The 144179-nt window shown below is 40.9% G+C and overlaps 4 protein-coding genes and 1 long non-coding RNA gene across 12 annotated transcripts; 3 read left to right on the forward strand and 2 right to left on the reverse strand.

Annotated features, from left to right (window-relative positions):
• Nucleotides 1-4949: 4949 nt before the first annotated feature.
• On the reverse strand, nt 4950-28929 carry LOC110193994 (uncharacterized). Its single transcript, XR_002320601.2, has 3 exons — nt 28813-28929; nt 25385-25516; nt 4950-7130 (listed from the first exon to the last, which is right to left on the reverse strand). It is a non-coding gene; the product is annotated as an uncharacterized LOC110193994 (long non-coding RNA).
• On the forward strand, nt 10349-21102 carry AQP2 (aquaporin 2). Its single transcript, XM_020966084.2, has 4 exons — nt 10349-10708; nt 18630-18794; nt 19406-19486; nt 19853-21102. Exons 1-4 carry the CDS (start codon nt 10349-10351, stop codon nt 20060-20062), a joined length of 816 nt encoding a protein of 271 aa, XP_020821743.1. The 3' UTR covers nt 20063-21102.
• A 121-nt stretch (nt 28930-29050) lies between the features above and the next one.
• On the forward strand, nt 29051-33613 carry AQP5 (aquaporin 5). Its single transcript, XM_020966087.2, has 5 exons — nt 29051-29290; nt 29719-30213; nt 31567-31731; nt 32315-32398; nt 32803-33613. Exons 2-5 carry the CDS (start codon nt 29851-29853, stop codon nt 32986-32988), a joined length of 798 nt encoding a protein of 265 aa, XP_020821746.1. The 5' UTR covers nt 29051-29290; nt 29719-29850; the 3' UTR covers nt 32989-33613.
• Nucleotides 33614-48180: 14567 nt separating this feature from the next.
• On the forward strand, nt 48181-54137 carry AQP6 (aquaporin 6). Its single transcript, XM_020966088.2, has 4 exons — nt 48181-48814; nt 50339-50497; nt 50924-51004; nt 51761-54137. The coding sequence occupies exons 1-4, from the start codon at nt 48452-48454 to the stop codon at nt 51953-51955; spliced, it is 798 nt and encodes a 265-aa protein (XP_020821747.1). The 5' UTR covers nt 48181-48451; the 3' UTR covers nt 51956-54137.
• Nucleotides 54138-72897: 18760 nt separating this feature from the next.
• RACGAP1 (Rac GTPase activating protein 1) lies at nt 72898-116429 on the reverse strand. Of its 8 annotated transcripts, none has more exons than XM_020966067.2 (17): nt 116304-116426; nt 106511-106595; nt 87292-87494; nt 86305-86441; nt 85375-85444; nt 83027-83080; nt 82254-82334; nt 81701-81818; nt 81185-81315; nt 80421-80585; nt 79121-79216; nt 78840-79038; nt 78356-78461; nt 78042-78174; nt 77496-77631; nt 76940-77048; nt 72898-74049 (listed from the first exon to the last, which is right to left on the reverse strand). In XM_020966067.2, the coding sequence occupies exons 2-17, from the start codon at nt 106593-106595 to the stop codon at nt 73974-73976; spliced, it is 1899 nt and encodes a 632-aa protein (XP_020821726.1). In that variant the 5' UTR covers nt 116304-116426; the 3' UTR covers nt 72898-73973. The 8 variants fall into 8 exon arrangements, with proteins under 8 accessions (XP_020821726.1, XP_020821723.1, XP_020821725.1 ...); XM_020966064.2 differs by having other exon boundaries at nt 106511-106599; XM_020966066.2 differs by having other exon boundaries at nt 106511-106599; nt 116118-116426.
• Nucleotides 116430-144179: the final 27750 nt, after the last annotated feature.

Consider the following 144179-nt stretch of genomic DNA (forward strand, 5'->3'; position numbering starts at 1 on the left):
CCTTTCAAATTTACATAAATAATAACCATAAAACCATAAAAACCATAGGTGGGCTTGTTTTCCATTGCAACATTTTTCAAAACATAATTTCAATGGTGAAATTGCTACTGTAATTCCTTTTCAAACACTAATCAAGATTAATATTTTGTCTTTATAATAGCAACAGCAGAAAACTGTATTTCACACAAATAAAATATCATAAATGGTGGTAATTTTTTAAATTACTTTGATGAACCAAAAATAAATCTCTTTTTCATTTTTAGCCAAAACAAATGAAAATTCTCAGATCTTAAATGCTTGCTTCAACATTAAACAAGCTATTATAAGTCTATGAACAAGTCTGCTATTACGAGATTATTAACTATTCTTGTTCAAATAGAGTAAGATCAAATGCATCATATTTATACAGGACAAATGAGTTCATCATCTATTCATATTTTAAAATACCTAGGTGTTTAAAACAAAATAAGATATATGCCGAAATATTCATCACAGCACATTCACTGTAGCAAAGAACTGGATATGAAGTAGATCTCCCACTGATTGGGATATACTGTAATTAAACAAATTGCAGTACATAAATGTAATGGAATATCACTTCGCTGTAAGGAACAATGACTATGAAGAATTCACAGAAACGCAGAAACACTTATCCGAAACAGATGTGGAGTGAAGGAAGCAGAAACAATAAAATAATATATACAAACACTACAATATAGATGGAGGAAAAACTCTAAACTGGATACTGTGCGATTATGATGACCCAGCTTGGTTCCCCAAAAGAAAAAAAAACATTTCTGTCCTTTCTTTGAAGAGATGAAGGACTGTGGATATGGAATATTGCCTACATCACCAGAGGAAGCTAGGTGTAATGGATAGAGCACTGGGCCTGGAGTTAGGAAGACCTGAATTCAAATCCAGCCTCAGACACTTACTAGCTGTATGACCTTGGACAAGTCACTTAACTTCTGTTTGCCTCAGTTTCCTCATACAGAAAAGGAAATAGCAAACCACTCCAGTACTGCCAAGAAAACCCCAAATGGGATCATGAAGAGTTGGACATGATTGAAACAACTTAACAATACATTTTGAGACTCCATTGATGGGTTAGTTAGCTTTACTGAACTGCCTTTTTCCTCTTCTTTCTGTCTCTTTTAAAAAATTCTTCATTACAAAAAATGGCTCATTGGAGAGGGGGACAAATCAATTTCAAAATGAATGTGATATAAAAGTAAGACATGTCTATAAAAATTTTAAAAATCTAATAAAAAATTCTTCTGTAGTCAAAGGATAAGTAAGCATGTCTTTACTCTCTTCTGTTTCATTCACAAAACTGGCATTTTAAAAAAATTTAAAATGATGTAAAAATTTTATTTTGTAAATTTATTAACCATTCTTCTCACTTTTCCATAAATTCCATTGTTTTGCCTTTTTGAGTTCTAGTATGAATGAGGATCTTGCATTCATTTATTTACTCAGTTAAAAAATATCCTCCAACTCCAATTTTCAAGAGGAAATTTTCCCCATAAAATTGTTCTACAAAACCCAGGGGCTCCAACAAGGCACCTCAGGCTTATAAGGATGTAGGCTCAATCCTCGGTGGCCTGACCCTTAAGGACTTAAACACGCCATGATAATTTAAAACTACTGTTATGCTGTCCTGAGAGGATCATACTTAAAACACCCAAACATGAGACATTTGTGGAGATTGCTAAGTTATCATTTCATCTTCACATTGTCCAAACAACTTTCATGAAGTCCATGTGTTCTGATAAGCCAGGCTAGAACTCCTTTTCATGATAATCTTCTTCAAGAACAGTGTTATTTCAAAACACTCCTGCTAGTCAGCTCTGTCTAACCAGGTGCTACCAACTTGAACTCATGGGACTGACTCCAAGGTTGGACATGTTTATGTCAAGATCACAGCTATGCTCAGGGAACACAAAACAGATGAGGCAGTTAGAAGCCCGAGGTCCAGGCTCAGGCTTGCCTAGGCAGGACATGTACCCATTGATATCTGCTTGAAGTCACCATGCTCCAAGTGTGCCCTTCTTTTACCCCTCAAAAAGAAGTCCCAGAGTCACTTATGCCATGTGTACTGGAGAGATAAATGAAAAGAGAGAACAGAAATTGTTTCTCATTTTAAAATGACACACTGCCTAGGCCCCACAGCTACCATGAAGGAGAGAACAGAGAAATCAAAGGATGGCTTAGAATTTGTTGTGTCATTACAAAGCATCAAGTCCTTCCCAGCTGAGCATGTTTCCCCAGAAGTAGCCAGGGAGCAGGCTCAGCACTCCATCGTGTATGTACCAGCCACGGTAGACTACAGGGGCCTGTCACATATTCTGATTATACAGGCACAATGATTTTTCATCTCTATCATTAACAGTACTTGTGAATCTTAATGATAATACAGTGGATTGAATCTTCTGAATTTAAGTTTTCTTTGTGTTTCTGCAGTTCTGTTACTTAAACCAACTCTATTATCTTTGCTTCATAATACCACCTTCAATAGCTTCTCCCACAGAGACCATAGATACCATTACTGTATCATTAAAAGGCAATAAAGCCCTGACTTATTGCCAAGATGGTTTCTTGAATAGGAGGCTGACCGCCCAGCTCCCACATAACCACTACAGAAAAACTCTGAAGTTAGAACCAGACTGAATAATGATCAAGAAATCCAATAAGAAATTATAATAAATGCTTCCTCCAATTCAGAATTGCACACAAAAGCCAGCCAGAAGCTCACAGAAAATAGTAAAGAGCTCCTGCCAGCAAAGACAGCATCATTGTATGGTACCTTCCCAATGTGGCCAGGGACCCATGGAGTCTGCAAAGCTCTGTGTCCCGAGGCAGCAAGAGCAGAGAGTCCTCTGAAAAATCCCCAAAACTGTCAGGAAACATCAGGATAAGGTTGTTGTTGTTGTTGTTTGTTTTTTGTTCTCAAAGAGGACCATGACATCGGAAAAAATGGTTTCACAACTTGCAAGTGAATTGGATTTGGGTGAGGCTAGGCTGTGCAAAAGTCACCAGCCTCACTCTCCTGAGCCATCCACCAGGGTAAGAACTTTGGAAGACTCAGTATGATACATTAATGATAATGATGCATTAATACTCAGACCAAAATACCCCCTGACCTAGCAGGAATAATGTCTTTAATAATCTCTCTTGAGACACTAGAGATGGCCTTAAACATGCAGGGCTCTGAACCTTAAAGATCCAAGGTGGAAGTTGAGGGGGAAAGGGGTCCAACTGCAGGAAGTGAAAGTCAACTTAAGAACCCAGGTAGGATTGACCAACCCACCCAAAAATTCAGCAGAGGGAAGAACCTAGCCCTGGCACAAAGACTCAATTCAGGAACTAAAGCTGGAGAGACGAGTAAAGCAAAGAAGATATTAATCAATGTGAAAAACTGATGCAAATCTAGAGATGCCAAAAAGGGAGTAACTGTAAAAATTGCAAGCAGACTCAAAGGAAAAAAATTAATTTTCTGCAAGGACTTACATGAATTCCTAGAAGAAATAAAGCAAGAGAAAGAAAATGATATAAAGGCTCTGGAGATAAGAATTGTGAAGATAATAAGTCACTTAAAAGACAATAAAACTTACTCAAGAAATGGACTCCTTGAAAACTAGGATAAACCAAGAAGAAACAAATAACTCCACGAGGTGGCAAGAAATGCCAGAATACAATAAAAAGGAATGAAGAAAAATTGAAGAAATGTGACATCAAAAAAACTGACCTGAAAAAACATGTCAAGGAGAAAGAATTTAAGACTTGGTAGACTTTCTGAAAATTACAGTAAAAAAGGAACTTAGACACCACATTTTAAGAAATCATAAATGAAAACTGCTGAGGTCTATTAGAGTCAGCAGGTAAAATAAAGATATAAAGAATCTGCCAACAACTTCCTGAAAGGAAATCCAAAAGAAAAAGTTCCAGGAATGTCATAAATAAGATCCAGAACTCACAAGTCAAAGAAAATACTGCAAGCATCCAGAAAGAAACCATTCAAGTACCAACAAACTAGTCAGGATCACACAGGACCTGGCAGTATCTACTTAAAATGAGAGGAGATCTTGGAATACAATATTCCAAATGGCAAAAGATATGGTACTACAATTGGTCGGCTAATTAGCATTTATTAAGTGCCTACTCTGTCACTGGATTCCATGAATAAAAGGGTTGCTGAGATCTCTCAGGAATGAGTGAGACAAAAGACGCTGCTCATGCTGATAAGCCTTTTTGAATTCCTCTGTAGCCAATCAATGATCTTCTATTATATGTGGTTAGTTAACCAGAATCAGTTATAAGATGTCTTCACAGGCTCCACCGTGTCCCCAAGATGTTTTCTTTACACATCATTATGATTCTCCTGGAATCAAGGACTCTTTACAAGAAGAGATGATATCACAGGCACTCTGAACATGTCATACCTCCATTACATATGTAATGACATATATGCACACACATACATATATGTATGTATATGTACATATATAGCATATATGTATGTGTATATGTGTTAAAACAAGCAGTGTAAAATGGAGATTCATGGTTTTTATATAAAATCCTCTTTTTGTGTTCTGCTATGTGTAAGGAAATACTGAGGGGTTTGGGTGCTTAAGTTCAAAATTTAAGAAAAAATTTTAAATGGGTAATAGAATCTTGAGAAATTATGACCTTTTATGGCTGTTGAGAGACTGAGTGAGGTACAGAGAGAAAGCAAATGAAGAGAATTTTTAATCTGATTGAACTTTTAACTTTTATCTTGTGTAGAAACACCAAAAAGAGAATTCTTGAAAAACTCTGACTGCTATCTGGAGACTGAAATAATGAGATGATGTTCCAGAAGTGAAGAGATATCAAGAGTGATGGTTAGAGGCAACTATGGATATAATATTTCTCATAGCTGAAACATAAATAATTACTCATATCTTCATTTTATTGTACATTATACTGTTAATCACTTACATCAGCAGTAACTTTAGTGTTTAAAACTTTTTTTATGTATATAGCGAGATGAGTAATGCTCATAGGCAAAAGGATTTCTCTAGTTTGTTAAACAAACAATATTTAATGCACTAAGATGGGGCCTCAGAGCTAATTAATTGCAATTTTAGCAATTGATATGAAAATAGCAGAATATTCTCCCTAATTATCATATAACCCAGGATGAGAGAATGAATATGGCAATGAGTCATGTAGCAGGATGAAGTGATCATCCATATAGGCTCCATGTTGACCCTAAAACTCCGGGATACTTTTATTAGTTTCAACTTGCAGATTTTCTCAAACTGGTTATGTCTTTATGAATGAATAAAAAAGCTTTAAATATTTATCATGTACCAAGCACTGTGCTAAGAAACAAAAGTCCATGCCTGCTCTCAAAGAGCCTACACTCTAATGGAGGCATCAGTACATATAAGGGACTATTGGTCAGAAAGGGGTATTTTGTTTTAAAGAGTTAAAAGGGTAGTGAGGGGAGTCATGAGGAAGCTATGTGTGCACACCCTTATCAGTGGCAGTGGCAGTATTGTTTTGATTATAGCTCCACAACTGGAAAGTGAGGAGAGGGAGAGGAAGGGGTAAACCAAGAAGTGCCAGTGGTAGCAAAGTAGCTTGCAAGGCATTGACTGGGGAGTAAAATGAGGCATTGCTGAAGCAGCTGAGATAGTCACCAGTTAGGACCTCAGGGGCCCCAGGGAGGGAGACTTGGAGCTGCAAAGGTTAAATTGTGTAGGTCTAGGCAGCAAAATGACTGATGAAGAGATGATAAGGAAATAAAGTGAAGTAGGTCTGAAGCAGCCAGCCTGATATAATGGGCCATATTAGGGTTATTCACTAATCAGGATTAGCAGAGCCCCAAGGTAAAGCCCATCACAAAGAGATCTTATTTCACTTTCTTAAAATTAGGCACAGGAGGGACAAGGGGAGGAATACAAGGGGGAATTAATGCAATGTAAAAACAAAAGATATCAGTAAACCTTTGTTTTTTAATTAGAAAGAAAAATCAAAGATAATTAACTTTAATTCTTTAAAATTTAAAATAATTATCCATAATTGCTCTAGACTTACTTCAATTCTTTTAAAATTGAAGATCTTTTGGAAACCAACTTATTATATTGTGTCACACTCCTCTAACATATAAGACTCTGACTCTGGACTCCAGCAAACCAGATTCAGTCTTGGGTGAGCCTGACTCCAAAAAAGGAGGGATTGGGGTTTTTTTCACACTCACATTATGACCCCAACTGGGAGCCCTATGGGGAAAAAAATCTCTTTTTAGAAAAACTTAGATATGTCTTTTATCTAGAGTTTCCCCCAAAGGGACTAGTATGGTCCTTTTTAGAAAAGTTGTTTAAATGTACAAAGCAGTGGGTAGCAGGAATCTATTTCCTCTACAACAAAAGAAATGCTTAAAACACAAAGAACTATAAGCACTCACTTACAAATATTTAGAATTTGCACTATAAGACTTATACATGTGTACTAACACATATTTAAAACATACACTATAATGCCTCATTTCTATTTAACTCTTCCAGGCATTAAAAACTCCCAGCTGCTGAATAGTTATTTCAATATTCACGTTAGATCTGTACTATGAGTGGCAATTCAAGGTTCATATCTTCTGGCCAACCAGGCATGTGTGATTCATCTTCCTAGTCGTGGTCATCTTCTCCAAGGAGGGAGCACCCCAAACTGGGTAGTCCAATTCAGTGAATCCTTACCTCTCAAACTCAAATGGTAGCCATGAAAACTGGAAACCTCTATTTCTCAGGATCGCTTTTCAGGAACTGATACTTAGGAAAAGAAATGCAAAACAGAAAAGGCAGCTATCCAGAGGTAACCCTGAAGTTCTGTTTCAGGCTTACTTAGACAAGCAAGTGTATTAGTCACTATTGTAATGTGTTTAAGCTGTGGGTTGTCATTGATGCTAGGTTAGGGCAGGAGAGAAAAGTCCTTCACTCCCCCATAGAAGTCCAAAGGAGAGCTGATGTTGGTTGTACCCCAACAAAGAGGCTGCTTTAGAAGGGACCAGATCCTTCTCTTCTTGCATTGCAAAGAGTGGGCAGCTCTTCCTAGCTCAATTGGCAATCTTCTTTGACACATTCTTTTGCCTGTAACAGAGACCAAAGGATCAACCCATATATGTATCCTTTAGTAAGGTGCTAGAACCCATGTGTTCACTCAAAGGGACTGAGACACAGGGCCAGCCCTGTGTATGTGTATGGTCCTTGGGATGGTTCCTGATACAATTGTACTTATCAAGATGAATGACATTGAGAAATAAAATACATATTATAATACTTTTACAAAAGATTGTTTAGTTTTGAGCTTATATACTTCATATTGAAATTCTGCAGATTACACAATTCATCTATGTCATGAGCTTAAGAAGAGCTGATGATAATAGTGACAGGTTGTACCCAAGTCAAGATTTGAAATTCAACAAGCTCTGAGTAAATTGACTTCGTTTTTATAGACCATTTTAAATAACTACACTGCATTCACTGGCAGTTGAAAGAATTCATTATATTAGCCTTGCTTTTACTGACTTTGAACTTTGTTTTCTTTGAAATATGTGGATCTGCAATACAATGATCCATGACAATTCCAAAGGATTCATGATGAAAAATGGTATCCACCTCCAGAGAGAGAGCTCTGAGTGCAGATTGAAGAATGTTTTTTCACTTTATTTTCCTTGCTTTTTTTTTTTTTTGGCAGCATGGCCAATATAGAAATATGTTTTGCATAATTTCACATGAATATATTGCTTGCCTTCTCAGGGAGGGGCTAAAGGGACAGAAAGAATCTAGAACTCAAAAATTTTAAATGAATGCTAAAAAGAAAAGAAAAGAATACAAACGCTGACAAAAAGAAAGAAGACTGTGGATCTGTTTATGGAGGAGTTATGCTATGAAATATCCATCCATTTTAGTTATTGCTGTGTGCCCTCCAATCCTACTGCCAGTCACACCTTGACAAACACCAACCCTCGGTTACCTCATACATCACCCTTCTCTTCTCCTCTTCGCTGCCACTGAATACTGCTAGAGAAAGTTGGGTAACAGTGTAAACTCTATCCACTACAAATTTATGTTATCTAATCTCAGCTGAGCCCTTACAGACATAAAGCGATACTTTTATTCCTCCCGAATTGTTTCATACGCTTTCCTCAGGGGCTATTCCAAATTCTTCTCTACTCAGTCTCTCCATACCTTCTCTTTCTTATCCCCTCTTAGTAGAGGACCACAGATGCTAAAGAGAGTTCATCCATCTCAAGCTCATTTTTCTCTGTTCTATATCCCAAAACCTGGTCTTCATCATTCCCAATTCTCCCCTTCTTTGCCCTCATCTCTAGGGAAGAGATGGCTTTTCTCCTTGCCAACGTCAATCTTTCTACTTTTATTCTTGATCCCACCCACTCCTCTCTTGATCCCCAACTCTCTGGGAGCTGGCCCTTTGGAGCATTCCCTCTCCCATCTTCAATATGTTCTTATTCACTGTCCGCTGTTGCCTACAAACATGCCCAGATCTCTCCCACCCTTAAAACAAAGCAATACAGAAAAATGTTTACTTGATCTCCACTCATCACCTGCATTTCTTCACCTTCCACTCACTTCTCAACTCCTTGCCATCTGGTTTCGAACCTAACTACTCTACTGAGTCTGCTCTGTCTGGGGTTACCAAAGATCTTTTAACAGCTAAATGCAGTGGCTTTTTCTCAGCCCTCGTTCTACTTGACTTCTCCAGTTTTTGACGCTGTCAGAAGGCAGGAGTGGGGGGGGGAGGATGTCTTCCTGAATCCTCTTTCTTCTGTTGGACTTCTGTGACACAACCCACTCCTAGAGAATATTTCCTGGCTCCCCAGACTTAGTAGGTTCTCTCACTCCTGGTATTGCTTTGTATTTACTTATCTGTGTATGTGTAGGTTGTTGTTGTTTATTCTTCATTTTTTTTCTTTTCTTTTCTTTTTTTTTTGCTTTTTGGTGAGGCAATTGGGGTTAAGAGACTCGCCCAGAGTCACACAGTTAGTAAGTGTCAAGTGTCTGAGGCCGGATTTGAACTCGGGTCCGCCTGGTTCCAAGACCGGAGCTCTATCCACTGTGCCACCTAGCTGCCCCCTTTTGTTCTTCATTCTTGACCATGTAGAACAGAGATTCCCAAACTTATTTGGCCTAATACTCTCTTTAAAAAAAAAAATTACCCAGAGCCCGTCTGGGAATCTCCTTTCTTTAACCCTTCAATAGCTGCTTTTTTTTTTTGAAATTTGCATCATTTCAAAAAATACATAATATATTTAAATGATGCATTTTAAATTTAATAGTTTATTGTAAATTTGTGGGGTTTTTCCTGCATTGAAATTTTGATGATATAACATTGCATCATGTAACTGTATAGTATTGCATTGTAAACAAGTCATTACACACACATATTCCTGCTGATGCATGTTGGATTTCCTCGATAGCCTGCTAACACCTGCTCCTTAAGACCTGTTGGAAGACTTGACCACTGATTGGTTGTAAGTTGCATTTTGTGTGTTTATTTGGAAAATAATGTAATCACTGTGACTTTACCTCTGTTACATAACAGGTGAAACATATACATATGGTTTTTCAAATTTTTCTTATCTTTTTTCCTTATGCTTCCAACTCCCCCTTATTTTTATTCGATGCTCCCCAATTGCACTTGAGGCTACTACCCCCCATTGGTCCAGCACTTCCCGTGGGGTGGTATCGCCCACTTTGGGAAACTCTGAAAGAGACAATAAAGCCCCTTTGCAAACTTTAAATGTGAGCCATTGAGTTCTCTGAAAGAACAGACTGTTTGTTTTTGTCTTTACATCTCCAGAGCCTAGTACAGTACCCTGCATGTAGTACACGCTTGAAAAAAAATTCTGAATTGAATGGAATTGAATGACCTCCAGAGCTTCTCCCTCACCGGTATGTACCTGGGGAGGAGGAAGTACCCAGGGATGGAGGGCCAGAGGCCATCCACCGCAAGAGAGGAGAACAAACAAGGAAAAGAGGGAGATATTGCAGTGATCTAGGACTTATTAATGGGGAACTTTAGTCAGCTGTGAAGGCTAAGATGGGGTGATAACCATCCTGGCAGCGGTCAAAGGGTGGGGGTGAGGGTGGCTACCAAAAAGCCAGGTTATTGGGCACCAGCTTTACTCCCCGCCCCTCATTTTCCCCCTGTGCCCAAGCCAGCGCCTTAGATGGCTCTATAAATGCCCCAATCCCAGCTTTCTCCAGAGACTGCCTGAAAAACCCCTGTCACTCTAGTCCTTCTGTATCTCTCACAGCCTCCAAGTGGGGCCCCAGCCCAAAGAATGTGGGAGCTGCGTTCCTTAGCCTTCTCTCGGGCTGTCTGTGCAGAGTTCTTGGCCACACTCCTCTTCGTCTTCTTTGGCCTGGGGTCAGCCCTCGACTGGCCTCAAGCTCATCCCTCTGTCCTGCAGATCTCTCTTGCCTTTGGTCTGGCCATTGGCACCCTGGTGCAAACCTTTAGCCATGTGAGCGGAGCCCACATTAACCCAGCTGTGACTGTAGCCTGTCTGGTGGGTTGCCATGTCTCCTTCCTCCGAGCTATCTTCTATGTGGCTGCCCAGATCCTGGGGGCTGTAGCTGGGGCTGCCCTTCTCCAGGAGCTCACTGCACCTGACATCCGGGGAGATCTAGGCATCAATGTGGTGAGTAGTCCAGAAGTAGTACCAGAATAGGGATCAAGAGAGTTTCAAGTCACTATGCCACTTAAGAAAGGCAATTCAGCATAGCGGACATCCACCAGAAGATCTAGTTCTGAATTCTCTTCTGTTACTCACTAGCTATGTGCTGTGGTCAAATCACTTAACTTCTTTGTTTCTCTGTTTCCATATCTGTAAAACATAAAATGATAATTCCTACAGAACCTGCCTTTCTGAGTTGTTGTGATGATCATATGAGTTAATCGTTCTTAAGTGCTTTGTAAGTCTCAAAGGGCTTTATAAATGTCAGGTGTTACTAGCTATGTGACTCTGGTCTAATCACTTTATATCTCTAAACATATCTTCTCATCTGTAAAATTAAGATACCAACACATACCATTGACTTCACAAGATCTTTGTAAGTTGGAAGACATTGTATTAAGGGGAATTATTATTATTCTCGACCTCTAGGAATAGAAAAGGGCCGGGAAAGGCTTTTGCTGATTGTTGGGGTAAGATGGTCTAGGAACTCAGGATTCTAAATTTGAATGTGAGACACTAGGTTTGTTGTTGTTGTTGTTTTAACGGAAAGTAGAGGTAACCAGGACAGTCTATATTTGGTGAGGAATGCTGGAGATTGGAGGTAAGATTCAAGCCCCAGGTGGAGGCTCCAGCCAAATTAAGAATCAGGGTTACAAATGTAATTAAAAGCTATCAAAGGTCTAAGTTATCCTTAAGAACAGAGATGGGACTGGGGTTCACAATGGGTACATAAATTCGGAATTTTTGTACTCCAAGAAACAACCTTAGAAATCAGCACTACAGGTACATGGTTCTTAACCTCTTGTTTTTCTTTTCTTTTCTTTCCCCCTGTGCTGGACACCTCTGGCAGTCTGGTGAAGCCTATCTGACTCCTTCTCAGAAAAAGGTTTTTAAATGCACAAAAGAAAATACAAAAGAAAACTAGTTATATTGAAACACAGTTATTAAAATAGCTTTTTAAAAAAAATACAAGTTCATGGACCCCAGTTAAAAAAACTCCTATTGTAATAGAAAAGGTGCTAGGCTGCTCAGCTGGAGAGCTAGTTCTAGCTCTAGTCCCCTTAGAACCAAGGGGAAGGAGGTAGATCTGTGGGTTCTGAGCAATCCTGATCAGAAGGAGTAGAAGTCAGGAGTGGGGCATTCTAGGAACAACTGGAAATCTGGGACTTTGATTCTCCCCTCAAGAGTCGGATGAGGGAATCTACCAAGCTCCCCACTTATAGTTCTTCCTCTCCCTTCCCTGACTTCATCCCTTTCGCCAATCCTTCTGTTTCTACCTATGAGGGCCCATCATCCCTGCTCCCACCTTCCTACGAATTTGTTTACTATAGCCTAGCCAGGGCTCACCCCCTGCAGCAGATACACAGGTAAAATAGTAGCTAATCCCGTGAGGTACCAGTTTCTTACTTGAGCTGTGTTGATGATTCCTTGTGACCCTAGGCAAGTCACTAAAACTCCTCGAGTCTCAGTTTCTTCATTTAGCAAATGAAATTAATAATACTTGTACTACCTATCTCACAGATAGAGCACTGTTCCTAGAGTCTTCTTGACATGAGTTTAAATCCAGCCTCAGATACTCACTAGCTATGTGACCCTGGGCAAGTCACTTAACTTTTGCTACAGTTTCCTCATCTATAAAATGGGGATAATAACAACATTTGCTTCCCAGGGCTGTTGTGAGAATAATATTTATGAAGTTCTATATAAATGCTAGCCATTATTATTTAAGGTACTCTGAAAAATATGATCTATTATTATCATTTTAGAAATGAGGAAACTGACGCCCAGAAAGGCTAGTTAGTGGCAGAGCCCGGACTAGGTCCTCTAACTATTTGCATTATGCTACACAGCCTCTTGCTAAGTTAAAACTGAGATGAAATGCAGGCTACTCTTGTGTATGTGGTGCTGCTACAGGGAGGAGTTATTTGTGTCATTGGAACAGACTGCCCACCATCCCCTGGGAGACCTAGAAAGCCTGAGCGCCAGTTCTAACCACAGCCATAGAGAGGTCCCAGGGAAGTCCTTTGAGTTAATAATAGCTAGGAATTGCAAACATGATTCCCTGAGAGGCACTGTGATGCGTTACAAAGAGCTCTAACTTTGGAGTTAGGAGCCCTGGGTCCTTGTCTTCAAACAAATACAGCTTGCATTATCTTTGGAAAGTAATTGAACTTCTGTGAATTCCTCATCTGTAAAAAATGGGCATAATAACTACCTATCTCACAGGGTGGTTGTAAAGAAAGTTCTTTATGAGCCTTAAAGACATGTAAAAATTGAGCTATTATCCTAATGTAGTGATTGATTCATCGGCTGACATGCAGAGGGCTGACACTGGGAGAACCCGAGGTATGCCAGGCACATGTGCTACCCTTCTACGCTGGCCACAACTTGAACTAACAGGACGTGATCTCTGATTCTCCATCCCTTCTCCCGGTCAGTTCCCCAGACTTCCCAAGGCTATTCAATAGTATCAGATTCACAATCCTAAAGTGGAAAGAGCTCTGGGTCTGGAGGCAGAAGAGTCAGATTTGAGTCCCAGCTCTGTTGTTTACTTATGTGATCTTCAGCTCATCCATGCACATCTCTGCCGCTTAGTTTTCTTCTTTAAACTGAGGGGTTTGGATCCTACGTCCACAGTAATCTATAGGATTTGGCACATAACTCTCACTATCCCCCACCCCAGCCTCCTTGTTAGTCAGAGAGGGCAGTGGTGAACAAAGTCCAGGTCACTTAGGTTCTTCTTCTTTGCCTCAGTTTCTCCCATGCAGTGTTACTGGGATCCACTTTTTGACCCTCTCTGGACTCCTAGAAGAGGTAAGTGGGATGCTCCCAAGAAATATCAGCAAGACTGGACCCTAAGAAAGTTCATCCCATCCAGCTATCACTTGCAGAACACAAAGCCAGCAGGGATAACTAATACACTGAATGACAGCATCCAAAATGTTCGTTATGGCTTAGAAAATTAGGCCAAATCTAATAAGATGAAACTCAAAAGGGTAAAAGGAAGGTTTTACATTTAGATTTAAGACGTTGACTGAAAGACATAGGGAGGCAGAGTTAGACAATGGTTTGTCTGGAAAAAGTCTTGGGGATTTCAGTGGACCACAAGCTCAATATGAGTCAATAATGTGATATTTGATTATGAATGGAAAGAAAGAAAGAAATGGAAGGAGGAAGGAGGGAGGGAGGGAGGGAAAAGGAAGGAAGGGAAGAAAGGAAGGATGGAAGAGAGAAAGAAAGAAGGAGGGAAGGAAAAGAAAGGAAGGAAGGGAAGAGAGAAGGACAGGAAGAAAGGAAGAAAAGAAAGGAAGGAGAGAAGGAAAGAAGAAAGAAAGAAGGAAGAAAGGAAAGAAGGAAAAGAAAAGAGAAAGTAAAAGAAAAGAAACTGTGATTATAATGACCCACTTTGGCCCCCAAAAAGAGATAAGAAAACGCACTTGCACCTCTCTTCATTCTTCTATGGGTGTGGAACATTGTATACATTGTCACACTCCATCAATGGGTTGGTTGGTTTTCTGAAACTGCTTCTCTCTCTCTCTCTCTCTCTCTCTCTCTCTCTCTCTCTCTCTCTCTCTCTCTCTCTCTCTCTCTCTTTCATTGCAAATGATGCCTTTCTGGGAAGGGAAGAGGGAGAGATAACTTTTGAAAACAGAAGTGATATAAAAACAATAGATATCAATACAAATTTTAAAAATGTGATTGAAAGCCCTAAAAGCTAATGAAACGGTAGACTGCATGGAGGGACATAGTTTCCAGGGGTAAGAAGTGATAGGTCACCTATACTCTGCTCTTGGCTGATATCATCTAGGTATCCAGGTTATTAGGTCAAGTATTAGTTTAAGTTCTGGACCCCAGAGTTTTGGAAGCATGCTGATAAGCTAGCGGGGGCCCAGAGCATGACTCAGGCAGCAAAAGGCCTGTGACATGTGAAGATTAGTTGAAGAAATTGGGGCCTGAAGAAGAAAAGGCTCACAGAAAATATAATAGCATCTGAAGGGCTGTCATGGAAGATGGATTAGCTCAGCGATGTCTGGCCCCAGAGGGCAGAATTGGAAGTAGCAAAGAGGCAAAGTTAGGCTGGAAGACAAACTTCCCAACAATTAGCTCAGCCTCAGAGTGAGCCAGGCTGCCTGAGGAGCAGGGGAAGAAAAAGTGAGGCTTTCTTCCTGGAGATCTTCAAGCAAAGATAGGATGACCATTTGTCAGGCACGTTGTACTGGGAATTCCTTCTTGGATATGGATTATTAATATTAATAGCCAATATATAGCATTTTGAGATTTGCAAAGCACTATATATATGCATACACACATACGTATATTTTTTATTTGATCCTTACAACAACCTTGAAGATAGAAACTCTTATTATCTCCATTTTACAGATGAAGAAACTGACAGAGACAGAGACTGTGACTTGCTTCCTCATGAGCTGTGGTCTGAAGTCAAATTTGAACTCAGGTCTTTCTGGTTTCAGGCCCAGTACTCTATCTACTGTACCGCCTCTACCGGGATGTTTTTAAATTTGAAACTGCCTTATTGTGTGATTCCTGCCTTCTGTTACACTCACTAGATCCTCCCTTCTCTTTGCATGTGAGTGCCTTGGGGAGTAGGGGGAATATTTTTACTTCAAGAGGGATATTAATCTGAAAGAGGATGACTGCCTTCTATTGGGTGATCTTAGGCAGGAACTCCGATCAGGAAAAGAAACTGGGGTAAGACTGGGTTAAATTAAGCATGATCTCCAACTCTTAGGATGCTTAGGAGGTTATAATTTATTATTATTATATTTATTTGTGTTTATCAGTCTCCCTCAATAAAGTGAAAGCGTTTCCAATTCAGCAAACATTTATTAAGTGTCTATTGTATGCATTGCAGGAACTACTTGAAGACAGAGACTAAGGTGTTTTTCATCACTGTATCCCCAGGGTCCTAACAGAGTACTTTGAACATAGTAATTACAATAACAGTAATAACAATGATAATAATATCTTATATTTATAAACCAGTATTTGATACGCTTGCTTAAGTTGTAATTGATTTACAATGAAGGAGGAACTTCCTTAGTTGATCTGTTAGTGAGCTAACAAATTAGGCTCCCCCTATCGAGGAGCGTTGGTGGAATCAACTTCAGATGCTAGGGCAGAACTTCACATGGCTGGAACGGTTCAGAGGTTATCCTGACCCAAAGCAGGATGATGGATGCTATGACACCAGAGTTTCCGAGAAGCCTAAGAGTCCTGCCCATTAGTGGCTCTGATCACCAGTGATAATGGGAGAAATTAAGGTTTGGTTCTAAAAGGGCCTCAGATGCCTAGACAGAACACTATAACCCAGGATAGGACAGGGAAGAAAAGGGAGTCTGGGACCTGGAGAAGATGCATGGGGGCCTTTTATCGGCAGCTGTTCCATTGAGACCAATGCCCAATCCCTGGGGGCAGGGAGAGGCTTGGCAAAATAAGTGGCAAAAACTAGGTTAGGGATTAGGTGTGGCTAGGTTATGAAATCAACTTTTAGCTCTTCTGCCTAAGGCTGCTCCTCTTGATCCCACCCAGCTTGGCACAGGGGTGAGGTTGGTGCCAGGAGATATACTGGGATGGATGGAGAGATGGCATAATTAGGGAAAGTGAAGCTCAGAGAGGGAATAGGTATAGTCCAGGAATACATTGAGGAATAGGCCAACTCTAGGAAACAGAAACATGTAGTAACAGGGTAAAATCTTGGTCCAGGGAAAGATTTAGGGAGTGGGAATAACCTTCTAAAAGCTTTTCTCCCTGCCACAGAAAACTTCCCCCAAACCTGAGGCCTCAACAGCCGACCAGTTTCCCCCAAAATTTGGGGAAAGAACTATAGGTTTAGCTTCTAAAGAAGCTATAATTCTAAAGAAGTATAGGCTTAGCTTCTAAACTCCCCCCCAAAATAACTTCCCCCTCCCACTCCCCAACCTCCTTAAGGAAAATGCCACACAAGGTGCTCTGACATCCATGGAAATTAAAGTCTTTCTTTCTGTCTAACCTAACTCTTTTCTCCTGCAGTGGAAACCCCCTCCTCTCTTATCCAGTTTGCTTCTCCTATAAAAGAGAGATCCTACAAGAAGCCTAAACTTGTATCATGATCTCAATATAGGTATACCTTGGAGATATTGCAGGGTCAGTTCCAGACCACAGCAATAAAGCCAATAATGCAATAAAACCAGTCACATGAATTTTTTGGTTTCCCAGTGAATGTAAAAGTTATGTTTACACTATACTGTAGTCTATTAAGTGTGCAATAGTATTATGTCTGAGAAAACAATGTACATACTTAATTTAAAAATACTTTATTGCTAAAAAATGCTAGCCATCATCTGAGGCTTCAGCGAGTCACAATCTTTTTGCTGGTGGAGGGTCTTGCCTCGATGTTGATGACTGCTGACTGAGTAGGGTGGTGGTTGTGAAAGGCTGGGATGGCTCTGGCAATTTCTTACAATAAGACAACAATGAAGTTTGCCACATCTATTGACTCTTTCTTTTGCTTATACACTTAGAAGCCATTGTAGGCTTATTAATTGGCCTAATTCCAAAATATTGTTGTGTCTCAGGGAAAAGGGAGCCTGAGGAGAAGGAGAGAGACAGGGACAGGCTGACAGTGGAGCAGTCAGAATACATACAACCTTAATTAAGTTTGCTGTCTTATAAGGGCCTGGTTTGTGGTGCCCCGAAACAATTACAATAGTAACATCAAAGATCACTGATCACAGATCACCATAACAGACAGAATAATAATAATGAAAAATTTGAAATATTGCAAGAATTATCAAAATGTGATGCAGAGACACGTCATGAGCACATGCTGTCGGAAAAATGGCGCCAATAGACTTACTTGATGCAGGATTGCCATAAACTTTCAATTTGTAAAAAAACAACAACAAAAGCAAATCTGCAAAGTGCAATAAAGCAAAGCATAATAAGATGAGGTGTGCCTGTATGTCCTCTCCTTATTCCCACCCCTATTTTCTTCTTAAGTCTAGACAATATCTATTCCTATCACTGTTTCTCTTCACAGTCTGGCTCCCAAACATTTATACCATAAAGACTACTCCCCTCCCTTTATCTGGGTACATCCATACTCTCCCAGCTCCAGGTAGGGATACAAGATAAGGAGAAATCATGAGCTTGGGACTAGGATGACAGGTGATGCTATTATGTATCATTCTATATTATTCCCATATGGAATGGTAATGAGGCAGAGGGAAGAATAAGGTATCTAGTGAAAACAGAACTGGACTTAGAGTTCTACCAGGTTTGAGACCGATTCCTTTGAAGCATCTAGGTGGCATGGTGGATAGAGTGATGGGCTTGGAGTAAGGAATACTTGAGTTCAAATCCTACCTCAGATACTTTTTAATTGTGTGACCCTGAGCAAGTCAATTAATCTCACTCAGCCTCAGTTTCTCTCATCTGTAAAATGGGGATCATAATAGCACCCACCTTACAGGGTTGTTGGGAGGACAAAATCAGACTATGTGTAAAGTGGTTTGCAAAATTTAAAATGCTATATAGATGTTAGTGATTATTATTTTTCCATTTACTAGCTCTGTGACCTTGGCCAAACCACAAAATATCTCTAGGTTTTAGTTTCTTTATTTGTAAAGTGAGGCCCAGACCAGAGCATAGCCTTCCAGTTACGAAGCCCTGTGAACTTCTTAAAAAGAAGGAAGGAAGGAAAGAAGGAAAGGAGGAGGAAAGAAGGAAGGAAGGAAGCAAGGAAAGAAGGAAGGAAGGATGGAAGGAAAGAAGGGAGGAAGGGAGGGAAGGAGGAAGGGGTACCTGCTTGCATGGGTGCTTAGGGCCCCATCTCCTCTGCTTCCTTCAAGCCACCTGTTACCCCCTGACTGCTCTCTTTCTCTAGCTCAGTAACAACACAACTGTTGGCCAAGGTGTCACCATAGAGCTCTTCTTGACCCTGCAGCTGGTCCTCTGTATCTTTGCCTCCACTGACGACCGTCGAGAGGACAACGTTGGCTCTCCAGCCCTCTCCATCGGCTTCTCAGTGGCCTTGGGCCACTTGCTGGGAGTAAGTCATAACCCAGTTCAGGCCTCCTGAGAGAGGGGACACCCTTCCCAAGGAGAAGACACGAATCCCACTGCCATCCCTTAATGTGTACCATGTCCCTCTCACTACCAATTCCCTGGTAAGACATAAAAAGGATGATTTCAGAATACCTGGCATTTATACGTTGCACTTTAAGGTTACCATTGGATCCTCATAACAGACCTTCCGAGGAGGGCAGTGTAGTGCCCACTTTACAGTGACATATGGTTTGGAGCAGGGGTAGGTGGGAGTCACATGAGTATTGCACATGTTGAAGGTGGAATTAAAACCTAGGTCTCTCCTCTCTAGAAGTTCAGGCCTCTGTACACTCCAGCTCCCATACAGCAGCTGATCTCATATGGTGAAATCTTCATCCTTTCTTCTGCCCTCTATGGATGCATACCTCTGCCTAGGCTATGTGGAGGCAAAGTGATGGTAGGGGTAGCTGTACAGGGGAGGAGGGAGCATACCAGCAATGAGGAATCCAGGAAACCCTGAGTGAGGCTTGGACACAAAGTGAAATCCTCAGTTTTGCTGCCTCAAATCCTGCTCCCGCCTTACTGAGGATTCTCCATGATCTTTTTCTCTCCCAGATCAACTATACTGGCTGTTCCATGAATCCAGCCCGTTCTCTGGGACCTGCTGTCGTCGTGGGCAAGTTTGATGACCACTGGGTAAGAGATGAAACCCTCTCCCCTCCCCACAAAAGATCCTAGAGGGAGACAGAGGGCCAGTATGTGGGAATTTCCCTTCTGGGAAAGGGGAATTGGTTCAGTGTTAAAGGATTAATTTCATAGGGATTTCCCAAAGAAATAGGATTCAACTACTCCCCACCACCAAAATGGTAGAGTCTGCAGACTCCCCAAGGGGCTTTGATGGTTCTTGAAGGTAGAACCAAGTCAGGCCAAGTCAGAGGTAAGGAAGATCCAAGATGTTCTAGGATTCCTATAATTCCCCTTGGAAATGGCTTTGAATCACAGAACTACCTCCTTCTGTTGGTTCTACCTCCTAAACCCTCTCTTTTCTCCATCTTCTCCTAGGTCTTCTGGGTTGGACCTCTGGTTGGTGCCATCCTGGGCTCACTCATCTACAATTACCTCCTATTCCCTCATGCTAAAAGCCTCTCAGAAAGGTTGGCCACTCTGAAGGGGAAAGAGCCAGATGTCGACTGGGAGGAAAGGGAAGTGAGGAGGAGGCAGTCTGTGGAACTCCACTCCCCCCAGAGCCTGCCTCGAGGCAGCAAAGCCTGATGATGTTCCTTTGGCCCCACACCAGGCCCTCTGGGGCAAAGAGAATGAACCCCAGAGATAGAGAAGCTAGGGGAACCTGGAGCTGTTGACTGTGGGGGTCAGAGCTTATGCCCTGGACTGGACGGGGTCTCCCACCCACACACACACTACTGTGCCTCTCTTCCATATCCGGACAGGAGACAACCTGCCTGTTCCCACCTACATTCTCATCCTTCCAAGGATGGAAGTTGGCCCCAGTACAGGATCCGAAACAGGTTCCTGTACCTGTGATGCAGTGGGTGACCCCTGCACAGGATACATATTGGGGGGAGGGGAGCAGCAGGTACTGGTAGGTGTAAGAAGAAGGACTGGGGCAAGGGATGAGGTCAGCAGACAGAAGCAGCAAGAGCTGCTGAGCTATTATGAAGAAGGAACTTGGTAGATTCCCTCACTTGACCCTGGAAGGCAGAATCAACTCCCACCTATTTCTATAACTCCCCCTGCTTTCCTTACAATGGCTGAGAACCTACAGATCCACCTCCTTGCCTCAATTCTCTAAACATTTAAATTCCCTTAACTAGAGCTAAGAGCTGAAGGATAGAGGGATATTAGAAGATCAGTCACTCCATGCCAGTGGGTTTGTGTACCTGCGGTTATGTGTGTTCATATGTGTCAATGTATGTGTTTGCATGTGCAGATTACTTATTAGTGTGTATTTGTATTTGCATGGGCACGTTGCTGTGTTCATACATGAATACGTGTTTGTACACGTGACTGTGTTGTTCTATATGTATATATTACTGTGAGTGTGTGTGTGCACACAGGCATATTTGGGTGTGTCTAGGAGTAAGTACACATTCTTGATTGTGTGTCTTTGAGGGTAAATGTCAGAGACCCAGTCACGAGTGTCTGCTTCCAGAAGCATCTGTGAATAGGCCTGAGCCAAGGACCCCTCCTTCTTTCCTTGACTTGTCTTACTTCCCCTGGTATTGCCAAACCTTTGACCATTTTCTTGGGTTCACACCGATCCTCTGCAATAAACCAGATTCCCCAGCCTAGAACCCTTTGGTGTTTTATGTCATCTAAACAGAGGCACCTGCTAGAAGCTAAATAAGTTGATGCTGAGTGGGGTGGATGAGGCAGGAAGAAGAAAGACCAAGAAGGTGGGACAGTTAGAGATCTACTTGGGGAAGAGGGCAGGAAGGAGTGAATCCACTGAGAACTGAAATAAAGTGGAGGAGGGCCCTCAATTTCCCTAGAAGATTCTTCTGACTTGTCCCAGGTCCCAAACATGAACCTGTTGGGCTGGGTCACCCACCTGCTGGAACTTCTGGTCCAGGCTCCTGAGAGCCCAACCACAAAGCAGGCACTCAGCCAGCACATGGAGCTTTCTTCCCTGAACCTGGCCCCCTGAGCACAGAGAGACCCTGGGAGGAGGTGAAGGTGAGATGGAAAGGGGAGGAGACTAAGAATATCCCAGACTCCTGGGTCCCAGGCCTTCCCTTTCCCCTGCACTTGGAAGTCAGCTCCATTTAAGGGGTTAGATGGAAGCTTTTCCTGAGGAGTAGGGTATGCTTGGATACACAAGTGTGTTCATCACCTAAGTCCCCATCCCCAGAGATGAAACTCGAGTATCAGTGAGAACAAAGGCATTTTTTTGTGGCCCCTCGGGCTTTGTCTTGGGGGAGGGAGGGTAGTGGTGAAGAAGGGGGAGGGAAGCTTTGCAAGGAGACACTTCTTGAAAGCCGACACTCATTTCACAAGGAAGCCCTGCGGCCCAGAGCACACTCTCCTGTTATGCAGAAGCCCTGGCACCATGCACCCATCTCTACCTACCCCTTCCATGCCCCAAACACTTAGCCTTCCACACATGAGCCCAGTGGCCCTTCTCACCCAGCAATGTCTTCTGCTCCTATCTCTCCCCACCTCAATCTCTCTCTTTCTTCTCCCCATCTCCCCAGGCTCTCCCCATTTCTCAAGAGAAAGCGCATCATGGCAAGGGCCTCATTCTCAATGATCATCTTCTGAGGCCAGGACTGAGATCTTATTTGAGGTGGAGAGAGGAAGGGAAAAGACTCAGAGGTCCTGGGGTCCAAGGTATAGCAAGGTAGCTGTTGTTCTGTGTATATTTAACTCCCATTTGCCCCTTAGACTCTCCATTCGCAGGCTCATGGCTCTAGAGCTGGTAGGAGCTTCGGAGAACATCTAGTCCAAACTCTGCATTTTACAGATGAGGAAAATGGGGCCCACTGACTTGCCCATGGTCAAAAAAGCCTCAGAAAAGGGGTTTGACCTCAAGTCTCTGACTCCAAAGGCAATGTTATTTCCATTGTATGACCCCGCCTCCCTAATTTCAGTCAGGCCAATGTGCTGATCCCCTCTCACTCACATTTTGACCTTTGTCTGGCCTTTGATCTGCCCACAGGCTATTTCTATCCCCTAGTTATTAGATGTTCTTACCTCTTCTCCTGACCATACCCTTCCTACCCATTCTGTTCCACCTTCCTAAGATTTCCTGATTAACCCTCACCTCACTCTGCTCATTTTCCCCCCTCTGTAACCTTAGGTCAATTAACTTCTTAGGGCCTCAGTTTCCTTCTCACATTTGTCAAATAAAAAGGTTGGACTAGATCACTTCCAAGGCTCCTTCTAGGTATGATAGACTGAGATTCCTTCTCTCTCTGGAAATACCTGCCCTCCCTCAGAGTCCAATAAAGGACTCTGATCATCAGGGATCCTTAAGACAAGATGAAAATAATGACCTGATTAGTGGCTCCTCACATGCTAAGTACAGCGGGTTTACACACACACACACACACACACACACACACACACACACACACACAGAGAGAGAGAGAGAGAGAGAGAGAGAGAGAGAGAGAGAGAGAGAGAAAGGACTGCCCAGGGGCAGAGATGGGGAGACATACCCTCTGGTTCTCAGCTATCTCAACAGTCAAGGCCCCATATGAATTTAAATCCCTTGGACTGAGTGAGGTCAAGTAGAAGTCAGTGTGATCTCATCTTACACCTGGTATTGGGTGTGCTGCCTAATTTGCTGAGTAACTGAATAGTTCTAAGAAGGCAGTGAGGTCTAGATGTTCTTCCCTTGGGGCTCCCAACCCTACTGGGTTCCAGGCGTCCTGTCCTTGGGGCCACCAAATTGATGGGGACTCTCCTAGGTGCTGACACAGAGCAAACACCAAGTTGGATCCAAGCCTAACTGATGCTCCCACCCCTCCTTCCCAGGAAGTGGCCCTTACCTCTATTCCATTGACCAGGTCAGGAGACAAGTAGGAAATCAGAGGTTAAAGCCAGGAGCACAGAGTACTAAAATTAGCGGTCATCTAATTCAACCCATCTTTGAAGCACAAATCCTCTCAGGAATCAGGAATCCTCAACTCCCCAATTCCTCTTGTAAGCAACACTATATTGAAACTAGGGAAGACCTTTAGTCAGGTGGGGGTGGGGTGAGGCAAGAGCTAATCTGGCTCCTCTCCATCCCCCTCACAATCCCCGAAACAGGCCAGCTGTTCTCACTGTACTCCAGGTCATTTAGAATTCTCTGAACTCCTTTCTTTTCTCTTCCCCCCCCCCTTCTCTTCCCTCCTCTTCTCTTCCTCAGGGTCAGGCATATCACAGACAAAGGATCACCTGACCACAGCTTAAAGACTGTTTCCCTCCCCAAAGTAAACTACCAACCAACGGAGATGGGAGGGGCACAAATCTGGGCACAGAGTTCAGACCTATACATAAGAAGTGTATCACAAAAGTGTGAATTCAATATTGAATTGTTGGGAAGAGAGATAGAAGTAAGAAGGGGCCAGGAGTCTATGGAGGCCCTGGAGCCTAAGGAGTCCCCTAAAACATGCCCTGCCCCATTTTCCAGGGCAACCCAGAATCACCCTGACCTGAAAACTCCTTGTATGCACAATCATTCAGTCAACAAACGTTTATTAAATACCTACTGTATGTCAGGCACCTGACTAAATTCTGTGGATACACAGAAAGGGAAGGGGGAAAAAATCGGTGCTCTTAAGGAATACAAGTCTAACAAAAGAGCTAACATGTGGATGACTACATACAAATAAGATACAGACAGAATAAATTGGAGATAATCTCAGAGAGAAGGTGCTAGCATTTAGGGGCTCAGCAATGGCTTCTTGTACAAAGTGGGGTCTGAACTGAGACCTGACAGAAGCCAGAGAGGCCAGAGACAGAGATGAGGAGGAGAGCCCTGTCAGTGATACTGGAGCTGGCCGAGGAGGAGGAAATGAGGTCTCTTCTTTGAGGAAGCACTCACTTTGACAGGGAAAACAGGCTGGACGTCTACCTGGGACACAGACAGACACACAGATGTGAAACCCAGCAAAGATTGGGGTACAGTGTTGAATATTAGCATGCTGGCTGACGATTATGGGAGGTGAAATTGACCGGGTAATGACCAGAAGGGTCTGTTCCTTTATGTACCTACAAGTGTTTTCAGTCATCATTTGAGTCCTTTCATGTGTTTATGGCACCTCCCCCAACTAGATTATTAATTCTTTGAGGTCAACTGGCCCCTTTCTTTTATCTGTATTTCATTCCCTAATCTGAGCATTTAGAGGGTTGGGCTTGGAGTTAGGTAGATCTGAGTTCAATATGGGCCTCACACACTCACTATCTGTTGCGACCCTGGCCAAGTCACCTAATTTCTGCTTGCCTCAGTTTCCTTATCTGTAAAATGGTGATAAAATAATAGCCCCTATGTCACAGAGTTGTTGTGAGGATCAAATAATATTGGTAAAGTACCCAGCACAGTGCCTGGCACATAGTAGGTACTTAATAAAAGCTTTTTCCCTTCCCCACTCATAGCAAGCCCTTGATAGATGCCTTCTGATCCACTGATGAATGTTGGTCCTGCTCCCAACTTAGAAAAGTTCAGTCCACCTGGGTCACTTGCCAATTTGCTGATTGAATGTCCTACCACAGCAGGGGAGGCCTGACCTCATTACTATACTCTCCAAATTCTGTGGCCTGGTTGGCATTTCAAAGAGAAGGCATAAAGGCATGTAAGGGCATAGAGTGGGCACAGAATAGATACCAGTCCTAGACGGAACCAGAAGCAGAGGCAGAGATGGGGAGCTGGAGGAGTCTCCTCTCCTCCTGCATCTATCACTAGAAACAGACACTCCTTGAATCCCTAGAGGCCTAAGGAAGAGCTGAGCACTTATTACCATGCCCTTGTGGCTTTTCCTTACCACATCCACCATTAGAACTCAGGGCCCCCCAGCTCCCAGTTCCCTGCTAAGTTGCAGTATGTTCTCAGACAAATTACTTACCCTCTCTGGGCTTCAGTTTCCTCACCTGTAAAATGAGACAGTTGTACCAGGTGGTATTTTGGATATCTGCCAACTCTGAAATTCTACTTCTAATTGTAGTCGAGTAATACAGTTGGTCTATTGTACATGCTGGATAGTAGGGGGAGGGAGAAAAGGCCTGAAAGAGAGGGAGAGAACAGTAATGGAATAGAGTCCAGAGTCCAAAAAAGTTCTGATCTTGGCTTCTCCACTTACTGGCTACGTGACCCCAGGTAAGTCATATTCCTCATCTGGACCTCAGAGGGTGGAACTAAAGGATGCTTGAGATTTCTTACAGTTCTAACATTATGTGATGCACACTGAGATAATCAGAAGCCTTCCAATCCTACTAACAAGGATACCTCCTATCCCATTCCAGATAAAGAGGCCTTTGGAACTGGACTGGGCTGGGCTGGGCAGGACACATTGCAGAGGGCTGTAAAGACCTCAGAAAGATAGCAGAGCTTGGTTCTAAGGTGGATCTCCACTTGGAATCATAATATTGTATGAACTTTCCCCAGGAGACACAGGCCCTAAATCTCTACAGAAGGGACTGATTTCATTTTTGTCTTTGTTCTCCTCAGCACCTAGCATAGTGCCTCACGTATAGTAGGTATTTCATAAACACTGGTTGAACTGAATTGGATTGAAGCAAAGAGTACCCTTGAAGTGAGAGGATTCCAGGCCCAGGAGGTTTTACCTACTACTGATATCTCACTATGTCACCATAAGAAATCAGCTCGTCTTTTCTTCTTCTCTCCTGATTTACTCTAGAACAGGGGTGGAGAGCCTTCAAACTCAAGGCCACACATGGCCCTCTGGTCCTCAAGTTGAGGCCCTTTGATTGCATCCAAACTTTTTTTATTTGGATGCAATCAAAGGACTTCAACTTGATGGTCTAGAGGGCCACATGTAGCCTCGAGGCTGCAGGTTCCTGTCCCCTGCCCTAGAACATAAGGGAGACAACCCCATAGGATAGAGATCAAATGATTCTCATCTTTCTTCTTCTCCAGGGATTCTCTTATTTTTACCTCCCCTGGAGGTAAGACATGCCCTAGAGCCTTTCCCATATGCCTACCCTGAGGAAAACAAACAGGGTGAGAAAGACAGAGGAGAGGGGGGGAGGAGAGAAGAGAAAGGAGAAAGTTTAGAGAATTCTGAATGACCTGGAGTACAAGGAGAACAGCTGGCCTGTTTAGGGGCTTGTGAGGTGGATGGAGAGGAAGTGGAGATTGGCAGAGTGGGATTAGCTACCACCTCTTCCCCCTACGCTTTGCCTCACCTGACTAAGGGTCTCCCCTAGTTCCAAAATGGTGCTGCTTACAGGAGGAACTGGAGGAGCTGAAGATTCCCGATTCCTGAGGATTCCTGCTTTGAGATCAAGAATGGCAAATACTTCCAGCAATTGAAAATGAACTTTGATGTCCCAATGACCTCTATAACCTTCTTGAGACTGGCTGTTGGCTTTCCCAGTCAGTCTCTTGGCTCCAGGAGGGGTGACTGGGAAGTGGGGGTGGGGAAGGAAGAAGCATGAGCCGGAAATGCCAGGAGACTAGAAACAATAGTGGGGTTTCATGGGCCAGTGTTTTCCTTGGCCTTTTCTCTGCTGCATGTTTACTTCCAGGCTCCTCCCCTCCCCCTGGCCTCCCTCTCTCCCTCCCTAAAATGCTTTTCTCCATCCTCACTCCCAGCCCCCATCTGTACACTGGCCAGAAAGTCAGTAGTCAACCAAGGAAACCTGTTTCCTCACCCTACCTCTACTCCCTCTGCCAAGGCTGGCCCTCTTTCCTTTCCAAGCTCCAATTTACAACTGAGGGGGGTAGCCTCGTTTGTCTGCATCATACTGTCCCCCATACTGAGGTCACCAGATGCAAGAGGGTAACAGAGATGAGAGTTAGCTCAGACCACAATCCACCATGAAGTCATTGAGAGAGTGTGGTTAGAATGAGAAGACTCCCATCAACAACAACAGCTAAAGGAACCACACACCAGCCCAGGGCTCTGGGGCCTATCCTTCCCAACACTCCATTCCTGGTTGAATTCCCTCACCCCCTTTCTCTAAACACTAGTGAACAAGGCACACACACTAGAGCCTCATTCCCCACATGCCTGACCCTAGGCAAGGAAGAGGGAAGAAAGCAGGAGGAAAAGAAAATGGGGAAAGGAATGATGGGGGGGAGGGGAACATATGGTAATCCTAACATTCATAGGGGGCTGTGAAAAAGCCTATCCTTTGGGAGAATTTAGAGGAGGGGAGCTATTGAGAATTTGAAATTGGTGGAGTGGGAAAGATGGGAGAAGACCAGAAGAGACAGAAAGAAACAGTGTGAGAGGGGAGAAATGAGAAAAAAGGGAATAACCAGAGAGAGATGGGAAGAAAGGGAAGAGGGACTCAGGCAAGGGAATAACAAGAGATTAGCAACTGACAGAGAGAAAAGGAAACTGAGAAGGAGAATAAGGGAGAGGAAGAAAGGAGGAGGGAAGCTGAGAGGGAGATTTAAGGTAAGAGAGAAAGGGAGAAGGGAGAGTAGGCTGTGGAAGCCGGTAGCCAACCAAGGGCACCCCTTCCTTCCCATTAAAAGAGGAAGAATCTGAGTAGACTGAGAAACTGAGTAATAACTCAGATTTAAGGCTTGAGCTGTCAATTTCCTTACAATGAGCCTCTGAAGCAGATAGTATGAGAATTACTATCCCCATCTTACAGATGAGGAAACTGAGGCTCAGAGCAGTAAGTGGCTTGTCTACAGTCACTTGGTGACAGATGGAGATAACAGCCAGGATTTAAATTCACAGCCTCCAGACTCTTTCTACTAAGGCCTCTCCAAGGGGAAAAATAGAGGGAAGAAACTACCGGACTAAGAGGGAAAAAACGGAAACCAGGAAGAGAAGAAAAACGAGTCCAAAATAAGAAGAGGCTGAAGGTGGGGAGGGAGACAGGTCCAGGCATGGACAGGGTCACTCAGGCCAGTAGTAAAATCTGGATCCAAACCCAGGCAGGGTCCAGTCCCGCTGCTTCCCCTCCATCTGTTCTTAGACAAACAAAAGCAAAACAAAAAACCACTCACATTGGGGTCCACACAGACATTCACTCATTCACACACACAGTGATGAAGTCTCCCCATCTCTACCCTCCAAGGCTCCTTCCTCTAAACCCTACTCAAAAGCAGAACAATTAAACCATCAAGGTCACCCTTCCTCTCCCATTCCCTCCCCTCTATGAGCCCTCCCCTTTCCTGGATGAAAAGGAGACTGAGGGAGAGAAAAGGCCACCCCACCCCCACCCCCAGCGAATAGTGGAAAAGAACTCGAATGTCCTGACTTTAGTCCCACCCCACCCTTGAAGGTGGGAAGGGAGAATCAGGATTGGAAGCAACTGGCACTGGTCCCTTTCCTACCATCCATGGGGGAGGCAGGGGAACCACCTCAAGTCCATACCTTATTAGGGAAGCCAAACGCTCCCATGGGGTTAACAGCTCTCCTCCTCGTGGGACAAAGGGCCCTATTTAGTCAGCACACCATAGGGAGGTAGACTTGCCAAGTAGCTGGTGGGCACAGTGCCCAATCTTGCCAGTGTGCCCTCATGCCAATTTCAACCCCTAGTAGGAAAAAAAAAAACTGTTGAGGCTCCAATGATTGCCCTTCCCATACCTAGAGTGGGACAGAGAGGCAAGGAAAGACAGGGATCCCAGGGGCCTGCAAAAGGCAAGGGGTCTGGATGCCAACTGGGCCAGAATGACTGTCTCTGCTCACTCCTGAGCCAACCCAGGCAGGTGAGATGATTGGGAAGCACAGGATGCCTGAATCCTGAGGGAGAGGAGCCCAGGAGTGTGCTGCCGTATGAAAAGGAGCCAAGCTGAAGAGAGATTGCAGAGGAGAAAGATTGAGATTGATGGAGGATGCTGATAATAAACAGGTAGAGAAACTAGACAGAGAAATCAAGGAGAGCAGAGAGGAAGGGTAAAAGAAAGGCTGATGTAGAAAGAGGAGACTGAAGATAAAGGGGGAAGGAGTAAAGGGGAAAGAAGAGGAGGGAAAGGATTAGCCCCAAAGTGGAGTCTGGAGGGTGGGGAGAGAGCCCCACACCCCACTTATACAATCCCATGTGTAACTTAGCAAGACTGGTCACCAGATCCCTGTCAGTGGTGGATGGGTGAAAGCTGTCTCTGCGTCCAGGCAGGTGGGAGGGAGCTAGCTAGGAGCCAGCCCTGAATGGAAACTTTTCCCCCCATTCACAGCCCCAGGGTGGAGGAGCCGCCCAGTTCTACCACCCCACCCCACCCCCTTACCCCCTACCTGGACTCCTGCCTCCTATATATCCCTCTCCTCCTCCTCCTCCTCCAGTACCAAACAACCAGGAGGCAGAAAGAGGGACTGAGAGACCTGGCAGGCTGGATTCAGCATAGCAACAGAAGGACACTGACCCCACACCAGTGACGCCCCTCAGGACTGCCAGGGAGGGTGCCTTTAGCCACCATGAAGAAAGAGGTGTGCTCTGTGGCATTCCTGAAGGCTGTGTTTGCTGAGTTCCTCGCCACCCTCATCTTTGTCTTCTTCGGCTTGGGCTCAGCCCTGAAGTGGCCCTCAGCACTACCCAGTATCCTACAGATCTCCTTGGCATTCGGCTTGGCTATTGGCACCCTGGCCCAGGCCTTGGGTCCTGTGAGTGGTGGGCACATTAACCCTGCCATCACACTGGCCCTCTTTGTGGGCAACCAGATCTCTCTGTTCCGAACTGTTTTCTATGTGGTCGCTCAGCTGGTGGGTGCCATTGCTGGTGCTGGCATCCTTTATGGACTCACCCCTCTCAATGCCCGAGGCAATCTAGCTGTCAATGCTGTGAGTCTCTGGCCTAGAGCCAATTGAATTCTTGGGGGGGGGATAGGAAAGAGGTGTTGGGGGAGGGAAGTATCAAATCATGGAGACTTTCTCTCCACCCCCTTCCCCAGAGGGGGCTTCTGGCTTTAGTCACTAACATAGGCCTCAGTTTCCCATTTAGGAAATGGATAGGAGGGTTGCCATTGTTGAGAGGCGGAATGAGGGACCTCAACCTGTGCCAATAGATCTTTGGTCAAGCTCCTGCCCCCAAGCCCGCTACACCCTTTCCATATGTCCTCTTCTCTCCTCTTCTCTCTCTTCTCTTCTCTTCTCTTCTCTTCTCTTCTCTTCTCTTCTCTTCTCTTCTCTTCTCTTCTCTTCTCTTCTCTTCTCTTCTTCTCTTCTCTTCTCTTCTCTCCTCTTCTCTTGTCTCCTCTCCTCTTGTCTCCTCTCCTCTTCTCACTTCTGTCCTGTTCTGTTCTTGTAACTGCTCTTTTTATTTCTTTTCCTCTGCCATCTCCTTCCCTTTCAACCCCATGTCCTTGCCCACATCCTTCATTCATACTTTTCTTAGCCCCAAATTTCCAGACTCTGTTCTTGGATACCGTGCTCTTTCTGCTCCCCTTCCCTTCCCCCCAACACCTCATCCCCAGCAGTCCTGATAGAAGCCTTTTTCCCTAACCTCAAATCTGGCCCATGATGTCCCTTACAGTCTGGACTCATTAATCCATTAGTTGAATGCAAAGGAGGATTTTGTTGGCTATTGTGAGGCAGTCTGCCCCACTGGAGAGACAGGTTTGGGGTTGGCACTGGCATTTGGCCAGGAATGGGTGTGGGAAAGAGGGGGATAGTTGGGCAGCTCCTCACAGAGGGGGAGAGGAAACTAAGTACACTTGGAAGGACAAGGTTCTCCCCTAAATAAATCATTCTGGATTTAACCAGGACAGAGCTGTCCAGAGTACATATGGAACCTATCAGAGGCTCTGTTCCAAGGCCCCAAGACTTTTTATGATCAAATGAGACTATATTTGTAAAGTGCTTAGCACAGTGCCTGGCACATGGAAGGCATTTAATGAATACTTGTTCCCTCTCTCCCTACATAATCTTAGTGAATGACTACATCTACTCATAATTTGGGGTGCTCTGCAATCTACCTGTAAGTAGGATCCCTGAACAGAAGATAAAGCTTGTCTGGTTTGGGGGCGGGTGGCAATCCAAGCCATTTTTCAAGGCTGATATTCAGCTAACATCTCTTAGCCTAAGGTCTCAGGCAGAGGCAGAGAGCAAAGAAGGTGGAAAATAAACTCATCAATGCAACCATGATAAATGAAGTCCATTCAGTGACCCCCTCACAACTTCCCTCCTCACCTGCAGCTCAACAACAACACAACTCCGGGCCAGGCGGTGGTGGTGGAGATGATCCTGACCTTCCAGCTGGCTCTCTGTATCTTCTCCTCCACTGACACCCGACGCACTGACCCTGTGGGCTCCCCCGCCCTCTCCATTGGCCTGTCTGTCACATTGGGACACCTGGTTGGGGTGAGCAAACCACCCTCAAGGACTCAGCTCTATTTTGAAGACAGGGTGGAGATAACAATGAAAGTGAGAGGAGTGCCCACTGCATAGGAAGAAGATGGGTGTCCCATTGGCAGTGCCCCTTGGTCCCAGACTTTGGGAGAGCCAAGGGGCTCAAGGGACTGGTGAACAGTCCCTTTTCTAGACCCAGTTTTACCTGAGATTCTGGTTTATCTTTGAGTGTTCCAAGACCCAGCTCTGATCTTGTCCCTCTAGAAACTCACAGGATATGTTTGAAGGGGGATGGAAGTTGGATAAGAGGGAAGAATCAAAAATCAAGTTAGAAGAATTAATTAATCCAGGATTAACTAGACAGGTTGGTAAAGTGAAAAGAGCACTGAGTTGAGAATTAGGAAAATTAGGGTCAGTTTCCTCATCTGACAAATAAAAGGACTGGATTACATGGCAAATTTTCTTTGTCCCCTCAAATTCCATCTCACTGTCCATGACTGGCTGAGGGCAGGGAAGGGAGAGAAGCCAAGGGTGAAAAGAAGAAAAATCAAATTAGGGTGGGAAATCACTGTGGTTGCAATCCTCTCTTCCACAGATCTATTTCACAGGGTGCTCCATGAACCCTGCTCGATCTTTTGGCCCAGCTGTCATCATGAAGAGATTCAGTCCAGCTCACTGGGTGAGACAACCAACCCCTTACCCCTAAACCACTGGGATTAAATAGCTGGCTGTACAGGGGTCTTTCCCTTCCCCCTGAATGTGGGGGAGGGCTGGTCATGAGAGTTTAGAATGGAGGTGTGGATTGGTAGGAAGGAGCTAACTTGTTGGCAAATTATACGGACTGCCCCCGGGTCAGGGGGAGGGAGGAGGATTTGTGTATTCAGTTTTTCTTAAAGGCATTCATGGCCTGTCCTGGGTGGGGCAGGGTGGGGTGGGGGCTGGGTTGTGGAATCTGCCTCTGGTGATCCTGGAGAACAAAATCTGGAGATTTTGTGTAACCAGGCCCTTCTGGGTAGATTTTTTAGTATTTGGGCTTGAAGTGTTTGAGCTTCTATGACCTATCCCTGTGACTGTCTCCACCAGGTGTTCTGGGTAGGGCCTATCACAGGGGCTGTCCTGGCTTCCATCCTATACTTCTACCTGCTGGTACCTAACTCCATGAGTCTGAGTGACCGCATCGCCATTGTTAAGGGTACATATGAGCCCGAGGAAGACTGGGAAGAGCATCGGGAGGAACGGAAGAAGACTATGGAGCTCACCTGTCATTGACATACACCTGGCCGTGTGGGGAGAGACAGTGCTTTATTCCCATAAAGCATCCAGGGGGAAAATGGACAAAAACAGCAAAGTTTCCTTCTTCCACAGACGGGTATTCTGGGCTAGGGAATCAGTCTCCATGGTTACCCAGTTAGTGCTGGGAGCTAGGACCTGCTCCTGGGTGGTGATGGAACTATGAGGGAAAGGGACCTGTCTATGAAGAGTTTTCTCTCAGGGATGGGCAGACACGGACAGGCACCAGAGCTTGGACCTCAGAAATTATACTGGAACCCAATAGTAGGGCCTAGAGTCTAGAACCTGTGGAACCCAGAACCTAGAACCCAGCCTACCGTGTATTCTACCAAACAGGGCCAAATTCTATAATCAGTACTCTGGCCTGGGCCCAACTCCTCACCAGTTCTGCCTCAAAGCCAGAGAGACCTGAATCCCAAGGAATGGCAAGGACTCTCCCTTCCTCCCTATCCAGGCTCCATAGCTCCTCTAGGACAGACAGACAGCTTCACTGAAAGACACCTTATTTATTTTTAATCAACTAGGCCAAGGGGTAGACTGGGGTTGTATAGTGGTATTTGGGGGAGGGCTGTTCCATCCTCCAATAAATCATTAATAATCCTGATCTGTCTTTTCTATCTTTCCCTATTTTTACTTAGTTTTTTTTTTTAATTTTGGAGACAATGGAGGTTAAATAACTTGCCCAGGGCTAGTAAGTGTCTGAGGTTGGATTTGAACTCTGGTCCTCCTGACTCCAGAGCCAGTGCTCTATCCACTGTACCACCTAGCTGCCCCCTATTTAAACCCATTTTTCCCTGAGAGAGAAAGGACAAGATATCTCCTTCTTAGACAGATGAGGGGCGGGGAGGGAAGAATATAGGTATTTATATGGTATGTGCCAGGCACTGTACTAAATGGTTTATAAATATTATCTCATTTGATTCTCACAGAAACCCTATGAGATAGGTGCCATTATTATCCCCATTTTTACGTTGAGGAAACTGAGGCAATCAAGAGTTAAGTTACTTGCCAAGGCTCACACAGCTAATTAGTGTCTAATGCTGGATTTGAACTCAAGTGTTCCTGACTCCAGACCCAGCAGGCTATCCATTGCACCACCAGCTGCAGCACCACCAGCTGACTCTGGCAGCTTTTCAAATAGCAAAACTAAAGACCAAGAGTATTAAAAGGTAGATCAATGAAGTAGACAGACAGACTAATACAGAAAAAAAATGCAAGACCTGAAAAGGCCCAGAGAAGACTGAGACGTTGAGAGAGACAGGGACAAAAGGACAGACACAGAAATAGAGACAGACCTAGAAAGAGAGATACAGTTAGGGGGCACATAAAGAGAAGATTTCAGAATTTCCAGATTGTTCCCTTCCCCACACCAACTTCCAATACCACTGAGTTCAGCCTTGGGGTGACTCCCTTCAAAGCCATCTCAAGTTTGCCACTTTCTAAAGGACTTGGCATTAGCCTTAGGGTATGCCAGGGCTGGGCAATCAAGGAGCAGGTAGCCATCAATTTAAGCAGCCCCTTGAGATGCCTGAGGAATGAGATGACTCCCAGGAATAAGAGACACTCCCTCGAATTGCTTGTTTTCTGGGTTTCTTCAACTGTTCTGGGGGCTCTCCCCATTTCAAGTTTTTATCATCAGTTTTGGATTCTGCTTGGTTCTCTCTCTTTGTGTCTATCAATGTTTCTATTTTTTCTATCATTCTGTTCTAGTGTCTCCTTGTTTTTTTTTTTGTCCCAGCCTCTCCTTTATACTGTTTCTCTGGGCCCTGTTTCAGTCTCTGAGTCTGTCTTTGTGTCTTTGTCTAGCTCTGTCTCCCTGCTACTTTGTCTCTCTGCCTCTCGGTCTCTCTCTCTCTCTCTCTCTCTCTCTCTCTCTCTCTCTCCCCCTCTCTGTTTATCTCTGTCTCTGTCTCCCTGCCTCTCTGTTTAGGTTTCTTTGTCCTCCCAGTTTCTGATTTAGACTCTCAGAGCCTTTCTATCTCTAACCAGGTCCATGCTGAAGGGCCACACTTATTATGCTGGTCTATGCAACTTGGCAGTCAGTGAGTTCCATCATCAGGCAGCTCAAACGCAGGTTAGCCCTAGGACAGGCAGCCTGTCCCCTTAATTCAGGGAAGGGAGTGAGACATAAAGTGATGAAGCCTTCGGAGCTGTATGGGCTAATGGAGAAGGGGGAAGAAAATGGAGAGGATACCAACAGAGGACCAAGAGGAAAATGAGATGTTCAGCCTGAGCCCAGACTAGCTCTCTCTTCCCCAACAAGGCTAAAGATAGTAAAACCTGAATTGGGGTAAGATGGGAAGAGGAAGGCAGGGAGCACATCTTACTAATAGTTTGGGCTTCAGCTATAGCCTTCAAGACTCAAGGTAGAGTCATAAGATCACAGACTTGGAGCTGGAAAGGACCTTAAAAATCATATAGTCCAAATCCCTCATTTTATATGCAACTGGTTCTCATATTCCCTTATCCTCTGTCTAAATTCCTACTTGCCCCAGGGCCCTGGGTTGATGCTAGTTTAGGGAACAGAGCACTGAGAGGAAAGCACGGCCATGTTTTCCCCTTGCCCTAACTGGGAAAAGAGTGGGACTGAGTCAAACTCCTGCTCGAGGCAGGACAATGCTTTGTTTGAGGACAGTGAGGTAGTGCTTCCTCAGAAAGCGCATGCTCTGGACAAGAAACTTTTATGGATAGGAGATGGGGAGTGAAACCTCTCCTTCCTTCTTTGCCCTACAGACACTTCCTGCCAAGCCATCCTGCACATAGTAGAGAGAGAGAGAGAGGAGAGAAAGAAAGAGAATGAGAGGGAGGAATGCATGTGCCTGTGTGTACACACACACACACACACACACACACACACACATACACTGCAGGACCTTAGGGCTTTGGTACTTGAGACTGAGAACTTCGAAGGGAGGGAGAATGGAGAGAGATACAAAGTGGTAGCCATGAATTGTGACTACAACTGAAGTCCGTCCTGGGAGCAGTGATGGGAGGGCTGAGGTTGGGCTGTAAGCTGAAGAGACCAAGGTGCAGGAAGGCATCCTAGGTCTGGAGAGTAGCCAGACATAGGCCAATACAGAGAGGTGAGTCCAAAAGGCATGGAGAAACAGACAGCTTTTGGAAAAACTCATCTGGTGCCTGGGAAGCGGGGAAACCAGTCTTATCTCTGGTAGACACCATTTCCCCTCTCCTGCAGGTTTGGAAGGAGTTTCTAGAACATATAAGAATGCTAAAAAACTATTTTCCCCCTCTTGTCTTCTTTCTGTGTTAAATAAATAAGCTGTGTGACTACAAATGCCTGTGTAATATAAATAAAGTCTACACATATATAGGAATCAAAACTGAGCTAAAAAAAAATTTCCAGGTATATATGGGAAGGGGTGGAGGGAGCCTAGACCTATTATATATTTTTCTAATTTAATAATCCTAAATAATATCAACCCTTAGCCTAGAATTCAGATAGGATTTCTTTCTTGCCCAGTAATTTGAAAACATAAAGCTTGGGGGCGGGGCAGGGGAGTGGTGAGGCTTGAACATGCGCACTAGAAGGAATCTTCTGCTCCTGTGTCAGAGAGACCTAGACAAGACCATTGAGTTGGTGGCTTGGATATAGTGCCATCTGGTGGGGGGAAATATTCTACTCTCTTGATGATTAACAAGGAGTCTATCTGTAAAGTTACATAAGGTAGGACACAAGCTGGCGTGGGCTGCTTGCAAGCCTGCAACTCCAAAATTTCACATGATATTTGCACCAAATACACCCACAGCCTACACCTGGGTTACATATAGATGAGGAACTGAGGCTCCTAGAAGTTAAATGATTCTTATAAGGTTGCACTCAAAACTAAGGTCCTCTGATTCCTGATTTAGAACTCTTTCCACTGCACCATACTAAATAAAGAAAAGCTAGTGATGGCAGGAGACGGGGGGAAGAGGGGAGAGAAGAGCCCAACTTTATAAGTAAGGGAAACCTGGTAAGAAGTTCTACTGGGAGCTTTCAAAGTGGAACCGGCTGGCCAGTCCTGCTTAAAGGCAAGGGAAAGAATGAAAGGTCATTTGTCTGAGCCTTGATTTTCCCAACGAGGCCCTTGACATAGATCCTTGGTGCATCATGACCTCACTGTCCTTTGCTCCAGTTTTCGACTAGGGAGTGAGGGAAGAAGGAAGTGTGGAAATGTTAGCCACCACGGAAGAAAGAAGGAAGACAGTAGGCTGGGCTTTTGACTACACTGGTGTAAGGAAGGCAGGAAAGGAATTTATCTCTCTTCCAGTCCCTCTCTCTGAATTTCATCTTCCTCATCTGTAAAATGGGGATGATAACATCTTCCTTGCCTACTTCATGGGGCTATTTTGAAGATCACATGAGACAGAAGCACAGAATACTGAGTAGATAGAATGCCAAGAACAGTGAGCGAGGGCATAGAATTTGGGGCCAGGGGAAGTGAGTTGGACTCACAACTCTGCTACTTAACAATAAGTAAATCATTTCATCTCCCCGTGCCTCAGTTTTCTTCTCTGTCAATGAGGTGGTTAGACTCATTTAGTCCCTTACATTTAAAGCCTGTGTGTGTTTATATGTATTCTGGCCAGCAGATGTCGATCTTGTCCATTGAATGCCAGCACTCACTGTCAAGGGCTGTTTGGGGGCCAAGACTCACAGGATGTAGAGCTGGAAGCAGAAGTGTGCTGGTAAATGTTTAATAATCATCTCTCCAGAAAAAAAAATTTGCTGTACGACACAGTTTTCAACGTCAGCTATATCAGCATTTTCTCTGATGCTTTCTTAAGTCCAGACAATCAAGAGAGCGATAAATCAAGCCCCGATTTGTAATGTTTGCCAAAATGCTCACAATGAAAATTTAACAATATGCTCAAGAAAGCAGCTGGCTCTAGCCCATCCCTGACTGGGAGAGGTCTTAGAGGTTACCTAGTAGAACCCTCTCACAGGAGAGTAAATAATAAAGCCTTGGCTCAAACATAGTTCTTCCTTCCACCCCACTTCATGATGACTCCTGGATACAGCAGATAAGTTGCAGTTGGACCTGGAGTTCAATTTCTGATTTGTTTGACCCTGAGCAAATCATCAATAGTAATAGCATTTTTATAGCATTTTACAATATTATCTCATTTTAACCTCACAGCAACACTAGAGTGGAGGGAGGTGCTGTCGTTATCCTTGATTTTACAGATGAAGAAACTGAGGCAAACAGGGTTAAGTGACTTGTCCAGAGTCACGCATCTAGTAAGTGTCTAAGGCTGAAATTGAACTCACAAAGATGAGTCTTCCTGACTCCAGGTCCACTGTACCACCTAATTTAACTGCTTCTCTAAGTCTTAATTTCTTAATCTGGAAAATGGGGATAATGATAGCACCTACTTCACAGGGTTGTGAAGACAAAAGGAGGTAACATATGTAAAGCCTTCTTCAAATCTTAAAGCACTGTAGAAATGCTAGCTATCATCATCTCCTAGTTAAACCTTTCATTTCCGGGCTGAGGGTGAGCAGGAGTGGGGATGAAGGGACCCAAAGGGAGCCATTTACTTGAAAAGGTTTCCTTTGGCAGGAGCAGGCATCCTGCAGGGCTTCCGGGAGGGCGGAGGAGGGGGCAGGAAGGAGGATGGAGAATCGGTTCTAGGCTAAAAGTGGGTGAAGAGGAGCCTTACACCAGCAGGGGGTGATGCTGTACCACTCAGAAGATCACGCAGTCTCCTAGATAACAAAAACACACATAGAAATTCTCATACACAGACATCCTCTGGACCTTGAATTCGTCGGAACACATACACCACACTTTCACACGCACGTTTGTGCATCAGGTAAAGATTATCCTTAAGGAACCAGGATTCAGTGATCAGTGGAGTTTATGGTAGGAAACAACAGAATCTATTGAAGCATATCATTGTAGGCTGAAAAAATTTAGCACCTATAGAGTACCTCAAGACACCACCTGGTGGTTAGAGCCATACATCAAAAGCTTTCTTAAACTAGCAAATGACAAATTCCTACACTACAAATTCAGGCCTTAAAATATCAGTTCAACTAATAAGCTTTGGAGCATTTTTAATCTTGCTTATCACCAACAGCTACTGCCACTAACTAGCAGATAAATGGAGGAGTCTCGGAAGTGACACTTTCTCCCCCCTCTCCCCGCTCCAACTGCCCCAGCTTTCAGCCAGGCCACCATAGCCATCATCCCGGCAAGCAACTCCTGTGGAGAAGGGGCCAGCCATCCCCATCAACTGTCAACCAACTACCATACACTGAGAAGGCAACCAAGGTAGTTAAAGCAGCAGAGCTCTCTGAAGGAGAGATGGAGGCAGAACACACCAGACAAATCAAATGCCTCCACCATCTTGACAACCATCTCCCCTCAGAACCAGATGGAGACAGCCCAGGACCCTGAACCCAAGAATTTTGGAAAAGCAATACTTCCAGCCCAGTGGTCGCAGATGTCATCCTGGGAAGCAACTCCTATGGAGATGCAGCCTGGCACTGCTCCCGAAGGTGTCTGTAGACACAGCTACTGAAGACTCAGAAAATAAAGTTTTTGCCACTAAAGTCTTTGGCACTGTCAAATTGTTCCACATTTAATCCATGGAAATAACATTAAAAAAGAGGCATTACCATCTGCTTTGCAGCTGTACCCTAAGAACCATGAGACCTGTCCATCCAACTTGTAGCTGAAACCTATCATATATATTGTCTTCCCCATTAGAATGTGAGTTCCTTGTGATCAGGAATTGTCTTACCTTCCTTTATGTATCCTCAGCACTTAGCACAGTGCTTTGTACACAGCAAATGCTTAATAAATGCCTTTTTTCATTTATTCATTCATCTTTTTAAAGAAATTTTAAATTTAATTGACATATGTTATTTTTATATTACAAACAGTTCCAGATTATCCCTACTATTCTGTGAGAGCTCTTATAACAAAATAAAACAATCAAATTAAACTAATAATACAGCAGGGGCAGCTAGATGGATAGAGCACTGGGCCTGGAGCCAGGAAGACTCATCTTTGTGAGTTCAATTTCAGCCTTAGACACTTACTAGATGCATGACTCTGGACAAGTCATTTAACCCTGTTTGCCTCAGTTTCCTTATCTGTAAAGTGAGCGGGAGAAGGAAATGGCAAACTACTCCAGTATCTTTGCAATAAAACCCCCAACGGGGTCACAAAGAGTTGGAACAACTGAAACAACTAAAGAATAATAATGCAATTACCTCATCTAAAAGTATTCCATATCTGTAGTACCTACCCCATACCTCTCTACTTTAGGGTGTTTTTTTTAAATTAGCAGAAATCTATTTTCTCTACCTCCCATCACCTACCCTACTTTTAAAAAAGAGAGAGAAAAGAAAAATGAATTTCTTGTAACAAATAAGATAATCAAGCAAAACAAATTCATTGGCTGAATACAAATAAAATAGGAATGTCTCATTCTGCACCCTAAATCTATTACCTGTCAGGAGGTGGTCATACTCCGTCCTCTAGAATCCTGGGTGGTCATTGTGTTCTCACAGGTTTAAAAGCTGATTGCCTTTACAATGTTGTTGTTGTCATACAAATTATTCTCCTGATCTATTCATTTTATTCTTCATCATTTTATAAAAGTCTTCAAAATTGTTCAAATTGGAGCATTATCACAGTGAACTTTTGCCTACAAATACCCATACACAATACTGACCCATAAAAATTTAAGAATGGTAAGAACAGTGTTTTTATATTTAAAAATTATTTATTTGGTATTTTATTTTTTCCCCAATTACATGTAAAAACAATTTTTAACATTCTTTTTTAAATTTTTGAGTTCCAAATTCTCTCCCTTCCCCCCTCAATAACTCATATCAATTTGATATGGGTTATGCACACGTAGTCATGCAAAACATATTTCCATGTTAGTCATGTTGTGAAAGAAAACATAGACCAAAAAAAAAACCAACCCAACAAAGAAAAATAAAGTTTAAAAAGTATGCTTCGATTTACATTCATACTCCATCAGTTCTTTGCATTTTTCATCACAAGTCCTTCAGAATTGTCTTGCATCATTGTATGACTGAGAATAGCTAAGTCATTCATAGTTCTTGCTCATACAATATTACTGTTACTGTGTACAATGTTCTCTTGGTTCTGCTCATTTCACTCAGCTTCAGTCCATACACGTCTTTCCAGATTTCTCTGAAATCTGCCTGCTCATCATTTCTTATAGCACAATAGTATTCCATCACATTCATATACCACAACTTGATCAGCCATTCCCCAATTGATGGGTATCCCCTCAATTTCAATTCTTTGCCACCAGAAAAGAGCTCCTGCAAGTATTTTTGTACATAGAGGTCGTTTTGTTTTTTGTTTTTTATCTTTTCAGGATATAGACCTAAAAGTGGTTTTGTTGGGCCAGAGTGTATGCATGGTTTTATAGGCCTTTGGCCATAAGAACAGTGTTTTTATAGAGGTTATACCAGATGTAGCAGAAGTTGAATTGCCTATAGGGGTTACCATATAGACAATTCTCAGAGTTGCCTTTCCCGGTTCTGGTCAACCATGTGGGAGCTTTGGGGTCTGCTTTTGATCATGTAGTGACCCAGTGCTAAAAGGACTTTGCATTTTAGTATAACATGACAAACCTCAAGTGGTCCCTTGGTCTTCTTCCTCCCCATGACAGCAGCAGAGGGTCTAAGGTGTTAAATAAGACAGAGTCAGACTCAAGCCTCTCCTTCCTTTGACTCTCTAGGTCTTAGACTTACTAACTCTTAAGACATTCAAGGATGGAGAAAAGGCTGACCTTTCTCCACCCCAGAATCATGACAATGAGGCCCGCGTGGCCTCTAGTACAGGAGAACTTAACTAGGTGAACCTGTAACTGGACTACTTCTTTTGTCTTTGTTCCCAATTTTAAGCCAAGATAGCGTCCAGGTGTAGAGGTCACCTTGTAAGATTGAGAGGTCTGCAGATCAGAGCTGAATGAATGGAAGCAGGGGAGGACTCCCTGGCTGCTGCTCCAGTACTCTTGGAAAAGACAACTAACAATAACAACAATAACACAAAGTACCGACAAGAGGATAAGCCCAAACCTGGCTGCCTACCAACACGTGTCAGGGAATTGTTTAGACAGTACAAACATGAGGTGAAATGTAAATTACTTAATTAGTCGTCCTGAAAACTGCTTTACGTTCTGATGAGGTTTGGTAGGCAGCCTCCCAGTAGATTATAACAGTAATTATAAGTTAAAAGGCAGAAGAGGCATCCAGAAAATTGAAATTCAGTCTCCAGCTCACCTAGACAAGCATACATCTCACCGACACGTGTTCATAGCCACCAAAGCTGCCCGAATCTCAAGCCATATATTTGGAACAGAGCAAGAGCGTGAGTTATTTCTCCCTCGAAAGTCTACTGAATGAGCAGCTTTGGCTGAGTGGCTTGGTGGTCAATCATTTTTTGATGTAGCCCTCTATCATAGCGGGCAGGCAGCTCATGGAGGCCAACCAAAAACCTTGTGATCCTCCAGAGCAGCATGCCTGGGCACAAGTTGCTAGGGCCCAGGCTGGTACTACACATGCTCTGTGGAGTGCTCTCCAAACTGATGATGACCTCACTCCTCACTACATCCTGAAGTATGCACAGACACATATGAAAGAAATACAAGATAGTTTTAGGAAGGAGGTTAGAGCAACTGAAGGGATCAGGGAAGGCTTAGCACAGAAGAGGAAGGGAACAAAGCATTTATTAAGCACCTACTAAGTGCTAGGCACTGGGCTAAGTGCTTTACTATTATTACCTCACCTGATCCTCACAACAAACTTAGGAGGTAGGTCTTATTATTATCTCCATTTTACAGTAGAGGAAACTGAGGCAAACAGCAGTTAAATGACTTACCCAAGCTCACACAGCTAGTAAGTGTCGGAGGCCAGATTTGAACTCAAGATCTTCCTGACTCCAGGCCTAGTACTCTACCCACTTTGCTGCCAGCTGCCTCTTAGATGATTAGGGGAAGCGTTCCAGGCATGGGAAATAGCCAATACAAAGGTAAGAAGATGGGAGATAGAGGAACTGCAAACTGGATGTGTGGTTGGACCATGAAGTTTGTGGAGGAGAATAATGAGTAAAAAGAGGCCAGGTTGTAGCAACCAGACATGTTTATAGTTGATCCTAGATGTAATAGGGAGCCACTAGAATTGATTGAGTGCGGGGGGGGAAAAAATGATGGATTGAGACCTGAGCTTTAGGAAAATCAACATTGGAGGGGCAGCTAGGTGGCACAGTGTATATAGGGCACTGGCCCTGGAGTTAGGAGGACATGAATTCAAACTCAGCCTCAGACACTTACTGGCTGTGTGACCCTGGTCAAGTCACTTAACCCAATTGCCTCACAAAAAGATTTAAAAAAAAAAGATATCCCTGACAGCTGGTGATCCAGCTTGGCCAGAAGACCTCTGTGGAGAGGAAATCCACCAAATCTAGAGGCAAGACATTCCATTTGGGGATAGCTTTAGTTGCCAGAGAGTTTTTCTTGACATCAAGCTTAAATTCACTTCTCTGCTACTTCCACGTGTTGCTCCTAATATATATATATATATATATATTATACATATTATATTTTATATGTTATATATTATATTTAATTTATATTTATATATTATATATTTATATAATGTATATATTATATAAATATGTGTTTATATATTATATATTATATTTTATTTATATATATATATATATTTAAAGCAATTCAGGTCAAGTGACTTGACCAGGGTCACACAGCTAGTAAGTGTCAAGTGTTTGGTCTGAGGTTAGATTTGAACTCAGATCCTCCTGACTTCAGGGCCGGTGCTCTATCCACTGCACCAGCTAGCAGCCCCCAAATACTTTAACACAGTTGCCATGTTCTATCTGTCTTCTTTTCTCCAAGCTAAACATGCGCAGATCTTTCTGTTGATCCTCAAGTCATGAACACAAAGCCCTTCACCATCAATGTGGCCCTTAAGTCTCCCTTTTTTTTTCTTAAAGGCAATCAGGGTTTAGTGACTTGCCCAAGGTCATACTAGTGACTAGCATAAGCTAGTAAGCGTCAAGTGTCTTAATCTGGATTTGAATTCAAGTCCTCCTGACTCCAGGACCAGTGCTCTATCCACTGTACCATCTAGCTGCCCCTCTTAAATCTCTCTTAAACCAGGGTGCCCCGAACTGAACATAATGCACCCGATGAGGTCAGACAAGAACAGAGAGCACAGTGAGATCGTCACCTCCATGTTCCTGGAAGCCATGACCCTCCTAAGATTACATAAGCTTTTTTGGCTGCCCCATTACACTATTGTCTACTGTTGAACTTTTGCAGTCCTCTAAGATTCTCAGATCCTTTTTAGAACAACTGTTGTCTATCCATTCTGCCTCCATCTTACATTTGTGAAGCTGTTGGGGTTTTTTTTTTGTACCTAAGAGCAAGACTTTACATTTATCCCCATTGATTTTTATCTTAATAGATTCAGCTCAGAGATGATCATTGAAACCACAGGAACTGTTCATATCCCCCTGTGAAAAATAGAGAAGGGGCTCAGAACAGAGGCTTAGAGTATACTCATATTTAATGGCTCGATGAATAAATTTTTAAAAGCATTTATTAAGCACTTATTATGCATTAAGCACTCCTTCCAAGTACTATTCTAACAATGGAAGATGACACAGATAGGAAGGGGTATTTTGGTCTTGAAAATCAAAGAGATAGTGAGTAAGGCAATAGGCGGGTAGATTCATAAACTCCTTCTAGGAACAATGGCTGAGTTGATCAGAAGATGGTTCCATAACTGGAGAGTAGAGGGGGCTCAGAGAAGTGGAGAAGAGGGGTGCATCAGGAGAGAAGATGGCCTGGAAGTAGAGAGTTAAGTAAAGTGTGGCTGAGCCTGCCTGAAATAGTGTGTTAGGTGGGACAGTCATCAGTCAGAACAGCAGGGCCCTAAGGCATGACATGGATGATGAAAAGGATCTATCAAGCAGGGAGAGAAGAACCAGGGAAGAGCAGTGTACCAAAAACCCAGAGGAAAGAGTATACAGGAGAGGGGGGTCAACAGTGTCAAATGCTACAGAGGTCAGGAAGGCTAAAGATTAGCTATTCTGATCAAGACAATGATCCAAGACAATTCCAAAGGACCCATGATGAAAAATGCTCTCCACTTCCAGAGAGAGAACTGATGAGCTGAGTGAAGATTGAAGCATACTTGCTCAACTTCCTTTTCCATGTGTGTGTATGTTTCTTCTGCAACATGGCTAATATGAAAATGTTTTGCATGCCTTCACAGTGTAATTGATTATCATATTGCTTGCTTTCTTAATGAGTGGGGGAAGGGCAGGAGGGAGGGAGAGAATTTGAAGCTCAAAATTTTTTAAAATGAATCTTAAAAAAATTTTACTTGTAAATTTGGAAATATTTAACTATATCTGTGTGTGTGCATGTGTGTGTGTGTGTGTGTGTGTGTGTGTGTGTATTTTAAAGAAGGCTAAGGATTAAGAAAAGGCCATTAGATTTGGCAATTAAGAAATCATTGGTAACTTTACAGAGATCAGTTTCCATTGAAGATGAAGTCAGAAGCCAAAGTACAGAGTGTGAAAGGAGAGGAAACAGAAGCAATAGGAGTAGATAGCTTTTTCAAGGAGTCTGGCTGGGAAAACGGGGAGGATAACAGCTAATGAGGAAGTCAGTGAAAAGTTTTTAAAGATGGGGGAAAGTTGGAGTGTGTGCGTAGGTGCTAAGTGGATATAAAGACTGAAGGATGGATAGAGAGAGACGATGATGGTGGGGGCAATCTACTGGAGAAGGCAAGAGGGGATGAAATCAGTACACACACGATTCACAAATACAAACTTAGATCCATACCAATAGGACTGCATGCTCTCACACAAGCATATATGAACACAAACCCTTTCCCTAGAAAAAGAAACATAAGCTTATGAGCACATCTACTAAACACTGATGTAAATCATACACGCATATTCACTTGTCATGCACACAAATGTGTTCATATATGCATAAATATGGTCACAGGCAGTTAAAAATGCACACAGACTCAGAGACACAAGAACACATAAACCACACATTATGCATGGTTACCAGCATTCACACATATACACAAATGACCAAATGTATGTTTAAGTGACTCAGGCTCCCTCAGATGCATCTTGAACATGCATGGCCACACAACTACACTTGTAAGTGCCCAAACACATGTTCTCTCTCATTTTTCTCTCTCCTTCTCTCTGTGTGTCTCTCTCGCTTACTCTGTCACTCCTTTCTCTCCCTCCCTCCTCTCACTTCTCTCTTTCTCCCTCTCTCTCTTCTCTCTCATCTTTCTCTCTGTGTCTCCTCTCTCTCTCTGCGTCTCCTCTCTCTCTCTCTCTCTCTTCTCTCTCTCTCTCTCTCTCTCTCCCTCTCTCCTTTCTCCGTCTCTCTCTGTGTCTCTCTCACTTACTCTCTCCTTTCTCTCTGTCTTTGTGTGTGCCTCTCTCTCTCTCTCTCTCTCTCTCTCTCTCTCTCTCTCTCTCTCTCTCTCTCTCTGTCTCACACACACACACACACACTCTCTCTCTCTCTCTCCTTTCTCTCTTGCTTACTCTCTTCTTTCTCTCTCTCCCTCCTCTCTTCTTTCTCTCTGTGTATGTCTCTCCCCTCTATCTCTCTCTGTCTCTGTCTCTCTTTCTCTGTCTCTCTCTCTCCTTTCTCTCTGTCTCTCTCTCTCTCCTGTCTCTCTCTCCTTTCTCCCTCTCTATGTCTTTCTTACTCTCTCCTTTCTCTCTCTCTCACTCTCTCCTTTCTTTCTCTCTGTCTGTCTGTCTCTCTCTGTTTTTCTGTCTCTCTCACTTTCCCCAGTATTTGGTCTCCACTTTCCTAGCAAGATCTACACATGAAGGTCAAGAATGAGATACTCAACTCTCCCTCCTATCATTTCCTCTCTGTCTCACCCTTTTCTGAGCTCTACTGCTTCAACCTTAATCAGAGAGCTCTTCCATGGGGTAGCTTTCTAGCCATACTGTCTTACCCAGATTCTACCAATTCCAGCACAAGCTCAATTCCTCAACCAATCAGGAGAAGAGTCAGAAAATTCACCTCTATGTAGACTCAACAATTGTACAACTAACCAGTCTGGCTAGGGAGAAAGGTACATGTGGACCACCAAGAGTGGCATCTTAGCTACCATCCCATGAGTATCAAGTAGGCTCTGGACCTTGCAGAGGGTGCTGGGGCTCATTAAATATTAGAGTTAATAGGAGTGGGGACAATTGAGGTGGGATAAAGAGCAGTCAACTGCCCACCTGACCTCAGCAGGCACAGGACCTTGTCGCATTGCCAGTGGGATAAAAACCCATAATAATCTGTTTGGAGATGGCTGGATGCCAAGAGGGAAGCAGGTTAGGTAGAGCAAAGTACTCATGACCTTCAATGTCCCCTCCAAACTTCAGTCAGTCAATAAACATTTAACAATCACCTACGATGTGCCGGGTACTCTATTTTGGCTGGGATTTGAAGGAACCCAGGGAACCAAGAGTCAAAGATAAGGAACTCTTTTCCCTCCCATATGCATTCCTACCACTGTCTCAGGATAAGTGAATTGACCCCTTCTACATTTCTCCTTCTATCCAGGCACATTCTTGGGTAGGACAGGAGAGAAGAATTGAGGAAGGAGAGAGGGAGCTTCAAAGCCTTCCTGGGGCAGCCTCCTGAATCAAGTGTCTCTACCAACACCCACGTCTCTCTTCCTTTTACATATAATCCTAGATGCCATCTTCCCAGCCTCCTGTTCACTCCCACTCCACTCCTTCAGTTCTATAAGGTTGGCTCAGAAAACATAGTATTCATTTGTATAATAATTTGTATAGATATTGCATGCTCAAAATTCACTTTACTCTTCTACCCATGCCCAGGTTCCACATCCTACCCCCCTGTAGGGGGTAGGAATTTCCTGCCCTGCAGGATTCCAAACCCACCTGAGTTCAATTAAGTCTAAAAGAAACTTGAGCTGAGTTTGGTCTCAGTGTTCTGGACCTGACCTGTAATTCTGACAGGCCCCAGGATCAGGTGAGCCTACTGGGGAGGGGCAGTTATGTGCATACCACACTTGACTTTCCATAAGTATAAAGAACAGTCACCCAGATCCCAGCCAGTCTGACTAGAACATTCCACCGAAGGGAGACAGACAGTTAGACACAGAGAACAAGGAAGACAGAGAAACTAAATCAGAAGCCAAGCAGGACAGAGAACAAGGAGAGACACAGGAAGAGGAAGAACTAGAAAAAAACTGGATAAAGGCAGAAGAGACATAGAGACACAGTGAAAAAAGTGAGAGATAGGAAGAAAAAAGAATAGGGTGAGGACCTTGAGAAAGTGAGACAGAGGCATTAAGGTAGGAAAAAGGCGAGGGAAGTGAGGCAGAGACCATCTGCTCAGGGTGAGGATGTTGGTCTGCAGGCTCTGGGCAGCGATTAGCCGGGCACTGTTTGCTGAATTCCTGGCAACAGGGCTTTATGTATTCTTTGGAGTGGGCTCGGTCTTGCGCTGGCCCTCAGCAATGCCTTCTGTGCTCCAAGTGGCTATCACTTTCAATCTGGCTACAGCCATGGCCATACAAGTCACTTGGAAGGTGAGTGGGGCCCATGTCAACCCAGCTGTGACCCTGGCTTTCCTGGTGGGCTCCAATATTTCCCTGCCAAGAGCCATGGCCTATGTGGTAGCCCAGTTGGCGGGGGCCATTACAGGAGCTGCTCTGCTTTATGGAGTCATTCCAGGGGACATACGAGAAAGCCTCGGAGTGAATGTGGTAGGTACCTCATCAAGGGGATGAGGGAATAAGGAACAGGAATATACAGGGGTAAGGGAGCTGAGACATACATGGCAGAAGGAGGTGGGTGGGGGTGGGAAAGGAACCATCCAGGAAACTTAATGGGGATAAGGGAGGGGAACAAAGATCAAATCATCTGATTATCATAACCAATTATGTAATCATAGGATAAAAGAATTTAAGTTATGGGAGGGATCTTAGAAGTCGTCTGATACAAATCCCTCATTTTACAGATGATGAAACTTGAGGCCTAGAGAGGTAAATATTTGTTGAGTGGAATGTTTGTATAAGATCCTAGACTAAGTTGACCTTGTAGGAGATACAATGATGAAGACATGGGGTTGGGGGATAGGAAAGGAGAGGATGGGAAATTGGGAGAATTTCTATTAAAGAGAAACATGGAGAATGATATAAGGGAAGAGAAAGGGGGCAAAAAGACCAGGGATATGGAAGAAAGATTGGGGAGTATTGGAGACCCTTCCCCATTGTACTGCTTAGTCTCATGCTTTTCCCTTATTCAAATCTGCTTTCTCTCCTGATCTTTCTCTCCCCTTCCCACCCTATTTTCCCAGTTCTTGTCAGTACCTGTCTGCCTTAATGTCCCTCACTGTACAAACTTCCGTCCTTTCCTTTCTCCAAGCCTCCCTCTCTACCTATTGCCCCAAACTCCTTTCTTTTGTCAACTATAATTCCCCTTAATGACCTCTCCAAACTCAGATCCCCAACTTATCTGGAACCCATCTCCCTTCCTAGACCTGTTCCTCCAAACCCAAACTGGGACCTTTTTGGGCCCAGAATAGCCTGTGGTGGCTTGGAGGATATTGGGGATAGAGATGAGAATAAATCACCTTCTATTTGTACATCGAATGAACTTTCATGCCTATCAGTTTATTTAATCCTCAAAACAAGCCTGTGAGGCAGGCAGAGTCCAGTTCCAACAAGAATCAACTACGCAACTTTGAGCAAATGGCTACTTTTCTCTGGTTCTCAGTTACCTTCTCTGCTCCTGGTGGACAGATTGGAGGTGAGGGGAAGTGGTAAACACTAGGGAAGATGGGAAGATGTATCCTAGTGGGTGACTATATTCTACCTTCCCTTAGAAGGATAAAGTCCCATTCGGCTTTATTCATGCTTTAAGAATGCTATCTCCATTGTAGAGTTGAGGAAACTGAGGCTAAGGAAGAAATTATCTGACTTGCCTAATGTTACACAATGGAATCAGGAACAGAGCTAGGACTAAGCCCTCAGCCACCTGTCTCCTGTGTCTTTATTTATTCTGCTACATCATAGTGTGAAGTGATATATGACTCCTATTTCCTCCCCCACTTGGGTCTCTCGCTTCCCTGAACCTTCAGAGCAACACATGAGATAGTAAGTAATAACACAAGATAGTAATATCTCATTTGATCCACATATATACAATGCATACGAATATGGGTATTGACAGACAGCTGGGGGGGAATGTGTGTGTGAACAAGCACCCTGGGCACTCTGTCTCCTCAGGTCCGGGGCAGCGTTTCCTCAGGCCAGGCTGTCGCAGTGGAGTTGGTGCTGACCCTACAGCTGGTGCTCTGTGTCCTGGCTTCTACTGACAGCCGCCAGACCCCAGGGTCTCCGGCTGCCATAATTGGGCTCTCTGTGGCTTTGGGCCACCTAATTGGGGTAAGATGATTCACCGCTAAAGGGGACAGGAAAAGAGGAAAGGGAAAGAGAGAAAGACCCTTTGTACTTTGTCTGATACTAGCTTTCTTTGGCTGGGGGTTGGGGGGAATGATTAGAGACACAGAAAGCTGGAGAGATCCAGGAAAAGATCATTTAAGTCTCAGGAATTATCCCATCCACCTCAAGCTGGTCTCTTGCACTCAGATTTCCAATAGTTACAATCCCCTCTGCTACCAAAGAATAGATGATTTGGGTAACAGGATGAGCTCAACAGCACCCACACTATGGCTCAGTTGCCCATTGAAAGAAGGATGAGGAGAGGGTGTGGGGTGGTGACAAATTTTCCTCAGTCTAGCCTCCTGTGAACCTTATCTCCTCATTCTACCTCCACTTCATGCCCTCCTCACCATCCTTGACTTCTCAAAGATCTATTTCACTGGCTGTTCCATGAACCCAGCTCGCTCCTTCGGCCCAGCTGTCATTGTTGGCAAGTTCTCTGTCCATTGGGTGAGTTCCTGGGCCTGGGAAGCAAATGACCCAAAGAGGGCAAGTGGAAGGGGAAGGAGTTCAGCTAACCCAGGGGTTTACTAGGGAAACTGGAAACAGAAAGGGAGAAACAAAGCACATGAAGGCTTTGTCTCACTTCCTTTGGTCCTAGGAGAAAGCCAAAGGTTTCCCAAAGGAGGCAGGCTTTCCTGGTTGGCCAACCCCCAGGCCTTTGGCCCCTGACCTAGGTTGGGCCTGCTGGGAAGTGGACAAGATGAGCAAGTACTTGAGCCTCTTTTTGCCTCTGATTTATAGCTTCAAACACCTAGCTGTTTCCTTATCCAGCTTCTCCAGCCAGACTGATTTCAAAATTTAAAGAGGAAGAGCCAGAGACAAATAACCAGATACAGAAACAGAATAACTTAAATTCTTGGCTGTAGAGTTGGAGGGAGGATGGAAGAACTAGTAGGGAAAATGACACCCCCAAATCCAACCACTTATTCTTGTGCCCTGTGCCTCCTCCTTTCTTACACTTGAGGGAAGGCTCTTCTATCCACATGGTGAGCCTTGGAGAACGTTCACTAGATTAGGAACCGGGGCACTTGAGTTTTCTACCCTGGGTCTTGGATTCTACAGGGATGTCTCACCTATAGGGAAGCTTGAAGATTGTTGGGAACTTAGGAGCAGGTCAGTCATAGAGGAGATGGGAGCTGAGAGCCATCCTCATTCCCTGGATGGCTCACAGGCTTATGGATCTATTTTTCTTTGTGCCTGTAGATCTTCTGGGTAGGACCACTGACAGGAGCTATCCTGGCATCTCTGATCTACAACTTCATCTTGTTCCCAGACACCAAGACTCTGGCTCAGAGACTGGCCATTTTAACAGGCACCACAGAAGCTGAGGAGGTGGCACCTCACAAGAATGGCCCACAGCCCACTTCAGGAGGCACTGAGCTACCCAACTTGGTATAGAGTTCTTAAAATCCAGTCTGTACCCCACAGTGGTGGGTGGAACAGGATTACAAAGTGTCAGACAAGACTGTTTAGGGGCAGTGGCAGCATGTCAAATGCAGTGAGCACCTGGCCAAGGACATTTGGGGCACCTTAGTCAGGGAGAGGGCTTGTGTCCTGCCCTGATGTGGAAGTGAGTTTCAAGGGATGGGGGTGAGGGAAGAAAGGGAAAAGAGGAGAAAAATTGTCACTAACCCTCCCAGAAAATTCTAGCCAGAATAAAGCCCCAGAGTGGGTCTGGATCGCCTTCATCTCTTAGTCTCTGGGAGAAGCAAGGTAACCACGTCCGCTTACTGCCACCACTTGACCTAGAACCAAGGGGAGGTCCAGACTTTCGAATTAATTCAATGTAACAAATTTGCATTTAGCATTTACTGTGCACAAGATTTGTGCTAGTCAATGGGGAAGTTAAAAAGATCAATAAGATATAATTTCTACTCTCAAAAAAAGCTTAGTCTAGTAGAGGCTGTTAAAAAAAATAGAGGTGGGACAGCTAGGTAACACAGTGGATAGAGCACCAGCCCTGGATTCAGGAGACCTGAGTTCAAATCCAGCCTCAGACACATAACACTTAATAGCTGTGTGACTCTGGGCAAGTCACTTAACCCTGATTGCCTTGCCCCTCCCAAAAAAATGGAGCTAACTGTAATACAGAATAGAACAAGACTAAAGTATAGGAAAGGTATTAGGGCTATATGAGATTCAGGAATGGATCACTTCCCACTTTTGTAAAGGGATCAAGGAAACATTTATGGAAAAGGTAGTATTTGAACTGGAACTCAGAGGATGGGTAGAAATTCAATAGAAGTGGCATTTCAGGAATAAAGTACAAACCATAAAGTTTGGCTCTATAAAAGCCCAGGATCATGTCTAGGGAATAGCAAGTAGTTTCGTGTATCTGGAACATAGAATATATATTGTGGGGAACAGTACAAAATTAGGCTAAAAAGCTGGGTGGCATGAGACTAAGAAGGGCCTTGGATGGCAAAGCAGTGTTTTGAGCAAAAATTTGGCAAGATTCCTGGGGCAGCTATGAATTAATGAAATGAATGAATGAAAGAAAAAGCTTATATATTTATATATTCATAAAAGTAAAGGCTTATTCCCTGCTAGGCACTATGCCTTAGCACTGCTGGAGGATACAGATACAAAAAGCAAGATAAGTCTCTGCTCTCAAAGAGCTTATATTCTAAAAGAGGAAAATAACATATATAAGGGAAGTAGTTGCCAGGGAGGGATGATTTTGTTTGGGAAAGTAGAGAGATGGTAAGAGTAGTTACAGGGCCATTGTTTGACAGTTATTTCCAGGAATGACAGCGATGATTTAATTACTGTTTTCAGAACTATAGGTGGAAAAGGGTCAGGAAGAATATGTGGGTTTGTTTGGCAGGATTGGGGCAATGTGATGGGGTGGGGCATGCCACATATAGCAAACTCTACCTAATCAGAAGCCCAGGGCCCCAGGGCCAGAGCTAGAATGCCAGTCTGAAGCCAGAGGGGATTGGGGGTGGCAGAAAGATGATTGGAAAAGAGAGAGAATTGAGGCCATGGGGACCAGTTAGGAAGATATTGCCATGATCTAGGTAAGTGGTAATGTACTAAGGCAGTGGCCACAGGAATAGGAACTCATGTTAGATACTTTCCATGTAGAACTGACAGGATCTAGTAACTAGCTCATTATATGTAGTAAGAGAAGGAAGTTTCAAAGAAGACACTGAATCTAGTGGCAATGTGTCAAAAGAATGAGCCCCGGCCAAGAGAATCTTGGGGGATCCTTATTCAGGGAGAGGGCTTCTGTACTGCCCTAATGTGAAGGTAGATTTCAATGTGGGGGGTGGGAATTTGAGGGAGAGTAGGAAAAAGAGAAGATAGCCTGTCACTAACCTCCCCTAGAAGATTGTAGCTAGAATAAATCTCCTGGGTGATGGGTACATTGATAAAGGAAGTCAGAAGTAGGTCTGGGTTAGGGCCAGGAAGACAAACTATTTGTGGCTCCTGGGGCAAAGTTGTAAAATGGTAGGCCCTCAAGCTTTCACTTGTAACATGGCTTTGTCACAAAACAAATACTGTATGCCATAAAGTGAAATTTGCTGCCATCAAAAAAATGGCCACTTTTTAAATATTAAAAAAATATCCCTCCTTGTGCTCCCATTGTGTGGTGCTGTTGGTGTCTCGCTATATTACCTATCTTTCATTCTAAATCTGTCTCTAACATATGGAGCTTCAGGTCCTTACAGGATATTCAGATGGACATGTCCAATACGCAATTGCAAATCCCAGTCTGGAACCTGGGAGGGAGATCAAGGCTCCATATGTCTCCACCCCCTCACACACACACACACACACACACACACACACACACACACACATACTACAGATGCTGGGGAGGAAAGGAAGATCATGAATTGAGGACTGAGTATGGAACCAGATCACCCAGAAGACTGGAAATAATAGGTACCTCTAAAAACCCTGATGGAATCACTTTTCCTCCTCTCAGTAGAGGTGGAAGACTATAGGTTGGCATTTTGGAGAGGAATTTGGAACTATTCCCAAAGGGCTATAAAAATGTGCATACCTTTTGACCCAGCCATACCACTTCTAGGTCTGCATCCCAAAGAGGTCATAAAAATGGGGGAAAGGACCCATATGTATAAAAATATTTATAGCAGCTTTTTATGGTGGCAAAGAATTGGAATTTGAGAGGATATCCATCAATTGGGGAATGGCTGAACAAGTTGTGGTATATGAATGTAATGGAAAACTATTGTGCTATAAGAAATGATGAGCAGGCAGACTTCAGAAAAACCTGGAAAGACTTGCATGGACTGATGCTGAGTGAAGTGAGCAGAACCAGAAGAACGCTGTACACAGGAACAGCCACGTTGTATGATGACTAACGTTGATAGACTTAGCCCTTCTCAGCAATGCAGGGATCTAAGACATCTCCAAAGGTCTCATGATGGAAAATGCTATCCATATCCAAAGAAAGAACTGTGGAGCTTGAATGCAGATCAAAGCACACTATTTGCTATTTTTTTCTTGTTTTGTTTTGTTTTCTCTTTCTTGTGGTTCTTCCTGTTGGTTCTAATTCTTCCTTACAACATGACTAACGTGAAAATATGTTTAATTGGAATGTATATGTATAGCCGATATCAGATTATGCGCCATCATGGGGAGGGAGGCAGAAAGAGAGGGGGAGAAAATTTAAAACTCAAAAGCTTATAGAAGTGACTGTTGATAAATCAAAAGAAATTAATAAAACAAACAAATTCAAAAAAAACTCATCCTGCTCGTCATTTCTTATAGCACAATAACATTCCATTATAATCACATACCACAACTTAATGCAAAAAAAAATCTTAAAGGTAATTGGGGGACCTAATTAATTAATCCACCAAAGTCAAAACGATAGCTGTGAATTCCATACTGGAGTTTGGAAGAGCGTGGGAGGTGAGAGGGGACATCATACCCTTTTCTCCAGTTCCCAATGGGATCATTCAAAAGAAGTAATTTTTCCAGTTTTTTTTTTCTTCAAAGTTTTCTAATTCACTAATGAAACACAAGTGGTAACAGACAAAATACAGCAGGATTTAGGCTAGACTCATTCCTCCATTCTACCTGCTATAGCTTTTAAGGAAGGATCAATGGGATAGGTAACCAAAGATTATGCAGTCTTCTCTGGAGACTAAACTGTCTGCTTGAGCTGTTGGGAGAAATACAGGAAGCAGGGAGCTGGATGAGACAACTCAAGGTCCCTTCTCATCTTAATGTTCCATAGCCATTGTTGAAGGAAAAGGACTGATTTAACAAGCATTCCTAGAAAGGTGGTGCCAGGCTTATAGAGGACTAAGCTCCCCAGATGCCTCGGTCCTTTTTGTGCCCTCCCTCCTTTCATCAGGGGAAGTTTTTAATTAATGGTGTGTAATCTGATATGCCCCCTCTCCCTGCTGAGTGTTGCCTTCAATCAGCAGAGCCATCTGCAATTGCAATTCATAACTCAACTGGTGAGGAGGAGGGGAAGGGATTGGATTTGGAACGGGTGCCATGGTGATTAATACAATTAGTTTTCTATGCTGATGATTTCTGTAGTACAGGCAAATGACTGCAGATTCAGGGCTGAAAGGGATCTCAGAGATCATCTTGCCCAACTCCTTTATTTTACATAGGTGAGCAAACTAAGACCTAGAAAAATGAAGCAGTTTGGCCCAGGTATGGTTCCAGGACCCAATTTTTTTTCCCAACTGCCAGGCATAAACCCAACTTTAGCCTTCTTTCTCTGGGTATAAAGGGACCATGCCTACAGCACAGAAGACATTAGAAATGGAAAAATAGTACATGCAGCCAAGGCCATGGTTCTTTTGAAATGAGGGGCCTCACCAGAGTTCAGTAAATGAAAAATCAAAGCAATGACAACTTTACTTACATTTTTATGGTCTTATTTAGTATTTTATTTTCCCCAGTTACATATAAAACAATTTTTAACATTTGTTTTTAAAACTTTGAGTTCCAAATTCTGTTCCTTCCTCCCTACCCTACCTCACTGAGAAGGCAATTAGGTATAGGTTATACATGTGTATGTATGTGTTTGCATGACTATATGCAAAACATTTCCATAATAGTCATGTTGTGCAAGAAAACATAGACAAAAAAAAACTTCAAGAAAAATAAAGTTAAAAAAAAGTAGGCTTCAATCTGTATTCAGACACCATCAATTCTTTCTCTGGGGATGGATAGCATTTTTCATCATAAGTCCTTAGCTTGCAATATTGTTGTTACTTTGTACACAGTACATTTCACTTTGCATCAGCTCATATAAATCTTTCCAGATTTTTCTGAGAGCATCCTGCTCATCATTTCTTATACAAGAGAAATCACATAACACAATTTTTTCAGCCATTCCCCAATGGATGGACATCCCCTCAATTTCCAATTCTTTGCCACCACAAAAAGAGCTGCTATATTTTTGTGCATGTAGGTCCTTTTCCGTTTTGCTTTTCATCTCTTTTGGGATACAGATCTAGTAGCAGTATTGCTAGGTCAAAGGGTATGCATGGTTTTATAGCCCTTTGGGCATAGTTCCAAATTGCTCTACAGAATGGCTGAATCAGTTCACAGCTCCACCAACAGTACATTAACATCTCATTTTTCCCACATACTCTCCAATATTTGTCATTTACCATTGCTGTCCTATTAGCCAATCTAATAGGTATAAGGTAGTACCTCAGAATTGTTTTAATTTGCATTTCTCCAAGCAATAGTGAGTTATTTTTTTTAATATGGCTATAAATAGCTTTGATTACTTCATCTGAAAATTGATCATATCTTTTGATTATTTATCAATTGGGGAATGGTTCTTATTTTTATAAATTTGACTCAGTCCTCTATGTTTGAGAAATGAGAACTGTATCTGAGAAACTTGCTTCAGAATTTTTTTCACATTTACTATTGCTAATTGCATTTCTTTCCATCCTATCCCCCCGTTTATTCTATTGTTTTCATCCTGCCCCTCCTCAAAAATGTTTTGCTTCTGATTACCCCTCCCCAAATCTGCCCTCCCTTCTATCACCTCCCCACCTTCTCTTATCCTCTTCTCTTCTTACTTTCCTGTATGGTAAGATAGATTTCTATATGCAATTCAGTGTGCGTGGTTATTCCCCCTTTGAGCCAATTCTGATGAGTAAGGTTCATTCACTCCCCCTCTTCCCCTCCACTGTAAAAACTTTTTCTTGCCTCTTTTATGTGAGATAATTTACCCCATTCTACCTCTCCCTTTCTTTTTCTCCCGGTACATTCCTCTCTCACCTCAATTTTATTTTTTAGATATCATCCCTTCACATTCAACTCACATCTGTGCCTTCTGTCTGTATATGTTCCTTCTAACTGCTCTGATAATGAGAAAGTTCTTATGAGTTACAAGTATCCCCTTCCCATGTAGGAATGCAAACAGTTTAACCTTATTAAGTCTCTTATGGTTTCCCTTTCCTGTTTACCTTTATATGCTTCTCTTGTGTCTTGTATTTGAAAGTAAAATTTTCTATTCAGCTCTAGTCTTTTCATCAAGATTGCTTGAAAGTCCTCTATCTCATTGAATAGCCATTTTTCCCCCCTGAAGAATTATACTCAGGTGATTCTTGGTTGTAATCCTAGCTCCTTTGCCCTCTGGAATATCATATTCTAAGCCCTTTAATTCCAAGATCCTTTAATGTAGAAGCTGTTAAATCTTGTGTTATCCTGTGTTATTTGTGTTATTTCTTTCTGGCTGCTTGCAATATTTTCTCCTTGATCTGGATACTCTGGAATCTGGTTATAATATTCCTGGCAGTTTTCATTTGGGGATCTCTTTCAGGTGGTGATCAGTGTATCCTTTCACTTTTACCCTCTGGTTCTAGAATATCAAGGCAGTTTTCCTTGATAATTTCTTGAAAGATGATGTCTAGTCTTTTGATCATGGCTTTTACTTAGTCCAATAATTTTAAAATTATCTCTCCTTTATCTATTTTCCAGGTCAGTCATTTTCCCAATGAGGTATTTCACTTTGTCTTCTATTTTTTTTTATTCTTTTGGTTTTGTTTCATCGTTTCTTAATTTCTCATAAAGTCATTAGTTTCCATTTGCTCCATTCTAATTTTTAAGGAATTATTTTCTCTACCCAGCAAAACTGAGTATAATCCTTCAGAGGAAAAAATGGTCACTCAGTGAAATAGAGGACTTTCAAACATTCTCGATGAAAAGACTAGAGCTGAATAGAAAATTTGACTTTCAAACACAAGACTCAAGTGGAACATGAAGAGGTAAACAGGAAAGAAAAATCCTAAGAGACTTATTACGGTTGAACTGTTCACATTCCTGCATGGAAAGATGATATTTATAACTCATGAGACCTTTGTCAGTATTAGGGTAGTTGGAGGGGGAAAATTATATGTATGTATATAGATATTTAGGTAGAGGGCACAAAGTGAGTTGAAGATTAAGGGGTCATATCTGGAGAATAAAATTAAGGGATGAGAGAAGATTTTACTAGAAGAAGAAGAAAGGGAGAGGTAGAACAGGGTAAATTATCTCACAAAAAAAACAGAAAAGAAAAGGCTCTTACAGTGGAGGGGAAATGGGGAAGGTCAGAGGGCATGAATGAACCTTATTCTCATAGGATTTGGCTTAAGGAGGGAATAACATACACATTCAATTGGGTATAGAAATGTCTTACCCTACAGGAAAATAGTGGGGGAAGGGGACAAGAGAGCAGGGGGATGATAGAGGAGGGCAGATTGGGAAAGGGGATAATCAGAAGCAAGTACTTCTGAGGAGTGACAGGGCCAAAAGAAATAGAATAAATGGGGGGACAGGATAGGATTAAGGGAAATAGTTAGTTTTTCACAACATGTCTACTATGGAAATGTTTTGCATAACTGCACATGTATAACCTATATTGAGTTGCTTGCCTTTTCAGTGAGGGTGGGTGGGGAGGGAGGAAGGGAGAAAAGTTTTAAAAACACATGTTTAAAAAAAAAAGTTTTCTTATGCAACTGAGAAATAAGAAATACAGGAAGTGGGGTACAGAAGTCTATCCTGCCCTACAGGAAAACAGAAGGGGAAGGGAATAAGAGAAGGTGGGGGGAGATAGAAGAGAGGGCAGACTATGGGAAGGGGTATTCAGAATGCATTCCATCTTGGGGTGGAGGGAGGAGGGAGATGGGGTGAAAATTTGGAACTCAAAATTTTGTGGAAGTAAATGTTGAAAACTAAAAATAAATTTATATTTTAAAAAAAGGGAATTATTTTCTTCATTGAGCTTTTGGACCTCTTTTTCCATTTGACCAGTTCTGCTTTTTAAGGCATTCTTATCCTCATTGGCTTTTTGGACCTCTTTTACCATTTGGCCTAAACTATTTTAAGGTGTTATTTTCTTCAGTATTTTTTTTGTGTGTCTCCATTACCAAGTTGACTTGTTTTTCATGATTTTCTTGCATCACTCTCATTTCTCTTCCTAACTTTTCCTTAACCTCTCTTAACTTGATTTTCAAAATCCTTTTTGAACTCTTCCATGGCCTGAGACTAATCCATATCTTTCTTGGAGGCTTTGGATGTAGGAGCTTTGACTTTGTCTTCTTCTGAGTGTGTGTTTTGATCTTCCTTGTCATCATCATAGTAACTTTCTAAAGCCTGAGTTTTTTTTCTGTTGTTTGCTCATTTTCCCAGCCTATTACTTGACTTTTAACTTTTTTTTTTTTGGCTAGGCAATGAAGTTAAGTGACTTGCCCAGGGTCACACAGCTAGTGCTATGTGTCTGAGGCCAGATTTGAGCTCAGGTCCTCCTGAATCCAGGGCCAGTGCTCTATCCACTTATCACTTATATGGTTTTAGGACTGTCAATAGACAATCCTAATTTTAGAAATACCTGGTCTGACATAGGCAGCACTGGAAAAGAAAAATTAAAACAAAGATTATCCCCCCCACCCCCATCCCCAATCAAACTCTCTGGAATGAGAGAATAACAAAGTGGACCAAACACAACAAATTCTAGGCTTTAGACCTTCTACCCTATCCTGCAAACCCCTCCCAGGAAGAATTCCAGGTCCATGTGGTAGGTGATGCCAACTTTGATGTTCACAATGGGCCTCTGAATGTAGGTCGGTGACTGAGAAGCAGCAGAATCAGGAATGCCAGAGGCACAACACAGATGACATTTCCAGCAGTCAGTGACCCTCATCACAGGTCAGGGTCATCTGTAGTAAGGTTATGATATCATTACCCTCTTGTATTTAGCCTATTCCATTGCCAGATTAGACACTGAGAATTCACCTGTGCACTTACCCAGCCCACCAGCCAGAGGTCCTATGGGAGTAGGGGCACAGAAGAGGGTAGAATACCAAATCTTTTCCTCTTTAGAAACCTCTGCTGAAAGACTGCAATCCACACCCCTTCTGCATGAGCTGGGTAAACAGCTTCATTTTCCCTCTCATGATAGAAAGCAAGTCATCTCCCAAAAATGCAGCACCTCTTGCTCCTCCAGATACTCCCTGGGAAGTTGCCCAATGACCCCTGGTTACTGTACTGGCAGCAGTGTGGAGGGACCCCATCAGTTTCAGATTATAGTAAACAACAGGTTCCATTGGTTCCTACCTTTACCCATCTAAGTGCCCATTCTGCTGGGTCTCTAATGTCCACTCTATCAAGGCTTGAGCACTTCCCTCCCTCCCCAAAGCTAGGTCAAGCACTGCCACTACTGGGGCCTGTAGCCCTTCTGAGGGCTGACTTACTCCCTGGCTTTTCTGACTCTTTGTACCTAAGCCACCAAGGAGCTAAGTCAATGGCCTGAGCCATAGTCCTCTGAGTCAATTAAGCCTAGAGGGCTGTTTCAATAACTTTTAAGGAAAAATTAACGTGACAGATATTGCTCCTGCCACAGGTCCCTTTCAGATTTGACAGTCTGACAGACCTAAAAAAAAAAAGCTCACACTGAAACGATTTGACTGAACTATAGAAATGAATTGGGCTGACTGGTCAGAGTTGTAAACAGAGAGATACCAGAGGAGGTGGGGAATTGGGAGGACATGTTCTAGTCCCTCAGTTTCCAAAGCTAGAACAGCTTTAGAGAACCTAGAGAGACCAGGCCAAGTGAGTTGACCTCACTGAACAGAAAGATGAGCTGAAGCTATAGTTTAGTTCCAGCTCTTACTAATAAGAAGGAAAAAGCCAGGGGCTAAACAAGATGAACCAGTGGCTCAAGTCATGCTTGCCTTGGGCTGCAGGGGGTCAGCACAGTAGAGGCTTATAATCACTTCTCAGCAAGAGGCATCTGTGTTGAGGTGCAGCCACTGGCATTTATCAAAAGAACTGGGGGGAGGGGAAAGAATGAGGAGTGGGAAGAGTGGGGAGTCCAGCGGCTTTAATTAACAGGCTGTCGTTAACGAGCAGAATAGGAAGGAAATGAAAAATGATGTTTTAGAGCTCCAACTGAATCAGGGAATGGGGAGAAAGACAGTGGATTGGGGAAGGAGGCCAAGTAGCTCAAATCAGTGAGCCTATGTAAGTAAGAGGTGGGGGGCAGGAAGGCTGACCACCTAAATGGACTGACCTGTGACCTAAGGAAAAAGTCCTCCCTTCATTTGTCCATGTCTTCTAAGTGGGAGAACAGGCCAAAGAGCGGAACAGATGGTGGCACCAGGCTATATAGAAGATGCCCCTGCTTTCCTATAGAAGCAGTTGGGATTGCCTTTGAGATTGAGTTTTCTCTTTTCTCCATAGTTGGAAGAGGGGTCTCTTGCCTGGAGCCTTCCAATCAAGTAAGGCCCTTGGACACAACCAAATGCAAGGTGTTGATTTCTTTTAGAAGAAAATAATAGCTACAGGCAAAATGGCAAGTGGGATACTTGGCAATTAGGGTAATTGGCCCTATTGGCCAGAGCTCCTCTAAAAAGAAGAAACTGACATTGAGAAAGTCACCTCAAATGAACAGCACTGAGCATCGTACCTATGACACTGTGGAAACACCTCCTTTAATCCATCTTCTCCTCCTCAAGTTACTACATGGAGTCAACCAATGATTCACTTAGCCAAGTACTGCCTACTAGCATGGCAGAACGTCGATGAAGGGCATGGTATCCATGACATCGGTTTTTAAAAGGACAAAGATGTCCCTTCAGACACTCCTGTTTAGACTAGCCATGCTACTACCTACTACTCATATGATCAAGTATGGATACACTGATCTTTATTGCTGATTAAATAGTTTTATCTTTATTCTTCTACATCCAATGTTTATTCTCTCAGAATGCAAGTTTTTTACTTGATATCTGAAAAAGGACTTCCTCTTATACGCCTTAAAGGGAAAAATAGTTCCATTGTTGATAGGTTGAATTTGAACTTCAGAGGGGTCATCTAGTGAGAGATCTCCAGTAGGTTGTTGGTTATTCAGGATTGAACTTCAAGAGGAATAGTAGGTTTGAACATATTCTAATATTTAATGACAAGTTTGAAATTCTAATCCATACTACCCATACCCTCCCCTGTTTCACCCACTAGGAGTTGACGACCTATGGCAAAAGCAATTCAGGAGGGGATTTTCCACAAAGTCTATGCGTAAAATTGCAAAGCAAGTGAAGTTTAGGTGGGGAGATGTTTCTGAACTGTGGGAAATTTTCTCTGGGACTCCTCTCCCTCTCCCCAGATTCCAGTTCATGCCAGAACAAAGGTAAACAGATTGGGTGAGGTTACAGCCAAAGTGGCAAGTAGGGTACTTGGCAATTAGGATAGGGTAGTGCCCTGCTGGCCAGAGCTCCTCCGGAAGAGAAGAAACTGACACTGAGAAAGGCACCCAGAATGGTGTGAGGACTGAGCATCATACCTATGACAATGTGGAAACACCACCTTTAATCCATCTCCATCCAAACTCCTGAAAGGCTGTTATATTCTAAGTCTGCAAAGCTGGTGCTAATCTGCATTGATAAAGGGAGCTTCCTCACTTGAATTTGCCTCCACAAAGAAAATCAAAGGTCTGATCCAAAAGAACCAGGATGTCAGAAGTGGTTTAGGGGCAGCTAGGTAGGACAGCAGATAGAGCACCGGCCCTGGATTCAGGAGGACCTGAGCTCAAATCCAGCCTCAGACACATAACACTTACTAGGCTGTGTGACCCTGGGCAAGTCACTTAACCCCATTGCCTACCCCCCCCCCAAAAAAAAGAAGTTGTTTAACAGCAGGTCATTTGAAAAAGATCTTAGGGTTTCAATTGACTACAAACTAGTTCAGTATGTCAACACTGATGTTGAAAAAAGGCTAACAATCTTAGGCTTAATATAAGGTTCAAAACAAGAAAGGTGGGAGGTGAAATAGTCCCATTACGCTCTGCATTAATCAGATCATACTTGTATCTTACCCTAAATTCATGCTCAGGTCTTGCATAAAATAAGAGAAACTCAGGGCAGAGGAGTCCAAAGAAAACCAATGTTTATATGAAGACTAATGGAAGAAACTAGGGATGCTTAGCCTAGGAAAGGTTTCTTTTTGGAAGGAGGGGGAGAAACATGACTTTATCTCAAAGTATCTAAAAGACTGTCAAATGGAAAAAGGACAGAATTTGCTGTCTCACCTCCAAGGGAAAAATGAGAATCAAAAGGTAGAAGCCACAGTGTGAGATTTAAGCTAAATATAGGGAAGAATTTTCTAATTAAAGTTGTCTAAAAATTGAATGGGCTGCTTTGTCATTTAGTGAGCTTCCCCAGCAATGGAGATTTCCAATCAGAGAATAGCCAACCACTTGTCTGAAGGGGGAAAAAATAGACGGAAAGACAAATAATTAAATTTTAACATAGTTCACCTGAGGTCAGATCATAGACCAAGCCCAAATGGAGGGTTTCTGGGCTCTAGCCTTATTATTAAAGGAAATGAACAGAGGGTGCCAGTGTTCCCCAGCTATACAGTCTCCACTTGTCGGGCACCTCAGCTGTCAGAGTTTCCAATTACCTGGGCCATATCTTACTTTGGACAGCTTTCTTTTTCAGCCTTCAGCTGCTGGCTCAGCACACTCTCCTTCCTGATGTGGAATCCATCTGCTGCAGTGCTCTGCTCAGAAGAGACAACAGATAACCCTGCTTTCCAGGACAAAAGTAAGAAAACCAGCCAAGCTAGCTAGGACCACAATTCTCAGATTCTGGGAAAGCTCCCTCTTTGTGAGAGGGTAAAGGCTGGCCTCTACCCACCCCATAAGTCATCTTCCAGAGGACCTCCAGCACCATTGTCAGAAGATGAAAAGATTAGTTATTTCCTCCTAATCGGGTTTAGACAGCTCCCTTAAGCTGCTAGCTGCAGGCAGCGCCTGTTAAAGCAAGCAGCTGGAAAAGGCTTAGCCCTTTAATGCCAGCAGCTGTATTACTACAGTGTGGATGCTCTGCTGAGAGCCTGGACTCTGTCCAGCAGCATCAGGCATTTAGCCCCAGTCAACATGTATTAACCTGGGAGGAGAGAGCAGACAGCCCTTTCGGAGAATGGAGAATTTTTATTTACGTCACCTCCACCCCTAGGCTTTTCTTTGGAGCGAGGAAAAATAATCCTAGCTCTTTTTTTCCCTTTCCTATCCTTAAATGAGGAAAACTGAGCAAACATCGTCCACACAGAGGCAGAGCTCTCTATGGTGGAGCTGTTTCATCTTAAAAATCTGTCTCAGGTTTTTGTCAAACCAATTGACAGATTGGTTTGTTAGAAGCTTACACAGCAAACATAGACTTTTCATCCACTAACCTAACCTCCTCTATTCACCCTCCCTTCCTTGAGGCTGGCTTCTTCCTTTCCCTTGGTCCCCCAGCCTTCTTCTAGTGACTAAAATATTCCTGATTGTCAGAAGCTGGAAAGGGTGAGGGGGATGGGAAGAGAAGACATGGAATAGACACAAAAATAGGCTTCCCTGACCCCTTCACCTTCTCCTTAATTCACGCTGCCTCTCTTTAGATAGCACCAATCTCTTAGGCTGATGGAGACAGCTCAACAGTCCTCAGAAAGCCCTGGCACAGAGTAAGCTACTGAAGAGAGATCACTCAAAGACTTCTTACTCAAAGCCAGATGGTGAGCATGAGACAGGGTAAGAGCTAATGCCACTCAGGGGGAAAGCCAATAAGCTCATCTGCTGACGCGTTCTAGAAGCAGCCTGATGGCTTTGGCTTAGGCGCTCATCTCACTTGGCTCTAGCCTGTGTGGCATACAGGGTACACAAAAGTGACCATAGAATCCTACTGCCAAGAAGGGACCATAAGCACTCATCTAGTCCATCTCCGGGTCTTCATCAAGGGCCATACCTAAACCACCCCAGACAGGAACATCATTTGTTATTGCTATTTGTTTAAAGGAGACTACAGTCTCCCTTGGTTCTCAATCCTAATGCCAAATAACCCTCACTATGAGAAAAATTTTAACTGCTCTATGTAATGAACCCAGTCACTACCTAGAGAAAACAAGTGGTCAAAGGACATAAATAGTTTTCATACTAATTGACAACATAATCAGAAAAATACAGATTAAAGTAACACCTCGCAGGAATGGCTAAACAAATTGTAGTGCAGGAATATAATGGACTACCACTGTGCTACTAGAAACAATGAATATGATGACACATAAACAGATGCAATGTGAAGTAAGCAGAGCCAAGAAAACAACATACAGAATGACTACAATATAAATGGAAAGAATAACAACCACAAAACCATTGAAAACAAATGTTGCAAATTATAAAAAAAAAACACCAAAAATGGCTGGAAGAGATATGAGAAGATGCTCCCATCCTACCTCTTGCAGAGATGGGAGGTTCCAAGTGCTGTACATTGCATATATTTTCAGAGTTTTTTGAGGTATTGATCAGCTATGATGATTTTTCCCTCCTTTTTCTTAAAAGAAAAAAAAAAGCCATTATATGAAATGGCTTTTTAGGTAGAGCTTGAGATATGATGGGGAAAACTGTGGTGATATAAAAAAACATTTCTGAAAGTATTTAATTAAAAATAAGAAAAAAATCAACGCTGCAAAATAATGACCAAGCTTGGTCTCCAGAGAGATCTGAGGGGATACCTTCACCGGCTCCTCTGCCGAGGTGAGGGTCCTTGAGTATGGAACAACACACATGATATTGGACTTTTTGCATATGTTGATTGGTCTTGAATTATTTCCTCTCCTTTTTTTTTTAATTCTTTGTTATAGGGGATATCTGTCTTGGACCCTCAGAGAGGAAGAGAGAGAGGGATAAAGGGGGAATTACAGGTGATATAAAGACAAAGGATATCAATAAAAATTCACTAAAAAAAAATCAAACATCTCACACCTTTTTAGCAAAGATGCTAAAAGCCAGGAAAACCCACTGATGCAAGGGCTGTGGGGCTATTAGCTGTTGGTGGAGTTGAGAATCGGTTCAGCCATTTTGGAAAACAACTTGAAATTATGCAATAATAGTCACTGAAAATGATTTAGCTATTCTCAGCAATACAAAGATCTAACACAATTCCAAAGGACTTATGTTGAAAAATGCTATCCATCTCCAGAGTAACAATTGATGAAGTCTGAATGCAGATAGAAACATACTATTTTTTACTTTCTTCATTTTTTTCATGTTTTGTTTTGTTTTCTAGTCTGTGTTTTCTTTCACAACACGATGAATGTGGAAATATGTTTTGCATGACCGCATACACATAACCTATATCAAATGCTTGACGTCTAAATGGGGGGAGGAGGGGAAGAAGGGGAGAGAGGGAGAGAATTTAGAACTCTAAAAAGAGCGTTAAAAATTGTTTTTACATGTAATTGGGAAAAAAATAAAATCTTTTTAAAAATAGTCAGTCATTCATATCATTTGACATACCCTAATGAGGTCATTGACAGCAAGAAAAGATTCATATGTATAAAAATATTACCATTTGTTGTAAAAATCTGGAAACAAATTCCCAACAGGGGATGAACTTTGGCCTATTAACATAACAATACTGAGAAAAGACAAACAGGAAGAATTCAGAGAAAAGTGAGAAGACTTCTCTGAAATGATACAAAGAGAACAAAGTACAATGCTAAAGGTGATTACAACAATATAAATAAAGCCAAGAATGAGGTCTACAAGACTCTGGTCAAATATAACTGTTGATGTCAGTGTATCACCAAAATTAAAAGGTACATTTCTGCAAGAGCTATGCCACCACAGCTCAGCTGCTGTTTCACCCTAGAACTTACTTCAGTCACAGAGCTCTTGTGCCCTCCAAAATCCCTCTGCCATGGCAACTTTCTCCCATTTGCTGCTTTTAAAGCCTCCATTTTGGGGATGTGCCTAGCTTGGCTATGCTTCACTCCCCTCTGGGCTGTGCTTCTAAGGACTTTGCATTGACCATGCCTACTCCAAGGTGCCCCTCAGTGACCTCTTCCCTTTTTACGTGTAGTTTCCCCCTATAAGAATGTTAAGCACTCAAGAGCAAATACAAATTATTATATATTATATATAAATTTATAAATATATAAAATCTATTTTATCCCTAGTGCTTGGCAGTGTCTAGAACATTGTAAGCATTTCATAAATATTTTATTACTTGACATATGGTAAAAGCACTTAATATTGCTTGATAACTTCTTTTGATTAACAAAACTATAAACTTTTCAGGGATGCTGTTTTATAGGTGGACTTCTTGGGAAATGTCTATCCAAACAAAATTTATTCATCTATTTTTAAAAAATAGCCCCAGTCAGGGAGACAGCATTGATGACTAAACCCAACCCCACCTGAAGTTTTATTTACTGTTGCCAATAGGCCTATATCTAAAGGGTTTTCCAGTACTAAAATGGGTTGGTCTGGTGTTACCATATATAGTCAACCACACTTCCCCTCTGGAAAGTGAATGCAGGGTCTCTATGGCTAGATCAGGGGTTTCTTAGGATAAAATCTCACTTCTATATGTTGTTTTACCCTTTAATTTCAGGTAAAGCTCCATACAGTCTATCACAAACTCTACAGCCTGGTATTTAGGGTTACGATCTGGCTCCACGTTAGCCTTATTTCACATTAATTCTGCCTCAAGTAGTTCCAGTTTGGCTGGCACACAGCTATTCCCCAAATTTGGTATTCCATCTCTTACCTCTGTGCATTGGTACAAGCAGTGTTCCATGCCCAGAAAGTATTCCCTCTTCATCTCCTACAAGAATCCTAATAACCATTCATTTCCCTCCCCTAAAGCTGACTTCTTCCTCTGTCTCTGCTCCTCAGCCTTCTGACTAAAACATTCCTCTGACTGTCAGAAGGACATGGGGGGTGGGGAGGGAGCGTCAATGAGATTACAGATTCAGTGAAATATCCCCTCTGCCTAGGAACTGAAACTTAAATGCCTGTTCAATTTAAGTTTGAAAAAGTTAAATCTCTGGAGAACTGAGGGGGAAAATGGGTTATACAGCCTCCACCTAAATCTCCTCTCCCCTCCCCAGACATGTGACTGAGGAAAGAACAAATGTCCTAGAGCTCAGGGTAGGCCACTACCCTAGACAAGTCATGTTGCTTCTTTTTATTTGTATAAAGACATCAGACGACCTCTAAGGTCCCTTCCCACTCTAACTATGACATCAAACACCCTCAGTTATGGATTATCAGACCATAAATAAGTCAGGTACAACTAATAGTTCTGCCTCCCTCCCTGGATGGGACCACTTCTGTATAATTTACATTACTGCCTGGAAGACTAAGGAAAGCACTATTTTATACTATCTTTTTGTATTGACCCACCTCTGCCTACCACAGCACCAAACATCTAACTACACAAGTTTTGAATGAACGGGAGGGATTACAGGTCCCTCCATTTGGCTAGTGGTGAAAACGTAATAATGCCAGACCTTAAATAACGCTCCTTTTCTTCAACATGTGCGAATCTATTGCCAAACAAAGCACAGTTGGCTTTCTCTGCTCCGTCCCACCCCCTTTGACCAATACTTCTAAGATAGTGCTCTATGGCATGGATCACGTCGGGAAGAAGGAATGAGAAGCCACAAAAGCCATATAGTGACAAGAATAACAACCAGGTTTACTATTTCCTAATAGTCTTGGCTCGTTTTCAATAGTTGATCCTTCTGCTTTCTGCAAAATTATAAACATTATCTGTGTGGAAAAGAGGTAGCTCTAGCTATAACATCTACCACCATAGGAGTACTCACTGTATGTATAACACTCTATTAGCCCTCAATTTGCTGAAGCAATTCCCAAGAAGGTTTTGGGGGTAATCGTTTCCTAAAAACATTAAATTCACTGACCCAGATACAGGTAAGGGCGTATGGTTTTTACTTGGTGGTCAAAGACTGAAGCATATCACAATAATTCTTAGAAGTGTAACAATTATCATTTGTCTTTATGGTTAACTGTGGGAGGTAAGGAAGAAGAAATGTTATGAAATATGCATCAGAAATTGGTCTGAGGTGAGCGGTGGTAAAAAATGTAGAACAGAAAAAATTCTCGAAGTTTCTGAAAAGTCTCCCAGCTCCTTTTGTACCATGTGACTGTATGGAAAGGACAAAACTCTCATAGACTACAAGGTTATTCCAACCTCAAGTTTGTATTTGGCTTAATTAAATGAATAGAAACTATCAACAAATAAAGCAATGAGATATAAGTATCTAATAAATTAGACAAATTAAGCTATTCCCATTTATTTACAAAATAAATCAGCTACAAGGAACAATTTTTTTTAAAACCCCCACCCCACCTCAACCAAAGACCAAGTTCTTAGGTTAAATGGCTTTTCTACCTTCCCTATTTATATTAAAAACACAATAAATAATGTTCCCAAACTTTTGTTGCCTGAAAGCTTCTTGTTCCAGTGACTGGAGCCTGAGTCACAACATTATCACAAAATCACAGTTACCAAGAGCCTACTACTTGCACACTTATGATATGGGCATTAAACTTTGTACCACCCTAATTTCTCAAACCTGGACTGTTACATTCTGAAAAGTCATGCTCAGACTCTAAGACAAAAGCAGATTTGAGAAAGCCCCCTCTCTATTGCAATTATAGTAGTGAGTCCCCAAAATGCCTCTCCAACAGGAAAAATCTCATAAAGGTTGAGAATGGTTCTGTACTCATGAAAAGAAATACAGCAAGTCGTCCATCTGCTCATTGTACTCACTCAGCAATGTGGGTACGCAGCTTGCTTCCCATCCTAACAATTAAAGGACATAGCTCTGTAATAACAAAGACTCCTCCCACAGGTCTGGGGTTTAGCCTTTGGCCAAAACTGACCCAATCCATGGCAGATTAACCAGAATACCATATAGTTCTATTTGACATCACCAGCTCTAAAACTCAGACCATTGCCCAGGAGAACAAAATCCCACAGCAATTTCCAGAAGTCTTTTTTCAGCTCTTTTTAGCAAAGGGCTTTGGGGACTCTGCTATAAGTAACGGGCCCCAGTGAGCCTAGTTTCTCTAAGAAGCAAAGTGAACAACAACAAAAAATAACAAAAGCAAGCCCCACTACTGAATCAAATTACATAATGCCAACTCAGGTAAGTGAACATCAAACTGAGTTGCTTTAAAAGACTGCTACCAAAGTACAGAGGTAATAGACAACAATGCTTTCAAGATCCTATTAACAAGAGAGGACAGAAAAGCAAACCTGCAATAAAGTTATGGTAAGAGGAGGTATCAACAGGGTATGGCTATTATAGACAATCTAAAAAAAGAAAAAACTGGACTTCCCTCATAATGATCTTATGTTAAGAATGCATAACTTTCAGTCAAGCCCTTTAAAAAGAATATCTGTTTCACATTATGTAAAATATTTTATCTTATTTTTATTGTCTTTACATTACACTCATTTTCAAAAATATCCCTTCCCCTACCACTTTCAGTGAAGCATTCCTTATTACAAAGATTGAAAAGGCAGTTCAACCAGGTCTGACAGTATAGATAATATTCCATACCCATTGTCACCCCACCTCTGCAATGAAGGGAGGGAGGTACATTTTCCTAACTCTTTTCCAGGGCCAGAGGACATATCTATATTTCTAACTCTTTGTTAATATGCGGGGGGAAAAAATATTTTCATAGCTAAAGCTGCTGCCTAACTCAAAAGTTGAGCAACTGGCTGCCAACATTTGACACACAGGTCCATTTCCCTTTTGGTTAATGGGCCATCAGTTTCTAGATAGGGTAGTCTTGTCTTCACTAACATTACACAATCCATTTACTCCTTCTACATTAGCGACTTAAAATGCACCTTGGGGAGATACCACAGAACAGCAACTGTGGACCCTGGCCAAATCTCTTTGCTAGCTAAGACAAAAGGAAAAAAAAAAGACAGTATTTAGGATGAGAGGGGGGAGGGGAACAACTAGTAGAGGTACAAGGGGGAGCTGGGGCACGTCTGTTATCAATTCACCAAGGCAGATGCCTCTCATGCTGTGAGAGTTACCACCTCCTGGGAAGAGTCAGAAGGCTGCCTCTTTTCTCCACAGTTACACATTAAGCCTGCAACTGTTTACGTTCAATCTCAGATACATTCTGTTCACTGGTCCAGAGTTCCAAGCGCAGGTGCCCTCAGTTAATCATCCCAGCTTACTCCAGAGTCGCTTCTAGCAGGAAAGATGTTCCAGGCAGCAAGACTGTGGACTTTTTTTGATCTGCACCATTCCAGCCCCTAATGATTTGCTCAAAGGTTTTTGTTCTTTTTAAAATGAAAGGTGTTCCTCCAAAGAGCAAAGCAAGGCTGAGTTCAATAATGGAACAAATCTAGGGTTTGAATTTGAATTAACTGTGAAGTAAATAAGAACAACCTAAATGGTGGAGATGTGAGGGGGAATAGGGAAGAATAAAATTGGATTTTACTAACACATTCAGAGCAATATGTAAAGAGACCTTTTATTGAAAAAGGCTTTTAGACAGAAAAAAAAAGGTAACATGCATACTAGAAGTCAGAGTAGCACTCTTTATGGGGTCAAAGAATTGGAATCAATGTAAGTACCCAACTGGAGAATGCTTAAACAAGTCGCAGTACACAAATGTAATATCGCCACACTCTAAAAAACAATGAATATGGAGAATTCAGAAAAGCCTGAGGAGACTGATAGAACTGATGTATTATCGAGTACATAGAAACACAATGACCACCACAACGTAAGCAGGGAAAAACAACACATCAAGAAAAAACACAAACTGAATGACCAGTTGGCCCTAAACAGTGTGGAATACTGTGAACACTGTAAAGCACAATTGATAAAGTTAACTGTGCTGAACAACTTTTTAATCTTTGTTACAAGGAGTGGCTCATTGGTGAAGGAGAGGAAAGAGGGAGGAATATATTTGGAAATAATGTGATATAAAAATAAGCTATTAATAAAAATAAGATTAAAATTGTTAACTGAAAAAGGAGGCTTTGAAGGTATTCATGAGGAAAATAAACTCCATATTCATAATGAAAAAGCAGTTTACTTTTTTCAAAGTTATCATTCTAAATATCTGAGTTTGACAGACAAGGGTCAATACAGTTTCTGAGATATGGATACAAAAGAAACCATTTTTACAAATATTGGGATAGGTTTTTTGAAGAAAAACCCTGGGGATATATACATGTTCCAGGGGCAAATCCCGGCATCCAAAGTGCAAAGAAAAAAATGACCAGTGCTTACTCTGTCATATAAAGCTGTGATAATACTCACTTTAAATTCTACTCTCTTGACTATTAGGTAGGACACCCAGCAGAAAGTTTATCAACCTCCAGAAATGAGGTCCCTCTATACAGGGTGAGGGTCAAGTACCAGCAGAAATTCATTTTTAAAAACAGATTGGCTTTGACCTCAACTAATGGAAACTTCCAGTCACATATATGACATAAATATAAGCTTTAGTACTGTATTTACAAGGTTGTGCCCACTTAATATCAAGAGCTAATCAATTCATGTTAAGCCAAGCATACTATATTTCTAACTGGCACACCGAACTATCATGTTCTGAATGGAGTCAGGTATAGTGGTAAAGTAAATGTTAATGTCTGCTGAAGCTGACTTGCTATAAGTCCTTCATCCCTCCCCTACCCACCCCCTGCTTTCACTTTCCTCTAAGACAAGCAAGTCTTGCCAAAGAGCTGGGATTCTTGGCACTACCACAAGGAAATACCTCTTAAAAAATCTTTGGGACAGCTGGGTCATTTCATGGGCAGCATTTAAACTTGAAGCCAAAAGGAAGCTTAAAAAGAAAAAAAAATCTACTATTTTCTAAAGAATCCAATTCCCACTCCTGCACAGATCTTCTCTCACTTAAAAGTTAACAAAAACTACCAATATTAGGTGTTACTACTTCAATTGAAGATGTCTATGTGTATATGTATATAAATTTTAATAAAAACTCCATGCACAATTAAATTTAATAAAAAGCCCGAAGAATGATAAAGCAGTAGTAAGTACAGGAGGCCACAAAACAGAGTGTATAGCTGTGGGCTTTCTTGCAGAGTGCAAATGCCAGACAAGAAACAAAGCCAGAGTGACTTCACTTGAGCATTGGAGAGGCAAAAAAGTTGCCCTGACGTCCCAGGGTGGTAGTGGACTTGCTTTTGCTTCCAAACCTAAAATAAAACGGAATCACATTAGAGAATACACAACAGAGATAGGTGAAAGGGCCTTAACTATATACATCCATCTCTTGATTGTTTTTCCTTCATGTTTAAAAAACCTCTGAAAATGTCAATATTGCCATACCACAAACTCCTTTCATCCCCACCGCACCCCTGCCATAGAACCCTCCCTTATAACAAAAGAAAACAGTTAAAAACAAAAAAGCCTATGGCTACAAAAACTGAGTCTAATAGTGTCTGCGACATTCCATATCTATATACTACACCCCACTCGCTTCTTTGTCAAGAGGAAAATGGGCATCTTCTCCTCCCCCTCCCAGACTGGCTATTATATTTAATCCCCATTCCTTTGCTTCTTAGTGTTGCTTCCTTTTACATGATTACAGTCATTGGGTATGCCATTTTCCTCATTTTATATTGGTCCAAACAAATCCTCCTAGTTTTCCCAAATTCTTCCTGTTTCTTATAGTGCCTTGCACATAGTAAGTGCTTAATAAATGCCTCTTCATTCATGCAAATATAACATTCTACTATATGTTCATATACCACAATTTGCTCAGCCATTACCCAATTATCAGGTACTTACTTTGTTTCCAGTTTTACTACCACAAAACATGCCACTACAGAACCAGAACAATCATAAGATGACTGCAACACAAAGCACTAATACCACCAAAATTCAAATTACACTCAAATGAACCCATGATTACATCCATTCAAATCCAAGTGTTTCTGATTTTTAGTCCAATGTTCTATCACATTTCTCTGGAAGGTGCTGCAGCATTCTGGGGCATGACACAACCAGCACAATGTCATCCACAAACAAAAGCAGGTGGAAGACCTCACCACCTTTAGAGGGCCCCCCTACAATTTGGACTCTGCACTGAACTTCTCCTCCATGGCACTATAGGCAAATACCTACAGCCAGCATCTATTTCTCTGGTTTATGCCTTGTCTGATATTAATAATCAGTTTCTGGCATTTCTTTCAAGAAATGTTATATAATTTTGATACGTGCATGGGAAACATCAAGTTTTAAGAGAACCTTTAAGGCACTGTTTGTTCTTTTCTTCTATCAAATAAAAAAATTTTTTTTAATACAGTGGGATCCTTTGGTCTCTATATGGAATTTCACTTATGAAAGGCTTTTTTGGGGGGCAGTGAGCCCGAGTATACTTTAATCAAGATCATCAAGAATATCCTAACTGTGTGTATATTATTCTAATAATCATATATAAAGGACATGTAGGTCCTTTAGTTGCTGGTGCCAGAGATTTTTAAATTCACTGTTACGCATGTTTTACTTTACTATTTTTCTATTACTAGTGATTCAGAGCATTTTTCCATGTGGTTATTGATAGTTTTCATTTCTTCTTCTAAAAATTCCTTCCTCCAAAACTCAATTCAAACAATACCTCCTGCATAAGGCCTTTCCTTATCTCCCCAGGTATTAGTACTTCCTCCCAAAAATTACCTTGTATTTATTATACAGGGTGTTGAAAGAATCTTAGTGTGATTTTAAGCTTAAATAGCTTAAAAACTGCACTACAATTTTTGAAACAACCAGTATATCAAGACAGAACCCTGACAGAATTAATCTGAGTTCCCTGAGGGCAAGAATTACTTAATTTTTGTCTGTGTCCTAAAAAGCCTAATAGTAAAAGCTTGTTGGTTAACTGGTTCCTCGGCCACTGTGGAAAACAATTTGGAATTGTAACAAGAAAATGACTAAAATGTCTTTATTCTTTGCCCCACAGATTCTGCTGCTAGGCATATATCCTAAACAAGTCGAAGATAAAGATCCCATATACTCCAAAATATTCATAGCAGCACTTCTTTGTGGTAACAGAGAATCGCAAAGAACAGATGCCCATCAATTAAAGAACAACGGCTAAACAAAATGTATATGAATGTGATGGAATACTACTGTACTATAAGAAATAGGAAATTTGTGAATTTGTGTGAAATTCAAATTTGGATGCTTGGTGAAGTAAGCTGAACCAGGAAAACAACATACACACAATGTTTATAACAATGTAAATAGAAAGAATAATAATAATCACCACCACCCTTTCCCCCCAAAAAAAAACCAACCCTGAAAGTTGAGCAATTATAATGACCAGCTTGACACTGGAGCAGAGTTTGAAAAATGGACTGCTCTCCCTTCATTGCAGAGGTAGGAAACCTTGGGCTTTGCATATTGTACACACTATCAGAAACAGTCAATGCACTGGTTGGTGTTGCTTAACTTTTTTTCCCTTTTAAAATCTTTGTTACAAAGAATGGCTGGCTAGTATAGGAAAGATAAAGGGATACATTCAGAAATATGTGTTAGCACCAACAAAAGGCATCAATAAAAATTTTACAAATAAAAATTGTTTAAGTTCATTGCCCACTTATCTAATAAGAGAAATTTTTCTAAATTTTATGCGCAGTAGCCTCAAAGCCAGAAAGAACTAAGTTCAAGTACTGCCTATGATATATACTGGTATGTGTGATGCTGGCCAAGTCACTTAATTTCTCCATATTCTAGGCAACTAAGACCAGGAGCTGCAGAGGTGACAACCTGCACTTTGCAAAGGGGGTTTCCTTATGTGGGAGATCTCTATAATTATCTTGGATATCAGACTTACCACATGTTAGAAACAAAGTTTTTTCTTTTATTTCACATCTTTATATCGATTTTGTTTGTGCAAAATCTTGAATTTTATATAATCAAAACTGTTAGTTTTGTCTTTTGTCATCATCTAGATAGGTCTGAAAAGTTATCTTTCTTCTGTTCTTATTTCTATTTCTACTTCAAAAGTCTTGTTTTAATTAGGAACCAGTCAACAGAAGAAATGTCATTCAAACAAAGTCTGCGAAGTCAAAGTCTACTTACTTAGGAGTATTCTTATTGATAGCAGAGCGAACTCTCTGGGACAGTGAACTAGATGAAGGAGTCTTGATGAGTTGCTGCTCAGGAGTAGTCAGGGGCCCTAATACGCTCACTTCATAAATCAAAAATTGTGACAGGTGAAAAGAGGCATTCTACAGAAGAGGTAAAATTCATCCATGTTCATTTTGTCTAAAATAACCTCATGGGGGACACTATCTAAAGAACTCAAAAACCCAGTCAATTCCTAGACAACATTTCTAAACTATCATCTTAGAAAATGTATGTAAATCCTTTTGTCCAATATAGGCTTCTGATCACATAACGAATGGCTTACCATCTCTAGTAACTTGCAATACCACAGATGTATCTGTATTACCTAGCTTTCCCATGTTTGATTAAAGGTTCTATTATCCTCCAAAACGTAGTGGCAGTTAAAAAACAGCTTTAAGGAAAATGGGGGAAAGCACACTACCAAAGCTAACACTGGGCCTTAGTTCAGTAAGATACACTTCTTCAAGAGGAACATTTTCATTTAACCAAGATCCCCCCAGAGGCTTACCTTTAACATCAGGTGTCTGTGGTGTAGAAAAGGCATTGGAGTTTTCAATGCCATGCATTGCATCAATATTCTCTTGCTCTACCATCATGAACCGACTCCAGTATTCCACTGGCAGAGAAAGCAGGCGCTCTATCACCTAAAAAAACCCAACAACAACATTTTCTTTCTTTTCTTTTTCTTTTTTTTGGAAGCAAAAGTTACTTTTTATTACAATCTCATGAGAAGAGGCATCTGCTCCCCTGGTAGGCTTCCAGCAGGAGAGAGGCCCAACAACAACATTTTCACACCCAGAATTCATCTATTATCTCCTAAACACTTCAAAAGTAGTGGTTCTCTCCCTTTTTAAGTCATAGCAAAGTATTATCATCTGTGATAAGGAATCATGGCACTCTGGAGAGTCAAGACATTTGAACGTTCACATATGATTGTGAATATTCTTATAATTTGTGGCATATCCTTTGAGAACTAGTGCCTTAAAGGCAAAAGCTGCCCATAGCTAGTTTATCACATGATACAGATTTTTATGAACACCATGTTTCTGACTACCTTGGGCTGACGTTTGGTATCCTGTAGTATTGTCATAGGGTCAGGATTGGGTACTGCATGAGCAACTATAGTAGGACCAAAGACTTTAGCCAGATTGGCAACATCCATTTTAGTGCTGGAACTCTGAGCGACTCTAGACAAAAGAGAATGTTAAGTCAGAAAGTATGCTATTTCTCTTATAGAAACATCAAAATACAGATCCTCACTGAAAATAAATTGTAACTCCCCATATTAGCCAGTCCAGATAATCTTTCCCACTGGTAAATTCTATAACCTCCAGAAACAGATGTTACCAAAGACACATTTGTACCAACCTCTGCAAGTGTATCATGAGGAAAGCTAATGTGTCCCTGTTGGCCTGGGGGAGTTCACCAATAGCCTGGTACATGGCAGCTATGCTGTTGTCCTCATCTGTGATTTCTATAAATGAAAAGAAAGCACTCAGAAGCCTAGAAGCTCCTTTCCCCAGACAGCAGGCATCTGGGTTATTGACTACAAAGGCTCATCTATACAGTACAGTTTTGATTAGGTTCATGGCTACATCAGCCTCAAGTTCCATTAACAAACAGGATACTGACCAACAGCTCAATAGTCAGAACTTAAAAAAAATCAGCTCTTCAGTTAAGAAAGCATTTAGCTCACGATCTAAGACTGCACATTATTGCAGTGATGTCAATTACAAAGAATGTACTCAAAAAAACTTTTAAGAACACTTGCAGATTCTGTTTTTCTACTGGTATTAAAGATGACACCTTAAACAGCTTAGAACAGAAACCATCACAAGAACACATTCCTTACCTGCTGCTTCCATAAAGGTCTTATTTAACCGAAAGGTCAGAAGGGGTTCCCTGAGGTTCCGAAGAAAGTCTTTAAGGAGGCCACATATAGCATGGATGTCATCTACTTTGCTGAGAAGGGGAACAGTTTTTGATCGAAGGAACTTCTCTTTCAACTCTTTTACTGTTCGGTCACAACCTGAGATCCTATACAGACCTGCCTATAATCAGAAGACCCTTGATTCAAGAAAGTTCTATTTGCAGAATGCAACCACAATCCAAACTCCTGTCTTTAAATCTTACCTCATTCAACCCTCGCTGCTCAATCTCATTTACACAATGGACAATAATGGAGGGGATCATTGGCGAAGTCAAGGACACAAAGTCAGCAAGAGTTCCCTAAATAAAATAAATAAATGAATGAATAGAGGAAAACTTACAATTATGCTTCACAACATTCAGACTAGCAGGTGTAGCCTGAGAACTTTGCATAGTGAGTCATCTGTAGAAGACATTGACTTAGCCTGGATTATTGTGTATCATATCCCCCAAAGTATGTGTTACCAGGTAAATATACATGTAAGTATCTATGTACTGTATTTTATGTGTATGGATATATATATAGATGCGTTTGCATGCTGTTTTATATGTGCACATGTGTGTACGTATTCATATATGTAGGTGTATGTCTGTCTGTGTGCATGTATGCATGCATGCATGTATGTATGTATACTTCCCAAAGAAACCTACCCCATATCCTTCCAGTGCCATTTACTGGCCAAGAACAGGTAAATGTTTTGTTAACAGTGAAGAGGAAGATATAATGCTGAAAAGGGTCAATGCAAAGGAAGAAAGAGTATTCTATCAAAGAAGGAGCAATTTTATCAAGCATTCCTGACTAGGGAGTTTCTATATAACAATTAAAACTTAAGCTTAATACGATTGCAAAGAACTAATCAACACCAAGGAGTTAAGAAATCTAGTGAATCTATAAACGAGAAGCTCTTACAGATGCACCTTTGCTTAGCATCTCGATAGAAACCCATAGAATCAATAGCTTCAAACTCCAACATGGTCTCATATCATTCTGAGCCTTTTTTTTAATTTTAAAGCATGACAATCTTTAAAAAGTTAGAAGAGCCTCGGAAGTCATTTAGTCAAATCTTGACCTGTACAGAACATTCTTTATAATATCCTCATCAAGTAGTCTTCCAATCTTTACTTGAAGACCCATAATGAGGAGTAACTCACTGCTACTTCCTGTGATAATCCACTTCACTTTTACATAGCTTTAATTATCAGGAAATCATTTCTTATATCCAACCTGTTCTATTCCCAGAGTTTCTGAATAAAGAAATCTTACAAAATGCAAAGGAGTCTCAAAACCAAGCAAGACAGCTTGTTAAAGGCTCCCTCCTTCTCCCATTTTTTCTTTTTTATAATAAAGACCAGACAGGATTTTGCCAGAAGCCTTTCGGTCCTAATTAATGCATTCAGAAGACAAATCATATAATTCTATATGAGTCTGAGAAGTCTGTCACTAACTCCTTCAATGACTACACAGGGTCTTTAGTCAGTGAACAGTTTCCATAGCAAGTTGTACCTCTCCAATTCTGACAGGTGTGCCTGTCAATGTTGGAATGCAAGGAAGGGGACAACGGTCCCGGCATTCTGGATGAGCTACCACTCGACAGTCTCGGCACTTCAGGGACAGTTTTCCAAACTTTATCCTCTTTCCACAAGGAACACATGATTCTGGTTTAATAACCTAGGAAAAGAGCAGGCACAGAGGAAGAAAATGAAAACTGAAAGGAAAAATAGGGAGGTGATACACAAAGTAAAGAAAGAAACAGATTCAGAAAAACCTGGAAAGACTTGCATGAACTGATCAAGAGTGAAGCGAGAAGAACCAGGAGAATAATTTAAATTATAATGACACCACTGTATATAAAAGACTTAAGAACTATGATCAACACAATGACCAATCTTTCCACTTCAAATCAGAGAGGCAGAGTACAAAAGCAGAAGGAGACATACATTTTCAAACATGACCAACATGTTCATTTCTTTTGCTTGACTACACTTGTTACAAGGGATGACAGAAAAATGTGGTGCAGACTAGAAGAACATCAGTGAAACATTTTAAAGAGCAAAAAGATCTGGGCTCCCATCCAAGCTACTCCACTTACTAAGCTGTGTGATACTGGGACTTAATCTCTCTAACCCTCATTGTATAAAATGGGTTAGCTGTGGTGAAGATTAAATAAGAGGATATATGAAAACACTACACAAATATAAAACAAAAATCATGAAAAGTACACAACAATTGTTCCTGTAAAGTTTCTTCTTAGACATTCATAGACTTACCGTCTTAGACACAAATTCATGCAAACGCATGCCTCCATTACTTTGTGGAGTACTTGAACTGTCAGTCTCTGGCATGGACTCCATCTGTCTACTAGCCAGTGTAGAGTCACTGTTCCAAGGCTGTAAAGTACCTAAAATACAACAAAGTAAGCAACTCAGACTTCATGCTTTTTCGTCTACACTAATTATTCACATGGAACTAAGAAGCATGAAAACCAGGCAAAGTTTTAATTTATTGTAGTAATCTAATTTGCAAACTACAACTAGTAAAAAGTCCCTCTTCAAGGTAAGAACTGACGTAAGTCAAAGACATGAAGCCAATTAATAAATGTCACAGCTAGTGATCTAAAGCTGAATAGTCAGAATTGTGCTTTATCAATCTAACAGTTTTCTATTTTTCCTCATGAATCAGCAAGAAATTTCAACATATCCTGGAGAATTTATTCTAAGAACATGATGCTCCCAAATTTTATCATTTTTCTTACATAGGTACTGATAGGTATAAACCAAAGTCACCTGTTTTCCTCCTGTTCCTTATCCAACAGGGCACAGTTTCAATAGTGGATACTGCTTCAATAGGGCCACCATCATTGGGAACAGTGACCGTAGTTTTTGCAACTATGGATTCATTCCCCTGAAAGAAATGGAGCAATGAGAGAGGGCAAATATGCTAGAAAAGACAAACACCAGAGAGAATGAAATTTCCACCAGACAGACCTCTTGGCTCATGACAAACCCTTAAGTTCTGATTAGGGTTTAGGGTATCAGATGGGTTGCTTCTAAGTTTACAATCTCATACTTTAAGATGAAAAATTTGGTGATAGTAGCACATGCCCAAGCTACTTAGAATCAAACATAACACTGAAACTGTTTGCTCAAATCAGTTTTAAAATGTGGAGTGATCTTGTTCATCATGGAAGTGATAAGTTATATCACATAGAAAAATTTGCTTCATCAATCAGATCTCAAAGGATAACATTGCATTACTGACCCTAGGAATTTTCAGTGCTTGAAGCCACAAATCTCTTGATATTCACAACCACAACTGTCTCAGCTATACTGCTCTCACCTGGTCTACCGTAGAACCAATGGAACGAGTTTTCTTCATCGGTCCTGGTGGACCTTCTATAAACTGTCGGCTGTTAGAACGCTAGAGAAGGGACAAAAAGTGATGTTAGGGTGGAGCAGTAGACTTTGGAAGTATAAGAGATAAAGTGGCTAAACTGGCAAATAACTAGAGACTAAAGCTTGGGGTGAGGAGAAAAGTAGAAGACAAAGGGGGAAGAAGCAAAATATGCCCTTCACACCTTAGAGCTTCATTTTTGTGTGAAACTTAAAGATGTACTCATACAAAATGGCTTTTGTGTCCTGAAACACATGACAGTAAGCTTTGAGAATTCAAATGACAACCCTAGTAAAAACAGACTTGTAATCCTATCTAAGGACATGCAGACTTTGGAACAACATCAGTTGCCCCATTAGGAACACACACACACACACACACACAACACACACATACACACACACACACTCCACTTGAAGCTTTTCTCAGGGCAGCAAAATGTCTTGCATAAAAATTAACATGACAACTAAAGGCAGACATAAATTATATTCTATATTCTTCTAAGAATGAAAGCTCATAAAATTCAGACCAGGAAATAGGGCTGAGACCTGGTCACCCACTGACAAAACAAGCCACGGTATACCGATATTGTGTTTCATACCCTTTCCTAGTCCCCTTAAGACAATCACAGGACCAGCACACTAGGTATTTGGCACTGTAGCTGAATTTCATGTAGCAAACTTTTCTACCTCCTTTGGTTAGCAAGGAACCCTACATACCCTCTTTTCTCTCTTCTTCAGCCTTAAGGTCTTCACCATTGAAGAATCCCAATCCTATAAGAAATTACATTATCTTATTAATTTCTTTGTTTGGTTAGGCTTGCACTAAACCACATCCAAGTTTCCAGAAAACCTTTTGCCCCAACTCAACTTGCTTACAAATTCAATAGGGAACAAACTCCAAATTGAACTCTACATCTTTATTGTTGTTGTTGTTCAGCTGCGTCTAACTCTGTAACCCCATGGAGCACACTCTCCATGTTAGGGTGGTTTGCCATTTCCTTCTCCAGTGGATTAAGGCAAAAAGAGGTTAAGTGACTTGCCCAGGGTCACACAGCTACTAAGTGTCTGAAACCAGATTTTGAACTCAGGTCTTCCTAACTCTGGGCCCAATGCTCTATCCACTAAGCCATCTAGTTGCCTCTATAGCATCATTATACTATTTCTTAATAACTAAAGCTATGGCTGAATATATATATACATATTATATATGTAATGATGGTTTCAAGCACAAACCAAAAAGGCTACCAAATAAACCTTGTTCTTACTTTCTGGTTTTGGTTTTTAATTCTAATTCCTAATTCTTTTTGCCAAGAGTCCAAGAATCTGCAGAAAGTTTGTACGCTTCACTAACCTAACGATGAGAGACATCATTCCCACTCTTAGAAGGCATTTCTTTTCTCTGATCATTTTGCCAATGCTGCTACTTAAGAACTGTCTAGCCTAATTTACAGGTGACTGAATTAGGCCTCCTCCTTATGCCTAATAATGATAATTATTAAAGGATGATTTGGATTCAGAATCCAAACCTTTTATTAAAAGATGATTCTTACAAAAGTTTCTAATCAGCAGTTACCTTGTTTTCTTATCTATATTAATTTTGAGTCTTATAAAGATAAGTAATTTGTTTTAGGCTACCCTATTATTACTACTAAGATCATTCCTAAGAATAAACTTTTCAGGAAATTTATATGACAGATAACCAAATTTGGTCTAATGAAATTTAAATTCTACAGTCAGGAAAATCTGGCCACTGGTTGCTTGATTCAGTTTGAGTGAATATTGATTATAATGAATCATAGGTCTACAGCTTAGAGTTCATAATACCCTGAAATTCTGAAAACACTCTAGGTTTATTAATTTTTCTCATTTCAAAAAAGTTATACCCATTTTTTGTACCTGGTATCTTAGAAAACCTGACCAAAGAAATCTCTCAATATTACTCAGTTTTTTCTTGATCCTGGAGAGAAACCCAAACCAATAGAAGTGGTAGTCCTCTTCTGATCATAAAACATTTTCCACAAATGCATCATATGGTAGTTGCCAACCTTCATCACATTTTAGAACTATTTTCAGTATATTATTAGTTTCCTTCTAATTGGGATGTATATAAGCCACTTTCTCCTTAAGCCCCACACTTGAAAAATAAGACATGAGTCCATTCATCTAAAAACACATTTTGGGATAGATGGACAGCAAGAATACCCATTCCATACCCTCTCTCCACCCTTACCACTACACATCCAAGCTGCTTAACTGCCTACCTGGCTTGGATTAGATGAGTCACCAATTCCATTCCTTCAGGTAAGATGGACCACCAGGTCTTATCATTTGACCTATAGACCCCTCCTTTCTCCCCCCACATTCTTTGCAGTTATCTGACCTACTGACATAACCTAAGGACCCATGGGCTCTCCCATCTGCCCCTCTGCTGAATCCCTATGATTTTGGGACTTCTCCATTCACCCTGATGTTGATCTTTCACTTATTGTCTCCCCCAGTTAAGATGATAATCTCCATAAGAATAGGGACTAACTTTTTCTATTTATATATTAAGTGCTTAGCACAGGGCTTGGGACATAGTAAAAACTCAATAAACACCATTCCTTCATTTACCAAATTACAAGGAAGCAGACCATGTTTAGAAAATTTTGGTTGTTTCTTTTTAAATTTGCTAGTTGAGGCCTTGGGCAATCAGGACATAATCAATTTCAATGCTGAATTCTGAATTGTGCATTCTTTTTTTCAGAAAGAAAGCCTCTTAAAGTGAATAGGTGTTTATGAGAGTAAAAGTGGAGGCAACAGGAAGATACATTTTTAATTGCTCTGTCAGAATTGATAGTATACTAACCAATGAAACACCAAGAGAGCAAAGGAAAGATGTGTGCCTGTGAGAGCGTGTATGTGTGAGAGTGTGCACCCATGCGTGGGTGTGTATGTGAGAGAAAGAAAGAGAGGAGAGAGAGAGAGAGAGAGAGAGACAGAGAGAGAGAGAGAGAGAGAGAGACAGAGAATAAGGGGAGGAGAAGAGAAATAGACTATCCAGAGCTTTATCAAAGCTTCATTACCAGGGATTCATCAGTCTTGTCAAAGCTGATATCCGATAAAATGGAGCCCGACTCATCAATGGTTGACAGTCTAAAAGAGTGAAACAACAGAGCATTAGTCACAGAAGGCAGTAGAAGGTAAATTCTAACACTCAGTGAGTTCCACTGGTCAGGTCACACCATACACAGAGCAGTCTGTTTCCTATGGGAACAACTACAAGGGCAAACCCTGGCTGTGATTTTTTCTTTAAAGGGCCTACAAAGCTAGCTCCGAGTTGCAGACAAGAGTAAGATGCTCCACCTCCCAAGCTGTGTTTCTATACCACAGACAACTCAAAATCTGTGGCAAGTGCAAGAATGAAATTTAATTTGATCTAAAATGAAGCTACATTCAACATAACACAGACTTCCTCTAACACTAGTTTTCTAAGAAATTAAGCTTATATGTATTTTTAATTATAACTACCTCTCTAAAAGACAACTGGGCTCTAAAACATTATAGTACCTAAATCTCTGATCTTTACCCACTAATTTTACTGGGTGTGAAATTAAAGGCTGGTTGAGACTATTTAAATGGCAAATTAGCTGAACCAGAACTGCCTGGCCTTGGCTCACAGATGGCTTTCTAAACCAGAAGAGCTATAATAACTCTTTGGAAAATAAACACAAAGGATTCCTAAACTGCCACTTCCACTATAGGCTTCCTAACAATGTATAGAATTACTTACTGATGTGCAATTTAGTCCCACCATCAAAATTTTACCAGTGGCAGGACAAAGTTATACAGAGATAACAGGTTGGCCCCCAAGCCTTCCTTTCCCACTCTCCTTTCCTCAGACAGCTTTCTTGCTTTATTCAGCACACAGTCCAGATATTCACAACTTCAGAGAATGAGAACTTCAGACAGCTGTGTTGCTCCTGATCAAACAACAACAGATGCTGTTCCCCCACCTTTTGTTCCCAGCATTGCCACTGGACTGCTGACCCCTGTTGAGGAAAGCCAGAGCCGATTTTTGTTCCTCGCTTAGTTGAATACTGCCAGATGCATCACACATGAGCAGCTCCCGAATCAGCTGAATCTGTCGTTCCTACAACCACAGCAGAGTAAAACATCGTAACCAGCCAGGGGAGAAAGCTTCACCTCAGATTTATGGGACAGGCAGAGCAGAAGACATTAAAATACAGCATTATGCAAATAGGCCTTCGGGAAGGCTACTACACCAACAGCATATTAATTCACATGAAGCCTAGATTGTCTCTGGCTCCTGAGCAGTAAAACAAACTCCATTTAGAATAGTAGGGTTTCTGCTGCAAGATTTCTGGATTACACTGCTAACATGAAAGAAGTATAATTTAAAATGGGGGCCCCAAAATAGATGTCATAGCAAACATTTTAGTTGCATCTTCTACAGGTCAATGTAGACACCTATTCACCTTTCTAAATTGTGGAGCAAAATGCATTTTAAAATGTATACAAAGCTGTAACACAGTGGAACCAGACAACCTGAACTTAACCAGGCAGCTTACCAAAATGGACAAGTGCCTCCCACCAGAGACCTGACACTGCACCATTGTACCAGGACCCATCGTGGCACGTCAAAATGCTAGTGCTCTGTCAGTCACACTGTTCGACTGGTTGAATACTCCTAACCCTCTGTTCTGGAGCACAGAATAGTGATGCAGAAGGCCTTATTGTACACTGTCCTCTATTACAGTGACCAAGTAACTACTACAGAGATAGAAATAACCCTAGCAGGCATTTACAATGTTTGGAGCATAAAAAGGGAGAGTCAACATCCTGTGCCACAGTATATAAATTGGAAATGTTGTTTACAGAAAGCTTGGAGAGCCCTCCCATGCAAAAGGTGCCATTTTCAGCCCATCACAAAATGCACTGGAAAGGATCCGTCTTGGTTACTAGTAAGAAACAATACACACCAGCTTTTCACAGTCGGCTTCTGCTCGTTGTCTCCGTTTGATCTCCACATCTACCTGATTACGCGCATGTTTCAGTTTCACATCTAGAGCACTACGTTCTGTCTCTGCTTTCATCAAAAGATCCTTGTATTTTCCCAATTCATGCTCTGTCTTTTGCCATTTCTTTCGAAAGTCTTCAAAATTCTTTGCCAGCTGGATAAATTCTGAGGAAAGGGGAAAACTTTAATAATTCAGAGAGAATAAACTCTAACAAACAAGTCCAGTGGTTAGATTTATTCTAAATGAATCATTAAAAGACCAGCTGAACCATGAGCAAATCCAGCTGAAAACAACCTGGTTCCAGCTACCGAGTTTGGATTGATGTTCTTTGCTCCATACTCTCCCATATTTGAGGGCCTTACATATTTCATAGGGAGAGTTTCCTGTTTTGATAGGCCACTTACTTTTGCCGTGTCCAGTGGCATCTGTTATAGAATAAGCTACTCATTAGTCACCTGGCTCCAGATGTGACACTAAAGCTCCTGAACAGAATGCAATCAAAAGGAAACACCTTTGGGGCATATGTCATACACCAGGCCAGTTACAGCTATAAAACAAAAACAGACTCTTTTACAGTCATGCATTGCTGCACCAGGGAGACATTAAACAGCAAATTCAAATGTAACTGCTGTAATATGCTCCAGTAAATATAGATTAATATTATATACATCTAAACCTGCAATTCCACTTAGCTAGATAATTATACAAATATTGATTTGAAAGTAAAGAGCCAATTTGCTTTAGCTGTTTAACACTGCCCTAAAGGGTATGTAAATGTTCAGTTGCAAAGTGACAAAAGATTCTAGAGGCAGCTAGGTGGCGCAGTGGATACAGCACCAGCCCTGAAGACAGGAGGACCTGAGTTCAAATCCGGACTCAGACCAAACACTTGACACTTACTAGCTGTGTGACCCTAGGCAAGTCACTTAACCCCAATTGCCTGAAAAACAATTTAAAAAAAAAAAAAGAAAAGATTCTACCTGTTTTTGTCAAATCACGGATGGGAGGACAGGGAGTCCATCCGAAAGCCTGCAAGAAGGAACTGCCTCAATTTAAGAGATAGGAAGTATCCATGTAGACAAAAAAACTAATTACTTCCTGGTCATCTATACTTCACTTGAAATATTTGCCTTACAGTTAACCTCAAACCTAACTTTAGATACTACTCCATAATGAAAATTCAAACATGCAATTCTAGCATTGGTCCACTTGCCAGTGCAAGGAATTTTACCGCTGAAATTAAGCTAAATTCATAAAATTGGCATGTTCTCAGAAACACCTTAAACTGAACTTAGAAGCATTGAGCTTTATATAATAGAAAAAAAGTGGAAACAGCGGTTACTCAGTAATTGGAGAATGGCTGAGCAAATTGTGGTACATGAATATAACAGACTGTCACACCATAACAAATGGCAAAAAAACAAAAAAAGAAGAAATCAGAGAAACTTGGGAAGACTTGAATGAGTTAGAGCATCGCAAACAAAACCAAGAACAAAATAACCACAATAACATGAAGGAAAACAAGGCTAGAGGGCATCAGAATTCTAATCAATGTAGAAAACAATCTTTAGAGCACTGAAGGTAAAACATTTCCCTCCTCTCAGCAAAGAGATGGTAGACTATAGGTGTAGAATGAAACCTATTATCAAATATGGTCAATGTGTTTGGCTTAACTATGTATTTCATTGTTACAAAGACTCTAGGAGGATAGTGTTGAATAATCACTAGGAAGTGACAGAAATGGGAAAACAAGACTAATCAAACATTTTTTTAAACTTTAGAAGCATAAGGAAATGTTAATAACCTCTTGCTTTAAGTATATTCATTTGAAAATATTTCACAAAATAGCAAACTTTCTTTAAAAAATGACAAACTAGGACACAAATTTCCCAGAACCCAAAGCCTTAAACTCAAGGAATTATCAAGCCAGCATGGCACAGTGGAAAGAGAGCTGACCTTGAAGTCAGAAAGGGTGGTCAGTCAATAAGCATTTGTTAAGCATTTACTGGCTGCTAGGTGGACAAGTGTACTGGGCCTGGAGTCAAGAAGACCTGAGTTCAAATTCAGTCTCAGAAACTTACTAGCTGTACCCTGGGCAAGTCTCTTAACCCTGTTTGCCTCATTTCTCATCTATAAAATGAACTGGAGAAGAAAATGGCAAACCACTCCACTATCTTTGCCAAGAAAACCCCAAATGGGGTCATGAAGGCAGGTATTACTGAAACAAATAAACAGCAACAACAACAAGCATTTACTACGTGCAAAACACGGTACAAAATAAGTATGAGGAGTAAAGACAAAAAATGTCCTCGACTTCAAGGAGCTTAAATTCTAATGGAGAAGACAAGATGTAACCAACTAGTTATATACAAGATATATATAATGTAAATGAAAGGTAATCTCAAAGAACGGGGCAGGGGTGGGGGAAGAGTTCAAGTCCTACCTCTAACACATTGGCTATGTGACCCTGACCAAATCCATTTTATATCAGCAACCTAGGCAATTCTCTAAGACTAAGAACATGTCAAACTGCATTCACATATGGAGAATCCTCACCCTAGAGTTCCTTGTACCAAACAAATTATAGGTTCATTCCTAACTCTATCCAAGCAATAAAGGCAGGGGGGTGGAGCCAAGATGGCGGCGTGAAAGCAGTGACTTGCTTGAGCTCTCCCCCAAACCCCTCCAAATACCTATAAAAAATGGCTCCAAACAGATTCTAAAGCAGCAGAACCCACAAAAAGACAGAGTGAAGCAAATTTCCGGCCCAAGACAACCTGGATGGTTGATCAGAAAGGCATATCGCGGTGGGTGGGAGAAGAGCGCAGGCCATAGCAAACCTGGAGCAGGCCTCAGATGACTGAATCGGGAGAAGCTGTGGCGGTTTCCAGACTTCAAAACCCAGGAACACCAAAGACAACTTTGTCAGTGGGACAAGTCTGTTTCTGTGGTGCTGAGAGAGGAGCATGGCGTCTCAGAACCAGTTCCCTGAGCGCATGGCCCTGAAGGGGCAGCTGCCTCCTGAGCTTCCAGCCCACAGACTGAGGGGGAATCCACTGGCTGATCATAGGGGGACTGCAGGGATCTCTTTGCCAGTACTGAGGCAGCAATCTCTTGCTTTGCCCGTGTTTGGATCTGGGTCACAGTTCTGGGCGGCGGTCCTGGGGTGAGGAGGAGCACTGGTGCAGTTGAGCTTGTAGTGGCTGAAAAGAGGAAACCTTCCTCATAGTTCCAGGACAGAAAGGAGTACTTGTGGTCACTAACAGACCAGAGAACAGGCCAGGAAATGAACACCTCACCCCTTATCATACCACCTTGGAAGAACTGAAAATTTACAGGTCCCTATATATCTCTGAAAACAGCTGTACAAAAAGCTGAAGCTTGGGACAGTACATTCCCCATATTGGAAGGAGACTCTTACCTTAACAAAGAGTTTAAAACTCAAGTAATTAGCCGGGACCATGAGCAAGCAGTGCAAAAAGAGTCAGACTATATTATCTTACTTTGGTGAAAAAGAAGATCAAAATATACAACCAGAAGAAGACAACAAAGTCAAAGCTCCTACATCCAAAGCCTCCAAGAAAAATATGAATCAGTCCCATGCCTTGGAAGAGCTCAAAAAGGATTTTAAGAAGCAAGTAAGAGAAGTAGAGGAAAAATTGGGAAGAGAAATGAAAGTGATGCAAGAAAATCATGAAAAACATGTCAACAGCTTGCTAAAGGAGACCCAAAAAAATACTGAAGAAAATAACACCTTAAAAATAGCCTAACCCAAATGGCAAAAGAGGTTCAAAAAGCCAATGAGGAGAAGAATGCCCTAAAAAGAAAAATTGGCCAAATGGAAAAGGAAGTCCAAAAGATTACTGAAGAAAATACTTCCTTAAAAATTAGAATAGAGCAATTGGAAGCAGTGACTTTATGAGAAATCAAGACACTGTAAACAAATCCAAAAGAATGAAAAATTAGAAAACAATGTGAAATATCTCATTGGAAAAACAACTGACCTGGAAAATAGATCCAGGAGAGAGAATTTAAAAATTATTGGACTATCTGAAAGCCATGATCAAAAAAAGAGCCTAGACATCATCTTTCAAGAAATTATCAAGGAAAACTGCCCTGATATTTAGAACCAGAGGGCAAAATAGAAATTGAAAGAATCCACAGATCTCCTCCTGAAAGAGATCCCCAAAGGAAAACTCCTAGGAATATTGTAGCCAAATTCCAGAGTTCCCAGGTCAAGGAGAAAATATTACAAGCTGCCAGAAGGAAACAATTCAAGTACTGTGGAAACACAATCAGGATAACACAAGATTTAGCAGCTTCTACATTAAAGGACCACAGGGCATGGAATATAATATTCCAGAGGGCAAAGGAGATAGGATTACAACCAAGAATCACCTACCCAGCAAAACTGAGTATAATCCTTCAGGGGAAAAAATGGTCATTCAGTGAAATAGAGGACTTTCAAGCATTCTTGATGAAAAGACCAGAGCTGAATAGAAAATTTGACTTTCAAATACAGACTCAAGTGGAACATGAAGAGGTAAACAGGAAAGAGAAATCATAAGAGACTTATTAAGTTGAACTGTTTACATTCCTGCATGGAAAGATGATATTTATAACTCATGAGACCTTTGTCAGTATTAGGGTAGTTGGAGGAAAAAATTATATGTATGTATGTATATAGATAGATGATAGAGGGCACAGGGTGAGTTGAAGATTAAGGGTCATATCTGGAGAATAAAATTAAGGGATGAGAGAGGATTATACTCAGAGAAGAAGAAAGGGAGAGGTAGAATGGGGTAAATTATCTCACAAAAAAAAAACAAAAAGAAAGTCTTACAGTGGAGGGGAAACAGGGGAAGGTGAGAGGGAATGAGGGAATCTTATTCTCATAGGATTTGGCTTAAGGAGGGAATAACATACACATTCAATTGGGTATGGAAATCTGTGTTACCCTACAGGAAAATGGGGGGAAAGGGGACAAGACAGCAAGGGGATGATAGAAAGGAGTGCAGACTGGGAAAGGGGTTAATCAGAAGTAAATACTTCTGAGGAGAGACAGGGTCAAAAGAAAGAATAGAATAAATGTGGGGACAGGATAGGATTAAGGGAAATATAGTTAGTTTTTCACAACATGTCTATTATGGAAGTGTTTTGCATAACTGCACATGTATAACCTATATTGAGTTGCTTGCCTTTTCAATGAGGGTGGGTGGGGAGGGAGGGAGAAAATTTGAAACCTAAAGTTTTAAAAACATATGTTAAAAAAAATGTTTTCACGTGCTACTGGGAAATAAATACAGGAAATGGGATACAGAAGTCTATCCTGCCCAGGAAAATAGAAGGGGAAGGGGATAAGAGAAGGGGGGGAGAGATAGAAAAGAAGACAGACTAGGGGAAGGGATATTCAGAATGCATGCCATCTTGGGGTGGGGGGAAGGGGGAGATGGGGTGAAAATTTGGAACTCAAAAATCTTGTGGAAGTAAATATTGAAAACCAAGCAATAAAGGCACCAATTAATGGGAAAGTGTGTTATTGTCACTTTATTGAAGACAGCAAATTTCAGACATTTGAACAGAATTAAACACTGATACAGATAGTTTTTCACATTCTACTAAGTTGTTTTTTTTTAAATTTCAGGAGTCCATAATTTAGATATGGGTAATGCTACCCACTTCTGCAGATTATAACATCTCTCTTCAAGAACTGAGGTGGCCACTTTTTCCCCTTTACTCTGTTTTCTGATGTGTCCAGAGGATGAAGATCACAGTTCATCCACAGCACAGGTTCCATGAACTAAACTGGTAAAAGGAGAAGGACTTCTTTCCCTTGCTCCCTTCCCTCTTTAATTACTTGGCTCCAAGGTTTCTGTTTCTATTTCATGTCATTATATACTTTTCAGTTTCACATGCCAGAGATGATCCACACTGGACTGAGAGGCCATAGAGATCTTGGAGCCAGAATAAAACTAAGCTCCTTCTCCAGAGATTGAGGTGGTATAAGTAGGGAGTAGACAGGTGGATTATGCTTCCTATGTGTTGGGAAAATAAGAATGTATATTGGTGATTGCAGCTTTCGAAATAAATATTCCTTTGTAAAAGTTTAAAAAAAAAAAGCAGCATGGTACCCTAAAATTTGCTACAGCCAACCCGATGCCGAATTTTACCTTTGCTGGTCCTCTGACAAATACATATGGTGCCATCACTAGGCCTGTATTCTATTGCCTTTCCAATTTAGGAGGTGCTGTCAGAAATGGAGCTCTACTGGCACAGCATTCAAGAACCCAGGATACTGTCCATGTCACAATGAGGTACTAGAAAAGCATTTTAGTGGAAGAAATTTTTGTTTGCTTTAAAGGAAAAATTTTGAAAACTGAAGCCATCCATTAAAAAGATTATTTGAGTATTAAGTTTTTAAATATTGGGGGGGGAAGGGGAGTGTTGAACCACACCTATGGTTTCCTTAGTATAGGGAACTCTTAATGAGAAATTCTGTCTACCAGTGCAGGTTGCAGGCACTCTGCAATTCAAGGTCTTAGAGCAAAGGAATTCTTAACTGGGAGTCCGCAAATTTCCAAAGACTCAGTGGATAGCTTTCAGGGAGTCCTATAAACTTGGATTGGGACAGGGAGGAATCTTTATTTTCACTAAACTATAAATGAAATTTAGCATTTCTTTCAATTACGAATTTAAAAAAAAAAAGGAGAGGGGTCCATAGGTTTCACCAGACTGCCAAAGAGGTTCACGAAAATTTAAGATAACTCTCAGAAAGTTATTTGGGGACACTGACAAGGATGAGTAATTTGCCCAGTTACACAGTCGTCAGAGGTGGAACTTGAACTTAAGTCTTCCTTCCTAACTCCAAAGTCACTTCTTTATTGATTACACTACAGCTGCTTGTCTTGAATACTGTTATAAATATTCTATTTTAAGGGAAAAAATTATACCAAAATACTTGAATTAAAAAAGAATGGCATCTTCAGTTAAATAATGACTGAAAAATCAGAGAGAATCCATCTCTTCTATATAAATTCCATCAACTATCTGCAAAGGGACACAAAGATAAATGAAAAAGGAAGTGGGGGAGGGATGCAGAAATTCCTCCATCTAATCCAAAATTTCATAAAAAGAAGTCTGAAGTACATACAGGTAAAGGGTGTCTCACCAGGGAAGCCAGGAAGAGTGTGGGTAAACGCTCACAGGCAGTGTGACAAGAGTACAGTCAGGGAAGCTATCCCACAAAAGAGTCCTGAAGCCAGGCTGTGCTCTGAGCTGGAGTACAGCAAAACAATGCCAGCTCCAATGAACTGACAGAGCTTGATGCCAGATCTTGACTCTGGCCCGTCAGAACAAAAACCAGGAATAGAATACTGCACAAGGAAAGATGGCCTGGCTTGCACCCCTCAATGAACTTGGAGACACAGCAGGAACAGGGCCAATTCAGAGCCTATGGTCTAGCAGTGGGAGAACTGTGCAAGGAAACCTGAGACCAGTGAAAATTCCAAATATCTAAAAAGCAGGGTTATTAAGGCTATAGCAGAGAACAGAGTCAACAAATAACTAAGGCTCATGCAGAAAAAAAAAAAAAGATAAAGAGAAGTCAAGGCCAGATTCTGTGGTACTGAGACAGAAATCAGCAATCGAAGCAGAGTGATTCCAAAATCTGATTCCAGAAAACTCATCCAGGGTACAAGGCATACTGAACCTATCCCAAAGAGGTCTAGAGGGGAATGGCTTGAACACAAAACTGAAAATCAAGTGCTGACACTGAAAACAAGAGGAAAAAAAGCAACAATTAAAAAATGTCAAGGGTTGACAGCAGATTAAGAGGCAAATCCAGAAGAAAGCAAACATACAATTCAATCCAATAAGCATTTCTTAAACTCCTATTAAGTGCTAGGCATAGTGTAAACCCTGGGGATACAAAAAGGGACAAAAGATAGCCCTTGCCCTCAAGGAGCTTACAATCCCAAAAGAGAAACAAATAATATATAAGCAAAGCAAGCTATATATAGGATAAATAGGAAATAACTAACAGAGGAAAAGCACTAGAATTAAGAAGGGTTAGGGAAGGCTTCCTATAGAAGGTGGAATTTTAGTTGGGATGGCAAGGAGGTCAAGGAAGCCGAGATCAGCAGAGTAGAGAGAGAGCAGTCCAGGCTTGGGGGACAGCCAATAGGCCAGTGTCACTGGACAAAAGAGCACCTGTCTGTGAGTACAGTATAAATTAAAAGACTGGAAAGGTAGGAGGGGACTAGGTTATGAAATATTTTGAATGAAAACACAGTATTTTATATTTGCTCCTGGAGATAACAGGAAGCCACTGGAGTTTATTGAGTAGGGGAGTGACCATGATTAAACCTTCCTTTTAGTAAAATCACTTCAGTGGCTGAATGGAGAAAGGAGAGGCTTGAGGCAGGTAGACTCACCAGCAAACTATTGCAATAATCCATGTGTGAGGTGATGAGGGCCTGCACTCAGAGTTGTGGCAGTGTCAGAAGAGAAAAAGGGCATATTTGAGAGATGTTGCAAAAGTAAATTAACAGGTACTGGCAACAGTTGGAATATGGGGACAGAGAGACAACCATTACAGGCAGAGCTTTGGAGAAAAAATGAGCTAGTCCAAAGTACTACACAAACAAGAGATAAAGGAAGTGAGAAATGAGATGAGTTTGAGGAGGAAAAATTTAAGGAGAATAAATAACTAAAGAAAGAAAATTTTACCCAAGTATTATCTTCTGAAAAAATAGAATGGAACAATCAGAACTCAATAATTCAGTAAGGCAGCAAAAAATATTAGAACCAAGTAAAAAAAATTGAGAGGGGAAAAGATAAAAGAAAATCTAAGCTATCTATTTACTATAGAAGACAATTGACCTGAAAATAGGTCAAAGAGAGAGAATCATCAGATTCTCTAAAAAGACATGACCAAACAAACATGAACACACTTCAAGAAATCATAAAACTTCTCAGTTCTATTAGGACCAGAGGGCAAAATGAAAAGAGAATATTCTTGTAAATTCCTGAAAGAACCTAGGAATATCATAAACAAAATGCAGCTTTTAATTGAAAGAAAAAATACTTAAAGCAGATAGAAAGAAAAAGTTCAAGTACCAAGCAACTATAGTCAAGATCATAAAGACCTAGCATCTAATGCTATAAATTTTAGCATTCAAAGAAAAATGTATTCTAATATCATACTTTTTTTTGCCAAAAAAAAAAAAAAGGAAGAAAAGGGAGAGAACAGATCCTACCAAACACTTATGAAACAAATATGGCCTAAACCAGGGAGAGATAAAGCAAAGAAAAAAAATTTAAGGGACATCAACACAAAACTATTGAAGGACATTAGCAAAGAGGCCACAGAAACATATTTATAAAATTTTACAATATGACCAGGTTGGATTTATACCAAGAATATAGTGTTAGTTCAACATAAACAAAACTGTAAACATAACAGATATTATTTAATAACAAAAATTTAAAAATCACATGGTTCTATCAATAAATGCACAAGTTGGTTTGTTTTGGCTTTTTTACAAAACAGAATATGCAAATGACTCCTTAAAAACATTAGATAACATAAGAATAGACCCATTTCCATAAATGGTAGACACTTTATCTAAACCAACAGTAAACATCTACAATGCAGAAAACTAGAGTTCTTTTCAATATTATTTATCATAAACAAACAGTAAACATCTACAGAAAACTAGAGTTCTTTTCAATATTATGAGCAGAAAAGGGTCAAGTATCTATTGTCACCATCATTTTCTAGCTATAAAAGAAGACGAGAAAAAGAAGCTGAGGGAATAAGCACAAAGATTACAGATTTTTGCAGATGATATGATGGTCTACTGAGAGAACCCTAGAGATTAACCTAAAAAATTCAGAGGAACAATTTCAAGAAGATAGTGTTATATAAAACAAACCCATAAATTAGTCTTTCTATGTGTACATTATGAGCAAAATCCAGCAAAAGTCAAGTCGGTCGTGTCAACAAACATTTTTTAAGCACTTACTAGGTGCCAAGCACATCATAAGAAACCTTTGCTTGAATAAATAGATAAATGGGTTTGGGTTTATGTTTCAGCAAACTAAGGCAGTTCTAGTTTTTAGTTCAGTTTAATCATTTATAGAAGGACATCAAGAAAAACTAAAAAGGATAAAGAAATATGGATACATTTTGATCTGCATTAATGAAGAAATACCATATAGCTGAGATCACAGATCTCAGTCTTCAGTTCAAATGAAAAAAATTCATGCATTCAGACCTTTAGAATCAACATTTATCTTCCATTGCTCAAATGCCCTGATCCAGTCAAGCTAAGGTTCCTCAGAATTCCCTAAACAGGCCATACTTACGCACATTTCCAGATCCCCGCTCATACTGTGCTTTCTCTAACCCTCCCACTATAAAATTCTGAAATATTGTGTCTTACCTATTCAATCTCAAATTCCACCTCTTCCACAAAAACTTTTTCCCAACTAAGAACCCACACTGTACTCTTCCCATTGTGATGCCTTTTCTAATCTCTAAGCTTTCTTCCCAAAATTATATTTACCTACTACCAGGTATATACCTATGTATGTATACGTCTCCTCTTAACAGACTTTTTTATATTCCTTGAGAGCAAAAACTCTTTTCTTTCACTTTTGTAAAGCAACTGATGACACTGGATAGAGCACTGGGCCTGGACGCAGGAAGACCCGAGTTCAAATCCAGCTTTAGACACTGAAGTGTGACTCTGGGCTAGTTACTTAACCTCTGTTTGTCCAAGTTCCCTCAGCTGTACAATAAGGACAATAAAAAAGTGCTTAGCTGTAGATGGCACATGGACACTATATAAATGCTTATCTCCTTCCCTGTGCCTATCTTCCTTACCTTTTTGTCTTTGTAGTTCCAGCACCTAGAACAGTGCCTGGCACGTGGCAGATGCTTAATAAATGTTCACTGACATCTCACTGAACTTCTAGTATGTAACTCATATTTAGGGATTTGTATTATTCTCCAATTGTTTTGTGTGCTTAAGTCTTGCTTTCTTAATCACATAATCTTCCTGAGGACAGGGAATATTTCCCACACTCTTTTTTGTACATTCCACACTATCTTGTATGAGACTTGGTAAGAACTTAACAAATACACGATGTACTAAACTCCTTGTAAATACACTAACAAAGAAAAGAGGATGCTAATAAGTTCATCAATTTTTAATCTCTATGGCTCCCTTCAAATTTATCTAGTTTTAGGGGGGCAGAGCCAAGATGGCAGAGTGAAAGCAGTGACTTGCTTGAGCTCTCCCCCAAATCCCTCCAAATACTCATAAAAAATGGCTCTACACAAATTCTGAAGCAGCAGAACCCACAAAAAGACAGATACAAATTTCCAGCCCAAGACAACCTGGATGATTGATCAGAAAGGTGTATCGCGCAGGGCTGAGAGCGCAGCGCAGTGCAGCGTGGGCGCGCAGGCTGCAGCAAACCTGGAGCAGGCCTCAGAGGATTGAATCGTGGGCAGCTGTGGAGGTTTCCAGACTCCTCAATCCACTAAGGCCAAAGACAACTTAGAAGGTCAGTGGGAAAAGTCTGTTTCTCTCGGTGCTGAGACAGGAAGGTGGGGGTTTCAGCTCCATTCCCCAACAGCATGGCCCTGGGTGGGGCAGCTGCTTCCCCAGCTTCCGGCCCACAGACTGAGGGGGAATCCAGTGGCTGTTCAGAGATGGATTGCAGGGATCTCTTTGCCAGTGCTGAGGCAGGAATCTCTTGCTTCGCCTGTGTGTGGATCTGGGTCACAATTCTGGGCGGCAGTGCTGGGGTGAGAAGGAGCGCTGGCGTGGTGGAGCTTGGAATGGCTATGGTGAGGAACCCCTCCTCACAGTTACAGGACAGAAAGGAATACCTGTGGTCACAGGCCAGGAAAGGAGTAAACACCTCGCCCCTTATCATACCACCTTGGAAGAACTGAAAATTTACAGGTCCCTACAAGTATCTCTGAAAACAGCTACACAAACCCCTGAAGCTTGGGACAGTACATTCTCCACATTGGAAGCAGACTATTACCTTAACAAAGAGTTTAAAACTCAAGTAATTGGCTGGGATCATGAGCAAGCAGCGCAAAAAGAGTCAGACTATATTATCTTACTTTGGTGAAAAAGATCAAAATATACAACCAGAAGAAGACAACAAAATCAAAGCTCCTACATCCAAAGCCTCCAAGAAAAATATGAATCAGTCCGAGGTCTTGGAAGAGCTCAAAAGGGATTTTGAGAAGCAAGTAAGAGAAGTAGAGGAAAAACTGGGAAGAGAAATGAGAGTGATGCAAGAAAATCATGAAAAAGAATTCAACACCTTGCTAAAGGAGACCCAAAAAAATACTGAAGAAAATAACACCTTAAAAAACAGCCTAACCCAAATGGCAAAAGAGGTCCAAAAAGCCAATGAGGAGAAAAATGCCCTAAAAAGAAAAATTGGCCAAATGGAAAAGGAAGTCCAAAAGACTACTGAAGAAAATACTTCCTTAAAAATTAGAATAGAGCAATTGGAAGACAGTGACTTTATGAGAAATCAAGACACTGTACAACAAATCCAAAAGAATGAAAAATTAGAAAACAATGTGAAATATCTCATTGGAAAAACAACTGACCTGGAAAATAGATCCAGGAGAGAGAATTTAAAAATTATTGGACTATCTGAAAGCCATGATCAAAAAAAGAGCCTAGACATCATCTTTCAAGAAATTATCAAGGAAAACTGCCCTGATATTTTAGAACCAGAGGGCAAAATAGAAATTGAAAGAATCCACAGATCTCCTCCTGAAAGAGATCCCCAAAGGAAAACTCCTAGGAATATTGTAGCCAAATTCCAGAGTTCCCAGGTCAAGGAGAAAATATTACAAGCTGCCAGAAGGAAACAATTCAAGTACTGTGGAAACACAATCAGGATAACACAAGATTTAGCAGCTTCTACATTAAAGGACCACAGGGCATGGAATATAATATTCCAGAGGGCAAAGGAGATAGGATTACAACCAAGAATCACCCCCAGCAAAACTGAGTATAATCCTTCAGGGGAAAAAATGGTCATTCAGTGAAATAGAGGACTTTCAAGCATTCCTGATGAAAAGACCAGAGCTGAATAGAAAATTTGACTTTCAAATACAGGACTCCAGTGGAACATGAAGAGGTAAACAGGAAAGAGAAATCATAAGAGACTTATTAAGATTGAACTGTTTACATTCCTGCATGGAAAGATGATATTTGTAACTCATGAGAACTTTGTCAGTATTAGGGTAGTTGAAGGAAAAAAATTTATGTATGTAGATAGATAGATAGATAGATAGATAGATAGATAGAGGGCACAGGGTGAGTTGAAGATTAAGGGGTCATATCTGGAGAATAAAATTAAGGGATGAGAGAGAGAGGACTCGGAGAAGAAAGGGAGAGGTAGAATGGGGTAAATTATCTCACAAAAAAAAACAGAAAAGAAAAGTCTCCACAGTGGAGGGGAAACAGGGGAAGGTGAGAGGGAATGAGGAATCTTATTCTCATAGGATTTGGCTTAAGGAGAAATAACATACACATTCAATTGGGTATGGAAATCTGTCTTACCCTACAGGAAAATAGGGGAGAAGGGGACAAGAGAGCAGGGGGTGATAGAGAGGAGGGCAGATTGGGAAAGGGGTAATCAGAAGCAAATACTTCTGAGGAGGGACAGGGTCAAAAGAAAGAATAGAATAAATGGGAGGGCAGGATAGGATTAAGGGAAATAGAGTTAGTTTTTCACAACACATCTACTATGGAGTTTTTTGCATAACTACACATGTATAACCTATATTGAGTTGCTTGCCTTTTCAATGAGGGTGGGTGGAGAGGAAGGAAGGGAGAAAATTTGGAACTCAAAGTTTTAAAAACACATGTTTAAAAAAAATGTTTTCACATGCAACTGGGAAATAAGAAATACAGGAAATGGGGTACAGAAGTCTATCCTGCTCTACAGGAAAATAGAAGGGGAAGGGGATAAGAGAAGGGAGGGGGGAGAGATAGAAGAGAAGGCAGACCAGGGGAAGGGGTATTCAGAATGCATGCCATCTTGGGGTGGAGGGAGGGGTAAGAAATTTGGAACTCAAAAACTTATGGAAGTGAATATTGAAAACTAAAAATAAATAAATTTATATCAAATTTATCTAGTTTTAATGCCCTCACGTTAGAGAAACTGAGACCCAGATATAAAGTGACTTGCCAAAGGTTGCATAACTAGTAAGAACAGAGATTTAAACACAGATCTCCTGCCTCCTAATTTTACATTCATTCTACTAGAGTTTCAGGAAAGGTTAACAGAGTTGAGGGGATGTCTAGGTAGAAGAGAACACAGATACATTCCTTGGAGGCAGGGACTGTCTTTTGCCTTTTCTTATTCCCAGTGTTTAGCACAGTGCCTGGCACATAGTAGGTACTTAACACATGCTTAGTGACTGTAGAACTGGTAGTACCATATGCTAGCTAGGAGAATACTATTGAGCCACTAAATAGGCACAATACTGCTAAGTATACCTCAACTCAACAATTCTTCCCCAAAAGTTTAACATTTTAATTCTAGGAATTTTTTTCTGGGAGAATACAACTCTAGAATTACATATTTAGAGCTGGAAGGGACCCTAAGAACTCCGACAAATCCATTCCTCATTTCAGAGATGATGAAAATGAGGTCCAGAGACATTAATCAACATGTCCAAGGTCTCAAAGCTGGTGTCTATAGCAGGGTAGGAACCATGACCTCTCTGAATTCAAGTCAAACACTCTAGCCACTACATAATAGATCAAGATAGAATCTATATGCTTTACAAAAATTCCATTTTACAGCCAACTTTGTTTTATGCAATACAAAGGATGCCTCTGAAGACAATATTTTGCATTTATTTTCAAAGTGTTTTTAAAACTAGAACCTTAAAACTAGAACTAGAACTTAAAACTAAAACTAGAACTATTTTTTAAAACTAGAACCTTAGAAAAGTAAATAAAAGGCCTTTTGTATTGATTTTACAGACTGGGAAGCTGAGGAACAAAAAAGAGAAAATAAGCAAGTTAGTATCAACTAAAACTTATCACACAGGCTCTTATTTCTCCCTCATCTGCTATATCTAGTAACCAAGTCTGATTTTTAAAATAAAATATTATTGATTTCTTTTGGTTTTGTATCATCTAAATATCCCCCTATGCCCCTTCCTCTCCCATAGAGCTTTCCCATTCAAAAAAAGAGTATTTTTAAAAAGAAAAAGGAGGCAGAAAAATCAGCAAAAACAATAAAATAGGGGCAGCTAGGTGGTGAGGTGGATAGAGCACTGGCCCTGGAGTCTGAAGTTCAAATCCAGCCTCAAATACTTGACACTCACTAGCTTTGTGACCCTGGGCAAGTCACTTAACCCCACTGCCCAGCAAAAACACAAAACAAACCCCCAAAAAATCTGAAAACATACACACTGTATTACACTTGTGGACCTCTCACTTCTGGCAAAAGAATAGAGGAAGTATCTTTTTTTATCTCTTGAGGCCATGGCTGTTTTTTGTAATTCTGTAACACTGGCTTTCAATTGTTTTATGGTGGTGGTTCTTTACATTTATGTTGTAGTCATTTTGTATATTGTTTTCTTTGCTATGCTTACTTCACTCTGAATCGGTTCATATAAATGTTACCACTCATCTCCATATTCATCATATTTGCCGTTTCTTATAGGAATAGTCCATTACATTCCCCAGCCATTCTCCAATCAATGGGCATCTACTTTATTTCCAGTTTTTGCTACCACAAAAAGTGCTGCTATAAATATTTTAGTGTACGTATGTAGTGGTTTTTTCTTTACTATATGATTTCCTCACCAAGTACTTATACCAATGGTTATGTACCTCCGAAATCTCTCACTTACATTCATTTCTTTCCATTTCTACCACTACCATCATCTTGGTTCATTCAGGGCCTCATGATCTCTTGTTTAGAAGCAACAGCTCAAGTGGCCTACTTGATTTTCTCCCTCCTTCAATCTACCCAAAACACCATTGGCAGAATTATAGACAGGATCATGTTATTCTTCTGCTCAAAAACCTTCAAATGCTTCCCAGTAACTAACTCTCACTGTTCTCTTTAATAATACAACTCTTGTGAGAGAAGTGGCACAATGACAAGGCTCCTGTGTGCAACGGAAAGACCCTCTGCCCACAGAGAATAACCTCAAGGCCCATTCCCATAGGAAGTGCCAAAAAGGTATAACGTTTGGGTTTGAATATCTGCAAACGTGGATATATTTGCATTTTTATTATCTTTGTCTCTTTTTTTCTTGAGTAAAATTCCCACCTTCTCAAGGACATGAAACAATTGCTGAGAAAACGGAAAAGTGAGTTGGAATGAATGAGAGCTACACCAGCACCATATACTTCATACCATAATCTGGTCAAAATGGACATGCAACTGGAATATTAAATGTCACTTTAAAGAGTCAACTAAATCAAACCAAATACCTCTAACTGCTATGGTCAGAGAAGAATTTTTTAAAAAACACAAAAGATAAAATAGATCATTTGAAGTACATAAAAGTAAAAAGCTTTGGCTTAAATAAATCAAACCAGAATAATGGAATCAACTGGGAAGAAAAAAAAATCTTTGTGTCAAATATCAATGACGTGGGTTTGATATCCAAGATATATAGGTAATTCAAACAAATATATAAGACCAAAAGCCATTTCCTAACATATTAAAGGATAGGAACAGTTCTCATAATAAGACCTGGAAACACGCAGCAGCCATAGGAAAGACTGCCCCATATCACTAATAACAAGTGAAAAATACAAATCCTATTAAGACGGCTTGCAGTGGTGGATGTAGAGCCTGTTTTGATGTCAGGTACTACCCCTGACACATATTGGCTGTGGAACTCTGAATATATCACATAATCGCTCACTGCTTTTTTTTTAAGTACATGATGAAGCTTTTATGTATCAGCTATGTATGGCTTTACCATAACATTAAAGATTATTATTATTATTAGTTATTTTTATAAATTTTAGAAATAGAAGTGGAGATAAAGTCTACTTATGTGTCCTGCATCTGTGATCCTATTTGTACTGATTTTCTTGCCATGGGTTGTAGAGAACAACCCCTTCTTGTTTTCTCATTTGTACACTTCTCTTCAACATCCCCTGGTTCTTTTATTATCTTAAGGGTAACCACATAGCCCTCAGGCTTTTCATCCACCTTTGCTTCTTTTTGATCATACATGTTCTTGATGGTTTTTATGTCATTTTTAGATACTTCGCTGGAAATATACTATAGTGTGCTTATATTCATCTTGTGTCTTTCCATTAAAATCTGGGTACTCTGTGACTTTGGTTCTTCTGAGATCTTGGCATCACATGATTCATAATCAACCAGGAAAATACAAGTTGAAGAGAAGGTGACAATCCGCATTGATAGGAGTTTTCTCACCTAGGATTCCCTCACATTAATGAAATTAAAGGTCCAGACCACTGTATATGCCTATAAAGTTTCACTTCATACCCAGCCAAGAGGAAGATGAGAATAGTCAACATTGGAAGGGCTGTTAGAAAGACAGGCACACCAATATACCGTTGGTGGAGTTGTGAAGGAGTTTACCATTCTAGAATGCAATTTGAAATCATGTTAAGGCAATAACTAAAATGTCCTTTAAATCCAGAGGTAATACTGCTAAGTATACCCCAAGGAGGTCACATATAAAAAGGTTCCCACATAGAGCAGAATATTTATAGTAGCACTTTTTATAGTAGTAAAAAGCAAAAAAATGGAAACAAAGTAGATACTGAGAGAGAATAGCTAAACAAATTATGTCACATAAATGATAGACTATTACTGTGTTATAAGGAACAATGAATATGAAAAAATCAGGGAAGCATGTAAAGACTTGCATAAACTGATAAAAAGCAAGGTAAGCAGAACCAGAAAAATAATATACAAAATAACTACAATGTAAACGGAAACAATAAAACCCCTGAACGTATTTATAATGACCAAGCTTGACTCTGATGAAGAAATGAAAAAAATACACCTTCCTCCCTTTTCTTTGCAGGGGAGGTTTGGGGAGGGAAGACTATGGGTATACTGCATATATGTCAGATTTTGTTGCTAAACCGTTTCTTCCTCTTCTTTTCTATTCTTTGTAATAAGGGATCGCTTGCTGGGTAGGAAAAGGAAGAAGTCTATTAGAAAATAAAGACAATGTTTTCAAAAAATAGTTTTTAAAAATCGAAAAATTCCACCCTTGTCTTGGCTGAACTAAGGGAAAAAAGAGATCTGTCTGTGCTTAGACCAGAAAAGATGGATTCAGAGCATACCTCCAGGCCAGGTATGGTTGTTTTCAAAAGCCTGGAAAAGAAGTTAGAGATGGAATATTTAAAAATGGAAGCTGAGTACACTGTCTTTACTTATACTTGCATGCTGTATTGAACAAAACTGTGGAGTACTTGTGTATGCCTTGAAAGTACCACTTATAAACCAGGTACCACTGGAATAATAATGGGGTGGGGGGGATGTAAGATAGGGAATAGTAAAACAGAAAAAATAATGAAAGTATATGGCTTATTTAGGGCAATTTCTTTATATTACATTAATGCTACTAGGTCTTTATTGCTTTCTTACTAATCTATGTCCTCTCACCTTTTCTCTTAGAACTCTCATCTCTCTAATGACATCTCTGCCCCTCTATCCAACTTGAAACAGAGGAAATAAGCATCCTTTTTCTCAAGGGCAGAGAAATCCTATCACATTATCTTTTGCAGTGGAAGTATTGCATGGATAAAACATTAAAGACACACTACTCTAAACTCTTAAGCAGGTAGCCCTCTTCCTAGAAATTCTGTAGGTCTTCCTGAGTCTTAATTGTAAATACAGAACTAGCAACTTAAACCAAGTCCTTAGCAGAACTGAACTACCATAAGAAAACCCATTTGAAAGCAAGGGCTGCAAAGAATGTGAAGCTCAGAATAAGCACATTCATGTTAAGCTTTAAACATGGAGGAAAGGAAAAAAATATATAGTTCTTTTAGGCTACTCTATTAAAAACTGTTCCAAGACTGGAACATACTTTAGCTCTGTCAAAAAACCAATTCTAAAAATCTGTTCTCCTCTTTACACAGACCAGCTCAGAATGACTTACGGAGCTCATTTCCTTCATTGAGAATCTCCGCCTGGCGTACAATCTGCTCAAACAGATTCCGCAGATTCAGCATCATAGTCTCCATCTTTCTGCCAAGAAACAAAAAATGTGTTAGAGGTCTTGCCTCCTTCTCAGACATGAGATTCAGTGGTACCCCCGGACAGCCTCAAGTGACTCAAACATCTAGATGTGCCTAGTGAAGCCAGCACCACAAGAATGCCAGGAATATAACTGACACTTTGTTCTCCTTAATACATAAGAACAAAACTAGAGGTACTGACAACAAAGATGGCAAATGTGTCAAAAAATCAGAGAAACCCAGGTCTCCCTACATAAACTACATCAAAGATCTAAAAGGGATACTAAAGTATGATCAATAATTCCAAAAAGAAACAAAAAGCACCTTCATCCAGCCTGACTGCAAAAAAGAGTCAGCCACAAATATGCATTCAAGTATTCAGAGGGGGATCCCACCAGGCAAGCACAAGTAGATAGGCCAGACTCTGCAGAGCAGGTAGGAAGTCCAGAAGCTAGTAACCCCCTGATAGAGGATACACCACGAGAGGTCCTGAAACTGCAGTGTTCTAAACCCAGGAAATGGGAGGAAGGCTAGAAAATGCCAGCACCAAAAACTGGAAACTGAGGTTAGAACCAAAAAGGGCCTGACCATCTCATTTGAGAGGGGGGTGGGGGTGAGGAGACTAGGAAAACCTGGCCCCAGACAAAAGCCCTAAATCAGAAACTGAGGTTAGAGAAATGAGTTAAACAGAAGATACCAAACACAGAAGTAATAGGGCAAAGTTACAAAGGTAATACTGAATTTGATAATATTGCATATATGGGATAAATAAGAGTGCTTATACTGACTAATCCTCATCCCTCATACCTAGAATATTCTGCCCTCTTACCTCTGCCTCTCAGTTTCCCTGGCTTTCTTCAAGACCCAGTTCAAAATCCACCATCTACAAGAGTACTTTGCTTACTTAATACATGGCCTGGGTTTCTCTGATTTTTGACACATTTGCCATCTTTGTTGTCAGTACCTCTAGTTTTGTTCTTATGTATTAAGGAGAACAAAGTGCCAGTTGTATTCCTGGCATTCTTGTGGTGCTGGCTTCACTAGGCACATCTAGATGTTTGAGTCACTTGAGGCTGTCCAGGGGTACCACCTACGGATGCGTAAAAATATTCAAAGCAGCACTTTCTGTTGTAGCAAAGAACTGAAAACAAATCAGGTGGTCATTACTTATGTAGTGGCTGAACTAATCTTAGTACATATAACATGTCATTCTCAAATCCTCACTACTACCCTCACCCCCACATCCAATCAGTTGCCAAGTCCTATCGTTTCTAGCTTCATAACATCTATCATAAATGCTCCCCTCACACCTCTGACATTGCCACCACCCAGGTGGTCACTGCTGTCAACACTTCTTCCCATAACTATTACAACATTGGTCTAGTTGGTCACCCTGTCTCAAACTGTCTCCACACTCCAATCCATCCTCCAATTAGCTGTCAAAGTGATCCTCCTGAAGCGTAGGTCTGACCATGTCACCTTCCTATTAGATAAACTGTAGTTGTCCGCTACTGCCTCTACAATCAAAAATGAAATCTTCTATTTGGCTTTTAAAGTCCACTTTGCTCCTTTACATCTTTTTAGGCTTTTTACTCCCCCTCCATACCTGCTACAACTCAGTAACACTAGCCTCCTAGCTATTCCTCCCGCAAAATAATACATCTCCTATCACTGGCTATAGAATTCTCTCATTCTTCATCTTCACTTCCTTCAAGTCTCACCTAAAATCCCCACCTGCTGCAAGAAGCCATTCCTTTTCCCCATTAATGCTTTGCCCTTCTCTTTGAGATTATCTCTAATTTATCCCGTATATAGCTTGTTTGTACTTGGTTGTTAACATTAGACTATGAACTCCTTGAAAGCAGGCACTGTTTTTGCCTTCTTTTTTGGCATATTCCTAGCACACATAACAGATGATTTAAAAAATGCTTGTTGAGTGGACTTACAAAAATGTAATTAAATATTATTGTGATGTAAGTAATGATGAAAAGGATATAAATTAAAGAAAAACTGGGAAGATTTTCATGAAATGATATGTAATAAGATGAACAAAACCAAGAGAATTGTTTATATAAGGACTTCAGTGTTATAAAGAAAAATAATGAAAGACCTGACAACCTGATCAATTCAATAACCAACCATATAACTCCAAAAAACTAATGAAGTTTGCATTCCATCTCTTGGGGGAGAAGAGGAGTAGAGGTATGGAAAGAGACATATATTTCAGATAAGATCAATTGTGTATTAGTTTAACTTTATTTTATTGGTTACAGTGAAAGGCTGAGGTTTCTTGGGGTTTAGGGTGGGGATCTGAGATAGAGGAGCTGTTCATAGTGATGTAAAAAAAAGTGCCAATGAAACATTTTAAAAATACACAGAACATAAAGAAATTCAGAGGAAGACAAACAGGACAGCTTTGGAACTAATGTATGAATTTTATTATATACTTTCAAGACTGATTTAAAAATTATCAGAAAGCCTTCTGACAAACAATCATACATGACCTTTCCCCGCCAGACCCCTGGAGCTCAGAACATAATTAAAGATACCGTACTAGGTGATTAGATAGCTACAAAATGTGGTTTTTAAAATTGGTCCAATATTTTTTACTATTTTATCTTTCTAGACTTTGGAGACCTTTAACATTCTCTGAAAGCTTTATATTTCTTTTTAGTTAGTGCCCCTGTAGTAACCAGCTTTTAAAATGCAGGACATGGTCAGCATATTTCCTACCAACAGTGCCAATGACGTCACAGGAGTGATTAAGTGGGAAATCGCCAGCTCAGCAGTGCAAGAATTATTTCTGTAATGCAGGTCTCTCTGCTGGACTGCATATGGGGACTATGGTTAATAAATTTATACTAAGTATAGGCAAAGGATTATGTTGTACCACATCCTGGCATCAGAGAGACAATACACCACCTTCACAGTGAGAAGGGCAAAGGAAAAAATCATTTGCTACTGTGTTCTATATAAAGAAATCTCAGGCTTCGTATTTTCCTCAAAGACCTGCTGATACCACATTAAAAACATTGTTCATATAAGTAGCTCTGCTTCAAATAAGTCTTAGCCAAGAAGAATTGCACTAAAAAAAAAATCATCATTTAACAGTCAGACAACAAAGATTTCAACTAGCTACTGCAGAAATTGTCAAACAGCAGAAACAATAAACTGAAGACCCATTTTCAACAAATGTACTTATAACAAACATAAAAGAAAAAACAACAATATATAGTTATTCTTATAAACTTTCTTAAAGTAATGAAAGTTTAGTGATTTGATAGCTCTTTCCAAGATCTTGGTAAGGGACAGGGCAGAAAAAAGACTGCCAACGAGAATAATAGGGAACTCCACTAAAGAACAGATATGGTCCAGTAAATGCAACAAAATTATTCACTTATACTTGCACAATGATTATTCTAGTACCCAAAGTAGTATCTAATTTAAATGTATACTTAGTAATCTATGAGATTCAGGGTCAGCAATGGAGATTTTCCAAATGGAAAACTACCCATTCCATGCTGCATATTCACAGCAAGCTGCTATGCAACCAAGCCAACAGATTATAAAGATATTCGTTGTAAAGAACAAAACTAAAAGCAGAATAAATAGCATTACAAGTGGTAGTTTTGTTAAATCAATAAGCAATTCTACAATTCCCAGTGTGACAAGACAGAGCAAGAAAATAATTTAAAATGTAGCATAAGCATAGGCATAGGCATAAAGCTCAGCAAATTCAAATTATGGGGTTTTTTTGAGTCCCAGTAGAAATGGAAGTCATAGCTCAGTAGCTTTGATGTGAAATATCAAAGTCTATCATCCTGAAGTATTAAGGACGGAAGGCAGTGAGAACCCAACTTGCAAAACACCAAGAAATTTTAAATGAAAGACAAGGGTACTGATTTAGTATGTCATTTTTAGTGGGAGAAGCAATTTACCAATTGGTTTAATCAGATACCAATACTTCTTAGGATGAACTTCTTAATTGACAATAAAATTACTTGATTCTTCATCATTTTAAAAATGTCCCTCTTGCCTGCAGGAAGATAGGCACATTAACACACTTGGTGGAGTTGTCAATTGGTTCAACCATGATGCTAAGGGTGCTGAAAAACTCCATATTCTTTGACCCAGAGATTCTTCTTGCTAGGCATATATGTCCCAAGAAAGTCAAAGACAAAAGGTTCAATACATACCTTTATCAAAATATTCACTCCAGCATTCTTCGAGGAAGTAAAGGATTAGAAACTAAAGTAACTGCCTGCTGATTGGGGAAATGATTAAATAAGTTGTGGTACATGAACAGAACCAGAAAAAAAAAGATATAGACAATGACTACAAAATGTAAATGGAATGAACAAACAAAAAGATACTGAATGCTGTATAATTATACTAAGCTTACCCTGGAGAAGAGTTGGAAAAAAAAAAAACACACCTCCCTTCACTGCTGAGGTCATGAAGTATGGTTCCCTATATGGTCCATCCCTCCACCTCTGGCAGAGGACTATTCCACACTATGGATATGGAATACTGCATACACTATCTTATGTGAGATCAGTAAGCATTTAAGTGCTTACCATGTGCCAGAAGTGTTGGTTTTGCTGAACTGCATTTTTCTTTCTTTTAAAGTCTTTATTCCAAAGAATGGCTCACTAGGTAGGGGAGTGGTACAACGAAAGGCATCAATAAAAATAAAATTTTAAATTCCCCTTCTATCTCATTGTTTCTTCTTCCTTTCATATTTTCTTGATGTATATCCCTCTCTCCAGGGCATCCTCTCATCCACAAAATGAGAGAGACCATACTCAGCCAAAACTGTCCATATTTCTTCTATAATCTAGTGCTACCAGCTCATATGTCCATAATGCTCTTTCAAAAGAGGACAAAGATGGAACCCCCAGCTTTGTTAAGCCACAATATTCAAATTATTATTGAAAGTAGAGACTACATAGGTCATAAGCATATAGTGTGTTATTAATTCTTTATTCCTGTTCATACTCGCCAACATCAGATGTTCTCAAAGGTTCAATGCACAAGCTTCTGGCTTAAAGACTGGATGTAGTAGGCAAGAACTACTCAAATAATTCCAGTATGTCCCTGGGAAAATCAGGTAATCTCTGAATCTCAGTTTCCTAAACTCTAAAACAGAGAAAATAGTTTCTACCTCATAGGGTTGTTGAGAAAGTCAAATGAGATAACAGTATTTGCAAAGCACTCTCTAAACCTACGCAGATGTGAGCTATAATTAATTATTCTCTCTCCACTACCTCTACCCCCTTAATGAACTCATTCACTCCCATGCTCAGCTGTAACCTTTTTGCAGATAACTCCAAAATCATCTCCAGCTGTAGGCTGTACCCCAAGTTCCAGTTCCTAAAGGCCTATCACGTATTTCCATTTGATGCTCAGCTGTCACCTCCAAGTCAATCTTAGTCTAGTTTGAAACACTTCTTCCCTGTTCCAAAAAGGCACTCTCTCCACTACTCTATTTCCAAGCAGTCCCCCTACTGACTTCTCCATTTCTTATCAGAATCATAGAATCAGATTAGAAGTCAGAAGGAAGCAAGATAGATCATCTATGTGGTGCAGTAGAGGGACTCCTGAAGTCTTGATATCAAATCCTGCCTCAGACATTAATAGCTGTGTGATCCTAGTTAAATCACTTACCCTTCCTAAGCCTCAGTTACCTTATATGTAAAAATGGGGATACTAATAGCACTTACCTCACTGGGCTGTTGTGAAGATCAATTGGAATAATGTAAACCTTAAAGCATCGTATAAATGCTAGCTCTTAAAATCAATGTAACCACAATTATTCTAGGTTCAAAGCAGTAGTTATTTTTGATTCTTCCAAGTCTTGTTGATTTTTTCCAAATGTCTTTCATTATCTGTCTACTTCTGCTACATATCTAAAACCATTCTACCTACAGTCTCTGCCTCTTCTAATCCATCCTGTATACATATCAAATTAATTTTCCTAAAATATCAGCTATTTGGTTTTGTATTATTATTTAGCTTTTCTCATTACTGTTACTTGACTTTTTTTCAGGAAGATTTTCTCTCTCTAACAATATCTTTGGCTTCTCAAGTAGCTCATAAACTTCATGTTATCTGCCAAAACAGACACAAAAATATCTGTTTGCATGTTTCCACTACCAACAGTTTCTAATTTGGTGGTCTATTACTTATTGGTATAAACTAATGTATTAGTGGTAAGTGTTGCATCCTTACAAACATTACTTACATTTTAAACAATGACTCTCAGTCCTGCTTTGCTATCCCTTTGAGGTTTTGTCAAGTTATCAAAAGGGATATCAAAATTCTCAAAAATTTCTAAATAAAAATTTAACTTGCTTTTAAAAGTTTAAAGTATTACATACTAATTAAAATGACCAAGCCTGGCCCTGGAGAAGAATTGAGGAAAATGTACCTCTATCGCTTGTTTGCAGAGGTGCAGGACCACACAGCACATATTACTTGGACTGGTTGACGTTGGTTGGTTTTTATTGAACTACTCCCTACACATTTTCCAAAATCTTTGTTAAAATGGATAGCTTGTTGGGGGAAGGTAGTGGGGTATGAATATATTCATAAATGAAGGGGATGAAAAAACAAAAGATTAACATCTTATTGACAGCTTTTGTTTTAATGTCACTTTCATTTTTTGATATACCCTACCTCCAACTCAGTGAACCACTCCTTGTTAACAATGAAAAACAGTTAAGCTAAACCATCATACACCTACTTCTGACAGAAAATGAAACCATTTACACCTAGTCCCACAACTCTCCAAGTAAAGGAGGGCTTCTTCTCAGGGCTAAGGCTGGTTATGACAATTACAGTATTGGGCTTCCTTTGTATGTTCCTTTTGTTTGTATTATTGCACTCCTTGTGTAATACTGTTTTCTTGATTCTGCTTATTTCATTCTGTCCCAGTATATACAAGTCTCTTAATTCCCACAAAGTATTTTTAGAAAGGGAGGAGGAAGACATGACATCAAAAACAGAAAGAGTGTTACAGACAGGCATTCTAAGACACTGCCCCAAAACAACACTGTGCTAGAAGAAAGGAACAGATATTCACATCTGACCTGGCAATGCTCTCAGACAAGCTGGCAAAGGTAAGACTTAAGTCCCTGAGAGGAAAGGCATCAGTCATTTTAGCTCTTCATCTCACAAAGGTTTAAAGTAATCCCTAAACCATACTAGCAAAATAATATTCTCTATTCTTTATTTGTTGAGAAACTATCACCTTTAAAATTAAGATTCTACAGAAACAACTCAGGAATTATTTATAGATTATTCGCGCATCAGCATTAACCCTGATATTAAAGCCAAATTCTAACTAGAAAAAACTCAAATTTATCCCTCTCCTGTAGTATCAGTTAAAATGACCTTAATTCTCCTTAGTTATTATTTGCATCCCAGTCAATAGCACTTCATTTCTCAGCCATCCCCTCCCCCAATATACACAATATTATTTCCAAGATGTTTATGTGAAAGGAAACAAAAACAAAATCACATTACAGTGCAATGTTATATGGCTGTAAAATAAACCATCCCCTTCACTATAGGGGTGGCTGCCTTTCAGGGTGGATGAAATAATACCTTTGTGTAGTTAGAAAATCAGTTTGTGAAGCATTTTACACAAAACTGTGCTAGAGAATCTCAGCTCTTATTGATGGGAAGCCCTAGCAGAGTAAAAGTCACTATTTCACAGATTCCCAATCTGTGAGTGTCCCTAAGGGAGCAATTTAGCATCAAGATGCAAGAGTATCAGCTTCATGTGATTGCTTTGAGGCCCCAATTTAATTTCAATCATCCAGCCAAGAGACAGACATCCTCCTTCAGAATAACAGACTATTATAGGTCTAACTGCAGGGTATACTAGATAAGGTTTCTATCCTCCACCTTCTCAATCGCTAACCTCCTCCAGGCCCAACATTATTAACAGACTCATAAATCAGTTTTTTTTAAATATGCGTAAGGGTGTCATATTACTAAATACCAATGTACAGATTGCTTGTTTGGTTGGTGGGGGAGAGGTAATTTATAAATGAAAACACTTGTCACAAAAAGAAATATGAAAAATCCCTAGAAAAATTTCTAAAAATCACCGACAGAGCTCTTGTGTTGCCAAGGGGGGCAGTAGATTCCTAGGAGCACTATCTAGTCAGAAAAACAATTTCACTGCAAAAGTTCTGCTCTTGCAAAACTTTCTGCACCAAAGCATTTCAAAATACAATTTTTAATTGCAAAATTCACGTTCTTTACTTCATCCCACCATAACCAGTACTCCCGATATATACCGAAGTTATTAGCTGCACAGATATGAAAGAGGAAAATTACTTCCATCTATTAAAGGATGAAGTGAAAAAAAAGAATGAATTACCATGTTTAGAAAAATTTACTGGCCTTCTATATACAAAGCTCCTTCTATTGTTCTATTCCTTAATGTCCCATTCAAGTCTCACCTCCTCTGTAAAGCTTCCTTCCTCGACCGGAAAAGTTCACAACGATCCTTCTTCTAAACTCCCCAGCAGTATAGATCGCCTTGTATTATTTAATCTTCTTATGCTCTCTCTCCCCCAAAAAATCTTAGTGACACCCAGAATCACAGAGGAAATAAATAAATGGCAGAGTCAGGATTTGAGCTTGTGTCCTCTGGATTCAAATCCAACTTTCTTTCTTCAGAAACTAAGCTATTATTTGGTACTCAAATACTTGACTAACCTTACATCATACTACTTGCTTTTCATATCCAGACATACCTTATTTTATTGCATTTTGCTTTATGGTACTTCACAGAATCCTACATGCTATACAGTCATCACTAACCCTCCCTGAAAACAGAACACTGCTACACCATATGAATATTGGGCTAGGAGTCTACTGCACCTACTCTGCACCTAATTCCCAGGGTGGTGGTGAGCACCAGATGAGGTAACATTCCTAAAGCGTTTTACAAACCTTACAATGCTATGTCGATGCTAGCTATCACTATTATCATTACCACTACCTCAGACATCCAGTCCACTACCACCCAGTTATGTGGTGTAAGAATGTAACGATGGCATAGCAAAAAGTGAACGCCGAAAACCTGGATCTAAGTTCCAGCTCTGACACTTATGGAGCTATGTACACCCTCATATGAGCCTCTGAACTCCTCAAGGCCTCATTTCCTCCCATCTGCGAAACGGGGCCAAGAGGACTTGAAAACACGAGTTAAGATTGCCCCGCAGCGCGCAGCAGCCCCCCGCCCACCCTGCCTCACGCATGCGCATTCACTTCCTAAAGCTAGCTAGTGAGGGGGATGCGTGGGCAAGGGGCGGAGGGATGCGTGGGCAAGGGGCGGAGGGGTGCGTGGGCAGGGGGTGGGGGTACCACTGTTTCTGACAACTCTGGTGTACCCCAGCCGCTCCAGAGTACATTCCTTTCTTCTCACCTCCCCCGTGGCCTGCCCCACCCCACGTCGCCCCCTCCCCATTCCGCCCCGCGGCCCCCTCTTCCCCTGCCCTACCTTGTTACCTCTGCCCCCGCTCCTCAGGCCGGGATCTCCCAGAGGGGAATCAATCAGCCCCCTCAGACAGCAGCACCCTTCGTTACGCCCCCCGCCCCAACACACACAACCACTGTAGCGCCGAGGGGGGCCGGAACCCTAAAAACCACCGCCCTTTATAACAAAGCCCACGAGGAGCAGCCCTTTCTGCCAACCTGCCTGAACGGAGACAGGCGGCTGGTCGGCAGGACCCCAAGTCCGCGCTCTCTTCCCAACGGCGCCTCACCCAAGGGCAGCCTAGCGCCGCGGCACCCGCTCCGATTTGAAATCCTCCAGCGACCAATCAGAGGGCGGCATGTTCCTCCTATACCGTGCCGCTGAGTGCGCACGTACGCACGCAAGTAGGCCGCGTAGGACCTGCGCACAATGCCCCAACGAAGCCGGTCAGGCAGCCATTTTGGTTAAGGTCTTTCCTAATGAAGCCGTTCGGGATGCCATGTTGATTGAGGGCAATTGAACTTCGACCTGCGCACTGGCTCAGGTTTTGATAGGATCATAGATTTAGCCTTGGAAGGGACTTTACTCACCCTTCTCAGAGCATCATTTTACAGATGAGGAAACAGAATCCCGGACTCAGATCACCCAGCTACTATCAGGAAAACTCGGGCATGGCCCAGATAGCCTTCCTTCACAAATAGCACTCCCTGAACTATTTCCTCTGCCAAGAACCGACCTCGGGGATACTGAATCTAGGTTCAGACGCCTCAGCATGGATTTCAGCACCACCATGTCACGTTTCCCCTACCTCCCCAGATGTCCCAGTGGCCTTCTTCACCACGACTGTCAGTTCACATCTCCCAGAGGACTTTTGCCACCATTTCCACCTCCATCCCTTTCCCACCCTTCTTGCCAAGGCGATCCCCTCTATGTGCATTTCATTCTTGTCCAACAGATTGTCCTTCTTATCATCCCCACTCTTTCTTATCTTCAGTCTCTTCCTGTCTCCTGGCTGTTTCCCTATTGCCTACAAGCATGCCTGTGTCTTCCCATCCTCAAAAAACCCTCCCTTGATCCTTCCATCCCTGCTGTCATCCCATATCTTTTGTGGCTAACCTCCTTGAGAAGGCTCCCTTTCCTCTCACCCTCTTCTTAACTCTCTACAATCTGGCTTCTCATTCACCTGAAACTGCTCTCTCCAAAGTTACTTTATTGTTGAATGGTTTTTCAGTGGGGTCAGACTTTTCATGACCCAGTTTGATGTTTTCTTTGCCTTCTCCAGCTCATTTGACTGATGAGGAAACTGGGCAAACAGTTAAATGATTTGCCCAAGGTCATACAACCAGTTAAGTGTCCCAGGCTGAGTCTGAAGTGAGGTCTTGCCTGACTCCAAGCCTGGAGCTCTCTCCACTTCACCACTTAGCTGCCCCGAAAAGATAATTGCCGCATCTAATGATCTTTTATCAATCCTCATCCTTTTTGACCTCTCTGCAGCCTTTGACACTATTGATGACCCTCTTCTCCTTGATATTGTCTTGTCCCTAGGTTTTTGAGACACGACTCTCTCCTTGTTATCCTCCTATCTAAACACTTCTCAGTCTCTTTTGTTAGGTCTTCATCCAAGTCGCTCCCATTCATCATGGATGTCCCATAGTGTTGCCTGCAACCAGATTGTACACCGAATGGAGAGGCGTGAAATAACTTGAGACATGGGCCAGGTGGAGCAGCATTACTGACTCAGTTTATTCATCTGAGGGTACAGGATATGTAGAGAAAATCTAGCCTAACTTCAAAGAGTCCTCCCTGTGAGATACTCCCCAAAACATCTGCTGAGGACATGACAACATACATTTCCTCGTTATCAGGGTTCCTAGATTGGGTTGTATTTTCCAAGGTTTTCCCAGGCGCCTTGGCACCACCTGCATATAGCAGTGAATGTGTAAATCTAAGGTTCAAAGAGTGAGAAGGAATGTCTCAGGAACCTCCTAATCAGGAAGAGATTGGAAAGCCTAATCATTGAGCCCTTTTGGGTAAAAGCCTGGGCAGAGGTCAAACTCTGCCTTGGATCTTAAACCCTTATCAGACTCTTTTTTTTTTTTTATCAGACTCTTAAGATCGGCCCTCAACACCATAGGATTCTGTCCTGGGCCCTCTTCTCTAGCCATACTATTTCACTCAGTGACCTCATCAACTCCCATGGATTAAATTATTGTTTCCAGATGATTCTGAGATCTATTTATCTAGTCTTAACCTTTCTCCTTAGCTTCAGTTTCATATCACCAACTGTTTATTGGACATCTCAAACTGGCTTCTCCCATAGATATCTTAAACTCAACATGACCAAAACTGAATTCATTATCTTTTCCCCAAACCCCCCCCACTTTCTAACTTCCCTATTGTTGTCAAGAATACCACAAACTTTTAAGCCACTCAGGCTTCCAACTTAGGTGTTATTTTCAACTCCTCTCTTTCTCATTCCTCATTTCCATCGACATCGACATCAACATGACCAAGGTCTGTCAATTTTGTTGTTTGCACATTATCTTCTCCATTAGACTGTGAGTTCCTTGAGAGTAGGTACTGTCCTTTGCCTTTCTTTGTATCCCCAAAGTTTAGAAAAGTGCCTAGTCCAGGGGTGGGGAACTTGTAGCCTCAAGGCTACATGTGGCCTTCTAGGTCCTTGAGTGTGGCCTTTTGACTGAGTTTGAGTTTTACTGAACAAATCCTTTCATTAAGGGGATTTGTTCTGTGAAGTTTGGATTCAGTCAAAAGGTACTTGAGGACCTAGAGGACCACATGTGGCCTGGAGGCCACAGGTTCCCCACCCTTGGCCTAGGCCATAGTAGACACTTAATAAATGCTTAACTTGAAAAAGACATAGCAGGTATGTTCATCATACTCATGAATGGCACAAAGTTGTGAGACATAGCTAGTAAGATGGATGACAGAATATAGATTTCAGGAATCTAACAGGCCAGAAGTCTGGGGTTGAAAGTAACAAAACGAAACTAAATAAATAAATAAAATAAAGTCCTGCTCTAGTTTCAAAGAATCAACAGTGCACATTAAAAAAAAAAAGACAAGAGTCTTAGCTGACTACAAACTCAATATGAGCCAACATTATAATGTTGTTGCTAAAAAAAAAAAAAGCCTTACATAATTTAATCTTGTAGTGGTGTCCAGAGCAAGGAATATGATAGTGCCCCCTGTACACTGCCCTGCTCAGACTTTGGGCAGATCAATTTACCTCTCTGGGTCAGTATTCTTATCCATAAAATAAGGAAGGAGCAGTAGACTCGAGTTCAAATCTAGCCTCAGACACTTACTAATTGTGTGTGACCTTGGGCAAGTCACTTAACTCAATTTACTTCAGTTTCTTCATCTGCAAAATGAACTGGAGAAGGAAATGGCCAACTATTCCAGTATCTTTGGCAAGAAAACTCCAAATAGGGTATAAACTCGTACCTGACTGAAATGACTGAATAACCACAACTACAACAAAAATAAGGAAATTCAAATAAAGTATCCAGCCCTAAGTCTCCTCCTACTTCTAACATTCTGATTACCCAGAGCAAAATTCATTCCTAAGCACAGTTATTCAGTTATTCAGGAATTTAGTCCGAATTCCAGACCACCCTCTGGAGAGTCCTGTCCCAGGATTCTAGGGGCCTTCTTACCTAGGGATTACCTAGTCTAATGGAGAAGATAAAATAAGCACCCACATTGACAATGAAATATAAGAAGCAAAAATCAGAAACACAAGTTATAAAGGGACAGCAGTAATGGAGGAAAGGGTTGGGAAGAAAGGAGTAGAGGGGAGTGGAAGTTACTGTAAAAGAAGATTAATGGAGTAATCAGGAACCCTCTAATAATGGGTTTCCTGGAAGGGTTGAGTCTTGGGGAAAATGTTGGGTGCTGGTAAAGAGATAATTTGACAAAGAGTAGAGGAGCGTCAGTGAATCAGGGATGAAGTGGGTGAATAATGACCTGTATGAATGGGCAGAGCTTAGAAATAGCAATTTAAAAATAAATCCAATGAGAAATCTTCTACCACTACCGCCCCACACCGCACTGCCCCCCCCAAGGAAAAAAAACTTTCAGGACAAATTGTGGAAAGAGGAAAGGAAGATCTCTTGATAAGCATAACTATTGCAAGGACATATCTAAGGTCACCTTTATCCCAGGCGAGTCCCATTTAACTTTCTATACCAACCATTCAAGCCTTCAAAAGAAAGAAAAAAAGCATAAAGGCGAGAATGGGAGGTTTCTGACATCTTTTCCTCCAAACCTCCAGATTGATGGGATGGGATGCAGAGGTACAAACCTCCCAACATTTCCAGGAGGAGCTTGGCAGGATGAGGGAAGAAAACCTTGGATGCTGGCCTCCGTCCCATTATTGTAGTCATCTATTGTCGGGCTTGTACCCCCACCCCTCCTTCCCCCTCCCCCTCCCCCAGACTCTGAGCTTCTGCCAGGAAACTGCTAATGGGATTTATGCTAATGGAGCCGATGCAGGTGACTGCCTGAGTGTGCCAGTGGCGGCCGCTCTGCCTGACTGCTCCCTGGGCCTCCTAGACCTTCAGTCCACTGGGCTTTCCTGGTTGCCAGCAGCCTCAGGCTTCACCTTGTGACATGGAGTGACAAATTTGATCTACCCTTTCCTTGGAGGAAAGGACGCCAGTTAGCACCCAGAGATTTCCAGGCCCAGACTAGGGTCAAAATCTCATTTCTGTGCTCTCACCTGCTCCTTCCCTGTCTTCCAGTTTCTTTCTTGCTTACTGACTTTTGCTGTTCTTTGCCTTTCTCTGCTTTGTTGCTGTTTTCCTGGCTTCTTACTGTATTTCTCCCTCCTTCCCTCATTTCACAGGATTATAGGATCATAAATTTAGAGCTGGAAGAGACTTTACTGGCCATCAAGTCTAACCCTTTCATTTTACAGATGAGTAAACAGGATCCTTGCCCAGAATCACACAGCTAGTGTCTCAGGCAAGATTTGAATCTTGGGCTCCTGTTCTCAAGTGTAATACTCTATTCACCACAGCATTCACTATTCAGCCACAGATACCAATTCTTGAGGTCTTGCTCTCCCTCTCTCAGCACAGACTCTCTGTGAATCTCCTGGAAATACCTTCAACATGGGAGTCAAACTAATAAGAGTTTAAGTTTGTATTTCATTAGTACTAGAACATGGCACAGTAGCCACTAGTAGGCGCTAGTAGGCACATCCCACAAATGTTTGTTGATTGAGTACTCAGAAAAAAATTCCTTTAAAGCTACTCTTAAGGTTCATCTTAGCTAAATGACTCCGGATAAAAAGGCTATAGTGTATGCATGAGGACCCACACGATGTGATTTGCCCCATCCTGCACCAGCTTAGGGGTGGCCCCTCCCCCTTTTTCTCACCCCCTATTCTCCCATGGGCCATAATGGAAAAGAGCACCAGTTTTGGCATCAGAGGACCTGGGTTTACATCCCAGCTGTGCTACTTACCACCTGTTATAAAGACCCCAGACTCAACTCAGAATTCACCCGGAGACTGGGCTTGCTGAATTCCCCGAACAAGAGTTATCTGGGTAATTATGAAATCACAATTTTGGAGTGAAAGAAGAGATACCTTTATTGTTGATTCTCGAAAGAGAATGTGGGGTCCCCCACGGGACCCCACACACCAATACAGAAGCAGAGCAAGCAGTTATATAGGATTACTTGGCTTTAACCCCCACCTTGTCCCACCTCTCCTTCCAACATTCCTGCACGTCCCATGTAACACCTGTGTTTGCAATGCAATATCTATTGTTTCTACAGAGTCTGTGAAAACCAATCTCCCCCTCGTCCTGTTTGCACATTTGTGCAAATCAATAAACCAATAAACTAATAAGCCAACCTCCCCCTCACCTTGTTTGCACATTTGTGCAAACCAATAAACTAATAAGCCAATCTCCCCCTCACCTTGTTTGCACATTTGTGCAAACCAATAAGCCGATAAACTAATAAGCCAACCTCCCCCTCACCTTGTTTGCACATTTGTGCAAACCGATAAACTAATAAGCCAACCTCCCCCTCACCTTGTTTGCACATTTGTGCAAACCAATAAGCCAATAAACTAATAAAACAACCTCCCCTGTCTTGTTTTCCTACTGAATTGATGGGAACCAAACTTAACATTTCTCACATCGCCTTTATGAACTGCCTGAGCCATAGTAGTCTCATCTGTAAAAATGAGGGGGTTGAACCGGATAATCTCATCCAGCTCTAAATCCTGGGATTCTATGAACGTCCTCTCTCTTTAAGCCCTTGAAGATCCAGGAAGACTGAAGTTGAAACAACATTTTTGGTACAGCTTTCATCCCCACTCCAGCTTCCAAAGTAAACTGGAAACAAATCCTATTTCACCAAAGGATTGTAGGAGAAACCTAAAACCCAGGAGGGTGTTACCCTGGGTTGCATAGAGTATAATATTCCAGCTTTGTTGTTTCCTTTTCAAATAATGGAATTTTAAAGCTAGAAAATTTTTTTAGACATCATCTGGTCCAATATCTTCATTGTACAGTTGAGGAAACTGAGACCCAGGAAAGATAACCCTGTTCAAGATGACCAGTTCAAACTCATACAGATAGTAATTCCTGGCAGAGTCTGAGCTAGAGCTAGATTGTCACCGTCAAAAAACAAGCGTGAATTGAGTGCCTATTTTGTACATGGCAGAGTGTGTGAGAGACAAAGAAGTGTAAAATATAGGTCATGGCTCCCATCCTGGAGGAGAGACAAGGCAGATGGGTGAAAAGTTAAAGAGCAATGCAAGGTAGCATAGGTTAACTATCACAAGAAAACAGGTAAGTGCTATAGGAGTTCAGGGAAATGGAAAACAAGGCATCTATTCAGCATTCTAGTGGTGTGGAATAGGCTTCAATACGCCTATGCAGATAACTCCCAAATCTTTAACTCTACCTTAAGTCTTGTATTTCCAACTAAATGTCATATGTGTGCATTAGGATGTCCTACCAGCTCTTCAAATTTATCATGTCAAAAACTGGCTCATTGTCTTCCTGTCACAACCTGCCTTTCTCCAACCTCTACTTCTCAGTCTCTCAAATTTTCAACCTCTTAACTTTGTACACAATAACAGCCACGTTATACAATGACTAAGATTGTTAAACTGAACCCTTCTCAGCATTACAAGGATCTAAGACATCTCCAGAGGCCTCGGGGTGGAAAATGCTGTCCTCATCCAAAGAAAAAACTATCGAAGTCGAATCGCTATTACTTATTTTCACCTTCTGTTGAGTTTTGTTTCATCTTTCTGATAGTTCCTCCTATTGGTTTTAATTTTTACTTACTACTTCACTAATGTGAAAATATGTTTAATGGGTGTGTAAATGTAAAGCCTATATCAGATTGTGTGCCATCTTGGGGAGGGTAGGGGAGAGGAAGGGGGAGAAAAATTTTCAACTCAAAAGCATATGGAAGTGATTGTTGATAAATCAAGATAAATTAATAAAATTTTATATTAAAAAAATCTTCAACCTCTTTTTATTTATTAGCTCCTTCTTTGCTATCTTCAAACATATCTAAATCCCCCTCATCCTTAGTTAAAGATCCTTCATTACCATCACTTCAGACTATTGTCCTTTATCTTTTCCTCCCTTGACCAGCCAAACTCCTCAAAAAAAGCCTTCTATACTGCTTCCACTTTCTCTCCATTCTCAACTCTTGGCCTCATTCATTACTCAACTGAAACTGCTCTCCCCAAAGTCACTAATGATCTCTTAGTTACCAAATCCAGTCATCTTTTCTCAGGCCTCATCCTTCTCAACCTCTCTTTGATCACTTCCTCCTCCTGGTTACTCTCTCCTCTCTAGGTTTTTGACACTTCTCTCTCCTGGTTTTCCTCCTACCCATTTAACCAATATTTCTGATTCCTTTGTTGGCTCATCATCCCCTAACCGTTTATGTTGCCCAAGATTCTGTTCTAGGTTCTTTTCCCCTTTCCTTCCCTTTCTCTCTCTCTCTCTCTCTCTCTCTCTCTCTCTCTCTCTCTCTCTCTCTCTCTCTCTCTCTTCTCTCTCTCTCTCTCTCTCTCTCTCTCTCTGTCTCTCTCTCTCTCTCTGTCTCTCTCTCTCTCTCTCCCCTCCCTCTCTCTCTCTCTCTCTCTGTCTCTCTCTCTTCTCTCTCTCTCTCTCCCCCTCTCCCCTATGGGTTTTTAACTACCACCTCTATGTTGTTCTTCATCCTTTGTTCTCAGAGGGGACCACTGACAGGAGAGTGATGTCTTCACTTGCAAATGAATTGGATTTAAGTGAGGCAAAGTCATCATCCTCACTCTCTCCTCCAAATTCATCAGAGTCCAGTGGCATGACGTAGGCCAGGATGACTGGTGATGGCCTCCACCATCTCTATGTAGATGATTCACAAATCCATAAATATCCAACCCCATCTCTGCCCTGAGCTTCAGTCCTACATCACCAATGGCCTAATAGACATTTCAAACTGGATGTCTCAAAGATAAAGTAAACTCAACATTTCCAGAGCTAAACTCAGTGTCTTTCCAAACCTTCCCATCATCCAAACTGCCCTGTTTCTATTGAAAGCACCACCATCCTTCCAGGGTCTCTAGTTCATAATCTCAGCATTATCCTCAACTCTTTATTTTCCCTCACCCCACATATGCAATCGCTTTAGTAAATCTTTTCATTTTTTCCTTCACAACATCTCTCATATCTGACTCCTTTTCTTCACTCACATAGCTACCTCTTTAGTTCCAGTCCTCATAACCTATCCCCTAGATTATTACAACAGCCTCCTAATTGAACTCCCAACCTCAAGACTCTAATCTTTCTAGTCAGTGCTGCCAAAGTAGTTTTCCGTAAGTGTAAATATGACCACGTGATTCCATACTCGATCAACTCCAGTGGCTCCCTATTGCCACTACAAACTCCTCTGTTTTGTTTTAAAAGCCCTTTATGACCTGGCCTATCTTTCTAGCCTCATGGGATATTCCCAACCTTTTTTCTACTACCACCCTTACTCTGCATACAGCAAAATTGTGCTTGTCTCTCTCTATTTTTCACACGGGCACTCTATCTCCTGCCTACATACTTTTGCACTGACTATCTCACATTCCTGGAATGAACTTGGAGGCAGCTAAGTGGCTCAGTAGATAGAATGCCAGACTTGGAGTCAGGAAGCCCTGAGTTCAAATGTGGCCTCAGACACAACTAGCTGTGTGACCTTGGGCAAGTCACTTAACCTCTGTTTGCCTTAATCCACTGGAAGAGGAAACGGCAAACCACCCCAGCATATTTTCCAAGAAAACCCCATGGACAGTATTGGCATGCTATGGTCATGGAACATGAAAAGTCAGACATGCCTGAACAACAATATCCCACATTCCTGTACTTCTGCCTCATAGAGTCCCTTTGTATAAAGGCTTTCCTGAATCTCCTCAACTGAATAGTGCCGTTCCTCCCAAACTATCATGTAATTGTGTACTTTCTATTTATTTGTGTTTATTCACTTTATATTTATTGTACATATTCTAATATGTACTAATTGTCTTTCACATTAGAAAGAATGTGAGCTTCCCATGAGTAGAGATTGTTTCATTTCTTTGTTTTGTATCCCCAGTGCCTCACACAATGCCTGACGCTGCTTAATAAATGCTTTTTTGATTGATTGTCTATTAATGGTATTACTGTTTTTTGAGTCCACAAAACTTATGACTTTAGAATCCACTCTTTCTTTCTTCCTACATATTACACAATCATTTGCCATGTCTTAGTATTTTTCTCTTAGACCCATCCTCTCCTCTCTATTCCCCCTGTAACCATCCTAGTTCAGCCCCTCACTTCTTTTTATATAGATTATTGTATTAGCTTTCTAATAAGCCTGCCTGCCTTTGCTTCTCTCCTCCAATGCATCCTTTACATTGCTACCTGAGTAATTTTTCCTAATGAGCTGCTATGTTCACATCACCACTGTTCTCAGAAGCTTTCCGAAGCTGCCCATCAGCTACCAAATAAAATATAAACCAGTGTTTCTGGCCTTCAAGGCTCTTCACAATCTGACATACTTGACTAACCTTATATCATACTACTTGCTTTTCATATCCAGACATACCTTGTTTTATTGCATTTTGCTTTATTGTACTTCACAGAGATTGTGGAACGTGGGTATTTGGTTTTGTTTTGTTTTTTCTTACACGTTGAAGGTTTGTGGCTACCCTGCATCAAACAAGTCTATTGGCATCATTTTTCAACAACATGTGCTCACATTGTATCTCTGTATCACATTTTGGTAATTCTTATGATATTTCAAACTTTTCATTATTATTACATCTGTTATAGTTATGATCAGTGATCTTTAATATTATACTATTATAATTGTTTTGATATGCTGTGAACCACACCCATACAAGACAGCAAACTTAATTGATAAATGTTGTGTGTGTTCTGACAGCTCTTCCAACTGGTGGTTCCATCTCTCTGCCTCTCCTCAGTCCTCCCTATTCCCTAAGACAAAACAATATTGAAATTAGACCAACTAATAACCCTACATGGCCTCTAAGTGTTCAAATGAAAGGAAGAGTCCATTGATGCAGCAAACTTCATTGTTTTCTTATTTTAAGAAATTGCCACAGCTACCTCAACCTTTAGCAATCACCACCCTGATCAGTCAGCAGTCATCAATATCGAAGTATGATCCATTATGACTTGCTGAAGGCTCAGATGACGGTCATCATTTTTTAGCAACACAGTATTATTAATTAAGGTATGTACATTTTTAGACATAATACTGTTGCACACATAATAGACCACAGTATAGGGTAAATATAACTTTCATATGTACTGAGAAACCAAAAAAATTGTGTGACTTGTTTTATTGTGACAGTCACTTTTATTGTGATGGTCTGAAATCAAAACTACAATATCTCTGAGGTATGCTTGTATTCTATATCCCAGTCAAACCAGCTCAGCCCTCATCTCCCATTCTCATCCTGCCCATCCTGTACAGATGTCTAGAATGAAGCCTTTTCCCACCTTCAAGGTCCAACTCCAATGCCCAACTCTATGAAACTTTTTCTGAACTTTCCAGGTGAAAATCATCTCTTCTTTCTCAAATTCCTCCTAAAACTTAACCCAGACCTCTCCATTACACTCATTCCACCTACTTTCCCTTATATAATATTTACTTGTCTTACCTGTCCTTTCTCTTCTTTGAGAGCAGGGCCTATATCATGTCTATCTTTGTATCCCTGGAGTTTAGCATAATTCTTTGCACACAGTAGACACTTAATAAATGTTTGTTAAGACATCTCTAAAAGTCTCATGATGGAAAATGCTATCCACATCCAAAGAAAGAACTATGGCATTTGAATGCAGATTGAAACATACTATTTGCTCTTTTTTTCCTTCTGTTTTGTTTTGTTTCCTCTTTCTTGTGGTTCCTTCTTACTTACGATATGATTAATGTGAAAATGTTTAACAGGAATGTATACGTATAGCCTATATCAGATTGTGTGCCATCTTGGGGAGGGAGGTGGGGAGGGGGAGCAAAATTTAAAACTAAAAAGCTTATGGAAATGATTGTTGATAAATCAAAATAAATTAATAAAAGGTTAAAAAATAAACATTTGTAAAATTGCATTGAATTTAAGCTGGACATCGAAGGAAAGGTAAGACTTTAGACAATTGGAAAGGAGGGTGGGACAACAATCCTAAGCAGCGGGAATAATATGAACAAAGAGGGAATGTGAATAGGGTATTTGGGAATAATTGTGGGACTAAGTCTGTGAGGAGTGAACATTCATTCATCTCAATGCATTTCAAAATGTTCCTTTATTTGAACAGTGGGAATTAGATTGGAGACAGTTAAGTAAGAGCCAAAGGAAATGCCTGAGGACCAGGCTCAAGTTGACTGATTCGAGATACATGAAACTAAGAAGTGCAGTCTCTAGCGTGTGCATTTAGAGAGACTCAATACCCTGGGACAGAAGTACTCCACTCCTGCTCCAAGAAGAATATCTAATCACATTTGGTTGATCTTTTCAAAGCATGTGGGGGCACATCCCTAAGATTCCAGAAGTCCATACTCTGGGGCACATACCTCATTGCTCTCTATGGACATCCTGTCCTCTCACCTAGCCCAAGATCTGACCTCTCCATTCCTTCTTGTCAATTTGCCATACCGGCTCTAGAGAGTTTCTGTCCTTTTCTTCTCTTTTTTTCTGCAGCCTCTTATATGTTAAGTCTTTTTATGAGCAATTACTATCACCCAGGCTCAAGACTTGCTTTGTTCTCATTCACTCTCTTCTCTAATTCTTATGCAGTGCCTTTCTGAATCCTGATAATTCTGAGTGCCTAATTTGGACAGAGCTAAAGGCCCCCTTTGAACAATAGACTCGCAGATTAATAAAGGGACTTTTAGAACAAGGGGGTTAGGGTGGGTGTCCTCTAGGGGGAATTGATGATGTCTAATAGTAGATCCGTAGATCTAAGGTCAGGCAGACACACCATAGGAAAAAGAATTATTTGTTCTCCTTATATATTCTGTGATTTTTCAGCACGGCAACTCTGCTTCACTGAGGTAATTTGCTGTCTCCATTGTCTATTATCTCCTTTGTCGCATTATCACACAAGTACTTCCCCGTGTTTGTCCTATGATATATTTCCTCCTCAACTCCTGTCCTTGACTTTTCCTGCTTATGAACCTATAAAGCCTCTTCTAGGAAGCCTTCCTCAACTGAACACACCCAGCTTCCCTTCCTTCAACCCTTGCCCTGCCTACCCCATCACCCAAACACACAGTACTGATGGGGGTGGGGGCAGGATGACTGGGTCTGTCCAGGTGCCCCTAGTTCTGTCCTTCTTTCTTTGAGTCTATGTGCAGGATGTATTGTGCTACCTTCCCAATCAGAGTTTTAGCTCCCCAAGAATAGGAAACCATGTTTATTCCTCCCTTGGGGTCATTCTGCCAAGGGAATAACCAGCCTTAATGAGAGTGGCCATCAGAGGAACAAGAGACTCTGTCCCCTGGTTTTTTGCTACCTAGAGACAGTGACAGAGCCGTACATGAGAATGCGGGCACCCTAATTCCTCCCAAACACCCCCCTCCATGAGATATAGTGTTCCTCTTTCTAGGCTTCCCTTCTCTGCAGGCTGATGTCTCTTTCCCCCCAGCTTAATTTGAATTGGTCTCCAAACCCATCACCTCCCTCCTCTTTTCCCCACTACCTCCCTTCTTATCCCTCTTCTGTGCCTCTGTAAAACCTTTAAAGCTATTAGGGAGGTCAGAATGGAGCCTATCCCAGCAAAATGAGAAAAGATTACAGCAATACATTTACTGTCAATGGCAATAAGGCTGCCTGAACAGGGGAGCAGAAATATTTGATCTTAGTCTCTCTGGCAGGGTCTTGATGGAAGAGAGCTGTCAGCTAGAGGGTCCCAGCCAGGTTATGTAGGGAAGTCTGAAACCATAGCCATTTGGGGACCCAGGAATCCCAACTCTCAGAACTCCTATATCCAGCATATCTTCTCCTACCTGAATGCCAAAAGTATGCTTGCCTAAAAGACTATTTTTATGGAAAACTGATATAAGGCAAGTGCTCACACAGAGGTCAGAAGTGATACAAGGACACTCTCAAGGTCTCTCTGAAGAACTTTGGAATTGATTATGAGATATAGGAGACACTGGCACAGGACAGCCCACCATGGTGTGCCTGCATCAAAGAAGGCACTGTACTCTATGAGAAAAACAGAACTGTAATAGTTCAAAAGAAATATGAGATGCACAAATTTAGAGACACATCTCCATTCCATATGTTTATGCGGACTATTTGTATCCAACCTGTGGTAGAGCCTTTCGAGCTCATCAGCCACTGAACATTGACCCCGATATAGTGATGTCATTTTGGTCTTCTCTTATCACAAAGGACAACAATCAACCTCCTTGCCAAAATCATCTCCATAGTGGCTATTTTTTTTATTTATTTGCTTGTTGTTTTCAATTCGTGGAATAGAACACGCATTTCCATAACATAGTAGAATAAAAAAGATGATTATACATGAAACTGCAAATCTACCATGTAGAACTTCCCATTCCCTCCAAATATACAACAAAGTTAGACACATTGCCATTAGACACAAAGGGGCTATTTCAACTTCCTTCCTCATCACCACGCTTCCTTATTTCCTCCTTTCACCAATGCCAATATTGTCTCCTCCACCTATTAGTGTGAATCATACAGTGTGATGAGAGGGGAAAAAACACACCCAAAAGGGTGAAGAGACATAGTGTTTTGTCCTGCTCCCTCAATCATATACTTTCTGAGTATAATCCATGTCTCCAGCGAGGATAGATGGGCCAGGTTTAATCTGAGAGACTTGTGGATAGTAATATACTATTCATGGCTCCACTGAAAGTTCTTGTCTCAAGCATCCTTAGTTCCTTGCTAGAACTAAACCAAGAAGGCATGAACAATATCTATCACACACAGCAAAAGATATCCAAAGGGTATATATCTGAGCCCATAATTATTTATGGGAAACTTTCTCCTTTGGGTGGTCCCACCTTTCCTAGAGGCCTACATAATCCCTCCATGTTTACTGTGCCACTCTAGGGTGGAGATACCTCTAAAGTGGGGAAAAAACTTAGGGAAGGTAATCCATTCACCTCTGCCTTGTTTATAACATAAATGCCTGTCTCTATTTCTGTTTTGCTATCTCTATATCCTTTCCATATCTGTGTGTGTCAATCTCATAATGACTGAAGATACTATGTTTTCTTTAATCTCTATGTCTTTCTTCCTTACCTCCCATAAGCCTGAAAGCAGGGTAAGGTAGGTGGTGAGAGAATGAAGAGGGAAGGAATGTGGGTGTATCTACTAAACTTGGTAATGATCAGTGTGGTAAATTCCCACCATTTCCAGACACTCTATCCATGTGATCTGGTTCAATGTTGTCACTTTGTCCTCTCTCTTTTTCTTGGCCACTTACCATAAAATACATGCACCCCACACTCAGCTGCTGTCCTCCAAGACTGCTGGACAAAGCTGAAGTCAAACAAGGTAAAGGGACACTTACTCCAAATTCCTATATGCCCTTATTCCCTAACTTCATCTCATTTTTCAGGAGGGCAAAGGGAAATAGAATGACAAAGTCAGGAGAAGTGAAAAGTGAAGATCAGAAAGTTACAGGATTATGTTTTGGATATAGTATTCCCCTATACTTTGTGTTAGTGCCCAGAATCAATAATCTCTGCCCTGCCAGCTGAGTTGATGTCTAAGGAGCAAATTCACAGAACTTTTGAGAATGGGCTAGGAATAAAGAGATCTTGGGTTCTAGTTCTATCACTAACATACTCTCCATTCCATTCCCAACCTAGACCCCTCTCCCTCAAACCACCAGTTACTTTTGTTACCAAATACAGTCAAACAAAATTCACCTCCTAAAGCTAACCTACAAAGATTTGCTTTGCAATTCCTAGCATAGTGCAGCTACATTTGGTAGGTATTTAATAAATGCAGAATGGATATATTTCATAAATTCTGGATTTAATAAATGTTGGATTATATTAGGTTGGATTACTCCTAAAGCACATTGTTTGATCCTTTGCATCAAGCAATTAAGCTTGAATAATAGCAAATGGAGGGCAATTAGGAGGAAAAAACAAAGGGAAAAAAGTGAAGAAGAAAGAAGGAGAGAAAGCCCAAGAGAGTCAGGGAATTTCTGTATGGTGTCTGTGTTAGAGAAACCAAGAATACTAGACCAAGGGTGTTGAAAGTTACTGTGGAGGGCCAGAGCCAAGATGGCAGAGTACGCACCAGGACCCAGCTGAACTCTCCCAACGTTCTCCTCCAAACAACTTTGAAATAATGTCTCAAATAACCTTTTGGAGTGGCAGAGATAACAAAGGGTCAAAGAAGACATTTTTGCAGCCTAAGACAACTTAATAGGTACACAGATGAGGTCTGTAACACCAGAGTGGGCACAGGCCAGGAGCAATGGAGGAACAATGTGGGTCTTGAAGGCAGTGGCAGTAGCAGGAACGTCAGGAACTCTCAGGCCAGAGATAGCAAGTAGGTCAGACAACAGGTCAGAAAGAGATTACTGGGGACACTTTGCTGATAGTGCATATAGCTGGCACTGATTGGCAATCCTATTACCCATAGGCAGTTGCAGTTCCAGGGTGGAGAGGAGCACTTATGGTTGATCACAAGGGAGCAGAGGACCTGGTCTCAGTTCTAGGGCCAAGAGGAACATTATTACTTCTGGTTGCAGGGAAACAGAAGCCATTCCTGGCTAAAGACCAGAGCACAAACCAGGAGAACAGCACCCACACTTCTCCCAGGATAACATGATCTTGGAAGCACTAAAAATTTGCAGACCCCCAGAACTGCTGAAAACAACAGCATGAAAAAGCCTGAAGCTTGGCAGAGTGCTTCCCCACATGTGGGGAAGCACAGCCTCACTTTAACACAAAGTTCTAAGTGAAGAAATAGACTGGGAAAATGAGCAAACAAAAAAAAGAACTTGACCATAAAATCCTACTATTGTGACAGGCAAGACAAAGACTTAGAAAAAGACAACAATGTGGAAACAGTTATAAGCAAAGCCTTAAAGAAAAATGCTGATTAGACCCAAGGCCAGCAGGAATCTCTGGAAACATTAAAGAAAGAGATAAAAGTGGCAGAGGAAAAATGGGGGAGGGGAATGAGAGTGATGCAAGAAAATTATGAAAAGAATTAATAGTGTGGCAAGAGAGGCACCAAAAAAAATGCTGAAGAAAATAACACTGTAAAAAACAGAATTGGTGTAATGATAAAAGAGGCACAAAAATTCACCGAAGAAAAGAATTCCTTTTAAATCAGAATAGGTCAAATGGAAAAAGAGAGACAGAAAAATCGCTGAAGAAAATAATAAAAGGAAATAAGGAAATTCAATAAAATAATTTAAGGAAAATAATTCCTTAAAAATCAGAATTCGGCAAGTGGGCTAATGACTGCATGAGACTTTAAGAAACAATAAAACAGGGATACCTAGGTAGTGTAGTAGATAGGGCTCTGGCCTTAGAATCTGGAGGACCTGAGTTCAAATCTGGCCTTAGACACTTGAAACTTACCAGCTGTATGACCCTGGGCAAGTCACTTAACCCTGATTGCCTCACCAAAAAAAACAAAAAGAAAAAAAGAAACAATAAAACAAAGTCAAAATAATGAAAAAATAGAAGAAAATGTGAAATATCTCATTAGAAAAACAATTGACCTGGAAAATAGATCAAAGAGAGATAATTTAAGAATTATTGAACTACCTGAAAGCCATAATCAAAAGAAGACCCTAGACCTCACCTTTCAAGAAATTATCAAGGAAAACTGCCCTGATATCAAAAATCTACCAATCACATCTTGAAAGCGATCCCAAAATTAAAACTCTCAGGAATATTATAGCCAAATTCCAGAGCTCTCAGGTCAAGGAGGAAATATTGCAAATAGTGAGAAAGGAACAATTCTAATATTGAGGCACCACAGTAAAGATCACACAAGATTTAGCAGCTTCAACATTAAAGGAGCAGAGGACTTGGAATATGATATTCTGGAAGGCAAAAGATATAGGATTACAAACAAGAATAACCTACCCAACAAAACTGAATATAGTTCTTCCGGAGGAAAATAGATATTTAATGAAATAGAGGGCTTCCAGTTATTCCTGATGAAAAGATCAGAGCTGAATAGAAAATTTGACATTTAAACAGATGACTCAAGAGAAACAAAAAAGAAACAAGGTAAACATGAAAGAATAATCATAAGGGACTCAATAAAGTTAAATTGTTTACATTCCTGTATGGGAAGATGATACATGTAACTCCTAAGAATTTTATCATTATCACGGCAGTTAGAAGGAGTCTACGTAGAAATAGGGCATGGATGCAAGTCGACTATGTTGGGATGATCTCCCTCCTCAAAAAATGTAGGGGTAAGGAAGAGGGATGCACTGGGAGAAGGAGGAAGGAAGAGGTAGGATAAGGGAAAACTCCTCGCATAAAAGAGGCTCACAAGGAAGAGCTTTTACGAGTGGAGAGGAAAATCGGGGTGGGGGTGGGGGTGGCAGGCAATGCTTGAATTTCATTCTTATGAGAATTGATTCAAAGAGGAACGAATACACATACACACACACACACTCAGGTGGGTATAGAAATGTATCTTACCCAATAAGAAAATAGAAAGGCAAGGGAATAAGAGACTAACGCAGGGGAGGGAGGGAGGAATGACAGAAGGGAGGGCAGATTAAGGGAGGCAATGATCAGAAGCAAAACAGACTTTTTTTTCCTATAGGGAGGGATTTAATGTAGATGATCAAGTCCTCTAGTGGCTCATGTCTGGAGATAACATCATGCTGTTTGTTTCAAGTCACTAGAATATTCCAGAGTGTCTTTTTTTGGAGGGGGGGCAATTGGGGCTAAGTACTAGTAAGGGTCTGAGGCAGGATTTGAACTCAGGTCTTCCTGACTCCAGGGCTGGTGCTCCACCCATTAAGCTACCTAGCTGCCCCAACAAAACAGACTTTTGAGGAGGGACAGGATAAAAAGAGAGAGAAAAGTATAAGCACAAGAAAATAGGATGAGGGAAAATAGTAATCATAACTATGAATATGAATGGGATGAGCTAACCCAGAAAATGGAAGTAGATAGCAGAATGGATTAAAAACCAGAATCCAACAATATGTTACGCATGAGAGACATTCTTGAAACAAAAAGATACACACAGATTTAAAATGAAGGCTAGAGCAGACTTTATTATGCTCTAGCTGAAGTAAAAAAAAAAACCAGAGGGAGCAATCATGATCTCAAGCAAAGTAAAAGCAAAAATAGACCTAATTAAAAGAGATAATCAGGGAAACTACATTTTGCTAAAAGTTACCATAGACAATAATGTAAAAAAAAAAGAAATTTACAGAAAGTTTCTCTAATGAAGACCTCATTTCTCAAATATATATTGAGTATGGAACTGAGTCAAATTTATAAAAATAAGAGCCATTCCTTAATTGATAAATGGTCCAAGAACATGAACAGGAAATTTTCAGAAGAAGAAACCAAAGCTATCTACAGTCAAATGAAAAAATTCTCTAAATCACTATTGATTAAATCACTTGAGGCCACACATGCCTGATAGATAAGGATCTATTTGCTGCAAAAAATTTTTACCAGTTACTTTTCTTTTACCATGTGCAAAAGCTTTTTTAAAATTTTATGTAACTAAAATTTTAAATAATAATAACTAGCATTTTATAGCACTTTAGTTTTTAAAAAGCACTTTATATATGTTGCGTCTCATTTGATCCTCACAACAACCTTGTAAGGTAGGTGGTATTATTATGTTCACTTTAGAGATGAAGAAAATGAGGCTGAGAGAGGTTAAGTGACTTATTAAAGATTACACATACAGCCCCATATCTGAGGCAGAATTGGACCTTAGGTCTTTTATTCTGAATACAGCAGGGTATACACTAACTATACCTTTGCCCATTTTTAACTTTTATCTGTATCACATACTTGAGAATTCTTTCCCCTACATAGTTGTGAAAGATAGCTCTTTTAAAAAAGGAATATCTTCTTCTCTTCTCATTTGTTTATGATATGATGTTTTCTAATTTATGTCCTGTATTCATCTAAAACTTATTGTGGTGTATAGTGTGAGATATTAATCTAAACTCTAAACCTAATTTCTGCTTTCCAAAATTCTGACAGCCAAGAAAACCAAGAAGTTTTTATCAAGTAGAGTCCTTCCTCCAGTCGTTGCTGGGTGTCTTAGGGTTTATTGATCACCATGTTACTATGCTGAATTTTCTTCTGGATTTTGTTTACCTTACCTGTCCCATTGGTCTACTTTTCTCTTTTTTTTTTAAAAGGCATCACGTGGTGCCCCGGGCATCTCTTTAAGACTATAAATGGACTTCCACTTCTAGGAGCCAAGATGGAGGAGTAAGGAGTAAGTCACCCTCATCATCCCTTATTAACCTCTGAAATCCCAGAAAATATCACCCCAAGAAAAACCCTGAAACATCTGAACCAGAAGAAAGATGGGGTACAGCAGTCTAGTAGCCCAGGTAGCTTTCAGGATTAATGAGAAAGGCCCCTCTTGCCCTGGGGGAAGGAGAGCAGTACAGAATGGGAGGCATCCCAGCAAGCTAGCAGAATGCCCCACCTCAGCATACCAGGAGGAGATGCTGAAACCCAGGTGGTGGAGCAGGCAAACACCAACACCTGGACCCCCAGTGCCTCAGTGAAGGTGGGGGAACTGGTGGAAACCAGCTTGGAAAACCACCAGGTGCCTCAGCATTCTATAGCAATCAGCTCTCTCAGTGCCTCAGGAAAACTCTGGGATGCAGCACTCCAAGAGGCCCCAGGAGGATAAACATCCTGCAACATCCATCTGAAAGGAGCTGAAGAAAGCAAAAGGAAGGAAAGGCCCAGGTGAGCAAGAACTCTCCAGGAGCCACACTACCCAATCCTACCCCTAGAGTTCCAGTATTACTGATTCCAGCCCAATACCAGGTAAGCTGCCAGAACTCTACAGCCTCCAACTGCCAGCATTGGAGGCCCCAGCACAGAAAGCCAGTGACCAGGCCCTAGGCTCCCCACACAAGAAACTCAGGTCAGTGCCTTCTGCTCCCCAGCAGGAGAGCTCAATCTCTTTAAAGGCCAGGAAATAAGCAAACAGCATGAGCAAAAAGAAACATACGGTAGATTCATATCATGAGAACAGTGAAGATTAAGGCAGAAATTCTGAAGAGGACAACATTGTCAACAAACCCACATCTGGAACCTCAAAAAGGAATATGAACTGGTCTGAAGCCCAAAAAGCCTTCTTAGAAGAGCTCAAGAAGGATTTTAAAAGTCAAATGAGAGAGGTAGAAGAAAAAATGGGAAAAGAAATGAGAGGTATGCAAGAGAGAGTCAATAGCTTGGAAAAGGAAGGACAAAAATTAATAAATTAAGTAGAAAACAAGTCCTTAAAAAATACAATTGGCCAACTGGAAAAAAAAGTACACTGAAGAAAACAAGTCCCTAAAAAATACAATTGGCCAAATGGGGAAGGAGGTACAAAATCTAATAGAAGAAAACAATTTGTTAAAAATTAGAATTGGGCAAATGGAAGCTAATGACTCTATGAGAGAGCAAGAATCAGTCAAACAAAAACAAAAGAATGAAAAAATAGATGAAAATGTAAAATACCTCATTGGTAAAACAACTGACCTGGAAAATTGATCCAGGAGAGACAATTTAAAAATTATTGGTCTACCTGAAAATCATGATGAAAAAAAGAGACTGGACAGTATCTTTCAGGAAATCATAAAGGAAAACTGCTTTGAGGTCCTAGAACCTAGAAATAGAAAGAATCCACTGATCACCTCCTGAAAAAGATCCCAAATTGAAAACACCAAAGAATATAGTAGCCAAATTCCAAAATTACCAGGTCAAAGAGAGAATACTGCAAGCAGCCAAAAAGAAATAATTTAAATAGCATGGAACCACAGTCAGGATTATACAGGACTTTGCAGCTTCTATATTAAAAGACTGTAGGGCATGGAATATGATATTCCACAAGGCAAAGGAGCTTGGATTGCAACCAAGGATCAACTACCCAGCGAAAATGAGCATAATTTTTCAGGGGAGGAGATAGATATTCAACAAAATAGGGGACTTCCAAACCTTCCTGATAAAAAAACCAAAGCTCAACAGAAAATTTGATCTTCAAATACAAGACTTAAGAGAGACATAAAAAGGTAAACAGGACAGAAAGAAACAACATGTTATTAATAAGGGTAAAGTGTTTACATCCCTACAAGGAAAGATGACACTTGTAACCCTTGAGAACTGTATTGTTATTACACCATGTTAAAGGGGTATACATGAAGGTGGTAGTAGGTATAAGTTGACTTTGATGTAATGATAAAAAAAATCTAATCAAGTGGGTTAAATGGATCCAAGTAAGTGGATTATTCTGATCTAACTAAGAAAATGTACTGAGAGAAAAAGAAAGGAGGCAGACAAGGGTAAATTACATTACAGGAAAAGGCACAAAAACCTATTGCAGCAGAGGGAAAGAAGGGAGGGAGATGAGCATTGTTTGAACTTTACTCCTATCAGATTTGACTCAAAAAGGAATGACATAATCAGTTAGGTACTGATATTGATAGACTTAACCCTTCTCAGCAATACAAGAATTTAAGACATCTCCAAAGACCTCCTGATGGAAAATACTATCCACATCCAAAGAAAGATCTAGGGAGTTTGAATGCAAACAGAAGCATATTATTTGCTTTTTTTTTCTTCTGTTGTGTTTTGTTTCCTCTTTCTGGTGGTCCCTCCTATTGGTTCTAATTCTTACTTACAACATCACTAATGTGAAAATATGTTTAATGAGAATGCATATGTATAGTCCATTTCATGTTGCACTCTGTCTTGGGGAAGGAGGTGAAGAAGGACGGGGAGAAAAATTTAAAACTCAAAAGCTTATGGAAGTGATTGTTGTTAAATCAAAACAAATTAATTTTAAAAATAAAAAAAAAAACAAGGGATGCCAGATTAGAGGAACAGGTATTCAGAATGCATACTGTCTGGGAGTGGGGGGAGGGGAGAGATGGGGAAAAATTGGAACTCAAAATCTTGTGGAAGTGAATGTTGAAAACCAAAAATTAATTTTTAGGGGGAAAAAAAGCATCCAATAGTTTTGATGATGAGCACTTAGTAATATTGATCAATATCTGCTAGGTTCCCTTCATTCCTACTAATTTTATTATTTCTCTTGAGATTCATGGCTATTTGTTTCTCCAAATGAATTTTATTATTGTTCTAATTTTATAAAGTGACTCCTCGAATATTTGATTTCTATGGCACCAAATCTGTAAATTAATTTGCAAAGTATTGTCACATTATTTTATTGTTGCTGACCAATTATGAGCAATTAATACCTTACCAGTTATTTAAGTACCCATTTATTTCTCTAAAGACTATTTTGTAGTTGAATTCTTATAGTCTAAAGCATGTCTTGGTGAGTTGATTCCCAGATATTTTATGTAGGTTACGTAGATATTTTGAGTGGAATTTCTTTTTCTTTCATTTCTAGCTGCATCTTCCTAGTAAAATACAGTAAGGCTGATAATTTTTGTAGGCTTATTTTATATACTATTACTTTCTTGAAGTTTTAGTTTCAAATAATTTTTAGACGAATCTTTAGCATCCTCTAAATAGACCAACTTGTCATGTGCCAATGGTGATAATTTTGTTTCCTCTTTGCCTATACATATTTACTCAATTTCTTTATCTTTTCTTATTGCGATATTGCTAGAATTGTATCAGATAATAGTGATGATAACGAACATCCTTGCTTTACCCTTAATCTTATTGAAAACATCTCTAGCATTCTTCATAACATATAAAGCTAGCTCTTGAGATTCAGATAGATAAATTTTGTCATTTTAAGAAAAGAATCATTTATTCCCATGCTTTTTGGAGTTTTTAACATGTATTTTTATCAAGAGCTTTTTTTCTGCTTCTTTTGATATGATCGTGTTACTTTTATTGTTTTGCAATTAAAATGGCCTATTATGTTTATAGATGCATCAATGTTAAGCCGGACATGTGCTCCTGGTAGAAATCCAAACTGGTCAAAAAACATATTTGATATGTTGTTGTGGCCCTTTTGCTAGTATTTGATTCAATATCTTGCAGAAATATTCATTAGAAATATTGGTCTATAGCCTTTTCTTTTTTTGCCTTACATTCCTCTGGTTTGGCTTTGAGGACCTATATTTGTCTCATTGAAGGAGTTTGGTAGGATGCTTTCACTCCCTATTTTTGCAATCAGTTTATGTAATGTTGGGGTAAGTTATTTTTCTAATGTTTGGTACAATTCACCTGGTTGTGAGGTTTTTTTCTTTGAGAGTTTATTTGTGGCTTATTCAATTTTTTTCCCCTGAGATCAGGTTATTTAAATTATCTGTTTCTTGTTCTGTTAATCTAGGTAGTTTATATATTTGTAAGTATGAATCCAATTCATTTAAAGTATCAGCTTTGTTAGCATATAATTGAGCAAAATTGTGTCTAACAATTTCCTTTATTTCCTTTTCCACTGTTTAAGTCCTCCTTTTTCATTTTCGATTTTTGTAATGTGGTTTTCCTTTCTTTAAAAAAAAAATTAGGGGCAGCTAAGTGGCAGCTAAGTATAAAGCACCGCCCTGGAGTCAGGAGGACCTGAGCTCAAATCCACACCAAACACTTGACACTTACTAGCTGTGTGACCCTGGGCAAGTCACTTAACCCCAATTCCCTAAAAAAAAAATACAGATGCAAAGCTAATATACATACTCTTTTCAATTTCCATTAAGTAAGTGACAGAAATTGATCATATTTAATTTTTCTAAAATGGTATTAACGTCTTTAACTTTTTTTTGTTTATTTTTTTTTAAGATTGGGTTATATTTGAAAGAAGGAACTCTTACAGTTCTGTAGTCTATTTCTCCCTGTAGTTCAATTAACTTTTCCTTTAATTACTTAGATGAAATGCCATTTGGTGCATATGTATTACATATTGATATTATTTTATCATCCATGGTACCTTTAAGCATAATGTAGCTTCCTGGCTTAACTCTTTTTACTACGTATATTTTTATCATTGCCTTTTCACAAATCATGATTGCTACCTCTGTTTTTTTTTTTAATTCACCTGAGGCATAGTAAATTCTGTCCCAGCCCCTCATTTTAACTGTCTGAATCTTTATATTTCAAATATATTTCTTGTAAACAACATATTGTTAATGCTACTTTTTAGTATGTTCTGTTATCCTCCATTTTATGGGTTGTTTTAATCTTGTTCTTATTCAAGGTTTCATTTATTAATTTTGGTTTAATAATATATGTGGTCCATAATATCCTATTATAATTTTCTCTTTCTTTGCCTCCTCTTTGCAAATAAAAAGAAGCTGATGAAAGAAAGGGAATGGGATCAATAGTAATAATCTATAATTCAAGTTTTGTGATCCTGCTTCTTTAGTCTTTCTCTCTTTGCCCAAGACAAAACTCATACTCACACATTCTTTTTCACCTTTTAATTTCTCTATTATGGTCAGCTCTTCTGAGCTGAAGTTTGTTTTCCTTGCGATGATTCTTTACCCAGATTTACCCTTTACCAAATTTACCCTTTAAAAGACTCATGTCTTTTCTTTCTCCGACCCCACATATTTCTCTGTTGATTAATGTCATTCTTTACTAAATTCATTGTGTATGTTTGCCACTTTTTTGCCCAGTTCAAGTAAGACTAAGGTTCATGAAACATCCATTTCTCCCTGCCTATCTCCACATTTGTATACTCTTCTAATGTATTCCAATTATGAGAGACCATTACTCCATCATCTTCCTCATTTTTCTTCTGATGCATTCCTTTTCTCTTCTTTTTTTCATTCCTCTTTTAAAACCAACAAAACAGAACAAAATTACACCAAGACCTTGCATTTGTCTTTCTTAATTCTCTTTGTCATACCTGAAGACAGTGAGATTATGAAGAGATAATTGTCTCTTCCTCCCCTATTAGACTATAAGTACTCAATTGCCTGGAGAAGTTAATCAATTTCAGTATGGTAATCAGTTAATCGGTATGTCAGTAATCAGTATGTTTAGTTAATCAGTATGTCACTTTTATGACACATGTTTCCCCTGGTTCCAGATAATGAACAATATTCTTGTGCTTTTCCAGTCACCAATGCAATGAATCAGGGCTGTGTGCTTGCCTCCATGCTTTTTAGCATGATGTTTTCTCTTATGTTGCTGGATGTCTTCAACAAAGATGAAAGCAGCATCAAGGGCAGCTACCACACTGCAGGTAAATTATTTAACTTGAAAAAGCTACAAGCCAAGACTAAAGTAGAGGGAGAGTTGGTGCATGACTTTTCATTTGCACATGATTGTGTACTCAGTGTAGCCTCTGAAGATGAAATGCAACACAATATGGATTAATTCTCTGCTGCTTGTGCTAATTTTGGCCTCACAATTAACACCAAGAAGACACAGGTTTTTCACTAGCCTGCACCATACCATCCATATATGGAACCATTGATTACCAAAACTGGACAAATTTTGAATGCTGTGGATAAGTTCAGCAGTATACATTCCAGGGATATACACACAGATGATGAGGTTGACACATGCATTGCTAGAGCTAACTCATTGTTTGGGAGGCTCCAAAGGAAAGTATGGGAGAGAAGAGATATTAGACGGCTTACCAAACTGAAGGTCTATAGAGCTGTTGTGCTGAGCTCATTGTCATACGCCTTTGAAGCTTGGACAATAACTGGCACCATGCCAGGAAACTGAATCATTTCCATTTGAATTGTCTTAGAAAAATTCTGAAGATCATTTGGCAAAATAAGGTACCAGAAACTGAGGTCCTTTCTTGAGGTGAACTGCCAAGCATTCAAACTCTACTATAGAGAGGGCAGTTCCAATGGGCTGGCCACATTGTTCAAATGCCAAAAGTATGTTTGCCTAAAAGATTATTTTAGAAGAACGCACACGAGGCAAGTGCTCACATGGAGGTCAGAAGAAGTGATTCAAAGACACTCTTAAGGTCTCTTTAAAGAACTTTGGAATTAATTGTGAGACAGGGAAGACACTGGCAAAGGACTGCCCAGAATGGCATGCCCACATCAAAGAAGACACCGTCTCTATAAGCAAAGCAGAATTGTATTAACCCAAAAGAAACAGGAGATGCACAAATTTAGAGATATCTCCGCTGCAAACGTGGACTATTTGTGCCCAATCTGTGGTAGAACCATGGGATCCCATATTGGTCTGATCAGGCCCAGTCAGAAATACCATACCTTGACCCCAACATAGTGATGCCATTTTGGCCCTCTTTGAGAACAAAGGACAGCAACCAACCTTAAGCACTCAGTTGCTACTTCCTCCCCTTTGCATTGCCCAAGTATATTTGCTTTCTTAGGTTCTACTCAGCTCTAGTCTTTCTCTGAGGAACGCTTGAACATTCTACTCTGTTAAAAGTCTATTTTTCAGGGCAGCTAGGCAGTTCAGTGGATAGAGCACTGGCCCTGAAGTCAAGAGAACCTGAGTTCAAATCCAACCTCAGTCCAAACACTTGACACTTACTAGCTGTGTGACCCTGGGCAAGTCACTTAACCCTAATTGCCTAAAAAATGTCCATTTTTCACTCCAACTTGACCTCCACTTCATAGAATTTGGCATTTCCTTCAGACCCAGCTCAAACAGGACCTTGTTTATGAAGCCTCTTTAAATTTCTCCAACTACCAATGGTCTACCTTCTATTTAACTGTCATATTTAACTAACTTGTATTCAACCTAGGTGTACTTATGCATGTATTTATTATTCACTCTAATAGAATGGAAGCTTCTTTTCTATTTTTATTTATTTATTTTATTTAATTTGGCTAGGCAATGCGGTTAAGTGACTTGCCCAGGATCACTCAGCTAGTAAGTGTTATGTGTCTGAGGCCGGATTTGAACTCAGGTCCACCTGAATCCAGGGCCAGTGCTCTATCCACTGCGCCATCTAGCTGCCCCGAATGGAAGCTTCTTAAGAATGATGATCTCTCAACTGGAAATTGAGAGGATGCCCATCAATTGGGAAATGGCTGAGCAAGTTGTGGTATATGAATGTAATGGAATACTATTGTGCTATAAGAAATGATGAACTTCAGAAAAACCTGGAAAGACCTAAATGGTCTAATGCTGAGTGAAGTGAGCAGAACCAAGAGGACTTTGTACACAATAACGGCCACATTATACGATGACTAATATTGTTAAACTGAACCCTTCTCAGCATTACAAGGATCTAAGACATCCAGAGGCCTCGGGGTGGAAAATGCTGTCCACATCCAAAGAAAGAACTATGGAAGTCGAATCGCTCTCACTTATTTTTACCTTCTGTTGAGTTTTGTTTCCTCTTTCTGATGGTTTCTCTTATTGGTTTTATTTTTTACTTACAACTTCACTAATGTGAAAATATGTTTAATGGGTATGTAAATGCAAAGCTTATATCAGATTGTGTGCCATTTTGGGGGGGGTAGGGGAGA

The sequence above is a fragment of the Phascolarctos cinereus genome, unplaced genomic scaffold, assembly GCF_003287225.1.
Source record: "Phascolarctos cinereus isolate Bilbo 61053 unplaced genomic scaffold, phaCin_HiC Scaffold_1;HRSCAF=81, whole genome shotgun sequence".
NCBI classification, from domain to species: Eukaryota; Metazoa; Chordata; class Mammalia; order Diprotodontia; family Phascolarctidae; genus Phascolarctos; species Phascolarctos cinereus.

Coding starts and splice junctions, on each gene's coding strand:
- RACGAP1 (XM_020966067.2), bottom strand. CDS start 106,595: ATGGAGACTATGATGCTGAATCTGCGGAATCTGTTTGAGCAGATTGTA. Junction 82,335..83,026: donor TGAAGAAGAGAGAAAAGAGG/GTATGTAGGGTT, acceptor TCCCTTCTCTAG/CGTTCTAACAGCCGACAGTT. Junction 79,217..80,420: donor CACCTGTCAGAATTGGAGAG/GTACAACTTGCT, acceptor TATTTTATTTAG/GGAACTCTTGCTGACTTTGT.
- AQP6 (XM_020966088.2), top strand. CDS start 48,452: ATGTTGGTCTGCAGGCTCTGGGCAGCGATTAGCCGGGCACTGTTTGCT. Junction 48,815..50,338: donor AAAGCCTCGGAGTGAATGTG/GTAGGTACCTCA, acceptor CTGTCTCCTCAG/GTCCGGGGCAGCGTTTCCTC. Junction 50,498..50,923: donor CTTTGGGCCACCTAATTGGG/GTAAGATGATTC, acceptor GACTTCTCAAAG/ATCTATTTCACTGGCTGTTC.
- AQP2 (XM_020966084.2), top strand. CDS start 10,349: ATGTGGGAGCTGCGTTCCTTAGCCTTCTCTCGGGCTGTCTGTGCAGAG. Junction 10,709..18,629: donor GAGATCTAGGCATCAATGTG/GTGAGTAGTCCA, acceptor CTCTTTCTCTAG/CTCAGTAACAACACAACTGT. Junction 19,487..19,852: donor GCAAGTTTGATGACCACTGG/GTAAGAGATGAA, acceptor ATCTTCTCCTAG/GTCTTCTGGGTTGGACCTCT.
- AQP5 (XM_020966087.2), top strand. CDS start 29,851: ATGAAGAAAGAGGTGTGCTCTGTGGCATTCCTGAAGGCTGTGTTTGCT. Junction 31,732..32,314: donor CATTGGGACACCTGGTTGGG/GTGAGCAAACCA, acceptor TCTCTTCCACAG/ATCTATTTCACAGGGTGCTC. Junction 32,399..32,802: donor GATTCAGTCCAGCTCACTGG/GTGAGACAACCA, acceptor TGTCTCCACCAG/GTGTTCTGGGTAGGGCCTAT.